Here is a 144,179-nt window from a genome sequence, read left to right as displayed (position 1 = left end):
AAGATAGGCCTAATTTGGTGTTTTAGGATTAAAAAAATATAAAATGTTCCTGTAGCCACTTACAGTATGTATAGGCATAGGCAATGATACACGTTGGATGATGCATTGTATGTAACCTATATTCTAAAATGATTTTATACAATAGGCTTCATGTTGGTACCAACTTTCCTTCAGAAATGATGGCTTAATAATAATAATTAAAAAATGGTGCTCTGGTAGGCTACCTAAAAAAAAGACCACTACACCACTGGTTATAATAAATGTAAAGCAATTGCCATGTGTGGTCAACTGATAATTCCAGCACCGTTTTGATTGGGACAGCATCATTGCGCTGCTTTGAGACAAGCATGTGAACTCATGTTGATAAATCAATCAATTACAGATGTTTTTTTTCACTGAATCTCCATTTGGATATTTGGTTACAATTAGGCTGGGAAATGTTAGCTAAGTTGAGGTGAGTGCTCATGATCGTTAGTCTAGCAATTGAAAGCAATTCAGATCTTCTCTACACACACACACACACACACACACACACACACACATTAGGCCTATTGCCTACCTGATGAGCATCCCTGATGTTTTCCTGAACTTTCCAATACTTTTCTGATGCATTTCAGTCACTTAGCCTACTGATGTGAATACACATTTGTACACTTTTCCCATAGGCTATTCATTTGACTTAAAAAAAAAAAAAAGGTTTAAAAAGGTCATAAGGCCTACATCGTTTCAATGATAATATAGCTGAAACCACTATTGGCTTCATTGATTTACTGAATCTATTCTCGTAATTGTTGGCTACTTGCTGATAGATTATTTTAAATATTATTGTAACAGTAGGCCTACCTACACAATGACCTCATATTGGGTTACTGACCACAATCGATTGAATTAATAATAGTAAGTGTTGATTAATATATTTGGCCTTGGGGAGAGCACAGCGCATGGAAGAAAACCTAGCGCTGCTGGAAGTGCTTGTGACGAGGTGTGAATGTAGGAGTCAGGCGCAGGAGGTAAAATACCGAAGTCCAGAGTTTATTCCGTTGACATAAATCAAATGCCCCAAGCGTAAAACGAAACTATTACAAGGGAAAACATCCACCTTGGCATAAACACAGTGAAATAGTAGCTCAACCGAGCTACACGTTCTCACAACAAACAATCACTCACAAAGACAAGGGGAACAGAGGGAACACTTATACACATACTAATTAGGGGAATGAGCACCAGGTGTGTGTGATTGACAAGACATGACAAGTGGAGTGATGAGAATGGGATCGGCAGTAGCTAGTACTCCGGTGACGACGAAAGCCGAACCAGGAGGGGGGGGGGGGGCAGCCTTGGCGGAAGTCGTGACAGTACCACCCCCCGACGCGCGGCTCCAGCAGTGCGCCGACCCCGGCCTCGGGGACGGCCAGGAGGACGTGGAGCAGGGCGAGTCGGATGAAGACGGTGGAAATCCCTCAACAGGGAGGTATCGAGGATATCCCGCCTTGGGACCCAGCACCGTTCCTCCGGACCGTACCCCTCCCACTCCACGAGATACTGAAGGCCCCCCACCTGACGCCTCGAATCCAGGATGGAACGGACCGAGTACGCCGGGGCCCCCTCAATGTCCAGAGGAGGTGGAGGAACCTCCCGCACCTCAGACCCCTGGAGCGGACCAGCTACCACCGGCCTGAGCAGAGACATGAAACGAGGAGTTAATGCGGTAATCAGGGGAGAGTAACAACCTGTATGTCACCTTGTTTATTCTCCTCAGGACTTTAAAACGGCCCCACAAACCTCGGGCTCAACTTCCGGCAGGGCAGGCGGAGGGGCAGATTCCGGGTCGAGAGCCAGATCCGATCCCCCGGTACGAACACCGGGGCCTCCCTGCGGTGGCGGTCAGCATTGGCCTTCTGATGACGCACGTCGCTGGAGGCGAACGTGGGCAGCGTCCCAAGTCTCCTCCGAGCGCCGAAACCAGTCATCCACCGCAGGAGCCTCGGTTAGTGGAGGAGTGGCGGAGAGAGTTCTGAGCATATTCTGCCCATGGCAGGAACACGGACCACTCCCCCGGCCGGTCCTGACAGTAGGTCCGCAGGAACCTACCCACATCTTGATTCACCCTTTCCACATGCCCATTACTCTCGGGGTGAAATCCAGAGGTCAGGCTGACCGAGACCCCCAGACGTTCCATGAACCCCTTCCAGACTCTAGACGTGAACTTGGGACCTTGTCGGACACTATATCCTCTGGTACCCCGTAGTGCCGGAAGACGTGAGTAAACAGAGCCTCCGCAGTTTGTAGGGCCTTGGGGAGACCGGGCAGAGGAAGGAGTGGTCCACAAAGTGGTCCACAACGACCAGGATAGTGGTGTTACCTTGGGAGGGGGGAAGATCAGTGAGAAAATCAATACTCAGGTGAGACCATGGTCGTTGTGGAACTGGTAAAGGTTGCGCTGGGAGGTGTCTAGGTGCCTTACTCTGGGCGCACACTGAGATTGAGGAAACATACACCCTCATGTCCTTAGCCAAGGTAGGCCACCAGTACTTCTCGGTCAGGCAGCGCTTTGTACGATGCGGTGGAGATGGATCTGTGCGTAATGCCTGCGCTATATCTTTGTACATCGCCCATACTTTCGGCGCCACAATGCATGAGGCCGGGAGTATGGGGGTGTTGTATCTGGGCCTCTCCTCTGTGTCATACAGCCGAGACAGTGTGTCTGCCTTCACGTTCTTCGTACCCGGAATGTATGAGAGTGTGAAATCAAAACCGGGTGAAGAAGAGGGCCCACCTGGCCTGGCGAGGATTCAGCCTCCTCGCTGCCCGAATGTACTCCAGGTTACGGTGGTCTGTCCAGACGAGGAAAGGGTGTTTCGCCCCTTCGAGCCAATGTCTCCACACCGTCAAAGCTCGGACAACAGCCAGCAGCTCCCGATCGCCAAAGCCTTAGTTCTGCTCCGCCGAGCTGAGCTTCTTAGAAAAGAAGGCACAGGGGCGGAGCTTGGGTGGCGTGCCCGAGCGTTGGGATAAGACAGCTCCTATCCCTACCTCGGACGCATCCACCTCCACTACGAATGGTAGTGATGGATCGGGGTGAGCCAGTACCGGGGCTGAGGTGAACAGACCCCGCAATCTACTGAAGGCCAAATCAGCCTCAGCAGACCAGCGGAGCCGGGACGGCCCACCCTTCAACAAGGAGGTAATTGGAGCTGCAACCTTGCCAAAGCCCCGAATAAACCTTCGATAGTCGTTGGCAAAGCCAAGATAGCGCTGCACCTCATTTACCGTGGTTGGAGTCGGCCAATTACGCACGGCTGCAATGCAGTCTCCCTCCATCTCCACACCTGTGGTGGTAATGCGATATCCGAGGAAGGAGATTGACTGCTGGAAAAACATATACTTCTCTGCCTTGGCATGAAGATAATTTCCAGCAGTCGGACCAGCACCTACCTCGGCGCGTAGCGGAATACACCAGGATGTCATCAACGTAGACCACCACACCGTGACAAAGCATGTCCCGAAACACCTCGTTCACAAAGGACTGGAAAATGGATGGAGCATTCATCAAACCGTAGGGCATCACCAGGTATTCATAATGCCCCGAGGTTGTGCTGAATGCTGTTTTCCACTCATCCCCTTCCCGAATATGCACCAGGTTGTAGGCACTCCTGAGGTCTAATTTGGTGAAAAAGCGGGCCCCATGCATTGACTCAATCACTGAAGGAATGAGGGGAAGAGGATAACTAAATCGTACCGTCGCATTATTCAGTGGTCGATAATCAATGCACGGGCGTAAACCGCCATCTTTCTTCTTCACAAAGAAGAAACTCGAGGAGGCAGGTGAAGTGGAGGGACGTATATACCCCTGGCGCAGGGACTCGGTGATGTATGTTTCCATAGCCTCCGTTTCAGCCTGCGACAGGGGATACACATGACTCCTGGGAGGTACAGCGTCTACCCGAAGGTTTATCGCGCAATCGCCCTCCCGATGAGGTGGTAATTTAGTCGCTTGCATCTTGGAAAATGTCTTGGTATTCGGGGGGAATGCGCACCTAGACGGAAACACCTACACACCTACCCAGACACTCACGCGACCACCCCGTAAGAACCCTCTGCGGCCATGAGAAATTGGGGTTGTGATGGGCTAAACACAGGATACCCAAGACTACAGGGTAAGCAGGAGACTCAATAATCATAAAGGTGATCTGCTCAAAATGCGTCTCCTGCGTAATCATGGTGACTTCCTTAACCAACCAGGACCCTAATGGTCGACTATCAAGTGCTCTGATGGGGAGTGGAATGGTTAGGGGAACCAATGAAATGCCTTGACGGCGTGCAAATGCCCTGTCCATAAAATTCCCAGCTGCGCCTGAATCGACTAGCGCCTTACACTGGGAACCTACCAAGTGACCGGGAAAGGAGATAGATAAAGTACAGTTCGCCGCAAAGGGCTCTGAACACATTTGGGTGTTCGTTACCTGGGTTGATGCGTGAGTAGCCTGCCTACCGCCTCCAGACGCAAAAGAACGTTGACTGCGACGTAAGGTGGATTGTCCCTTCGTGCCACCGTCGCTGTCCTCCTGCGCTCTCTCGACCGGCGGCTCCCTCCAGCTCCATCTGCTCTGGGTCAGAGTCGTCCGGAGTGGGAACGGGCAGACCCCTACCAGGACATCCTCTGGCTGCTAGCAGATTGTCCAGCCGGATGGCCATGTCCAACAGTTGGGAGAACGATAGCATGGCTTCCCGGCAGGCTAGCTCGTTCCACCCGGACCCCGCTGCCAGCGTCCGGAACTCTAGCGCATAGTCCTGAGCGGTCCTCGTCCCCTGCCTCAGAGGAACCAGTCGTTCGCCCGCCTCTCGACCCTCAGGCGGGTGATCGAAAACGGCCCGAAAGAGGCGAGCAAACTCCCCGTAGTCCTCCCTCCCACTCCAGGGCTCTCCCACAAAGGCAGGAAACAAGGACGGATACCTTCTCCCGCTCCCGAGGCACCGGCCTGATGCTGGAGAAATACAACTCCAGTTGAAGTAGGAATCCCTTATATCGCGCTGCCGTCCCATCAAACGGCGGTGGCCGGGATATCTGGATCCCTCTAGGGGCTGGGGTGTAGGTGGCTGGATCCGGTTGACCAGCTGGTCTTGATAGATCGGATCCTCTCCTCTCCAGGTGTTCTACCACCTGAAGAACCCGATCCATCGCTTCCCCCAAGCTGGCCAACATCAAGGAATGCTCCTGGACCCTTGCCACAACTCCAGGCATGCGGTCTTCTACTGCTGATTCCATATCAGATCGGGTGAGTGATTCTGTGACGAGGTGTGAATGAAGGAGTCAGGCACAGGAGGTAAAATACCAAAGTCCAGAGTTTATTCCATTGACATAAATCAAACGCCCCAAGCGTAAAACGAAACTATTACAAGGGAAAACATCCACCTTGGCAGAAACACAGTGAAATAGTAGCTCAACCGAGCTACACGCTCTCACAACAAACAATCACTCACAAAGACAAGGGGAACAGAGGGAACACTTATACACATACTAATTAGGGGAGTGAGCACCAGGTGTGTGTGATTGACAAGACATGAGAAGTGGAGTAATGAGAATGGGATCGGCAGTAGCTAGTACTCCGGTGACGACGAACGCCGAAGCCTGCCTGAACCAGGAGGGGGGGCAGCCTCGGCGGAAGTCGTGACAGTGCTGCAGAATAATTGAAATATATTTGCCAAATTATAGAATTAGGGTGAGTATTGGTAATGTGGGACATATTCAGAAAATTATTTTTCCGCAAACACTTTATAGATTTAATTCTAAATAGCTTAAGAACTCTACTGCACTATTCAAAATAAAAAATTAAGAAATATTAAAACACAAGATGGATGACTATTCTTCAAACACAAATTGTGCGGAGACCACATTTTTTAAGTCGATACTGTCAAATTGGGACACCTTGATTGGCAAAGTAGGACACTTCATTATTTATTGTAAAGAATAAATTGGAGTAATTTCCATATTTTTATGATAAACTTCAATTATTCATACAAATTAAATGTATTAAAACATTATTTATGTATTTTTGTGTAACATTATCATTTATTATTATAATTATTAACATCATCCTCATACTTTATAATTATATGATGTCGCCTATCTGTAATTGTATAGCCTATAAATACAATGAAATTAACTTCATCTAGGCCTATCACCTCAACATTCTCAACACTACACTCTAATGGACATTTTGTAGATGAAATCAGAAAGACCTTACCCCTCAACATTTCAAAGACTGTTTTATTGTCATCAGAGTCAAATACAGCAAAATAAACTTTTATACCTGTATGGTTATGAAAAAAGCTAGCTAGGACTTTTTTATGTTGGTGAGGTAACATCGTTCTAAGTAAAATGCAGCTATGCTCGCTTTTTCTAGCAAGCTAGCTGATAGCAGATTTGAGGAAAATGAAATTGAACATTTGATCCTATTTAGAAAATGGATTTCTGTTAAGAAAACATATATTTCATAATCAGACTACATATTTTTTTCTGCATTAAAATGGCCTAGAGTAGTGTCCCAGTTTGACAGTAGGTGATTGGCGTACTTGGACATATTTAAAAAATGTGAGTAGTAGTAAGAAAACCATTTACAGTCATTTTGAATTACAATTACATCCCATTACAAAATATGTTGTAATGAGACACTGAATATCCTTTCTTAATTTTATATAACCTTAACATTATTTACTTCAGAACCCTATATCATTTTACTTACCATTATGCCTCTAGAGTTGTCATTACACAGGATGCCACACCCACAATGATGTCATCATACCGATTGAACTCATTTTTTATCATCACATACTTCCTCACTAAAACACAAGCATTGATTGTTGGTTATGTTATTGTACACATTCCAAAGATATCCATTACAAAGCTTAAGTGTCCCACCCAACCAATTGGGTACTAGGGGGTAACTAGCCCCCTGTAATTCACATTAAGAACACAAGATTTCACCTAATTATTTTGCCAACACTTTCCCTGGCTGCCACTGCTCTTGCTCAACAACAAAAATTCCACTGTGTCATCACAACTTTTTGAGATATTTAAACAAAACATTTGTGTGGTAAATGTATCAAATTTTTTGAAATTTTGAAAAAGATATATTCCAATGAAGTTAGATCTATAATTGTTTTTTAAATATACAAGTAGGAAAGCCTTACGATAAATAATCCACTTGTTTAGAGATAAATATTTAGATCATTTTTGAGTAAATTAGTAATATGTTGGATGAGGGTGTTGGGGGCAACTCGCTCCACCCCTAGTGGGTAACTGGCCCCTGGGGGCTAGTTACCCCTTTATGGTTATGAATGTGTTTCTACCTGTCATTTAGACAATGACTAGCCCAGATAGTGCTAGTTTATTCTAACTTGCTAGCTAGCAACTTCACTAGCAGTAAATGCTAGCCTGTTAGTGCTAGCTAGCAACCTTACTACGAGATCGTCTGAGGTAAAATACATTAAAAAGATAACATAACTTAATTGCAGTTGTAAATGTTTCCACTAGTGACTGATAGCTTTACAGTTAATGTTACTTTATTGCATTTGGCATCTCTCCCCATGTTTTTGGTCACAGGTGGGCTCATGAGTTGTGCTCCAATTTTACTGGGGATAGCTTTATTTGTGATCAATGTACAAATTAGAATCGTGCAATAGCAGAGTATAAGAGAGTTGCCACATCAATGTTACACTGAATTAATTGGTTAAGTTAGTTATTAAAATGTTATATTCCAATGTTATTTAATGTTATTAGTTATATTCCATTCCAATGTTATATTCCAATGAATATCTTCTTAAATGAATTAAAAACAACTATTGAAAACCTTTTGCTCCTGAATGTGTTTTCAAAGATTGCTGGGATTTAAAATCGTGCACTATTCAAATAATATTTAGTGCAATTGTATATAATGGATTGTATGGAAAAGGAACAACAAAGAAAGAACAAAGAAAATGTATGTGCAGGTGAGTTAAAAAGAAAGACTTTACATCAAATCTCATCATAGTGCAGATATTAATGGTGACATGTGGAACACACCCCCCCCCCCATATTTTATTAAAATAATTAAAATAAGACAACTAGACTTAGATTTTAAGTATTAATTACTAAAGAATGTCTAAATAAAACTGATTAAATTCGTTTTAACACACTTGTGTGAACCCCCCGGTACTTTTTGTAAAACACCTCTTTTCTAAAAACAACATTTCATGAAATAACTAAAAAAGTGTAAACTGTGGCCATTTATTTCCTTTTATAGTTTATTCGCTTAAGCATGACCTTCATTCACATACCAATTTTTTTTCCAAACGTTGCTTTTTTTGTGTCAGCAATTAGACAATGGTCTTGGGGGGGGGCTAGTTACCCCCTAGTACCACACTCCTGTCTCTATAAGTAAATGAAATCATTGAAAATACTACACAAGCATAATTTAGCCACAGAGGATCAATAGCTTATTTTTAAGAATGTGTCATATTATGAGCGCATAGGCCTAGTCTAGTCGGGAATCCCGCAATTGGGCAGCCTGCATGGTAAATATAAAACAGCTGATTGTTGAGTTGTGGCTGTCAATGAACAGCAGGCAGCAGCTTGAAGGTATTTGGCAATATTTCAAAACACAATGGCGGGAAAAATCTGTTTGAATAGGTGAGTGCCACTGGAAAATTGGTGGACTATATTTTCCTCCTCATATTGTAGGCCTAAAATCTGTGTATCCACTCTTTTCATTGGCCTATGCTATTGGTTGTATTTAAGACATGGGTCATTCATTTTATTGATCTCAGTATGTACATTTCAGAGTAGCTTGTCATTTTGATCATTTGTGTGGTATAAAAAAATATTATTGTAATGTCTCCAGTCACGTAAAATGACATAGAATTGCAGGAAATTATTTTATAAACTGCCCTTTTTTTCATGGACCCACAAACCCCTCAGCCCCGGTCTTCAGGACTGAGCCCCAAATGTTATGCAATTCTGGTGATGGCCCTGCTACAGTAGGCTGCATAAAATAGATGAAGGATAAACAACAACATGTAAAGTAGGCTACACGAGCACGTCAAAATGTTTCCATCATAAAAAGCATATTCAAATCCGTAGTACTCCTCAGAAGGGAACTGCGTTCGGATTGCATGGACCACACAGGCAGGTATAGGCACTACCTTTTCCCAAGTGTCCTCTTGCCCACAGGGTGAACTGCCTATAGGCAGTCAATCTGTAAAGATTGAAACAAACATATTAATTAAGAAATTCATGAGGTCCATACAATAGAATTCTTATGATTGTAATCAGAAGTATGGTCATCAGAAAATAGCTAATTATAGATTGTCAGATTGTGTGCGATCTTCGAATGGATGCAAGGTAGGCTACTAATAATAGGCATTAAAAGTGGATTGCTTCACGATCTGTAAAATGTCAACAAACGCAACTGTCATTACAGTAACCAGGAAAAGACTGTAGAGTTGTTGTAAACAACTAGCTAACTATCTTGGCAAATTGTGGGGCGACACAATTCACCAGACTTCACTTAGTTATTTAGCTAGATAGCTGGCTAGCTTTCCTAGCAAACAAACACACTCCCTCTGATTAGTTTTTGTTTACATTCATTGACGTTTATGACCCTATTCAAAAAATCATATTGGATAAAAAAACTAATCCAATTGAAAATCCTATCAGATTTTGGAACCTATCCTATAGGGTAAAATCCTATAGGATAGGTTCCAAAATCTGATAGGATTTTCAATTGGATTAGTTTTTTTATCCAATATGATTTTTTGAATAGGGTCATAAACGTCAATGAATGTAAACAAAAACTAATCAGAGGGAGTGTGTTTGTTTGCTAGGAAAGCTAGCCAGCTATCTAGCTAAATAACTAAGTGAAGTCTGGTGAATTGTGTCGCCCCACAATTTGCCAAGATAGTTAGCTAGTTGTTTACAACAACTCTACAGTCTTTTCCTGGTTACTGTAATGACATTTGCGTTTGTTGACATTTTACAGATCGTGAAGCAATCCACTTTTAATGCCTATGATTTTTCCCGCCATTGTGTTTTGTTTAGGCTACCTGCCCCTCCCAAAGCATAGGCTACTGTACTGACGTTACAAGCTTGATTCAGAAGATGGGGAGAGACATTTTTCATAAGTTAGAGAAGAATGGATTAACTTTTTCAATGCTATTTAAGGATACTATAGGCCTAGTAATCACGTTTCACGTTGGATTTATTAACTACAAAAAGGTAAGATGTGTTTTAATTCTGATGCCGCTCTGCATACATAAGCTTGTTAGCTAGCTAGCTCAAGCTTGTTAGCTAGCTAGCTCAAAGGACATTCAACGTTTCTCAACAGAAGCCACTCCTCCTAGGTATAATTCAGATAATGCATGGCATAAGATGCCCAGCGCTTCAAGCGTCCTCCTCAACCCTCTCTCGCCATCTCCCCACCCACAAATGGTATAATTGACACAGCGAAAGACATGTTAAGCTGTTAGTTTACATCTACGACTAGTGTGGTTGAACATCATAAGACTTGAGCTCAGCATGGAGAATTCAGACTGAGTTAAAGGAATCCTCCGGGATTTTGCTTTATCTACTTCCACAGAGCCAGATGAACTCGTGGATACCATCTGTCTCTGAGTGCAGTTAGAAGGAAGTTAATAACTAGCATTAGCACAATTGCTAACTAGCGTTAGAATTGGCTCACAAAACTACCTCTAACTTCCTTCATACTGGATGCAGGGATAAAAATGGTATCCACACATTTAGTTAATCTGACTCTGGGGAAGTAGATAAAGGGCTTCAATTACAAAATCCCGAAGTATCTCTTTAAGTTTGACTGATAAGGAGAAACATGAGCTCTGAAAAGTACACTTTTTTTTTTTTTGGGTCATTTAGCAGACGCTCTTATCCAGAGCGACTTACAGGAGCAATTAGGGTTAAGTGCCTTGCTCAAGGGCACATCGACAGATTTTTCACCTAGTCGGCTCGGGGATTAGAACCAGCGACCTTTCGGTTACTGGCACAACGCTCTTACCCACTAAGCTACCTGCCGCTTCAGTAGTATTCATTTCATAATGCCTGAATATAACAGCTTTTGAGTCGTGAGATAAGTCCTTCCCTGTGTACCAACAACACACATAAGATCACTTTATATTGTGTCTGAGCTAATAAATGTGGCTGAACTATGTCTCATTTGCTCAGTTAGCATGAAGACTCCATCAGTGCTAAAGTACTAAGGAAACATCCTAAGGAAATGTTCCATTTGGCCCTGCCCCATCCTGGATATGGTGTAGATAGGATAGGCATAAACCTAGCCCATTATTAGACCGCTGATTAATTATTTACAGTGCCTTCAGAAAGTATTCATACCCCTTGACTTATTCCACATTTTGTTGTTACAGCCCGAATTAAAAATTTATTAAATATAAAAAACTAAAATCTCACCCATCTACACACAATAACCGATAATGACTAAGTAAAAACATGTTATAATTATTTTGAGTACATTTATTGAAAATGAAACACAGAAATATCTCGTTGACGTAAGTATTCACACCCCTGAGTCAATACTTTGTAGAAGGACATGTGACAGCGATTATAGCCGTGATTTTTTCTGGGTAAGTCTAAGAGCTTTCCACCCTGGATTGTGCAACATTTGCCCATTATTTTCTTGCCATTTTTCAGGTCTTGCCAAAGATCTTCACGTAGATTTAAGTCAAAACTGTAACTCGGCCACTCAGGAACATTCACTGTATTCTTAGTAACTCCAGTGTAGATTTGGCCTTGTGTTTTAGGTTATTGTCCTGCTGAAATGTGACTTCATCTTCCAGTGTCTGGTGGAAAACAGACTGAACCAGGTTTTCCTCTAGGATTTTGCCTGCGCTAAGCTTAAATTCTCCACAGTCCTTAACGATTACGATTACAAGCATACCCATAACATGATGCAGCCACCACTATGCTTGAAACTATGAGGAGTGGTCCTCAGTAACGTATTGGATTTGCCACAAACATAACACTTTGTATTCAGGACAAAAAGTTAATTGCTTTGCCACATTTTTTGCAGTATTATTTTAGTGCCTTGTTGCAAACAGGATGCATGTTTTGGAATATTTTTATTCTGTACAGGCTTCCTTCTTTTCACTCTGTCAATTACGTTAGTATTGTGGAGTAACTACAATGTTGTTGATCTATCCTATCACAGCCATTAAACTTTGTAACTGATTTAAAATCATGGTGAAATCACTGAGCGGTTTCCTTCCTCTCCGGCAACTGAGTTAGGAAGGACGCCTGTATCTTTGTACTGACTGGGTGTATTGATACACCATCCAAAGTGTAATTAATAACTTCACCATGCTCAAAGGGATATTCAATGTCTGCTTAATTTTTTTTTACTCATCTACCAATAGGTGCCCTTTTTTAAGAGTCATTGGAAAACCTCCCTGTGCTTTGTGGTTGAATCGGTGTTTGAAATTCTGAGGGACCTTAAAGATAATTGTATATGGGGGTACAGAGATGAGGTATTCTTAAAAACAAATAAGTTAAACACTATTATTGCACACAGTATGAGTGCATGCAATTGTGACTTTTAAGTAAATTTTTACTCCTGAATGTATTTAGGCTTGCCATAACAAAAGGGTTGAATACTTATTGACTTAAGACATTTCAGCTTTTAATTTGTAATACATTTGTAAAAATGTCACAAATCAAACATTATCCCACTTTGACATTATGGGGTATTGTGTGAAGGTCAGTGGCAAAAACATATTTTTTATCCATTTAAAATTCAGGCTGTAACACAACTAAATGTGGAAAAACTTAAGGTGTGTGATTACTTTCTGAAGGCACTATAATTAATGAGACAAGGTCTAAGGGCATTCCATAGCAACAGCGTCTGAGATAAGTCATGGTCCAATGACTGTACCTGTTAGCAGCATGTCCCCCGAGTCCAAAGCTACATCCATAATCGGTAGACACCAAAGGGGTAGAAACAAGCTAGCGGACAGGGCTAGGGGTCTAAATGGATCTGAGCCTGACCCTCCTAGTCACCAATCTGTACTGTACAAATGGAGGAAAAGGTGTGACTGCAAATTAAACAACAGCAGATGAAGAGATATCATACTAGCATTTTGTTCAGTAACACCAAGGCCTTGAATGGAAAGAGATTGACAACAAATATACATGCACCTTCACTATACTAAATCAATAGCTTTCTACATGGAAAGCAATTAGTAATATACAAACTTTGCAATATAAAATATTATTTGTAAATAAAGCACTGTATATAAAAATAAGGACTTTAGCCAATAACAAATTCAAGCACATTATCATCAATTGTCTAGGTGTACAATATTGTACTGGATTGAAAACTCCCTTCAAGGTATGTATGTACACATCAAAATGTAATATCCTCAACAGAAATAACAACTTGTTTAAAATACACAGACAGTAGCTATTAAAAATAAAAGGTTTATAAAATGGCACAACTGTAAACATGACATATAGAGCTACAGTGCTTGCTTCTGCTATGAGGTCTCTGTTGTTGTAACCAACGCCACCCTAATGACGGGCCTACATTGCCCTGTTACTTCTATGGCAATTGTGCTTCTTCAATAGGGAGGTTTCATACCCACACAGTTGGCACATGTAACATAGAAAGTAACAAAATGCCTGCTCAAAACGATGCACAGAAGCTAATTATACACTGAGTGTACAAAACATCAGGAACAACTTCCTAATATTGAGTTGCACCCCCTTTTGCCCTCAGAACAGCCTCAATTCGTTGGGGCATGGACTTATAATATAATAATATAATATAATGTCATTTAGCAGACGCTTTTATCCAAAGTGACTTACAGTCATGCGTGCATACATATATATATATTTTTTGTGTATGGGTGGTCCCGGGGATCGAACCCACTACCTTGGCGTTACAAGCGCCGTGCTCTACCAGCTGAGCTACAGAGGACTTCAAGGTGTCGAAAGCGTTACACAGGGATGCTGGCCCATGTTGACTCCAAAGATTCCACAGTTGTGTCAAGTTGGCTGGATGTACTTTGGGTGGTGGACCATTCTTGATACACACAGGAAACTGTTGAGCGTGAAAAACACAGTAGCGTTGCAGTTCTTGACACACTCAAACCGGTGCGCCTGGCACCTACTCCCATACCCCGTTCAAAGGCACTTAAATCTTTTGTCTTGCCCATTCACCCTCTGAATGGCACACATACACGATCCATTTCTCAATTGTCTTAAGGTTTAAAAATCCTTCTTTAACCTGTCTCCTCCCCTTCATCTACACTGATTGAAGTGGATTTAACAGGTAACATCAATATGGAATCATAGCTTTCACCTGGATTCACCTGGTCATGGAAAGAGCAAGTGTTCCTAATGTTTTGTACACTCAGTATATACCGTCAAATTATACAATTGCATGGTACATGTTCAGCATACAAGGTGACTGAAAACTACCAAAGGAAGACATAGCCTACTGGACCAAACCTACTAGGCCATGGTTTGAGGTTGAGTTTGAACTGAAATACTTATTTCATCAGTGTACAGCACTAGATAACACTCACGAAAAGTAGCCAGTCTTTCTCTTCGTGTTGAGACCACCATTCTGTCTGTGTGCCTGCCTGCCTGTTGCTTCCCCTGGCATCTACTCCATCATTGGACTGTAGACAAACATTACTTCCTCCGGAACTCTATCTCAGCTTCCTGTTCCTGTCTGGAGCTAAAAGCTGAGTGAGGCTCGACAACAGCCAACGGCCACTTTAAATAAATGTAACAGAAACCAATGTGACAGACCTATCTATGAAAATTCAGCACCAAAAAGAGACTGACAATATGACAAGGGCCAAGTCATACTTACAATAGGAACTCTACTGCAGCACATATATGTTGAGTAACATATAGTGACATACTACTTTGCCAACTGGTCAGTGTGACATGCTTATGCATAAGAGGACAAATGGACAAACTAATGCAACACCATGTCAGAAATATGACAGTTTGTACAGTGTGTGGTTTTCACATGGACACTTAATAAACATTTCTCTGGCTGGTGGTGTGATGTTCAACAACAAAACGTCCCAGTCTCTGGCTTTTGCTGTTAAATAATCTTAAGGAAGCATTTTTTAGTAGATACAAATCCCCTACACATACAGAACTTAACTAAACCTTTAGCTTAACTACAGACCATAACTTACCAATGTAAAAAATAAACATGTATAAGAAAACAAAAATATAAGACTGGTTCTTGTGTTGTGGTGCTACTCCACCAAGATCTGCTCAGTTTTTATGGGCGTAATGAGGTGGCCTGCGCCGGACGAATCAGAGCCCTGGTCTTTGGGAAACTCCTCCCCCTGCAGCAGCTCCACCCCTGCCTGCCCCTGCAGGCCTGCTACCGCCCCTTGGCTGAAGCACAGGTGCTTGATGACCTCGTTGGGGCTGGAGAAGGTGGTCTCACAGACATTACACTTGTAGGGCCTGGCCGAGCCTAAGTACAGCACCTCCATCTGGCTGGTGTCGTCCCCTGCAGCACACAGCTCCATACTCTGCCGGTCCACCATGGTGTAGGCTTCGGCGCCCTGGCTCAGACACACGTGGCGCGCTGCCTGGTTGGCACGACAGAAGCTCTTGCCACAGGCGCTGCACTTGTAGGGCTTACCCGTGTGTATGTACATGTGCTCTCGCCAGTGGCTCTTCTGGATGAACTTGCGACCGCAGGTGGAGCACTCGTACTTTCTGCGCTTCACCTCGTGGTCCAGGTCAGCACTCTCAAGGTTGTCGATATCCGCAATGTCCGATGGGGGTGGGGTGTTGGCCTGGGACTGATACCCCGTCGCCCACCCCGACGTCGACAACTCAGCTCTGGGAGAGTCCATGTTGGAACCAGAGAGAGGTGCTTGCTCGCTGTCACTCAGCATCTCAACTGTCATGTCAGTGGACGGTTCTCCACCTCCCCTTAGCAGCACCTCCTCTACATCTGGTGTGGTGGCTCCTCCTCCTGGGATGACAGGGGAGTCTGCATCGCTGGGTTCGGCCACCAGGGGGAGCTGGGCCTGGCTGTGCTGCAGGAGATGCTCCCTCAACAGGTTCCTCTGGTTGAAGCGGCTGGCACACAGGTGGCAGGAGTAGTGCTTCCTGAAGGAGGCACTCCTCTTCATGATGCTTGGTTTCACATGGAGAATGGTGTTGGAGTTATCCGGGTAGGGAGCCTCTCCTGTCAGGGTGTCACCTCTATGCTTGTCCTCATACGAGGCCGGATGGCCACTGGTTGAAGCCTCCACCATTTCCTGAAATGAAGAGTCCAGATTGGACGCATGGTTGGCGAACGCCGCTGCTACAGCAGACGTGGACGGATACTTCCCATCAGGGAGGCTGTCCAGGTCAAAGGGCGAGGAGAGCTGGCGTCGAGCAGGCAGCCTGCCGGACAGCGCCACCTGCTGGTCAGAGATCTGAATGCCAAAGAGGGAAGTAGAGAGGGGCATGCTTGGCTCGGGGTGGGAGAAGGCTGTCTGGCTTGCCTCCTGGAGGAGGGGGTAGGCGTGGAGGAACTTGACCCCCTGCTCCAGCCGGGCTGGGTCGATGAGCTGAGGGGCCAGCTTCCCTGTGTACATCAGGTTGAGGAGGTAGCTGAAGATGTCTGGCTGGATGTCGGCTGCCTTCAGGCGGACACAATCACTGAAAAGAGATAGTTAGATATTTATTTATGGTATTAAAACATCTATATATAAAAAATTGGAAACTTCAAAACGTCTTGGGAATTCAAAACACTGATGACGCAAACAATAGCTTTTATTGATCACCAAACATGTACATTGTCCTGTCCTTATTGAGTTGCACATTATTTACTACAACCTTTAGTTGAACTTGTTTGAATAGTCCAAGCAGGACTGGGTTGAGTTTCAACTGACCTTTCTCACAGACATAAATCATTAGTGAACATGGTGTTAGCCTAGCTTAATGTAGCCTACAGGTAGAGGCGTTGCCGTGGTGCTTACCATACCTGTCCTGGTGTATGAAGAGCATTCTGAAGTAGTTGGAGAAGGCGGCCAACACGGCCTTGTGGGCTTTGAAGAAGACATCGCCGATCACGACGGTGCAGTCGCACAGGAAGCCAAACTCCCTCTGAGCGTTGAGCTGCTGCAGGAGCATAAGACCATGTTTGGCCAACTCCATTCTTCAATCTGCACAAAGAAAGGCACAGAGACGAAGACAACAGTCAGTCAGTCGGTTGGTTAGTTTCCTGTCTGGAAGAAGACCACAATGCCACCAAAGAGACATTTCCTCTAGGCTATTTGGTCCTTGAAAAATCATTGGTTATGGTAGCCGATTTAGAACTACTACAAATATACAGCGCAGTCGGAAAGTATTCAGACTCCTTGACTTTTCCCAAATTTTGTTACGTTACAGCCTTATTCTAAAATGGATTAAATACACATTTTTCATCAATCTACACACAATACCCCATAACGACAAAGCAAAAACTTTCTGAATGCACTGTAGGCCTAATTATTCCGTGATTTCATTTCTGATCAGTTTTGATGATGTAGCCACTTTAGTTTGTTTCCAGCCGTTTCAATTGAAGGGTGTTGCGCTAGTCTGTTGCACTTGTTGAGGTAAAACCATGTGCCGTTATTATGAGCAAGACTAAATCGAATGTTGTCTTCAACTGGGTTTTCCATACAAAGTATTCCATTGCAAAGGGAACAAAGGGTTTTTGGTCGCTTTCTCGTTTTAAAACATGAAACAATAACCCTTCAACATCTCAAATGGCGAGACTGACTAGCTACCACATGGACACTTCATTTGTGTGTTTGTGTCGGGAGCATGCCGTCTATTTAGTCACACTATGCCCACATTATTCTGACATATTTTAGAATGTCAAAATGAGAATGTCAATGCATAATAACATTGGGTAAGCCTATTAAAAAATGCTTTATTTTCTTGCAGTAATGCATACTTTTTTGCATACATTTTTGGGGGGAGTTTTTTGTCTTTAGGCTATTACAACAATTAAATGGTCCTTGAAAATAATTAAGTGCTTGGAAAAGGCCTTGAAAGGCCTTGAATTTGACTTGCCAATGTCTGTATGAACCCTGTATAGGCTACTTGCTCAGCCCACAAATGAAATATAAAAATCACCTGCTATTGAAATGATGCGCGCATCATTCACTTTCCTGTCAGATCTTGACCCGGGCCAGTATTTCTTTTCCATTCGGGCCAGTAGCTTTCAGTTGGCACTGGCCCGGTGTGCCACTGGCAAATTTACCTGAATTTCGAGCCCTGCTGTGTGTGGTGCACGTAGTAGAGGTCTTCATGGATCCACGGAATTCTAAATAATGTCACGGGTCTGGGTCGGATCTGATATGATTGTCACAGGTCTCAGGTATGTGTAACTTTAACTGACTTGTCCGGAAGGGCCTGTACAGATTTGAACGTGACAGCAGCAGTCAAAAGAGAGAGAGACATTTGTATAATTTATGCGGCTGCTGTTGCTTTCACGAGTGGAGCGTGGTGCGTGTAGCTTGTTGTTGGCCAATCATAAGTCATTAAAGCGGCAATAGGCATAGAGCCTCCGTGTGTGGCAAAAGTTGAGAGATATCGAATCAAAGGAAGATGGAATTAAAATGCCAGAATTCAAAGTTAAAGGAGAAGGATAGGCTACAAGGACCAGCCAACAGTTAGGCTGCTACATAATATTCAGCCTCAATAATTTTTTTTAGTGTAGGATGATAAAGTTCATGCACTGCAGCCTCAATTAGCCTCCCTAGCTAGCGTTAGCTAGCTTCTCCCGGTTTGATTCAGTAAAGACAGGTACTACGTAATCATATTTGATTATAAATAACCTAGCTATTACAGCTATTAGTTTACTATTTGTATTTATTATGGATCCCCATTAACTGCTGCCAAGGCAGCAGCTACTCTTCCTGTGGTCCGGCAAAATTAAGGCAGTTATACAATTTTAAAAACATTACAATACATTCACAACACAAAGTTTGTGCCCTCAGGCCCCTACTCCACTACCACATATCTACAACACAAAATCCATGTGTATGTGTGTGTACGGTGTGTATGTTATCGTGTCTGTGCCTATGTTTGTGTTGCTTCACAGTGCCCGCTGTTCCATTAGGTGTATTTTTATCTGTTTTTTAAATCTGATTCTACTGCTTGCATCAGTTACCTGATGTGGAATAGAGTTCCATGTAGTCATAGCTCTATGTAGTACTGTGCGTCTCCCATAGTCTGTTCTGGACTTGGGGACTGTGGAGAGACCTCTGGTCCTGAGACAATTGCAATTTTCTTTGCAAAAGTCCCTCTTTGTGGCACCTGACCACACGACTGAACAGTAGTCCAGGTGTGACAAAACTAGAACCTGTAAGACCTGCTTTGTTGATGGTGCTGTTAAGAAGTTAGAGCTGAGCTTTATTATGGACAGACTTCTCCCCATCTTAGCTACTGTTGTATCAATATGTTTTCACCATGACAGTTTATATTCCAGGGTAACTCCCAAGCAGTTTAGTCACCTCAACTTGCTCAATTTCCACATGATTTATTACAAGATTTAGTTGAGGTTGTAGGTTTAGGGTTTAGTGAATGATTTGTCCCAAATACAATGATTTCAGTTTTAGAAATATTTAAGACTAACTTATTCCTGTAGCTCTTTGTTAAGTGTTGCAGTCATTTCAGTCGCTGTAGTAGCTGACGTGTATAGTGTTCAGTCATCCACATACAGTGAGGGAAAAAAGTATTTGATCCCCTGGTGATTTTGTACGTTTGCCCACGATGATCAGTCTCTAATTTTAATGGTAGGTTTATTTGAACAGTGAGAGACAGAATAACAACAACAAAAATCCAGAAAAACACAATTTATAACATTTTTGACATTTTAATGAGGGAAATAAGTATTTGACCCCTCTGCAAAACATGACTTAGTACTTGGTGGCAACACCCTTGTTGGCAATCACAGAGGTCAGACGTTTCTTGTAGTTGGCCACCAGGTTTGCACACATCTCAGGAGGGATTTTGTCCCACTCCTCTTTGCAGATCTTCTCCAAGTCATTAAGGTTTCGAGGCTGACGTTTGGCAACTCGAACCTTCAGCTCCCTCCACAGATTTTCTATGGGATTAAGGTCTGGAGACTGGCTAGGCCACTCCAGGACCTTAGTGTGCTTCTTCTTGAGCCACTCCTTTGTTGCCTTGGCCGTGTGTTTTGGGTCATTGTCATGCTGGAATACCCATCCACGACCCATTTTCAATGCCCTGGCTGAGGGAAGGAGGTTCTCACCCAAGATTTGACGGTACATGGCCCCGTCCATTGTCCCTTTGATGCGGTGAAGTTGTCCTGTCTCCTTAGCAGAAAAACACCCCCAAAACATAATGTTTCCACCTCCATGTTTGACGGTGGGGATGGTGTTCCTGGGGTCATAGGCAGCATTCCTCCTCCTCCAAACACGGCGAGTTGAGTTGATGCCAAAGAGCTTGATTTTGGTCTCATCTGACCACAACACTTTCACCCAGTTCTCCTCTGAATCATTCAGATGTTCATTGGCAAACTCCAGACGGGCCTGTATATGTGCTTTCTTGAGCAAGAGGACCTTGCGGGCGCTGCAGGATTTCAGTCCTTCACGGGGTGGTGTGTTAGCAATTGTTTTCTTGGTGACTATGGTCCCAGCTGCCTTGAGATCATTGACAAGATCCTCCCGTGTAGTTCTGGGCTGATTCCTCACCGTTCTCATGATCATTGCAACTCCACGAGGTGAGATCTTGCATGGAGCCCCAGGCCGAGGGAGATTGACAGTTCTTTTGTGTTTCTTCCATTTGCAAATAATCGCACCAACTGTTGTCACTTTCTCACCAAGCTGCTTGGCAATGGTCTTGTAGCCCATTCCAGCCTTTTGTAGGTCTACAATCTTGTCCCTGACATCTTTGGAGAGCTCTTTGGTCTTGGCCATGGTGGAGAGTTTGGAATCTGATTGATTGATTGCTTCTGTGGACAGGTGTCTTTTATACAGGTAACAAACTGAGATTAGGAGCACTCCCTTTAAGAGTGTGCTCCTAATCTCAGCTCGTTACCTGTATAAAAGACACCTGGGAGCCAGAAATCTTTCTGAGAGGGGGTCAAATACTTATTTCCCTAATTAAAATGCAAATCAATTTATAACATTTTTGACATGCGTTTTTCTGGATTTTTTTGTTGTTATTCTGTCTCTCACTGTTCAAATAAACCTACCATTAAAATTATAGACTGATCATTTCTTTGTCAGTGGGCAAACGTACAAAATCAGCAGGGGATCAAATACTTTTTCCCCCCTCACTGTACATAGACACACTGGCTTTACTCAAAGCCAGTGGCATGTCGTTAGTAAAGATAGAAAAAAGTAAGGGGCCTAGGCAGCTGCCCTGGGGAATTCCTGATTCTACCTGGATTTTGTTGGAGGCTTCCATTAAAGAACACCCTCTGTGTTCTGTTAGACAGGTAACTCTTTATCCTCAATATAGTAGGTGTAGTAAAGCCATAACACATACGTTTTTCCAGCAGCAGACTATGATCGATAATGTCAAAAGCTGCACTGAAGTCTAACAAAACAGCCCCCACAATCTTTTTATCATCATTTGTGTAAGCGCTGTGCTTGTTGAATGTCCTTTCCTATAAGGGTGATGAAAGTCTGTTGTCAATTTGTTTACTGTAAAATAGCATTGTATCTGGTCAAAAACTAATTTTTCCAAAACGTTACCATGTGTTGGTAACAGGCTGATTGGTCGGCTATTTGAGCCACTAAAGGGGGCTTTACTATTCTTAGGTAGCGGAATGACTTTTGCTTCCCTCTAGGCCTGAGGGCACACACTTCCTAGTAGGCTTAAATTGAAGATATGGTAAATAGGAGTGTCAATATCGTCCGCTATTATCCTCAGTATTTTCCATCCAAGTTGTCAGACCCCGGCAGCTTGTCATTGTTGACAGACAAAAATAGTTTTTTCACCTCTTCCACACTCACTTTACGGAATTCAAAATTACAATTTTTGTCTTTCATAATTTGGTCAGATCTACTTGGATGTGTAGGGTCAGCAATTGTTGCTGGCATGTCATGCCTAAGTTTGCTAATCTTGCCAATTAAAAAAATATTAAACTAGTTGGCAATGTCAGTCGGTTTTGTGATGAATGAGCCATCTGATTCAATGAATGATGGAGCGGAGTGTACCTTTTTTCCCCAAAATGTCATTGAAGGTGCTCCAAAGCTTTTTACTATCATTCTTTGTCATTTATCTTTGTTTCATAGTGTAGTTTCTTCTTCTTTTTAATTCAGTTTAGTCACATGATTTCTCAATTTGCAGTACGTTTGCCTATCGGTTGTGCAGCAAGACTTATTTGCCATTCCTTTTGCCTCATCTCTCTCAACCATACAATTTTTCAATTCCTCATCAATCCACGGGGACTTAACAGTTTTTACAGTCATTTTCTTAATGGGTGGGTGCATGCTTATTAGTAACTGGGATAAGCACGAGTTGGCTTGGTTGGTTGCCGTTTGTCTCTCCCGCGCTGCGTCACTTGCTCAGAGTACAGCCCCTCTCCATCCTCTCGCACTTTAACAGCTCCGGTTAATAAAGTAGCGTAAAAATGTACTTTTCTGCTGCTTCCCTCACTCGGATCGGACCTTGTCTGGATCCTACCAGGTCTATAATAAACGGGTCTAGTTGTCCTTGGGTCTGTTTGGAACGGGTTTCTATATTTTAAAATTAAAATGTATGCATATCGAGTCCGGGTGGGAAAGCCCCAGGTTCATTTACGGAACGGTTCCAACTTTTTGGACCCGTGAAGACCTCTAGCGCGTATTGCTATGTCTACCACTTTGTGTAGTCGTTAGCGATGCTAATGATAGCCTAACCATCTTCGGGTAGATGGAAAGGCAATTAAAAGGTAACTACAAAGTAGCCTATGCCTACCTGGCAGAATCATGACCATTTGCATCAATCCAGTGCCCATTGTTTTGAAAACGCATCACAAGTGCGCTACAGAAGCACCACCAGCCAACAACTGTCTGGCTGCTGCACACTTGAATCAAACGGTAGCTACACAAAATGTATTCCATTTTTCGCGGATGTCAAAAATGGTCCCTAGATATTGTTTAAAGCATTGTTGTGGACTTAGAACATCTATTTTTGTTGTTTTTACTATTTAAAAAGTGTGATTTTGAGCAAAAACCTGAAAAATAGAGGGAAATCACAGTCCTATTCCCAGCTTTCTTTTTTTCCCAGTGGTATCGTTTTGGTATCAAGTATATAGTTGTTCAAATTCTGCCCTCTAGAGGATTTCGCAGAAAAGAACACATGGCACTTTAAAATCTGCAATAAATACATTTTGGACTTTATTTTAAATCAATTTAAAAGATGGCTAGTTAATATTAGCCTGGTTCTGTATGGAATGCAGGCACATTATGGGACACAGGCCAGGTTATTATGAATTATAAAGAAATTGGTACGACCAATCATGTGCTGGTGCCACCAACTGAAAGGTTGGTTGCACCAGTGCCACCAGTGGAAAAAATTAGTGTAGAAAGAACCCTGTGTTGATCCCTAAAGAGCACCAAGGGACTGGAGGCTTTTGGGCATCACATGATCAGGTTTATGTACGTCTACACATTCCTGAAGCAAGACTGACTGGTTCCACCCCTCTACCAATGGGAATGGAGAACATACACTACATTACCAAAGGTATGTGGACACATGCTTGTCGAACATCTCATTCCAAAATCAGGGGCATTAATATGGAGTTGGTCCCCCCTTTGCTGCTATAACAGCCTCCACTCTTCTGGGAAGGCTTTCCACTAGATGTTGGACCATTGCTGCAGGGACTTGCTTGCATTCAGCCACAAGAGCATTAGTGAGGTTGGCCACTGATGTTGGCCGAATTAAACCGGGCTCGCAGTCGGCGTTCCAATTCATCCCAAAGGTGATCAATGGGGTTGAGGTCAGGGCTCTGTGCAGGCAAGTCAAGTTCTTCCACACCTATTTCGCCAAACCATTTCTGCATGGACCTCGGTTTGTGCACTGGGGCATTGTCATGCTGAAACAGGAAAGGGCCTTCCCCAAACTGTTGCCACAAAGTTTGAAGCACAGAATCGTCTAGAATGTCATTGTATGCTGTAGCGTTAAGATTTCCCTTCACTGGAACTAAGGGGCCTACGCCCAACCATAAAAAACAGCCCCAGACCAAATTTCCTCCTACACACATTTCCTCCTGCTTTCGGGCAGGTGACGTTCTCCTGGCATCCGCCAAACCCAGATTAGTCTGTCGGACTGCCAGATGGTGAAGCGTGAATTATCACTCCAGAGAACGCGTTTCCACTACTCCAGCGTCCAATGGCGGCGAGCTTTACACCACTCCAGCCGACGCTTGGCATTGCGCATGGTGATCTTAGCCACCACTCCAGCCAACGCTTGGCCATGGAAACCCATTTCATGAAGCTCCCGACAAACATGCAGTTCTTGTGCTGACATTGCTTCCAGAGGCAGTTGGGAACTCGGTAGTGAGTGTTGTAACCGAGGACAGATGATTTTTACGCGCTTCAGCACTCGCCGGTTCCATTCTGTGATCTTGTGTGGCCTACCACTTTGCGGCTGAGCCTGTCAGCAACGGGTCTGGCTGAATTAGCCGAATTCACTCATTTGAAGGGGTGTCCACATACTTTTGTATATATACTGTATGTGTCCAAATCTTTAGTCACACATACAACCTGCAGGTACACACATTCTCTCACTATATCACACAGAAACACCACAACATTCACACAAATCAAGACAGGCCGGGCAGCAGGCACTAGGCTAGCCCTGCCAATATGCTTATTATTTAGCTGGAAACACATTCCAGTTGCTTTCTGCCACACTCCCAGCTAGCAAAACCCTGCTGCAACCTGCTGACTTAGGAGCATATTATTTACATGTAAGCCAACATAAGGAGGGCTGCCTACTCTGGAGTTGTCTGAAGAGATCAAGAGAGCAACTCTCAATCTGGGCCCGGTTTCCTAAAAGCATCTTAAGGCTAAGTTCATCGTTAGAACCTTCGTAGGAGCGTTGTTAAATCTTTGAGCTGTTTCCCAAAAAACATTGTTAGTAAAGTTGCACTTAAAAATGCTTGTTATTTGACACTGGAAAAGTAAGCATTATTGACACTGCAAGGCTGCTGTGTCTGATCTCATGTAGGCCTAACATCTCCTGCTATTGTGAAGTTGATCAAGGCACTTAACCCCCCACAAAGTCACAAAGTAGAACTGCACTTAGTCACGTTGTCAACATGTGGTCAACTCTCCATCTGGAGAGCTCCTGGGTATGCAGGCTTGGCTTTTGATCCAGCCCTGAAACACCCAAGTCTGCTTATCAAGTCCTGTTGAGCAGCTGATGTTTAGGCTACGATATGGGTAGACCAGGGCTTGAACAAAATCATTCACATCCAGTAGCTATCCTGGAGGATGGTTGCCACCCTTGATATAACATATTGCAACATTACAACCAAATACTTTTGTCTTCATACAATTATTCTTTCATTCAATGAATCAGGGATCAAATGGAAAAAGGTAGGCTACTTCAAAGCAAGCTATCTAACTATACATGTTTATATACACTGAGTATACCAAACATTAGGAACACTTTCCTAATATTGAGTTGCCCCCCCCTTTTGCCCTCAGAACAACCTCAATTCGTCAGAGCATGGACTCTACAAGGTGTCGAAAGCGTTCCACAGGGATGCTGGCCCATGTTGACTCCAATGCTTCCCACAGCTGTGTTAGTGTGACACTCTGGCTCCGGAACTTTAGTATTTGAGCCAGGGTGTATTTTGGTATGTTGGGTTTGGGTGTATTTCTATGTTTGCTTTTCTGTTGGCTTCATTTCTAGGTTTGGTCTATGACTCCCAATCGGAGGTAACGAGTGTCAGCTGTCGGCTCGTTATCTCTGATTGGGAGCCATATTTAATCTGAATGTTTTCCTGTGTGTTTGTGGGTTTTTGTTCCAGGTTCAGTCATAGTCACTGTAGGACTTCACTATCGTCATTTGTTTGTTGTTTTCGTGGTTGCCTTTTTATAAATAAAGTCATCATGTTCACTCCACGCGCTGCGTATTGGTCCGTTTCCTCAGACGATCGTGACAGAAAAACCCACCACAAAAAGACCAAGCAGCGTGTCAAGCGGCAACAGGACCTACCTACACAGGATTTATGGACTCCCATAAAGGATTCATGGACATGGGAGGAGATTCTGGATGGTGAGGGGCCTTGGGATCAACCGGGAGAATATCGCCGTCCTCGTGAAGAGCGGGAGGCAGCTAAAGCCGAGAGGCGGCGATATGAGGAGGCAGCACGGAGGCAAGGCTGGAAGCCCGAGAGTACTACCCAAAAAATTTCTTGGGGGGGCTAGAAGGGAGTGTGGCGAAGTCAGGTAGGAGACCTGCGCCTACTCCCTGGACTGACCGTGGAGAGCGAGAGTACGGGCAGACACCGTGTTACGCAGTAGAGCGCATGGTGTCTCCTGTACGCAGGCATAGCCCGGTTCGGTACATTCCGGCTCCACGTATCGGCCGGGCTAGACTGAGCATTGAGCCAGATGTCATGAGGCCGGCCCCACGCATCCGGTCACCAGTGCGTCTCCTCGGGCCGGCTTACATGGCACCAGCCTTACGCATGGTGTCCCCGGTTCGCCTACATAGCCCGGTGCGGGTTATTCCACCTCCCTGTACTGGTCAGGCGACGGGGAGCATACAACCAGGTAAGGTTGGTCAGGCTCAGTGCTCAAGGGAGCCAGTACGCCTGCACGGTCCGGTATTTCCGGCACCACCTCCTGTCTCCAGTCCAGTACCACCAGTGCCTACACCACGCACTAAGCCTCCTGTGTGTTCCCCGAGTCCTGTGCGTCCTGTTCCTGCTTCCCGCACTAGCCCTGAGATGCGTGTCCTCAGCCCGGTACCTCCAGTTCCGGCACCACGCATCAGGCCTACGGTGCGTCCCCAGGGCCAAGCATGCCCTGTTGCTTCTCCCCGCACTAGCCCTGAGATGCGTGTCCTCAGCCCGGTACCTCCAGTTCCGGCACCACGCATCAGGCCTACGGTGCGTCCCCAGGGCCAAGCATGCCCTGTTGCTTCTCCCCGCACTAGCCCTGAGATGCGTGTCCTCAGCCCGGTACCTCCAGTTCCGGCACCACGCACCAGGCCTACGGTGCGCCTCAGACGGCCAGAGTCTGCCGTCTGCCCAACGGGGCCTGAACTGTCCGTCTGCCCAACGCCGTCTGAACTGCCCGTCTGCCCAACGGCGCCTGAACTGTCCGTCTGCCCAACGCCGTCTGAACTGCCCGTCTGCCCAACGGGCGCCTGAACTGCCCGTCTGCCCAACGCCGTCTGAACTGTCCGTCTGCCCAACGCCGTCTGAACTGCCCGTCTGTACTGAGCCTGCAAAGCCGCCCGTCTGCCATGAGCCTTCAGAGCCGTCCGCCAGACCGGAGCCGCTAGAGCTCTCCGCCAGACAGGATCAGCCAGAGCCTTCCGCCAGACAGGATCAGCCTGAGCCTTCCGCCAGACAGGATCAGCCAGAGCCTTCCGCCAGACAGGATCAGCCAGAGCCTTCCGCCAGACAGGAGCAGCCAGAGCCTTCCGTCAGACCGGATCAGCCAGAGCCTTCCGCCAGACAGGAGCAGCCAGAGCCTTCCGCCAGACGGGATCAGCCAGAGCCTTCCGCCAGCCATGAGCAGCCAGATCCGTCAGCCAGCCATGAGCAGCCAGATCCGTCAGCCAGCCATGAGCAGCCAGATCCGTCAGCCAGCCATGAACAGCCAGATCCGTCAGCCAGCCATGAGCCGTCCAGCCAGGATCCGCCAGAGCCGTCCAGCCAGGATCCGCCAGAGCCGTCCAGCCAGGATCCGCCAGAGCCGTCCAGCCCGGATCCGCCAGCCAGCCAGGATCCGCCATTCAGTCCGGAGCTGCCCCTCAGTCCGGTGCTGCCCCTTAGTCAGGTACTGTCCCTTAGCCCGGTGCTGCCCCTTAGTCCGGTGCTGCCCCTTAGCCCGGTGCTGCCCCTTATCCCGGTGCTGCCCCTTATCCCGGTGCTGCCCCTTAGTCCGGTGCTGCCCCTTAGTCCGGTGTTGCCCCTTAGTCCAGGTGGGGTTAGTTGGAGGGTGGTCATTGGGAGGAGGCTACTGAAGCAGGTTGTGACTGTGGTGGGGTGGGGATCACGACCGGGGCCAGAGCCGCCACCGTGGACAGACGCCCACCCAGACCCTCCCCTAGACTGGATGCTGGTGCGCCCGGAGTTCGCACCTTTAGGGGGGGGTACTGTGACACTCTGGCTCCGGAACTTTAGTATTTGAGCCAGGGTGTATTTTGGTATGTTGGGTTTGGGTGTATTTCTATGTTTGCTTTTCTGTTGGCTTCATTTCTAGGTTTGGTCTATGACTCCCAATCGGAGGTAACGAGTGTCAGCTGTCGGCTCGTTATCTCTGATTGGGAGCCATATTTAATCTGAATGTTTTCCTGTGTGTTTGTGGGTTTTTGTTCCAGGTTCAGTCATAGTCACTGTAGGACTTCACTATCGTCATTTGTTTGTTGTTTTCGTGGTTGCCTTTTTATAAATAAAGTCATCATGTTCACTCCACGCGCTGCGTATTGGTCCGTTCCTCAGACGATCGTGACAGAAAAACCCACCACAAAAAGACCAAGCAGCGTGTCAAGCGGCAACAGGACCTACCTACACAGGATTTATGGACTCCCATAAAGGATTCATGGACATGGGAGGAGATTCTGGATGGTGAGGGGCCTTGGGATCAACCGGGAGAATATCGCCGTCCTCGTGAAGAGCGGGAGGCAGCTAAAGCCGAGAGGCGGCGATATGAGGAGGCAGCACGGAGGCAAGGCTGGAAGCCCGAGAGTACTACCCAAAAATTTCTTGGGGGGGCTAGAAGGGAGTGTGGCGAAGTCAGGTAGGAGACCTGCGCCTACTCCCTGGACTGACCGTGGAGAGCGAGAGTACGGGCAGACACCGTGTTACGCAGTAGAGCGCATGGTGTCTCCTGTACGCAGGCATAGCCCGGTTCGGTACATTCCGGCTCCACGTATCGGCCGGGCTAGACTGAGCATTGAGCCAGATGTCATGAGGCCGGCCCCACGCATCCGGTCACCAGTGCGTCTCCTCGGGCCGGCTTACATGGCACCAGCCTTACGCATGGTGTCCCCGGTTCGCCTACATAGCCCGGTGCGGGTTATTCCACCTCCCTGTACTGGTCAGGCGACGGGGAGCATACAACCAGGTAAGGTTGGTCAGGCTCAGTGCTCAAGGGAGCCAGTACGCCTGCACGGTCCGGTATTTCCGGCACCACCTCCTGTCTCCAGTCCAGTACCACCAGTGCCTACACCACGCACTAAGCCTCCTGTGTGTTCCCCGAGTCCTGTGCGTCCTGTTCCTGCTTCCCGCACTAGCCCTGAGATGCGTGTCCTCAGCCCGGTACCTCCAGTTCCGGCACCACGCATCAGGCCTACGGTGCGTCCCCAGGGCCAAGCATGCCCTGTTGCTTCTCCCCGCACTAGCCCTGAGATGCGTGTCCTCAGCCCGGTACCTCCAGTTCCGGCACCACGCACCAGGCCTACGGTGCGCCTCAGACGGCCAGAGTCTGCCGTCTGCCCAACGGGGCCTGAACTGTCCGTCTGCCCAACGCCGTCTGAACTGCCCGTCTGCCCAACGGCGCCTGAACTGTCCGTCTGCCCAACGCCGTCTGAACTGCCCGTCTGCCCAACGGCGCCTGAACTGCCCGTCTGCCCAACGCCGTCTGAACTGTCCGTCTGCCCAACGCCGTCTGAACTGCCCGTCTGTACTGAGCCTGCAAAGCCGCCCGTCTGCCATGAGCCTTCAGAGCCGTCCGCCAGACCGGAGCCGCTAGAGCTCTCCGCCAGACAGGATCAGCCAGAGCCTTCCGCCAGACAGGATCAGCCTGAGCCTTCTGCCAGACAGGATCAGCCAGAGCCTTCCGCCAGACAGGATCAGCCAGAGCCTTCCGCCAGACAGGAGCAGCCAGAGCCTTCCGTCAGACCGGATCAGCCAGAGCCTTCCGCCAGACAGGAGCAGCCAGAGCCTTCCGCCAGACGGGATCAGCCAGAGCCTTCCGCCAGCCATGAGCAGCCAGATCCGTCAGCCAGCCATGAGCAGCCAGATCCGTCAGCCAGCCATGAGCAGCCAGATCCGTCAGCCAGCCATGAACAGCCAGATCCGTCAGCCAGCCATGAGCCGTCCAGCCAGGATCCGCCAGAGCCGTCCAGCCAGGATCCGCCAGAGCCGTCCAGCCAGGATCCGCCAGAGCCGTCCAGCCCGGATCCGCCAGCCAGCCAGGATCCGCCATTCAGTCCGGAGCTGCCCCTCAGTCCGGTGCTGCCCCTTAGTCAGGTACTGTCCCTTAGCCCGGTGCTGCCCCTTAGTCCGGTGCTGCCCCTTAGCCCGGTGCTGCCCCTTAGCCCGGTGCTGCCCCTTATCCCGGTGCTGCCCCTTAGTCCGGTGCTGCCCCTTAGTCCGGTGCTGCCCCTTAGTCCGGTGTTGCCCCTTAGTCCAGGTGGGGTTAGTTGGAGGGTGGTCATTGGGAGGAGGCTACTGAAGCAGGTTGTGACTGTGGTGGGGTGGGGATCACGACCGGGGCCAGAGCCGCCACCGTGGACAGACGCCCACCCAGACCCTCCCCTAGACTGGATGCTGGTGCGCCCGGAGTTCGCACCTTTAGGGGGGGGTACTGTGACACTCTGGCTCCGGAACTTTAGTATTTGAGCCAGGGTGTATTTTGGTATGTTGGGTTTGGGTGTATTTCTATGTTTGCTTTTCTGTTGGCTTCATTTCTAGGTTTGGTCTATGACTCCCAATCGGAGGTAACGAGTGTCAGCTGTCGGCTCGTTATCTCTGATTGGGAGCCATATTTAATCTGAATGTTTTCCTGTGTGTTTGTGGGTTTTTGTTCCAGGTTCAGTCATAGTCACTGTAGGACTTCACTATCGTCATTTGTTTGTTGTTTTCGTGGTTGCCTTTTTATAAATAAAGTCATCATGTTCACTCCACGCGCTGCGTATTGGTCCGTTTCCTCAGACGATCGTGACAGTTAGGTTGGCTGGATGTCCTTTGGATGGTGGACCATTCTTGATACACCCGGGAAACTGTTGAGCCTGAAAAACCCAGCAGCATTGCAGTTCTTGATACAAACCGGTGCGCCTGGCACCTACTACCATACCCCGTTCAAAGGCACTTCAATATTTTGTCTTGCCCATTCAACCTCTGAAAGGCACACATACACAATCCATGTCTCAATTGTCTTCTTTAACCTGTCTACTCCCCTTCATCTACACCGATTGAAGTGGACTTAACAAGTGACATCAGTAAGGGATCATAGCTTTCACCTGGATTCACCTGGTCAGTCTATGTCACAGAAAGAGCTTATAATAGTGCCACATATAGACCAATCGGTAACATTATCTTTGACCAAGTTACTCATGTCCTCTAGTTTCTGTGTGCCAAATTATTTAAAAAACATACCAATCTATGCTTGAGTTATTTGACCATGTCAAGGGAACCCCTAATAGGCTGCCTCAAAATTTGGAGCCATATGGTGATAAAATCTCTATAGGCGCTGATCCGTCATCAGTATTGGTAAGATTTGAATGGAGCAGCGCTGCCTTTCTTTCGATCCTATCAGTATTGACACATGCTCCAACTATGCACTTAGCGAACGTTCTTTCTGTGTGGTGTTTTGGGAAACGCATGTTACATCTTCGGCCGTTAATTGAATGAAAACACTGCAGGCAAATGTTGCAGCAGTATTGACAAATATGCATTCTTGCAAATACAGTAGCCTGCCTATTATTATCATTATCAGAAAATACCATCCTGATATTTTGTGTAGGTTCAGACATCCAGCAGTCAACTTGTAAGACCTGTGTTACTAAATAATTATGAATGAGTCATTTGGCAATAGTAAACCTTTGGGCATTCATTCAACAACTAGGAATCTGGCAACAAAAAAGAACCATGTGTTCATAGTAGCCCAACTATGTGTTTGTAAGAAAGCGCCGCCCCTAATGTAGACACGTGGAACAGACGGTTAAGGCTAGAAGAGATCCAGCTTTTGTCAAATTAACGTCAGATTTTAGTTTTCATAGCCGGTTAGGAGAGGTTGCACTGCAGGTTAGGAGAATTGACTTAGCAGGTTAGGGAAATTAGGTTAAGATTCTAACAAAAGTGTTAGGGTTAGCTAAAATGCAAAAAAAAGTATACTTTTGAAGTTAATCATGACCGAACGGACCGATATCTCGCAGACTGAAACCACTTCCACAGTACGTTCTCGTCCTAAACAGAAAGTAACCCTAACAAACCGAACGTGAAAGCTTATGCTGGTATGTCTACTTTAGCCATAGACCCACGCCAAGGCAAGTAACATAATGATTTTAATCGGTCTCATTTAGGACCCCGCCGGGGTGGTCACCGAATACATTTCTTAAACTTAAAAATTACCGATTTGAAAACGTATATAAATTATAGCAGCGTATGTCGGTATACAAAATGAAACGAAGTGCGGGGAGCCTTACCCTTTTACTCTGCTTGAATCCGTGTTGTTGTTTGTTACCCGGGGACTTGTCAGTTGGGCTCGCAGCTGCTCTGTTCCTCTTAAGCAGCATTGGCGGCGATGGTCGTCGGTGTTTTCCGGTCGGGTTACGTTACAATCACATGACAATGTAAAAGCACTTAAAAACAGCAATTCGTTGAACGGACAGGGCGCCTGACAAATTCTCGTGGGGAACGGTAACCGGCGTGTGTCCCTCTGAATAGAGAATTGTATCCACTTAGTACGTTACATTAATGCGACATCGACTGTAATGTTAGGGCGAGCACTGTCATTATTTATTCAATCTCTGGTTAGGGCACGTTAAACATAAACCGATTTAGGGGTTAAATAGCCATAGGTCGCCCTCCCCACCCCCACACAAACAGATAACGTAGCCTACAATCGTGACTGCAATGGCATTTTCATTTTCGGTTGGGAGCGAACAAGAAAGAGCTTCCTGTAAACAAATGGATTTACCGCGGTGAGTCTATGGCAACAGTGGCGAAGCAGTTGTTCGTGTCCAGATTTCAATATTTGGTGGAATTAATGGTTGGCTAGTTACTTTTGATTCAATTGGTAAATTAGAATTATGTTGTTTCTCAAAGGGCGGGAGGGCAACGAATGACTTAACTTTTTAATGTAATTTTCGATATTTTGTTTAGGCTATGTTGATAGCCTAAATGTTTTTAAAAAATCAGACTGTAATTTATTAGACCTGCGTGGCTACCCTGAATAAAATATTTACAAACACACTTTATCACCAGACCATCAACTCATTATAGGATTAATTGCATTCCATGTTTCATGGTACAGAACATATCTGACTTGGGGAGAAATTACTTTTAGCCATTTATGTATGATTATGGGTGTTTTTTTTTTTTTTTTTTTTTCACCTTTATTTAACCAGGTAAGCCAGTTGAGAACAGGTTCTCATTTACAACTGCGACCTGGCCAAGATAAAGCAAAGTAGTGCAATAAAAAACAACAGAGTTACATATGGGGTAAAAAACATAAAGTCAGAAATACAACAGAAAATATATATACAGTGTGTGCAAATGTAGCAAGTTATGGAGGTAAGGCAATAAATAGGCTATAGTGCAGAATAATTACAATAGTATTAACACTGGAATGCTAGATGTGCAAGAGATTATGTGCAAATAGAGATACTGGGGTGCAAAAGAGCAAAATAAATAACAATATAGGGATGAGGTAGTTGGGTGGGCTAATTTTAGATGGGCTGTGTACAGGTGCAGTGATCGGTAAGGTGCTCTGACAACTGATGCTTAAAGTTATTGAGGGAGATAAGAGTCTCCAGCTTCAGAGATTTTTGCAATTCGTTCCAGTCTTTGGCAGCAGAGAACTGGAAGGAATGGTGGCCAAAGGAGGTGTTGGCTTTGGGAATGACCAGTGAGATATACCTGCTGGAGCGCAGACTACGGGTGGGTGCTGCTATGGTGACCAATGAGCTAAGATAATGCGGGGATTTGCCTAGCAGTGATTTATAGATGGCCTGGAGCCAGTGGGTTTGACGACGAACATGTAGTGAGAACCAGCCAACAAGAGCGTACAGGTCACAGTGGTGGGTAGTGTATGGGGCTTTGGAGACAAAACGGATGGCACTGTGATAGACTACATCCAATTTGCTGAGTAGAGTGTTGGAGGCTATTTTGTAAATGACATCGCCGAAGTCAAGGATCGGTAGGATAGTCAGTTTTACGAGGGGCATGTTTGGCAGCATGAGTGAAGGAGGCTTTGTTGCGAAATAGGAAGCCGATTCTAGATTTAACTTTGGATTGGAGATTCTTTATGTGAGTCTGGAAGTTGAGTTTACAGTCTAACCAGACACCTAGGTATTTGTAGTTGTCCACATACTCTAGGTCAGACCCGTCGAGAGTGGTGATTCTAGTCGGGTGGGCGGGTGCCAGCAGCGTTCGATTGAAAAGCATGCATTTAGTTTTACTAGTGTTTAAGAGCAGTTGGAGGCTACTGAAGGATTGTTGTATGGCATTGAAGCTCGTTTGGAGGTTTGTTAACACAGTGTCCAATGAAGGGCCAGATGTATACAAAATGGTGTCGTCTGCGTAGAGGTGGATCTGAGAGTCACCAGCAGCAAGAGCGACATCATTGATATACACGGAGAAAAGTGTCGGCCCAAGAATTGAACCCTGTGGCACCCCCATAGAGACTGCCATAGGTCCAGACAACAGGCCCTCCGATTTGACACACTGAACTCTATCTGAGAAGTAGTTGGTGAACCAGGCGAGGCAGTCATTTGAGAAACCAGTCAGTGGTAAATACTTCAGTCTATTTCAAGCAGCCTTCAAAATGACCTCTCTCTACCAGTCAGTCAGCTGAGGTGTTTGCTGTGCTACAGTTGATTAACAGGATCATTTAATATTTTCAAAAGGTGGAGTTAAATACAAGAGGATATTGATCCAGTGGTATAAATTAACCACCAGCAGCCCCTTTAACCCTGATAAAACATTCAAGAAACACAGCACTGCACAACACTCCTCTTATGGATGGTTATTACGTGGTTGTACGCTGCTTATGACTGTAGGAGGCTTTGTTAAAAGTTCAATAAAAGTGCTACTGTCTGCTACCCATATTCCTCATGGTCAGAATTCTGGCCATATCCCCTGACTTCTGTGCCATCCTCAACAGGATGTAAGCTAGCATGACCAGGGAGAGGAAAAGCGTACACATGCATCGCTTGCCAGGAAACTCAGGAAGAGTGGGAGGAACTACACACACACACACACACACAGATTAACTAATAGGCATACAGACACATGGACACACACAGGCGTACACATCCCTCATGGCTCCACAGTGCAACCATTTTACTCACATATGGGTCTAAATATTTTGCTGTGCAACCTGGAATTTGTATTTAGGAGCACCAGTGTGCCTAGAAAAGTTAAGGATTCCAACTTTATTACCTAAAATAATTTGCATTGTGCTCCTAAATGTCTTTGTCCAGATCGACTTACAGGAGGAACTAGGGTTAAGTGCCTTTCTCAAGGGCACATCAACAGATTTTTCACCTAGGGATTCAAACCAAGAACCTTTGGGTTATTGGCCCAACACTCTTAACTGGTAGGCTACCTGCCACCCCTAACAGGACACACCTGATCAATGAGCTCTTAGAACTGGTGCCGCCTGGCCCTACTAGATGCTCCTACTGTGTGAGGTGTTAATATGACTCTCCCTCTCAGCACCATTAATAGAAGGGGTTTCTATAGGGAGATAAAAGAGGTTGAACAATAAGCAAAACTGAGGCCAGAAAAACTGTCATCTCGGTTAACCCAAAACTAAAGTCTAGCGTAATTGGTCAGGTGCTCAATTAAGTTCTGGGTCCAAACATGTTAAGAGAAGCGATTAAGAGATGCTAGAACGAGGAGTGGAACTGGAACGAGGAGCTCCACCATCTTTGCAAGTTACGGGCAAGTCTATTGGTTGAATGTCCCCTCCCCTTCTGAAATTCTAAAGATGCTAACACCTGCGAAATCATGATTTGTACAAATAACCAGTGACGAAAAACCCAAACACCGGAACTATTGCTGCTCGTTATCTCACGCATCCCATTCCTTCCTGACAGATTCTACAGTGCTAGTTATGTTTACGTAGATCTGTCCACGAGAGATTAGAAAAAGGGTTTTGCAGCGGAGATAGTGAGAGCAGAACTAAAGCAGAACTAAAGCATGTTTAAAGTGTTTAGATAGCGCCACAGGGGGTTGATAGAGAGAGGCAAGCTAAATAAATGCTATGTTCAGAGCTCCACTCTGAAGGGTAAATAAAACGTACACTATAAATATAAATACTATAAATATTGAACGCACACAACCTACTAATGTTAACACGCTCACTACGCAGCCTGGTCTCATAGACTATATGTAACATAGTAAATGTAAATCTGAGAACATTGAAGTTAGTATGATATGTTAAGTTTTGTATGGTTACAGAAGGCAAGGTTAATTAAGGCAAAAACAAAAGGTTGCGTGTTCGAATCTCATCACGACAACTTTAGCATTTTAGTTAATTAGCAAAAGCAAATACTTACTACTTTTTAGCTACTTTGCAACTACTTAGCATGTTAGCTAACCCTTCCCCTAACCTTAACCCTTTTAGCTAACCCTAACCTTAACCCTTTAACCTAAATCCTAACCTTAACCCCTAGCCTAGCTAATGTTAGCCAGCTAGCTAACATTAGCCACCTAGCTAACGTTAGCCACAACAAATTGGAATTCATGACATTTCATACATTGGCAAATTCGTAACATATTATAGGTTTTGCGAATTCTTAACATATCATACGAATTGTAATTCGTAACATATAATACGAAATGGATGATGGACATCCACAAATTAATACATACCATACGAAATGTAAGATATCATAGTAAATGGGGAGTCTCGGATTTACTTACAGAATAATAGGAAATGTGCTTAGACCAGGTTGCACTAAAACATCCACTTGAGAAAAAACTATACATTAATGTAACCTATTCCTAATTAGAAATACAATTTATTGGAAGTATGGGGGAGCAGAACCACCTGTTCAAAAACAGCCTTGATGTGAACCCCTCTGGCCGTGGTCTGTTTTGAAATCAGTGTCTCTGAGTCACTCCACAGATCCGGACCGGGGGGGTTGGTTGGGGGCCCTGGAACACTGGACATTGATACAGCTGGAGACACCCACTCCATGGAACCACATGTGGGATTCCACATCCTGCCAATGGGATGCCTGCTCCCATGTTCCCATGGTGATTGGTGAACTATTATACTATATTACAGAAACTGATATGGGAAAATAGTACTCATCTCTCATTCCACTCTGACTCTATGTTTTGTATCTGATCCATACTTTGTGTTATATCTGATTCAGATCAATACAGCTCTCCAGGGAGATAAGTTGCTGTGCAGGGGGCAGATTCAATAAAACACAATGCGTTGATTCTCTACTAATGCAATCTGATACACAGTTAGCCTATGTGCTCTGTGAAGTGCAGTCACTTGACTAAGGGGTGCAGAACATACAACAACTACAGTGAGGGAAAAAAGTATTTGATCCCCTGCTGATTTTGTACGTTTGCCCACTGACAAAGACATGATCAGTCTATAATTTTAATGGTAGGTTTATTTGAACAGTGAGAGACAGAATAACAACAAAAAAATCCAGAAAAACGCATGACAAAAATGTTATAAATTGATTTGCATTTTAATGAGGGAAATAAGTACACTGCAAAAAAAAAATTAAGGGAACACTAAAATAACACATCCTTGATCTGAATGAATGAAATAATCTTATTAAATACTTTTTTCTTTACATAGTTGAATGTGCTGACAACAAAATCACACAAAAATTATCAATGGAATCAAATGTATCAACCCATGGAGGTCTGGATTTGGAGTCACCCTCAAAATTAAAGTGGAAAACCACACTACAGGCTGATCCAACTTTGATGTAATGTCCTTAAAACAAGTCAAAATGAGGCTCAGTAGTGTGTGTGGCCTCCACGTGCCTGTATGACCTCCCTACAACACCTCGGCATGCTCCTGATGAGGTGGCGGATGGTCTCCTGAGGGATCTCCTCCCAGACCTGGACTAAAGCATCCGCCAACTCCTGGACAGTCTGAGGTTGGTGGATGGAGCGAGACATGATGTCCCAGATGTGCTCAATTGGATTCAGGTCTGGGGAACGGGCGGGCCAGTCCATAGCATCAATGCCTTCCTCTTGCAGGAACTGCTGACACACTCCAGCCACATGAGGTCTAGCATTGTCTTGCATTAGGAGGAACCCAGGGCCAACCGCACTAGCATATGGTCTCACAAGGGGTCTGAGGATCTCATCTCGGTACCTAATGGCAGTCAGGCTACCTCTGGCGAGCACATGGGCTGTGCGGCCCCCCAAAGAAATGCCACCCCACACCATGACTGACCCACCGCCAAACCGGTCATGCTGGAGGACGTTGCAGGCAGCAGAATGTTCTCCATGGCGTCTCCAGACTCTGTCATGTCTGTCACATGCTCAGTGTGAACCTGCTTTCATCTGTGAAGAGCACAGGGCGCCAGTGGCGAATTTGCCAATCTTGGTGTTCTCTGGCAAATGCCAAACGTCCTGCACGGTGTTGGGCTGTAAGCACAACCCCCACCTGTGGACGTCGGGCCCTCATACCACCCTCATGGAGTCTGTTTCTGACCGTTTGAGCAGACACATGCACATTTGTGGCCTGCTGGAGGTCATTTTGCAGGGCTCTGGCAGTGCTCCTCCTGCTCCTCCTTGCACAAAGGCGGAGGTAGCAGTCCTGCTGCTGGGTTGTTGCCCTCCTACGGCCTCCTCCACGTCTCCTGATGTACTGGACGGTCTCCTGGTAGCGCCTCCATGCTCTGGACACTACGCTGACAGACACAGCAAACCTTCTTGCCACAGCTCGCATTGATGTGCCATCCTGGATGAGCTGCACTACCTGAGCCACTTGTGTGGGTTGTAGACTCCGTCTCATGCTACCACAAGAGTGAAAGCACCGCCAGCATTCAAAAGTGACCAAAACATCAGCCAGGAAGCATAGGAACTGAGAAGTGGTCTGTGGTCACCACCTGCAAAACCAGCCCTTTATTGGGGGTGTCTTGCTAATTGCCTATAATTTCCACCTGTTGTCTATTCCATTTGCACAACAGCATGTGACATTTATTGTCAATCAGTGTTGCTTCCTAAGTGGACAGTTTGATTTCACAGAAGTGTGATTGACTTGGAGTTACATTGTGTTGTTTAAGTGTTCCCTTTATTTTTTTGAGCAGTGTATTTGACCCCTCTGCAAAACATGACTTAGTACTTGGTGGCAAAAACCCTTGTTGGCAATCACAGAGGTCAGACGTTTATTGTAGTTGGCCACCAGGTTTGCACACATCTCAGGAGGGATTTTGTTCCACTCCTCTTTGCAGATCTTCTCCAAGTCATTAAGGTTTCGAGGCTGACGTTTGGCAACTCGAACCTTCAGCTCCCTCCACAGATTTTCTATGGGATTAAGGTCTGGAGACTGGCTAGGCAACTCCAGGACCTTAATGTGCTTCTTCTTGAGCCACTCCTTTGTTGCCTTGGCCGTGTGTTTTCGGTCATTGTCATGCTGGAATACCCATCCACGACCCATTTTCAATGCCCTGGCTGAGGGAAAGAGGTTCTCACCCAAGATTTGACGGTACATGGCCCCGTCCATCGTCCCTTTGATGCAGTGAAGTTGTCCTGTCCCCTTAGCAGAAAAACACCCCCAAAGCATAATGTTTCCACCTCCATGTTTGATGCTGGGGATGATGTTCTTAGGGTCATAGGCAGCATTCCTCCTCATCCAAACACGGCGAGTTGAGTTGATGCCAAAGAGCTCGATTTTGGTCTCATCTGACCACAACACTTTCACCCAGTTCTCCTCTGAATCATTCAGGAGATTGACAGGTCTTTTGTGTTTCTTCCATTTGCGAATTATCGCACCAACTGTTGTCACCTTCTCACCAAGCTGCTTGGCGATGGTCTTGTAGCCCATTCCAGCATTGTGTAGGTCTACAGTCTTGTCCCTAACATCCTTGGAGAGCTCTTTTGCCTTGGCCATGGTGGAGAGTTTGGAATCTGATTGATTGATTGCTTCTGTGGACAGGTGTCTTTTATACAGGTAACAAACTGAGATTAGGAGCATTCCCTTTAAGAGTGTGCTCCTAATCTCAGCTTGTTACCTGTATAAAAGACACCTAGGAGCCAGAAATCTTTCTGATTGAGAGGGGGTCAAATACTTATTTCCCTCATTAAAATGCAAATCAATTTATAACATTTTTGACATGCGTTTTTCTGGATTTTTTTGTTGTTATTCTGTCTCTCACTGTTCAAATAAACCTACCATTAAAATTATAGACTGATCATTTCTTTGGCAGTGGGCAAACGTACAAAATCAGCAGGGGATCAAATACTTTTTTCCCTCACTGTATATGTACGTCATTTAGCAGACACTGTTATCCAGAGCGACTTACAGTTAGTGAGTGCATACATGTATAATTTTTTTTTTCATACTGGCGAGATTCGAAACCCACAACCCTGGCGTTGCAAACGCCATGCTCTACCAACTGAGCTATATCCCTGCCGGCCATTCCCTCCCCTACCCTGGACGAATTGTGCGCCGCCCCATGGGTCTCCCGGTCGCGGCCGGCTACGACAGAGCCTGGATTCGAACCATGATCTCTAGTGGCACAGTTAGCACTGCGATGCAGTGCCTTAGACCACTGCGCCACTCGGGAGCCTATTGCATAGATTCTGAGGTGTTAGGTAGAGACCAGTGAGGACTGAAGGAGTAGGGTTGCTGATTCACATACAACCTGAAAAAACTAGTTCAGCACCAGCGATCTTTGCAAAAGCCCCATAACTACATTACACAATTACAATTTCAATACACATATTCCTACACAAATCCATGCTAAAACCAAAAGACAGACTCTCCTATTTGCTCAGATTCCTTAACAGTAGGCTTCAGAGGGAGGGCCCTAGTTACAGGACTCTTATCCAAATTCCTCCCCCCCTTCCCCCTCACTCACATACACCCTTTCTCTCCCCCTAACCCTTCTGAGGGCCTTTGGGGTTCTGCGGTTTCACGATAGAGTGGCTTATTGTCTCCATGGCAACCATCGCCCTGAACTACTGAGGATGCCGTCACATTTGAGTACCCCCTGGGACGAAGCGAAGTTCACACTCAGCCGTCAGATAAGAGGTCTATTGCAGAAGCCCCCAGGTGGGAGTCAAACTCACTTACTGCTCTCTGATCTTAAAAAACCCACAGCACAGTGAGCACACCAAAGCAATCCTGACCAGACAAGGCAAGCAGTAACAAATTCTACTGCATCTGAGACCAGCCTAAGCTTGACACTCTGTAAGTCTACATTAATTATATTCAAATAGTCACCATGGCCTACAAGTGCAACCAGTAGACTACTACGGCTTTAAGGGGAACAGCTTGGGAGGAGTTCAGCCAACAGCCCTGCGGAAGGTGTGGATATAGGGCAGGCACACGAGACGCTCCAGTGCCATAATTTAAGGTGAAGACCTTTACACAGAGATGCAGCATTTTTACATTACATTCTGTAGTACACTACGGTTTTAGAATGTCAGCATAGCCAACAAAATGACTTATGCCAATAAATGCTTTCTATTTTTTTACAGCTGTTTTTTTTAAATATAGTCTAAGGAATCGGTTCAGACGAGTAACATCTGATCAGTCACCACTAGATGATGGCATCGTGTAATATAAACTAGTAGATGTGGAGAGGTACAGTAGAATACCAAGTTATCATAAATGCAGTGACAGAATTTGAGGGAACACTTTACTTGACACCCAGCGTCATAACACGTTAGGACACGGTCATAACCATGTCATAATGGCTGACATAACTTGTCATAACCTGTCATAATATGTTCATAACACTGTCATGACATATATTTAGACCTGTTGTGACATATATTGCATTATTTTATGGGTGGTTATGACACCTACATAAGAGTGTCAAGACCAACAAAACCTACCACACGAGGCAAAACATTCCATTACACCATAGCATACTTGTCAATAGCATGTTTATTTTATATAACCTTTTCTGAAATTGACCATATTGAATTATCATTGCAATTATGCACACATTGATGTCAGACATGCACCTACCCCAATGCTCTGTTGCTGATGACTGGGATGAATGCAGGAGTAGATTTCAGGAGCAGGACAAGACACCCTCTGTTATGATGTCTGACATAAGGGCATGTACGTGATAGGCCTATCTGGCTTATATGATTATGATGGTCATAATGATTCTTGACAGTGTCATAAAGTGTATTTTCTTAATCCAAGTAAAGTGACACAGGATGGTCATAAAGCTTCATGGCAATGACATTCAAGAAACATGACTGTAAAGAATTCATTACAACAACAATAAAGGACTTAAGAAACAAACTTTCAAATGAGAGGAAACTTCTTGGCAGGGAAAAAACACATTTGAATAAATGTGGGTTTTGACACTCTTATGTAGGTGTCATAAGGAGCCATAAAATAATGCAATATATGTCACAACGGGTGTAAATATATGGGTCATGACAGTGTTATGACAGGTTATGACAAGTTATGTCAGCTGTTATGACATGGTTATGACCGTGTCATAATGTGTTATGACGCTGGGTGTCAAGTAAAGTGTTACCGAAGTGGTAATAACCCCTAATAAAAGGGGATAACCCAGGGATAACCAATCTTATTATCAGTGGTGGGAAAAGTACCAATTGTCATACTTGAGTAAACAGGATGGTCTCATAGACTGGACATTTTTTTAAGGGGAAGTTCTTTTTTACAACCTCACAATTTTGTATGTAAATGGCATGTTATAGAAGGGTCCAGACAACTTTTTTGTGATTTCACTTGGGTTTGAGAAATGTAGGATACCCCAAACAGTGAATCACTTCCTCATCCTCATTGTGCAGTATGGGGACCCTGAAAAAACATGAACAAAGGCTCCAAAAACACCCTATGTATCTAATCCAGTTTCAGAATGAGAAAATGACTGAAGTCCCAAATTCCTGCGAGATACTGTGAGAATGTGCACGCTTATTTCTGAGACAGAGCCTCAGAAATAAAAGATCCAGTCACGGATTAGGAGCCACTACCTTTATAAAAATGTCATAAGACATGGCATAATTTATAGAGAGTAATAGTAATGGCGTCTTTTTGTAGGCACGGTTGAACAAAGCCTATGGGAGTTTTCGTAGTGTTTTTGGATAAATGCCCAAATTAAGGTCTGTGGTAAACACAGGCTTAGGAGATCTTATACGTTTTGTTGTATGAGATAATCTTCATCAGCTAACGCCACTTTTTTTGAAGCATTTATGTAATTAAAAAAACACATAATGCACTAAAAGTCTTCATAATTCATAAGGTAATGTTAACTGACTGATATTATCTAATAGAACCAAACATATAAGATCGCATAAGCCTGTGTTAACCTCAGAACGTATTTTCAGCGTTTATTCCAAAACCCTATTCTTTCCCCATTAATTTAGCCCATAGGATTGGCTGAACGAATCAGAGGTAAATCATTTCTGTTTTATAGGACTACTAGCTGGTGAGCTCTGCTTATATCCAATTATGTATATAAACCCTGGAATGCTGATGCTATCTACAGAGGGGAGAACAAGTATTAGATACACTGCCGATTTTGCAGGTTTTCCTACTTACAAAGCATGTAGAGGTCTGTAATTTTTATCATAGGTACACTTTAACTGTGAGAGATGGAATCTAAAACAAAAATCCAGAAAAACACATTGTATGATTTTTACGTAAACAATTTGCATTTCATTGCATGACATAAGTATTTGATACATCAGAAAAGCAGAACTTAATATTTGGTACAGAAACCTTTGTTTGCAATTACAGAGATCATACGTTTCCTGTAGGTCTTGACCAGGTTTGCACACACTGCAGCAGGGATTTTGGCCCACTCCTCCATACAGACCTTCTCCAGATCTTTCAGGTTTCGGGGCTGTCGCTGGGCAATACGGACTTTCAGCTCCCTCCAAAGATGTTCTATTGGGTTCAGGTCTGGAGACTGGCTAGGCCGCTCCAGGACCTTGAGATGCTTCCTACGGAGCCACTCCTTAGTTGCCCTGGCTGTGTGTTTCGGGTCGTTGTCATGCTGGAAGACCCAGCCACGACCCATCTTCAATGCTCTTACTGAGGGAAGGAGGTTGTTGGCCAAGATCTCGCGATACATGGCCTCATCCATCCTCCCCTCAATACGGTGCAGTCGTCCTGTGCCCTTTGCAGAAAAGCATCCCCAAAGAATGATGTTTCCAACTCCATGCTTCACGGTTGGGATGGTGTTCTTGGGGTTGTACTCATCCTTCTTCTTCCTCCAAACACGGCGAGTGGAGTTTAGACCAAAAAGCTCTATTTTTGTCTCATCAGACCACATGACCTTCTCCCATTCCTCCTCTGGATCATCCAGATGGTCATTGGCAAACTTCAGACGGGCCTGGACATGCGCTGGCTTGAGCAGGGGACCTTGCGTGCACTGCAGGATTTTAATCCATGATGGCGTAGTGTGTTACTAATGGTTTTCTTTGAGACTGTGATCCCAGCTCTCTTCAGGTCATTGACCAGGTCCTGCCGTGTAGTTCTGGGCTGATCCCTCACCTTCCTCATGATCATTGATGCCCCACGAGGTGAGATCTTGCATGGAGCCCCAGACCGAGGGTGATTGACCGTCATCTTGAACTTCTTCCATTTTCTAATAATTCCGCCAACAGTTGTTGCCTTCTCACCAAGCTGCTTGCCTATTGTCCTGTAGCCCATCCCAGCCTTGTGCAGGTCTACAATTTTATCCCTGATGTCCTTACACAGCTCTCTGGTCTTGGCCATTGTGGAGAGGTTGGAGTCTGTTTGATTGAGTGTGTGGATAGGTGTCTTTTATACAGGTAACGAGTTCAAACAGGTGCAGTTAATACAGGGAATGAGTGGAGAACAGGAGGGCTTCTTAAAGAAAAACGAACAGGTCTGTGAGAGCCGTAATTCTTACTGGTTGGTAGGTGATCAAATACTTATGTCATGCAATTAAATGCAAATTAATTACTTAAAAATCATAAAATGTGATTTTCTGGATTTTTGTTTTAGATTCCGTCTCTCAAAGTTGAAGTGTACCTATGATAAAATTGACAGACCCCTACATGCTTTGTAAGTAGGAAAACCTGCAAAATCGGCAGTGTATCAAATACTTGTTCTCCCCACTGTATGTATTGTCCATTGATAGGCTTTGAAGCCACTGGTCGGCCATATTGTCACTCCCCAGTAGGAGCAGTCCTCCATAGGAATGAATGGAATTCTACAGTCTTTCATGTAAAGGACAAAATTACTTGTATTTAAGTAATCTTTTTTGTAGTGGGGAGAGTAACATTAGTAATCTCTAAAAATGCTCATTTGATTTTTATGTTTAGCTCACATAATATAATTTAAAAGTATGCATTAAGGTGTCTGTAATAGAATAAACGTGGCAAAATTGAATGTAGGCATTAATAAATGCATTTATATAGCTTCCTAAATATTTTTTACAATGGTGGGGAGGTGCCAAGATGGAGTCAAGATGGCTTCAACACAGCGGCCCCTATCAATCATCTATATATAAAACACTGCAATGGGGATGGGACAAATTCTCTGACATACAGCCGGTATGGTGTCATACCGGCTGTATTTCTGCGTGTGTGAACGGCAAGAGCTCAGATACACATGAAAACATAAAATGACCCAGGGAATCGATAGAACATTGCTCAGAGATGCCCAAAAACGATATAACATTATAAATGGGTGAATCATTCCTTTAATGCCTTGGGTTCTCGAGAGTAACTACCAACAATGTGTTTGGTTTTCAATGCTAATTAGACCAGTTCTGAATGAAGTGGTGTCAATTAATGTATATCTCTGATGCCATTCCATCAAACATTTAAAATTGTGGTTTAGCCTTGATAGCTAATTTCCAACCATTTAAGCTTTAAAAACATGTTTTGGCTAAAGAAATTAGGAATGTGCTAGGAACTACAAGAATGAGAAAGTAAGGGACCAATTGATCATGATGTGAGAGATGGTTTGGTCAGATGAACAGGTGTGCCTACCTTAGATCACCTAGGGGGCTAGGTCTAACCATTCCTGTTCTCCTTAGTTGCCTCAGGTGCTAAACTGTGAGGATTCATAACTTGGTTGTGGTCAGCAACATGTCAAGAAAATGCATGAGCCGAGACAGACATCCCCTAAGGGCAATTAGCGTGATCTGCACCCTTCCTTCATTGTAAATAGAAACATTTCTAATTGGTCTAATTTGTTTCTTCCTCACAGCTCATTTGCATATCTAACAGTGAGAGACAGGCTCCCGACCATACTGACAAGAGTCATTGACACCATCCATCGCAACAAAGATACGTTCTTTGAGGTGTTTGGAGAGGTAAGGATAATCATCATCACTGGTCCGTCCTAAACCACTGTGCTATAATCATCCAAATGTTGGAAATTAAGAATTTCCTGACATTCTGATCTTGGATCAGCTTATCCTCCCCAAAATACTTACAATAAACACTTTTGTGAAACACACCAAACTGACCTTAGATCAGAGTCTATGGTTCAACTTAATCCTACTCCTCTTCTCTATGTTCCCATAGGAGGGAGTCCAGGTAGAGAAGATGACCATTGGCTCCCTGTCTAAGCTGAGGAATGAGCTGCAGACAGACAAGCCTGTCCTGTCTCTGTGTGATGACCTGGAGGACACAGACAGCTGGAACCAGTACCTCCAGAGATAGCAGAGCCTACTGGGGGAGCAGGACCCTGTCAGCTGGTTGAAGTCCCCTGGCTCTATGTAGAGTGATATATGTACCGCAGGATACAGGAGGCCATCTGGTTCAAGTGAGGACCAGTGCTGCTAAATGTTAGCATTAGCTAAGACTTGAGAAGGTAAGTCAGGGGTCTCCAACCTTTTCTAGCATGAGAGCTACAATTCATTTTTATAGCTTTCAAATAGGCACATTCCTTTCTACTCTACCTTGCAACTTTTCCCCGGGTCCTTGGTGTACAAGAGATGTACACCATACTCTGTTTCACGGAATCGTGGCTCTCTAAGGATATACTGTATGTTTCATTATTAACTACTCATAGTGCGATTGTGATAACGTACAGAAACTCAAGTCCTTTTGTTCACCCGACCTAGAATACCTCACAATCAAATGCTGACTGTATTACCTCCGAAGAGAATTCTCTTCAGTTATAGTCACAGCAGTGTATATTCCCCCTCAAGCCGATACCACGACGGCCCTCAAGGAACTACACTGGACTTTGTGCAAACTGGAAACCACATGTCCTGAGGCCGCATTTACTGTAGCTGTGGATTTTAACAAAGAACATTTGAGGAAAACGTTACCGAAGTTGTATGAACACATTGCCTGTAGTACTCGCGCTACAAAAAAAACGCTCGACCATTGTTACTCCCCCTTCCGGGATGGCTACAAGGCCCTCCCCACCCCTCCCTTCGGCAAATCAGATCACGACTCCATTTTGCTCCTCCCATCCTATAGGAAGAAACTCGAACAGGAAGTACCAGTGCTAACGTCTATTCAATGCTGGTCGGAATGCATGATTCAAGATTGTTTTGATCATGCGGACTGGGATATGTTCCGGGTAGCCTCTGAGAATAACATTGACATATACACGGACACGGTGACTGAGTTCATCAGGAAGTGTATAGGGGATGTTGTTCCTACTGTGATTATTAAAACCTACCCAAACCAAAAACCGTGGATAGATGGCAGCATTCGCGCAAAACTGAAAGCACGAACAACCGCATTTAACCATGGCAAGGTGACTGGGAATATGGTTGAATACAAACAGTGTAGTTATTCCCTCCGTAAGGCAATCAAACAGGCAAAACGTCAGTACAGAGACAAAGTGGAGTCGCAATTCAACAGCTCAGACACGAGACGTGTGTGGCAGGGCCTACAGACAATCACGGATTACAAAGGGAAAACCAGCCACGTCGGGGACACCGACGTCTTTCTCCCAGACAAGCTAAACACCTTCTTCGCCTGCTTTGAGGATAACACAGTGCCACCAACACGGCACACTCCCAAAGGACTGTGGGCTCTCGTTCTCCATGGCCGGTGTGAGTAAGACATTTAAGCGTGTTAACCCTCACAAGGCTGCCGGCCCAGACAGCATCCCTAGCCGCGTCCTCAGAGCATGCGCAGACCAGCTGGCTGGAGTGTTTATTGACATATTCAATCTCTCCCTATCCCAGTCTGCTGTCCCCACTTACTTCAAGATGTCCACCATCGTTCCTGTACCCAAGAAAGCAAAGGTAACTGAACTAAATGAATGTGCTTTGAGAGGCTAGTTAAGGATCATATTACTTCTACCTTACCTGACACCCTAGACCCACTTCAATTTGCATACCGCCCCAATAGATCCACAGACGATGCAATCGCCATTGCACTGCACACTGCCCTATCTCATCTGGACAAGAGGAATACCTACAGTTGAAGTCGGAAGTTTACATACACTTAGGTTGGAGTCATTAAAACTCATTTTTTCAACCACTCCACAAATTTCTTGTTAACAAACTTTAGTTTTGGCATGTCGGTTAGGACATCTACTTTGTGCATGACACAAGTAATTTTTCCAACAATTGTTTACAGACAGATTATTTCACTTATAATTCACTGTATCACAATTCCAGTGGGTCAGAAGTTTACATACACTAAGTTGACTGTGCCTTTAAACAGCTTGGAAAAATCCAGGAAATGATGTCATGGCTTTAGAAGCTTCTGATAGGCTAATTGACATAATTTGAGTCAATTGGAGGTGTACCTGTGGATGTATTTCAAGGCCTACCTTCAAACTCAGTGCCTCTTTGCTTGACATCATGGGAAAATCAAAAGAAACCAGCCAAGACCTCAGAAAAACAATTGTAGACTTTCACAAATCTGGTTCATCCTTGGGAGCAATTTCCAAACGCCTGAAGGTACCACGTTCATATGTACAAACAATAGTACGCAAGTATAAACACCATGGGACCACGCAGCCGTCATACCGCTCAGGAAGGAGGCTCGTTCTGTCTCCTAGAGATGAACGTACTTTGGTGCAAATCAGTCCCAGAACAACAGCAAAGGACCTTGTGAAGATGCTGGAAGAAACAGGTACAAAAGTATCTATATCCACAGTAAAACAAGTCCTATATCGACATAACCTGAAAGGCCGCTCAGCAAGGAAAAAGACACTTCTCCAAAACCGCCATAAAAAAGCCAGACTACGGTTTGCAACTGCACATGGGGACAAAGATCGTACTATTTGGAGAAATATCCTCTGGTCTGATGAAACAAAAATAGAACTATTTGCCCATAATGACCATTGTTATGTTTGGAGGAAAAAGGGGGCTGCTTGCAAGCCGAAGAACACCATCCCAACCGCGAAGCACGGGGGTGGCAGCATCATGCTGTGCGGGTGCTTTGCTGAAGGAGGGACTGGTGCACTTCACAAAATAGATGGCATCATGAGGAAGGAAAATTATGTGGATATATTGAAGCAACATCTCAAGACATCAGTCTGGAAGTTAAAGCTTGGTCGCAAATGGGTCTTCCACATGGACAATGACCCCAAAGATACTTCCAAAGTTGTGGCAAAATGGCTTCAGGACAACAAAGTCAAGGTATTGGAGTGGCCATCACAAAGCCCTGACCTCAATCCTATAGAACATTTGTGGGCAGAACTGAAAAAGCGTGTGCGAGCAAGGAGGCCTACAAACCTGACTCAGTTACACCAGCTCTGTCAGGAGGAATGGGCCAAAATTCACCCAACTTATTGTGGGAAGCTTGTGGAAGGCTACCCGAAACGTTTGACCCAAGCTAAACAATTTAAAGGCAATGCTACCAAATACTAATTGAGTGTATGTAAACTTCTGACCCACTGGGAATGTGATGAAAGAAATAAAAGCTGAAATAAATCATTCTCTCTACAATTATTCTGACATTTCACATACTTAAAATAAAGTGGTGATCCTAACTGACCTAAGACAAGGCATTTTTACTAGGACTAAATGTCAGGAATTGTGAAAAACTGAGTTTAAATATATTTGGCTATGGTGTATGTGAACTTCCAACTTCAACTGTATGTAAGAATGCCTTCAACACCATAGTACTCTCCAAGGTCATCATGCAACTGGGTCCTGGACTTTCTGACAGGCCGTCCCCAGGTGATGAAGGTAGGAAACAACACCTCCACTTCGCTGATCCTCAACACAGGGGCCCCACAAGGGTGCATGCTCAGCCCCCATCTGTACTCCATGTTCACCCGTGACTGCATGGCCACGCACGCCTCCAACTCAATCATCAAGTTTCCAGGTGACTACCTCCTGAAGCTGGTTGAGAGAATGCAAAGAGTGTGCAAAGCTGTCATCAAGGCAAAGGGTGGCCATTTGAAGAATCTCAAATATAAAATATATTTAGAGTTGTTTAACAATTTTTTTGTTTCTACATGATTCCATATGTGTTATTTCATAGTTTTGATGTCTTCACTATTATTCTACAATGTAGAAAATAGTACAAATAAAGAAAAACCCTTGAATGAGTAGGTGTGCTAAAACTTTTGACCGGTAGTGTATATGTCTATCATGTATGTAGGCACCTAAACTGAGCCATAAGGGAGGCTGGGCATCTACCACCCCACTATCAGATTTGAGGTGGCAATGCATGAATGCTTTTTGTCCCCCCACTTCTGAGCTATGAAATAGTAAATCACTATATAGCACAACTTTTCATTTTAACCCAGTCTCAAAATCGAGTGATTTTAACCGTTTGGAAGTGGAGCATCTCTTCTCCTTTCGCTTTGGCCATGCAGTGCAGCGCGCAAAAATGATTGCTGACTTGACCCTGTATATCTAAAAATGTCCATATACACTGATCGTTTAAAGCAAAACTAACCAAACTATTGCTGATAGTGAACCTGAACAATCGAAATAAAATAGAATGTAAACCCGATCAGCAGGTATAGCCAGATGAGAGTTGTCTCCGGTAGGTGGTAGCTTACTTTTATTCCATAAATCACAATTTTCAACTGCACATTTGATAACAATAACCTAGCAAATTAGATTGGTTGACACTCAACTAATAAAGCCCAGTATTGTGCAAGTATTTTTATTTTTTTTACAAGCATTTGAATACTGAATGTGCTGCACAGATACAGTGTGCAAGATCAGGAATAAACCTCTTTGGTCAGTGCGCGCTGCGTACAGTGTGCTGTTTGACTAGGCTATTGATGTTGTCTAGGGTTATTCGGCATGGAAAATGGCTTGTAGATCAATGACTGTCAACGAAGTAACATGCTTAGTTTGACACCGAAGGACAGGCTGCATCAGTTGTCACAAAAGATGGGCGTTATTTTCAGAAGGTAAAAAGAAAGTAATATGAGCAAAAACAAATTGTGAACCGCCGATTCGTAAAGTTTGAATCGATTTTTCTGATAATGCATGCTAGATTTGGATAGGTTTGTGGTCCCGCGGACCGATGCACTCATATCTTAAACATTTGAACCTGGGACCGGTGGCGATGCCTATAGATGAATGTTACATCCATAGTTTAAAGACTAGCACCAACACCTGTCTTATTCAGTAGATAAGAATTGTTCTTTCTGTTTGATAGTAAAAAATATGTTGTTTACTCATGTCATCAGAATCCCTCTGTAACCAGTGCTGGTGCCGTTGTGATCCTAAATGACTGGATTTTTCTCTTTGCAAAAAAACCTGGAAAGAAAATGAGGTCTCATTTATTATAAAAACGGACTTGGTTTAATCAAGAACTTCAATGACTGGTCTTCTCTCATACTTTCATGAAAATGAAGCCAGAATTATAGTAAGAAAAGAGGAACCGATGCTTGACCTAGAAAGATGATTGTAATTTCTCTCTCTTGTCTCCCTCTCTCTCACTCATTCTCCCCATATTATTATGTTGCTAATTTTAGCCTGGGAATGTGTATAGAAAATTGTGTTATCTTGATCAAGACTACTTGTTTAGTACTTGACATGACATCTGAATCTGGGTTGTTTACTGAGTGAAGAGACATTGTACAGAGAGGAGAGCTCCTCTTGCCAGCAGGCAAAACAGGAGTCTATTTTCTCCCAGTTTGCAGAGCTAGAGGTCAATGAACCACCATTTTGACAAGCATAAATATTACTTTCCCCCACAAAATATCCATAATACATGATACAAACATGAAAACAGGTGTCAATTTGTCAAGAAAGTTTGGAAAATGTTGAATCCCCCAGTATGACCTCACTTGGTTGTGTTTGTCGAAATGGAGAAGCTTGTCTTCCTCAGACTGGGATATGGAGAGCTGATCTGTCCCTTTTTATGTACTGATAATTATTTTACTCGTTGAGGACTGGAAATACTAGTAGTCTTAAGTTAGTAATAACTGTGTAGTGCGAGGTCCACAGGGTTATCTTCCAATATAGGTTGAAGGTTAGGTGTTGTCCTTGTATGCCCTGAAATGTTTCTAAGGGAATGGAAGAGTCATTGAAAAACCATAACTTTTTAAACATTGATTAATTTCAACGTGCAAGGTTGGGTGATTATCCCTGTGATGCAGCATGTGCGTAAAACCCCTCTGTTTGCTGCTTTGACTGGTTGATCGTTTGTATTTGTTCAGTAGCTATCATTGATAAGGTATCCCTATGATAGCAAAAAAAAATACTTAAAATGTATATCATTTTCTTGAGTATGTTTTAGTGTAGTTTGGTGTAATCTTACTGAATTTCTGTAATAAAAAAAAAGCTTTAAAAAGATGGAAAATACGTTGCCTGATTGTCTGAATCCACTCATAATTTCCCCACTGAGAGTTTTTTTGTTGGCATCAGAAGAGAGTGTTGACCTCCCATTCTGTTATTGTGACCTGCTCTAGAGACACACCATCAATGTCGATCTGGCTGCATCTTTAATTTGTTTATCTCTTCGGCCGGAGTGGTGTAAAGCTCGCCGCTATTGGACTCTGGAGCAGTGGAAACACGATCTCTGGAGTGATGAATCACGCTTCACCATCTGGCAGCCCGACGGATGAATCTGGGTTTGGCGGATGCCAGGAGAACGGTACCTGCCCAACTGCATAGTGCCAACTGTAAAGTTTGGTGGAGGAAGAATAATGGTCTGGGGCTGTTTTTCAGGGTTTGGGCTAGGCCCCTTAGTTCCAATGAAGGGAAATCTTAACACTACAGCATACAATGACATTCTAGATGATTCTGTGCTTCCAACTTTGTGGCAACAGTTTGGGGAAGGCCCTTTCCTGCTTCAGCATCACAACCCCATCGAACAACTTTGGGATGAATTGGAACCCTGACTGCGAGCCAGGCCTAATTGCCCAACATCAGTGCCAGACCTCACTAATGCTCTTCTGGCTGAATGGAAGCAAGTCCCCGCAGCAATGTTCCAACATCTAGTGGAAAGCCTTCCCAGAAGAGTGGAGGCTGTTATAGCAGCAAAGGGGGGACCAACTCCACATTAATGACCATGATTTTGAAATGAGGTATTCGACGTGCAGGTGTCCACATACTTTTGGTAATGTGGTGTATAAGCTAACTGACTGCTAAGCATTCAGAGAGGAAATCACACCAGGGTGAAACTCCATGGAGCATAGCTGTGTCTGCTTAAAGCTTTTCAGGGAAAAGGAAAAGAAGCTGGCGTTTTTAGAAAAATTAAAGAGAGGACAGGGGAGTTCTTGGAATGGCTGCCTGTTTCTTTCCTTCTCATACTCTCTCCCTCTTTCTCTCTCGCTGTCATTCTTTTTTTCTCCTTTACTCTATCCCTCTCCCATACACAGCAGTGAAGATAGTTAAGGGAAAAGAGAGAAAAGCTCTGCCTCTCAATAATGGAAGGAGCGAGGGAGGATTGTTTTTTGGCTGTGTGTCTAGCCGGAAGCAGGGAGGGAAAGCGAGAGAGAGAGAGAACACAGTGACCGCCACTCCCAGTCCTCTTCAGAGCAACAGCTGAGTTGTTTAGCACAGGGTGTTAAAGAAAGAACAGGGCAAGAGAAGGAGAGAGAATAGAAGAGGGAAAAAAAGAGAGGACAGAACAGAGCCCCTCACCCTTCCCACCCTTTAGTGAGCCAGTCTAAATCATTTGTTGCTTATCAGTGCTGTTGTTCTGTGAGTGTGATGCTGGTCAGACAGACCCAGGCGCAGACCTCCAAACCTTGCGCAACTCCTCTCAGACCCTGAGTACCCTGGAGAGCCTAGCCAGCTCCCCCCAGAAACTCTCACCGCAGCCACCGCGCACCTCCCGCAGTGACATGTACCCTGAGGAGACCCGTGGAGGTGGAGGAGCAGCCGCCATCGACTACCTGGAGGGAGTGTATGACTACACTGCCCCTGCCCCAGGCCCGGCCCCCTTCTACAGCTCCTCCACCGCCCATGGACCCACCTCGGACGGCAGCCTGCAGTCCCTGGGCAGCAGCCCCACCAGCCCCCTTGTGTTTGTGCCCTCCACTCCCCAGCTCAGCACCTTCCTCCACCCCCCCAGCCACACCAGCCTCTCCAGCCAGTCCTTCTACCTGGAGACCTCCCCCACACCCGTATACAGGTGAGTGATATAACTGTCTTTGACCCTTATGGGGGGCAAGAGTTCAATATCTGTCTAAATGTGTGTGGCTCTGATATCTTTACTGTATGTAGGTGATGTGTGGGAGAGAGTGAGATCAGTGACCCCATTCCACTCCATTTGATCTGAATGTTCGTTAGTTAGTGTTAACTCTTGTGATGTTAGTTTGCTCAGTGTTATTTGGACAGTGTGTCACTGACTATTTAGCATCGTTCAACAGCTGCTGTGTCCCTGTGAGTTTTTTTCACCAGACCACTGATTATGTAATTGTCACAGAGCATTTCAATAAAGACATGTCATTTTCTGTCCAATATGATATGGTTGCTTGGAGAGAAATATAGTGATAGCCTACATTGAGTGACATAGATTGAGTTTAGTTTTTGGCTTTTTCTTATTGTTCGCTTCATTTATTTGACTGTCCTTATTACACATTAACAGTAACATGTATTTCAGTCTTCCTGTGATCACATTTTGTTATTTGGCTCAGTGTACTTTTGTTTCTCTAGCATCCTCTTTTTAGTAGTCGGACCAACAAAGAATGACAGTCAGACAAAATAAATACTGTAAAACTAAACATATACTCAGGACTTAGTTTCATAACACCTTTTCAACAAAGTTTAGTCCTCAAAGTGGGGTATTATGCTCATTATATCATTATATGTGACAGTACTGTACTGTACTAGGTTATCTTCAGTAAATGTAAAACATTCATTATCAGAAGGGAAATATTTAGGCTGTTGAGACCGTTTATAAAGCCTTAGCCACGGAGCTCTAATTCCTCAGATGAACGACTTTGCTGGAGACCTTCAGAAAATAACAATATGTAAGAACAACAAAGGTACTCACGTACAGTTCATTTCCTGAATGAGGTGGAGACAGATCTAGTTCCTGGGGGGATAGTAGATTAATCCAAGCTGCTGCTGTTAGCTATAATTGGCTTGAGGGTGAGGGGCTCAATGGTGTTGTCAACCTCAACAAGACGGAGCTGCTATTCCTCCTGGTGAAGGCCTGCCCGCTCCAAGACTAGGGCTGTGGTGGTCACGAAAATTCATCAGCCAGTGATTGTCAAGCAAATAACTGTCGGTCTCACGGTAATTCACCTGCAATTAACATTTAGCATCTCCTGGCTTCCACACATAGACTTCAAGCCATTTAAAAAAGTATAATAAATCCATGTAATATAGCCTACACATTCACAATAAATCCATTATTTATTTTAGACAGGTCTAAAGAAGCATGATATGAAGAAAATGTAGTCTATTTCAGAAGAAAAGAATAGCATACTCTGAGTTGTCCTTATTTTAGGTCCTGATATGGCTATGCCAAATGGCTGTGGGCTACACTAGTTCATTTAGCAGACAAGATTTGCTTATAATTCTGTGGCATTATTTTATATTATTTTATACAATTATCATTCCCCAAAATTGAAACTCACGCGCTGCTTATATATGCCAGTTAGACTCTACACCCCTTGTAAAGCGGATTAATGTGCTTAATTTTAAGAAGTTATTTGGCCACTTTAGTTTTGATACAAACCTTATTTAAAAATGTAGGCCTATGAGCTAGGCTACATGAGGTGTGTGACTATGATTCGAACAAGTCACAAAAAAAGGCATTGTTTCTTATGGTGAGCATCATTCACAAGTGATAATATGTCATTCACAAGTGATAGGCTAATATTGTCACCCATCAGACTATTCTTGATTTAGTCTTGTCTTAACATATACTAAATAAAATATGTGTGAAATTTGTTTTGATTTAGAATGCACCATTTTCACGCACCTGTATCGAAACAGGCAGTGGGAAAAAATACATGTCATAGTGATGAGTGTGATTAGAAGGAGTCAGGCGCAGGAGGGTAAATCACAGAATACAGAGTTTATTCCGTTGTACTACAGCAGCGCGCCGACCCCGGCCCCCGCACCTCAGACTCCTGGAGCAGACCAGCCACTACCGGCCTGAGGAGAGACACATGAAACAAGGGGTTAATACGGTAAATCAGGGGGAAGAAATAACCTATAGGTGACCTCGTTGATTCTCCTCAGGACTTTGAACGGCCCCACAAACCGTAGGCTCAGCTTTCGGCAGGGCAGGCAGAGGGGCAGATTCCGGGACGAGAGCCAAATCCGCTCCCCCGGTATGAAGACCAGGGCCTCACTGCGGTGGTGGTCAGCGTTGGCCTTCTGACGATGCACGGCGCGTTGGAGGTGAACATGGGCAGCATCCCACGTCTCCTCCACGCACCGAAACCAGTCATCCACCGCACGAGCCTCGGTCTGGCTCTGGTGCCACGGTGCCAGAACCGGTTGGTAACCTAAAACACATTGGAATCGCGTTAGGTTAGTAGAGGAGTGGCGGAGAGAGTTCTGGGCATATTCTGCCCATGGCAAGAACACCGACCACTACCCCGGCCTGTCCTGGCAGTAGGACCGCAGGAACCTACCCACATCCTGATTTACCCGTTCCACCTGCCCATTAGACTCGGGGTGGGACCCAGAGGTCAGGCTGACCGAGACCCCCAGACGTTCCATAAATGCCTTCTAGACCTTGGATGTGAACTGGGGACCTCGGTCAGACACTATATCAGTTTGCAGAGCTGTGGAGAGACCGGGCAGAGGAAGGAGGTGGCAGGCCTTGGAAAAGCGGTCCACAACGACCAGGATGGTGGTGTTATCTTGGGAGAGGGGAAGATCAGTCAGGAAATCAACACTTAGGTGAGACCATGGTCGTTCTGGAACTGGTAAAGGTTGTAACTTACCCACTGGGAGGTGCCTAGGTGCCTTACTCTGGGCGCACACCGAGCAGGAGGAGACATACACCCTCACATCCTTAGCCAAGGTAGGCCACCAGTACTTTTGGGTCAGGCAGCGCACTGTACGACCGATACCTTGGTGACCAGAGGAGGGTGACGAATGTGCCCAGTAGATCAGCCGATCATGGACAAGAGCAGGCACGTACCGCAGCCCAGCTGGACACTGAAGTGGAGATGGATCTGTGCGTAATGCCTGCTCTATATCCGTGTCCATTGGCCATACTACCGGCGCAACAATGCAGGAGGCCGGGAGTATGGGGGTGTTGTCTCTGGGCCTCTCCTCTGTGTCATACAGCCATGACAATGCGTCTGCCTTCACGTTCTTCGTACCTGGGATGTATGACAGTGTAAAATCGAACCAGGTGAAGAATAGGTTCCACCTGGCCTGGCGAGGATTCAACCTCCTCGCTGCCCGGATGTACTCCAGGTTACGGTGGTCCGTCCAGACGAGGAAAGGGTGTTTCGCCCCTTCGAGCCAATGCCTCCACACGGTCAAGGCTCGGACAACAGCCAACAGCTCCCGATCACCAACGTCGTAGTTCTGCTCCGCCGGGCTGAGCTTCTTAGAGAAGAAGGCACAGGGGCAGAGCTTGGGTGGCGTGCCCGAGCGTTGAGACAGGACAGCACCTATCCCTACCTCGGACGCATCCACCTCCACTACGAACGGTAGTGATGGATCGGGGTGGGCCAGTACTGGGGCTGAGGTGAACAGACCCCGCAGTTTGCTGAAGGCCAGGTCAGCCTCAGCAGACCAGCGGAACCGGTATGGCCCACCCTTCAACAGGGATGTAATCGGAGCTGCGACCTTGCCAAGGCCCCAGATAAACCTCCGGTAGTATTTGGCAAAGCCAAGGAAGCGCTGCACCTCCTTAACCGTGGTTGGAGTCTGCCAATTACCACGGCTGAAATGCGATCTCCCTCCATCTCTACACCTGAGGTGGTAATGCGGTATCTGAGGAAGGAGACGGACTGCTGGAAAAACATACACTTCTCTGCCTTGGCATGAAGGTCATTTTCCAACAGTCGGGCCAGCACTTTGCGAACCAGGGACACATGCTCGGCACGCGTAGTGGAATACACCAGAATGTCATCGATGTAGACCACTACACGGCGACCAAGCATGTCCCGAAACACCTCGTTCACAAAGGACTGGAAGACGGATGGAGCATTCATCAAACTGTAGGGCATCACCAGGTATTCATAATGCCCCATGGTTGTGCTGAATGCTTTCTTCCACTAATCCCCCTCTCGGATATGCACCAGGTTGTACGCACTCCTGAGATCTAATTTGGTGAAGAAGCGTGCCCCATGCATTGACTCGATCACTGACGGAATGAGGGGGAGAGGATAACTAAATCTGATCGTCTCCTTGTTCAGTGGTCGATAATCAATGCACGGGCGCAGACCGCCGTCTTTCTTCTTCACAAAGAAGAAACTCGAGGAGGCGGGTGAAGTGGAGGGACGTATATACCCCTGGCGCAGGGACTCTGTGACATATGTTTCCATAGCCGCCGTTTCAGCCTGCGACAGGGGGTATACATGACTCCTGGGAGGTACTGCGTCTACCCGGAGGTTTATTGCGCAATCCCCCGCCCGATGAGGTGGTAACTGGGTAGCCTGCATTTTTGAAAACGCGTGTGCCAAATCGAGGTATTCGGGGAGAATGTGCACGGTGGATGTACTGTCTGGACTTTCCACCGTGGTTGCACCAATGGAAACACCTAGACACCTACCCTGACACTCTCGCGACCACCCCGTGAGAACCCTCTGCGGCCATGAGAAGGTGGGGTTGTGGAGTGCTAACCAAGGGATACCTAATATCACAGGGAAAGCAGGGGACTCAATAATTTTAAAAAATGATCTGTTCAGTCTTCTGGGTAATCATGGTGACTGGTGCAGTAACTTCCTGAACAAACCCGGACCCTAATGGTTGACTGTCAAGTGCTCTGATGGGGAGTGGAATGGATAGGGGAACCAATGAAATGCCTAGATGGCGTGAGAATGCCCATAAAGTTCCCAGCTGAGCCTGAATCGACTAGCGTCTTACACTGGGGAACTACCATGTGATCGGGAAAGTAGATAGGTAGGGTACAGTGCGCAGCAGAGGGCTCTGAACAAGTGTGGGTGTTCGATACCTGGGGTGATGCGAGAGTGCCCTGCCTGCCGCCTCCAGACCCAAAAGAGCGTTGACGACAACGTGTGGTGTACTGTCCCTTAGTGCCACCAGAGTGGCACTGTCGCTGTCGTCCTCCACTCTCTCGGACGGCGGCTCCACCCAGCTCCATCAGCTCAGGCTCCAAGTCGGCCGGGGTGGGAACGGGCAGACCCCTTCCAGGACGTCCTCTGGCTGCCAGCAGGTTGTCCAAACGGATGGCCATGTCACCAGTTGCGTGAAGGACAACATGGTGTCCCGGCAGGCTAGCTCCCGTCGGACGTCCTCTCGCAGATGGCACCGGAAATGGTCGATCAGGGCCCGCTCGTTCCACCCGGACCCCGCTGCAAGAGTCCGAAACTCCAACGCAAAGTCCTGCGCGGTCCTCGTCCCCTGCCTCAGGTGGACCAGCCACTCGCCCGCCTCTCGACCCTCGGGCGGGTGATCAAAGACCGCCCGAAAGAGGCGAGTGAACTCCCCCTAGTTCTCCAACGCGGCTCCTCCTTCGTTCCAAACCGTATTGGCCCACTCCAGGGCTTTCCCCGAGAGGCAGGAAACAAGGACTTACACCTTCTCCTGCTCCGATGGGGCCGGCCTGATGCTGGAGAAGTAGAGCTCCAGTTGGAGGAGGAATCCTTTTCAGAGCGCCGCCGTCCCGTCAAACTCCCGTGGTCGGCATATCTGGATCCCTCCGGGTGCTGGGGTATGGGTGGCTGGATCCGGTTGGCCAGCTGGTCTCGACAGATTGGGTCCTTTCCTCTCCAGGTGTTGGACGACCTGAAGAACCCGATCCATCGCTTCCCCCAAGCTGGCCAGCATCGTGGAATGCTCCTGGACCCGTGCCACGACTCCAGGCATGTGCTCCTCTCCCGCTGACTCTATAGCGAGAGGTGGGTGATTCTGTGATGAGTGTGATTAGAAGGAGAGGCACAGGAGGGTAAATCACCGAATACAGAGTTTATTCCGTCGTAAATAGTTGCGCTGGATAGCGACCACAAAATACAGGCACATGGGAACAATCTACCCTGGCAATACAAGGTACGGGTAGCTCCAACAAAATACAGGCACGGGGGAAATATCTACCCCGGCAATACAAGGTATGAGTAGCTCCACTGAGCTACACTCAACTCACATAAAACAATTACCCACAAGGACAAGGGGGCAGAGGGAACACTTATACACGGACTAATGAGGGGATATGAACCAGGTGTGTGTAATTGACACAAGACAAGACAAATGGAATGATGATATATGGAGCGGCAGTGGCTAGTAAGCCGGTGACGACGAACGCCAAAGCCTGCCAGAACAAGGAGGGGAGGCAGCCTCGGCGGAAGTCGTGACAGTCATCTATGTACTTAAATAGCGAATGGAGGACGCTTTTCCCCGTGGTTTATTTTCATGCCAGCCAGGTATGTTATACTCCTTTTGTAAACATAAGCAATGTGCTTAATATTAGGAAAGTTGAGAAATAAATATAGTAGGCCTAGCCTATAGAAAGCTGATGGGATCCTCCTCTTTTTAATAGCGGCCATCACTCTGTTTTCTCCCGCAATTGCATAGCCTATAGAAATGTTGCGCAACATCAGTTCATGGGCTGTCATGAAGTGTTTGATTAGATTTTTGAATACATTTACAGTGAGGGAAAAAAGTATTTGATCCCCTGCTGATTTTGTACGTTTGCCCACTGACAAAGACATGATCAGTCTATAATTTTAATGGTAGGTTTATTTGAACAGTGAGAAACAGAATAACAACAACAAAAATCCATAAAAACGCATGTTAAAAATGTTATAAATTGATTAGCATTTTAATGAGGGAAATAAGTATTTGACCCCTCTGCAAAACATGACTTAGTACTTGGTGGCAAAACCCTTGTTGGCAATCACAGAGGTCAGACGTTTCTTGTAGTTGGCCACCAGGTTTGCACACATCTCAGGAGGGATTTTGCAGATCTTCTCCAAGTCATTAAGGTTTTGAGGCTGACGTTTGGCAACTCAAACCTTCAGCTCCCTCCACAGATTTTCTATGGGATTAAGGTCTGGAGACTGGCCTGTCCACTCCAGGACCTTAATGTGCTTCTTCTTGAGCCACTCCTTTGTTGCCTTGGCCGTGTGTTTTCGGTCATTGTCATGCTGGAATACCCATCCACGACCCATTTTCAATGCCCTGGCTGAGGGAAGGAGGTTATCACCCAAGATTTGACGGTACATGGCCCCGTCCATCGTCCCTTTGATGCGGTGAAGTTGTCCTGTCCCCTTAGCAGAAAAACACCCCCAAAGCATAATGTTTCCACCTCCATGTTTGATGGTGGGGATGGTGTTCTTGGGGTCATAGGCAGCATTCCTCCTCCTCCAAACACGGAGAGTTGAGTTGATGCCAAAGAGCTCAATTTTGGTCTCATCTGACCACAACACTTTCACCCAGTTCTCCTCTGAATCATTCAGATGTTCATTGGCAAACTTAAGACGGCCCTGTATATGTGCTTTCTTGAGCAGGGGGACCTTGCGGGCGCTGCAGGATTTCAGTCCTTCACGGCGTAGTGTGTTACCAAATGTTTTCTTGGTGACTATGGTCCCAGCTGCCTTGAGATCCTCCCGTGTTGTTCTGGGCTGATTCCTCACCGTTCTCATGATCATTGCAACTCCACGAGGTGAGATCTTGCATGGAGCCCCAGGCCGAGGGAGATTGACAGTTATTTTGTGTTTCTTCCATTTGCAAATAATCGCACCAACTGTTGTCACTTTCTCACCAAGCTGCTTGGCGATGGTCTTGTAGCCCATTCCAGCCTTGTGTAGGTCTACAATCTTGTCCCTGACATCTTTGGAGAGCTCTTTGGTGTTGGCCATGGTGGAGAGTTTGGAATCTGATTGATTGATTGCTTCTGTGGACAGGTGTCTTTTATACAGGTAACAAACTGAGATTAGGAGCACTCCCTTTAAGAGTGTGCTCCTAATCTCAGCTCGTTACCTGTATAAAAGACACCTGGGAAACAGAAATCTTTCTGATTGAGTGGGGGTCAAATACTTACTTCCCTCATTATAATGCAAATCAATTTATAACATTTTTGACATGCGTTTTTCTGGATTTATTTGTTGTTATTCTGTCTCTCACTGTTCAAATAAACCTACCATTAAAATTATAGACTGATCATTCTTTGTCAGTGGGCAAACATACAAAATCAGCAGGGGATCAAATACTTGTTTCCCTCACTGTACATTGATGTCAGAGTGATTAGAGTGACAATAGAGTGCTGAGTACCAGGCAGTTAGCAAGTTTGGTAGGCTACTAATGACCAGCAGCATCAGAGCTTGGAGAAGCCCAATTACCGTGACTAAACGGTGATGTGGAATTTGACTGCCTTCATGACTCGTGACCGCCGGTGTGGCGGTAGAACGGTCACCGCAACAGCCCTATCCAAGTCCTCTCAATCACAGTTGACAACTCTACGCTGTCCCCTTCCCAGAGTGCAAAGAACTTTGGAGTGACCCTGGACAACACCCTGTCGTTCTCTGCAAACATCAAAGCAGTGACTCGCTCATGCAAGTTCATGCTCTACAACATCCATAGAGTACGACCTTTCCTCACGCAGGAAGAGGCACTTGTCATCTCCCGTCTGGACTACTGCAACTCTGTTGACTGGGCTCCCCGCTTGTGCCATCAAACCCCTGGAACTTATCCAGAACGCCACAGCCCACTTGATATTCAACCTTCCCAAGTTCTGTCATGTCACCCCTCTCCTCTGCACACTCCACTGGCTTCCAGTCAAAGCTTGCATCCACTACAAGACCATGGAACTGCCCCTCCGTATCTTCAGGCTATTGTCAAACCCTACACCCAAACCCTGAGCACTCCGTTCTGCCACCTCTGGTCTCCTGGCCGTCCCACCACTACAGGGGGTCAGCTCCCTTTTAGCCCAGTCAAACGTCTTCACTGTCCTGGCACCCCAATGGTGGAAGGGAGGGGCAGTTCCACCATTGGGGTGCCAGGACAGAGAAGACGTTTGACTGGGGTCTGGAGACTCTGCCCATCTTCTGAAAATGTCTGAAACCCCACCTCTTCAAAGAGTATCTTAAATAAGACATCTCTTATCCCCCCAACTGATGTTGGTCATTTCATGTTTTGAAAGCACTTATATTGAAACAGAGGCAGAGGTCATTAGAGGAGTATGTCTTAAAAGAGAACCAGCACATTTTTGTTGGCCCAAAAGTCACATTTTGAATCAATGATTTTGCAAAAGTTTTTAGTGATGTCATCTCGAAAAGAATTTCACAAAGAACAACTCCAGGTTGATTCATCCCAGCAAAGCCAACCATCTGACCATCCTTACCAACCCTGTGTTGCAGGTCGAGTGTGGTAGCCAATCAGCAGTCAGTGTCCCAGGAGGAGCTCTGCAGCGCCTCCGACAGGCAGGAGCCTTACACTGTGGCGGAGTCAGGCTCAGGTTCAGGGCCAGGGGTCGGAGTGTTTGAGATGGCCAAGGAGACTAGGTACTGTGTGGTCTGCAGCGACTATGCCTCCGGGTACCACTACGGAGTTTGGTCCTGTGAGGGCTGCAAAGCCTTCTTCAAAAGGAGCATCCAAGGTAAGCCTCTCATCCCTACTACTATATTCCACGTCACTTCCAAACATTTATCTCCTTCTATTCACTGTATCAGTGGTCCTGAGTGCATCCTAACATTTAAAATGAATATCTAAGCCCTCTTAGCAATAAGGGTGCCACAAATATAGCACAGAATTCCCCATTCATCACTGTACTCTATTAAAAGTTTGTAAAATTGATGAGCGTGTAACTCATCTGACTGCCACCCAACGTTCCCTCTAAGCTGCGCGCTAGCAGTAGCCCCGCGAAGCTCCCCCAGCACTGCCGTGCAGAAATATCAGCCCACAGAGAGAAGCACGAGATTGAACTTCACTCAACTTTCTAGAGCAGTGGTCACGTCGATCTCCAAGGCATTCCTAGTCAATCGGCAAACATTTTAGTGAAAAAAACGAACGATAAAGCCTTGTGTTCCTATTTTTTCCTGTTGCCAGTAGGTGTACCCGAATCAGCTGCCCTGTGCGCTGTGTAGGCGAACTGTTGCCATTTTGAACCATTTGATGTATCCGAAGGTACAAACTCTGCCATCCTGGCAGGCCCAGAGAGCAAATCAAGTGCACTATAGGGCTACCACTTGCCAACCGGATGGCTCAGATTATTGTGTCTGCAGTAACATAACAGGCATAACAGCAAAATTGATACTGTGAGATTTCAAAACGTTTAAAACCATGACTAGAGAGAGACTATCAACAAATACAGCAAAGAGCTGCTGTTTTTATGAGTGAGTTCCAGTGGAGGCTGCTGAGGGGAGGACAGCTCAAAATAATGGCTGGACAGAGTTAATGGAATGGCATCAAACACATGGAAACCATGTGTTTGATGTATTTGATACCATTCCATGAATTCCGCTCCATCCATTAAAATAAGCCCGTCCTCCCCAATTAAGGTGCCACCAACCTCCTGTGGTGAGTTTATGTTTAAGTTCTTACTCAGCACTGTCAACACTTTGTATTCAACACTTTTAAAAGCCAAAAAATGCATGTTCTTTCTATATCCACTCAGCGCTACAACAAGCACTGCAGCAATAATTAATGAGTAGGAAAGTGTATCTTTGGGCTTGCATTGTTATTATTAGCGGCTTGGGTCTTTTTTTAATATCGAGGCATATAAAAATTTTCTCATAGGAGTAACAACATGAATTTTTGCAAGAGGCAAAAAGAATGTGGTGTGACTCGAGTTTCGCCATCAGCTGGAAGACGGTGTCCCTTTTTGGTTATTGTCAGTGGAGGAAAGGGACATGCACTGCTCAGCCCGTACTCTACACAGACCAGTGCGGCATAAACAATCAGAGCTGCAGTAGGCCTTTATGCAAATAGACCATTAACATATATGGATCTGTGCCATTTACTTTGAACTGGATTGTGTTTACAGCATGAGCGGTCGTGAGTAGATGTGCTTGTTTTGAGATCAAAGTGAGAGCTGCTTGTAGCCACGTGTGCACATTTAGTTCATATCCTTTGCAAGTTAGTGAGTTATTAGCCCAGTTATAGATCATTTGTAGTCAGCAATAGGGGAGTGATTGCTTCCTACAAGAGCACAAAACGTGTACATTTCTAGACATCTTTGAAAAGCGAGTCAGGTAAAGAGCTTTTTTTTTTGTCTTAAAGGGGCAGTGTTGTATTTTGAGACAGGCTTGAATAAGCTAATTAGCCAATAGGCAGAGGGTAGCATAATTTGTCTGATTCTCTGTAATAATGGTATGAGAATAATAATGCATTTTATTTTGTAAATTGGTTTCTTGCATCAAAAAACACAACAGCATTTTCAGTCACCTCCTTGTCTGAAGGACAAGTGGATAAACAGGTTAATGTCAAGCCCTGCATGTTTTTTTCAAAATTCTCATGGAATGTAGGCCTACATAGAACATCACACATTGCCTGCTACTGTAGGCTGAATGATAGAACAGCTATTTCCATGTTAAAATGTTATGGGATGCGTTTTCTCCATTGTTTTTGCTGGTAGGCCACTCTGGTAGGCACACATTATGATCAAATAGCCACAGTAGCACACATGGCCACTGTTAAAACTGTATTTCAAAAGGGGGTACAGCCTCAGTGTTTCACAGTAAACACGCTCTGGAAGTTGCACAGAATTTTCACAATTCTATTTTATGACTTTGTGGCTGTGCCAGCTAGTGACCACTCTGTAGAGCTGCCTCAAGAATAAGATTCATGACCAAAAACGCCAACCTGCTCATTTTCAGCTCTTATTATAAGCTGTTCAGAAGGTGAGGGCACATTAGTATTATTGCGAAACCAACCTTGACGTTGGCTGTTAGTTGTTCCTGATTCCCAGCCAGCTTCAGACCTCTTAGAGAGAAGACCATCGAAGTGTAACTGTCATTTACCAGGACCACTTTAGTGCTATTGCTGAAGGTACACTGGGTGTATAGAAGGAACTAAACAAAGAGAACAGAAAGACTGAATTAAGGGAAAAGATGTCATAACATTCCTTTCTTATCTGAATGAGAATGAGGGTCTATAGCTTTTTTTGCAAGTGTCTTGTGTAGGAGGTCTTATGCCATAGATGTAGACAGTTTTCATCAATATTGAAATAGAAAACATTGTAAAACCATATTCTAATGTTCTTTCAAAGTTGAATAGGCTGTCCTAGGTAGCGGAGTTCATTTTACCTTGTAAGGCAGAGGAATCTTAAATTACATTTCAGGATGTTTCGAGAGGGTGGACATCACACAACAAAATACACATAATCAGAACATCGTAGATACTACATTTGAATTCCCTCTATGCCAGAGAGATATGAAAAAACTGGTGTTCCTCTCTGTCATATAACATCAACCTGTGTGCCAGTCCCAGTGACTGGATCACAATAATGTTTTCTTCCAGGTCACAATGACTACATGTGCCCTGCGACCAATCAGTGTACCATCGACAGGAACCGTAGGAAGAGCTGCCAGGCATGCCGCCTCAGAAAGTGTTACGAAGTGGGCATGATGAAAGGAGGTGAGTAAGGGAACACAATGGTGCACACACACACACACACACACACACACACACACACACACACACACACACACACACACACACACACACACACACACACACACACACACACACACACACAGCTTACAGTTTGGTTTGGCTTGCCTCAGTAGTGTGGAAAGGGTAGTATCAGTTAAGACTGCTTGATGCTGAAAGGACAGGCGGTGTGTGGCTAAGCATTGTGTGTGCAGATAAAATAGAGACTGATTTTACCATGGCCTTGAACCACTTTTCTCTGATGGAGGTAGAGGGTTGATTAGTAGTTTCTTCATGCAGTCGCAAAAACCATCATGCGCTATGATGAAACTGGCTCTCATGAGGACCGCCACAGGAATGGAAGCCGCAGAGTTACCTCTGCTGCAGAGGATACGTTCATTAGAGTCAACTGCACCTCAGATTGCAGCCCAAATAAACGTTTCACAAAGTTCAAGTAACAAACACATTTTAACATCAACTATTCAGAGGAGACAGCGTGAATCAGGCCTTCAGGGTCGAAATGCTGCAAAGAAACCACTACTAAAGGACACCAATAATAAGAAGAGACTTGCTTGGGCCGAGAAACACGAGCTATGGACATTATACCGGTGGAAATATGTCCTTTGGTCTGATCCAACCGCTGTGTCTTTGTGAGACGCAGAGTAGGTGAACGGATGATCTACGCATGTGTGGTTCCCACCGTGAAGCATGGAAGAGGAGGTGTGATGGTGTGGGGGTGCTTTGCTGGTGACACTGTCAGTGATTTATTTAGAATTCAAGGCACACTTAACCAGCATGGCTGCCACAGCATTCTGCAGCGTATCACATCTGGTTTGCGCTCAGTGGGACTATAATTTGTTATTCATCAGGACAATGACCCAACACAACTCCAGGCTATGTAAGGGCTATTTGACCAAGGAGAGTGATGGAGTGTTTATCAGATGACCTGGCCTTCACAATCAACCGACCTCAACCCAATTGAGATGGTTTGGGATGAGTTGGACCGCAGAGTGAAGGAAAAGCAGCCAACAAGTGCTCAGCAAATGTGGGAACTCCTTCAAGACTGTTGGAAAAGCATTCCTCATGAAGCTGGTTGAGAAAATGCTAAGAGTGTGCAAAGCTGTCATCAAGGCAAAGGGTGGCTACTTTGAAGAATCTAAAATATATTTTGATTTGTTTTACACTTTTTTGGTTACTACATGATTCCATATGTGTGATTTCATAGTTTTGATGTATTCACTATTATTCTACAATGTAGAAAATATAAAAAATAAAGAAAAACCCTTGAATGAGTAGGTGTGTCAAAACTTTTGACTGGTACTGTATGTGTGTGTGTGCATGCGTGTGTGGTCTTTACTAACTCTACTCTAAACCCCAGGCTTGCGGAAGGACCGCGGTGGGCGGGTTCTCCGGAGGGATAAGCGGCGTTGTGACCCTGCTGGTGACAACAGTGTCCTGGAGCACAGCACAGCGCCCCCTCAGGATAGTAGCAGGAACAGCAGCAGCAGCCTCGGTGGTGGAGGAGGAGGAGGAGGGGGCGGGCCCAGGATCACCATGCCTCCTGAACAGGTCTGAAAATGTCATTGGCTTCCTCCATTTCATATATCTCCAATGTAGCCACTTTCACAAAGCAACAGTCCTAAACAAGTCAGTTAATATAAATTAACACGTAAGTGGAAACACAAAGTAACACACAAAGTACCAGGATCATTATCTTACTCGCAGGCAATCATAACCACGGGTAAAATTGGCAGTGAATGCGTGGTGCCATACTTCCTGCTCTCCTCCCCCAGGTGCTGTTCCTGCTGCAGGGTGCGGAGCCTCCAGCCCTGTGTTCTAGTCAGAAGTTGGCCCGCCCCTACACAGAGATCACCATGATGACCCTGCTCACCAGCATGGCTGACAAGGAGCTGGTGCACATGATCGCCTGGGCTAAGAAAGTACCAGGCAAGAACCTAACACGGCACAGAAATTATACTGTATACGATGTCGTAATGTAACATTGTCATTACACCATCTAGATGTTACTAGGCAGAGAAGTAAAATCACTCCAACAAGGCTTCAATAGTACTAATTTTCTCTCTCACACACACACAGACAGACGCACACACAAAATACACACACACACAGAGTAGACCCTTACGCACTCCAAGACTACAGCCTTCACACGACTGCTTACGCAACCACTCTCCTCCTATGGTGGCAGGCCTTGGTAGTGACAGTGACCGGGTGCTGAGGTTGTACACACGCACACACACACTGGGACATTACAGGCATTATGTTGATGATTACAGTCACCACCTCAGAAAGGGTTATTTGGGCAAATCCACTGCCACCCCATGGAACCTAACCGTAGTACAAATACACACACACACACACACACACACACACACACACACACACACACCCCCCCGACACTGTCCCAGTGTGCGTCACTATGAGCACGAAAGCACACAGTTTTAGGAGTCTTTAGCCGGGTACAGAGAGGAAAAATGGAAGGGAATGGGATGTAATTGGATATGAATTAGGACAGCTGAGTTGTGCTGATAAGGACCCACTCCAGCAAAGGGATTGCAGATTGGCCAATTCACAATGGCTGTTGTGTGGCAAGGTTGTAAGAAGTTTGAAGCATAGCATTTATCTTTACCTAAGAATTCAGATCAAAGAAAAACGTTATGCTGGAAAGATACAACTATCACATGATAACATACATATTGAAATGTTTCAACCAGAAGCTTCAACCAGTGGTCCAGTCAATCACAGATTAAAGGAAATTATCACTTTCATTACTTTGCAATTGCAGTGTGTGCGGGAGCTTCTTTCCTTTGAATGACAATTTTACTATTACTATTAATATGTGATGTGGCCATCTTAAAGTGGTTGAATGGACTAGTGGTTAATGTATGGTCGATAGTGGGTTTATATATGGTTTGACCACAGTGTGACCGTGTCTTTGGTACTGGTAGGTTTCCAGGAGCTGTCTCTCCATGACCAGGTGCAGTTGCTTGAGAGTTCCTGGCTGGAGGTGCTGATGATCGGACTCATTTGGAGGTCCATCCACTGCCCTGGGAAACTAATCTTCGCCCAGGACCTCATACTGGACAGGTGGGTACATACACACATAAAATATATTGTATGAGACAAAAATCAACATTGTAGATGTCCACTTTGCATCTTGTCTGTGTACCTCTACTAAAGGCCATGTCACAATGAGTCTAATTATGATGTTCCCCATGGAGAAAGAAACACACTGTCTCACCTGCACAAGTCACCGTCATTACACATTAACGTTGGCAGAGAGGAGTGAAATGTAATCAAAATGGTGACTCTTGGGAAAGATGGAAAAAGCATGCGAGACAGCATGAGAGGAAGGGGGGAAAGAGAGGGCGTATTTTGCACGCACAGCCTGTTCCTTCCATTTCCACCCACCATGTTCAAAGTAAACAAGTTGCACAGAGCTGCAGACCCTTCCTAAGGCGAAAGAGGGAGAGGATTAAATGAAAGAAGGAGAGAGGAAGATGGGCTGTTACTCTCTCTCTCTTTGATGTCTGTGATGTTCCCATTTGATCTGAGTTGTTTTCTAGAGCATTACTTCTGAAACCAGGTCTATAGCTACTAGACACTTTGACATGAGGAGTAAAATGGTGCAGGAGAGGTGGGAAGGCTGTTGGAGTTAGGGGGCAACTATCAAACTTATTCTAAATGGCTGCTCTTCAGAAATACTGTATGATTATTGCTCTTCCCCTGACCACCATCTCTGGTCCAGTGCTGCAGTCACTCAGAGTTTCACTGTACTTTACTTATGTCTCATTCTGAGCCATATGGAAAATAATCATTAAAAACATATAAGGATGTTGAATGGCAGAAGAAGATTATTTGTACAAAAATCTAATTTGTAGCCTATCTGGTAAGATTTTGTATGTTTTACCTTATATGTCAGTAGTGTATTTGTATATGTGTTAACTTACACTGAGTATACAAAACATTAAGAACACCTGCTCTTTCCATGATAGACTGAAAGCTATGATCCCTTATTGATTTCACTTGTTAAATCCACTTCAAACAGTGTAGATGATTGGTAGTTACAGTCTTGTCCCATCGCTGCAACTCCGGTATGGACTCGGGAGAGGCCAAGGTCGAGAGCCATGCGTCCTCCAAAACACAACCCTGCCAAGCCGCACTGCTTCTTGACACACTGTTCGCTTAACCCGGAAGCCAGCCGCACAAATGTGTCAGAGGAAACACTGTACAACTGGCGACCGTGTCAGAGTGCATGCGCCCTGCCACAGGAGTCGCTAGAGCGCGATGGGACTAGGACATCCCGGCCAGCCAAACCATCTCCTAACCCACACGACGATGGGCCAATTGTGCGCCGCCTCATGGGTCTCCCGGTTGCAGCTGCCTGCGACACAGCAGATCAAACCCGGGTCTGTAGTGATGCCTCAAGCACTGCGATACAGTGACTTAGACCGCTGCGCCACTCGGGAGGCCAAAATAAGGATTTTAAGCCTCGAGACAGTTGAGACATGGATTGTGTATGTGTGCCATTGAAGACAAAACATTTAAGTGCTTTTAAACAGGGCGCACTGGTTTTTGTCAAGAACTGCAACACTGCTGGGTTTTTCACGCTCAACAGTTTCCTGTGTGTTTCAAGAATTGTCCACCACCAAAAGGACATCTAGCCAACTTGACACAACTGTGGGAAGCATTGGAACGCTTTCAACAACTTGTAGAGTCCATGCCCCGATGAATTGAGGCTGTTCTGAGTGGGGACGAGGAAACTCAATATTAGGAAGGTGATCCTAATGTTTGGTATACTCTGTGTACAGTCGTGGTCAAAAGTTTTGAGAATGACACTAGTATTGGTCTTCACAAAGTTTGCTGCTTCAGTGTTTTTAGATATTTTTGTCAGATGTTACTATGGTATACTGAAGTATAATTACAAGCATTCCATAAGTGTCAAAGGCTTTTATTGACAATTACATTAAGTTTATGCAAAGAGTCAATATTTGCAGTGTTGACCCTTCTTTTTCAAGACCTCTGCAATTCACCCTGGCATGCTGTCAATTAAGTTCTGGGCCACATCCTGACTGATAGCAGCCCATTCTTGCATAATCAATGCTTGGAGTTTCTCCGAATTTGTGGGTTTTTGTTTGTCCACCTGCCTCTTGAGGATTGACCACAAATTCTCAATGGGATTAAGGTCTGGGGAGTTTCCTGGCCATTGACCCAAAATTTGTTTTGTTCCCCGAGCCACTTAGTTATCACTTTTGCATTATGGCAAGGTGCTCCATCATGGTGGAAAAGGCATTGTTCGTCACCAAACTGTTCTTGGATGGTTGGGAGAAGTTGCTCTTGGAGGATGTGTTGGTTTGGTACCCTTCTTTATTCATGGCTGTGTTCTTAGGCAAAATTGTGAGTGAGCCCACTCCCTTGGCTTAGAAGCAACCCCACACATGAATGGTCAAAGGATGCTTTACTGTTGGCATGACACAGGACTGATGGTAGCGCTCACCTTGTCTTCTCCGGACAAGCTTTTTTCCGGATGCCCCAAACAATCGGAAAGGGGATTCATCAGAGAAAATGACTTTACCCCAGTCCTCAGCAGTCCAATCCCTGTACCTTTTGCAGAATATCAGTCTGTCCCTGATGTTTTTCCTGGAGAGAAGTGGCTTCCTCGCTGCCCTTCTTGACACCAGGCCATCCTCCAAAAGTCTTCGCCTCACTGTGCATGCAGATGCACTCACACCTGCCTGCTGCCATTCCTGAGCAAGCTCTGCACTGGTGGTGCCCCGATCCCGCAGCTGAATCAACTTTAGGAGATGGTCCTGGCGCTTGCTGGACTTTCTTGGGCGCCCTGACGCCTTCTTCACAACAATTGAACCTCTCTCCTTGAAGTGCTTGATGATCCGATAAATGGTTGATTTAGGTGCAATCTTACTAGCAGTAATATCCATGCCTGTGAAGCCCTTTTTGTGCAAAGCAATGATGACGGCACATGTTTCCTTGCAGGTAACCATGGTTAACAGAGGAAGAACAATGATTTCAAGCACCACCTTCCTTTTAAAGCTTCCAGTCTGTTATTCTAACTCAATCAGCATGACAGAGTGATCTCCAGCCTTGTCCTCGTCAACAATCTCACCTGTGCTAACGAGAGAATCACTGACATGATGTCAGCTGGTCCTTTTGTGGCAGGGCTGAAATGCAGTGGAAATGTTTTTTGGGGATTAAGTTCATTTTCATGGCAAAGAGGGACTTTGCAATTAATTGCAATTCATCTGATCACTCTTCATAACATTCTGGAGTATATGCAAATTGGCATCATAAAACCTGAGGCGGCAGACTTTGTGAAAATTCATATTTATGTCATTCTCAAAACTTTTGACCACGACTGTATATGCCTTATATGACATACACAATTCGCTACATGATTTTCAGCTTCCAGGAATTGTGTACAGATCCTTGTGACTTGGGGCCTTGCATTATCATGCTGAAACATGAGGTGATGGCGGCGGATGAATGGCACAACAATGGGCCTCAGGACCTCGTCACGGTATCTCTGTGTATTGAAATTGCCATCGGTAAAATTAAATTGTGTTCGTTGTCTGTAGCTTATGCTTACCCATACCATAACCCCACCATGGGGCACTTTGTTCACAACGTTGACATCAGCAAACCGCTCGCCCACACGACCACATACACGTGGTCTGCCAAATTTTCTAAAACAACGTTGGAGGCAGCTTATGACGGCTCAATTCTCTGGCAACAGCTCTGGTGGACATTCCTGCAGTCAGAATGCCAATTGCACGGTCCCTCAAAACTTGAGACATCTGTGGTATTGTGTTGTGTGAGAAAACTGCACATTTTAGAGTGGCCTTTTATTGTCCCTAGCACAAGGTGCACCTGTGTATTGATCATGCTGTTTAATCAGCTTCTTAATATGCCACACCTGTCAGGTGGATGGATTATCTTGGCAAAAGTGAAATGCTCACTAACAGGGATGTAAACAAATTTGTGCACATCATTTGAGAGAAATAAGCTTTTTGTGCGTATGGAACATTTCTGGGATCTTTTATTTCAGCTCATGAATCATGGGACCAACACTTTACATGTTGCGTTTATATTTTTGTTCAGTGCATAAGAAAAGTGTATGTTCTGACAATGTAACTTCTACAAAATAAATGCTTTTCTTATAGGTTTCACATTGTTTTTATAAGTCAACATATTAAAAAAACATGACAATTACTATATTTGTATATACATTTTCAGGTATGAGTTTCCATTGTTAAGGCATCTCCTACTGGACAGTTGATTTATCTACAGCTATGCCTTTGGTCTCCCATCCAGGGTTTTAACCAAGCCCTGCTTAGCTTTGATATTTGTCACTTACTTTTAGCAATGTGCTATCGTGAGATTAATTGTTGAGGGATCTCCACATAATAATGAAATAGATTCACTGCTGCTATCGAAGTCATTCCTCTCCTCCCCCTCCTACTTCGCATCCCCCTCTTTTCCCCCTTCTCTCCACCTCCTCTCCTCCCCATCTTTCTCCCCCTCCTCCTCTCCTCCCCCTCTTCTCCCCCTCTTCTTCCTCCTCCTCCTCCTCCTCCTCCTCCTCCTCTCCTTCTGCTTTCCTCTTTCCTCCTGCTCCTCCTCGTGGCAGACTTAGCTGCTTTCTTCAATAAGTGTGACGTTGCGTGCATCTCTGACATCAGACAGTGCTATGCAAGTGCTTTGAAATGTGTATGTCCCATGTATGTGAGACCTTAGCAGGCTTAGCTTACATGTCTCTTGTATGTTTTTATACAATACATGCAGCATTTATGTTATGTCTACATGTTACCCACCCATATAAGTCAGATATTACAAGAATCTAATATGAATCTTGTATGTGTATTTGCTGCCATATGTATTACATACAAGTTCCAGGTAAAAAAAATTTCCATATGGGGATCTTTGACCTCCAGGAGTGAAGGGGACTGTGTGGAGGGCATGGCTGAGATCTTTGACATGCTCCTGGCCACTGTGTCTCGCTTCCGCATGCTCAAACTAAAGCCTGAGGAGTTTGTGTGTCTCAAAGCCATCATCTTGCTTAACTCTGGTGAGTGTGTTTGTGTGTTATTATAAGCTGTTAAAGATGCTTTGCTTAGTATGTTTTGTTGTTGTGAGTGTGACATGAGTTCAATCCTGGGTTAGCCTTGGCTGGGATTGAGAATCTTACAAGTGTGTGTGATACAAAAACATCTCCATTAAGATTTTGTTGTCCACTCACAAATATGTTTTTTCTGTTTGGGGCAGATTCCGACCCGAGTTAAGTGTGCATAAATGGAACAAAATTCCCATTTCATGCACATTTCTCTCTTCGCGTATTCTGACCTTGAATTTAAGCATGAGAATAGCATGCCATTCACCCGCTGTTCGTTTTGGGTGGAGATGAAAGAAATGAGGTTGTGTTGGTGTGTATAGATATGCTGTATTCTGACCTTGACTTAATTCCCTCATAATTCCACCAACTTTACTGGTGACGAAACAATGAATAAGGTCGAGTAACCTGTCGGTTCCAAGTGGAACAACATCTACTTTCCTTTTTCCTATAGAAATAACACCATTCTACATGCACTGTACAAATTGAGAAGAGCTATTGATAAGAGCTAGGTAAATGAGTAAGTTTGGATAAGGGGATTGTAAATATAAATGTTATTTTTAGATCTATTTTACTGTACGGTCACTGGAGACAAATGTGAAGCCAGTCATGTGGCAGCAAACTGAAGCATATCAACATATCACCTTTAAAAAATTTTACAGTGACGTTTATGAAATGCTGGCCTTGCAGGATGACATTTGGAGACCCAACCTATAGGCTTCTGTAGCCATGCGCAAATGACAGTATAACGCCAAACCTACCGAGTTGATATGTGATTTCACTCAATTTTTTACAATTTGTATCTTGTTAAATATTAGCCACTATCGCTAGCCACCTTCAGTTATACCCACATAGGCCTTCATTTATAACTGTCACTTTAGTGTTAGTTTCCTTACATTTTGCATCATTCCATTCCATAGTTTACCTTTCCTTCCTCTGTCACATTCATGTGGTTGTTCCTGAGGATCGCTAGCAATAGTGGATCATATTTATTTTATTTTTATTTTTTATTTAACCTTTATTTAACCAGGTAAACCAGTTGAGAACCAGTTCTCATTTACAACTGCGACCTGGCCAAGATAAAGCAAAGCAGTGCGATAAAAACAACAACACAGAGTTACATATGGGGTAAAACAAAACATAAAGTAAAGAATACAACAGAAACTATATATACAGTGTGTGCAAATGTAGCAAGTTATGGAGGTAAGGCAATAAATAGGCCATAGTGCAAAATAATTACAATTAGTATTAACACTGGAATGATAGATGTGCAAAAGATGATTTGCAAATAGAGATATTGGGTGCAAATGAGCAAAATAAATAACAATATGGCGATGAGGTAGTTGGGTGGGCTAATTTCAGATGGGCTGTGTACAGGTGCAGTGATCGGTAAGGTGCTCTGACAACTGATGCTTAAAGTTAGTGAGGGAGATAAGAGTCTCCAGCTTCAGAGATTTTTGCAGTTCGTTCCAGTCATTGGCAGCAGAGAACTGGAAGGAATGGCGGCCAAAGGAGGTGTTGGCTTTGGGGATGACCAGTGAGATATACCTGCTGGAGCGCATACTACGGGTGGGTGTTGCTATGTTGACCAATGAGCTAAGATAAGACAGGGATTTGCCTAGCAGTGAATTATAGATGGCCTGGAGCCAGTGGGTTTGGCGACGAATATGTAGTGAGGACCAGCCAACAAGAGCGTACAGGTCACAGTGGTGGGTAGTATATGGGGCTTTGGTGACAAAATGGATGGGACTGTGATAGACTACATTCAATTTGCTGAGTAGAGTGTTGGAGGCTATTTTGTAAATGACATCGCCGAAGTCAAGTATCGGTAGAATAGTCAGTTTTACGAGGGCATGTTTGGCTTTGTTGAGAAATAGGAAGCCGATTCTAGATTTAACTTTGGATTGGAGATGCTTAATGTGAGTCTAGAAGGAGAGTTTACAGTCTAACCAGACACCTAGGTATTTATAGTTGTCCACATACTCTAGGTCAGTCCCGTCGAGAGTAGTGATTCTAGTCGGGTGGGCGGGTGCCAGCAGCGTTCGATTGAAGAGCATGGATTTAGTTTTACTAGTGTTTAAGAGCAGTTTGAGGCTACGGAAGGAGTGTTGTATGGCATTGAAGCTCGTTTGGAGGTTTGTTGACACAGTGTCCAATGAAGGGCCAGATGTATACAAAATGGTGTCGTCTGCGTAGAGGTGGATCTCAGAGTCACCAGCAGCAAGAGCGACATCATTGATATACACGAAGAAAATAGTCGGCCCAAGAATTGAACCCTGTGGCACCCCTATAGAGACTGCCATAGGTCCAGACAACAGGCCCTCCGATTTGATACATTGAACTCTATCTGATAAGTAGTTGGTGAACCAGGCGAGGCAGTCATTTGAGAAACCAAGGCTATTTAGTCTGCCAATAAGAATGCGGTGGTTGACAGAGTCGAAAGCCTTGGCCAGGTCGATGAAGACGGCTGCACAGTACTGTCTATTATCGATCGCGGTTATATTATTGTTTAGGACCTTGAGTGTGGCTGATGTGCACCCATGACCAGCTCGGAAACCGGATTGCATAGCGGAGAATGTACGGTGTGATTCTAAATGGTCGGTGATCTGTTTGTTAACTTGGCTTTCAAAAACTTTCGAAAGGCAGGGCAGGATGGATATAGGTCTGTAACAGTTTGGATCTAGAGTGTCACCCCCTTTGAAGAGGGGGATGACCGCGGCAGCTTTCCAATCTCTGGTGATCTCAGACGTTACGAAAGAGAGGTTGAACAGGCTAGTAATAGGGGTTGCGACAATTTCGGCGGCTCATTTTAGAAAGTAAGGGTCCAGATTGTCTAGCCCAGATGATTTGTAGGGGTCCAGATTTTGCAGCTCTTTCAGAACATCAGCTGTCTGAATTTGTGTGAAGGAGAAGCGGGGGGTCATGGGCAAGTTGCAGCGGAGGGTGCAGAGCTGGTGGCCGGGGTAGTGGTAGCCAGGTGGAAAGCATGGCCAGCCGTAGCAAAATGCTTGTTGAAATTCTCGATTATTGTAGATTTATCGGTGGTGATAGTGTTTCCTAGCCTCAGTGCAGTGGGCAGCTGGGAGGAGGTGCTCTTATTCTCCATGGACTTTACAGTGTCCCAAAACGTTTTGGAGTTAGTGCTACAGGATGCAAATTTCTGTTTGAAAAAGCTAGCCTTTGCTTTCCTAACTGCTTGTGTTTATTGGTTCCTAACTTCCCTGTAGAGTTGCATATCGCGGGGGCTATTCAATGTTAATGCAGTACGCCACAGGATGTTTTTGTGCTGGTCAAGGGCAGTCAACTCTGAGGAGAACCAGGGGCTATATCTGTTCTTAAGCTAACATATTATAATTTGTGCATTAATTTGGGACATGTAGCCTATTTGAATCATTATGGAACGCAGACCATAGGTAGCAGTTTAAACCTGGAGCCTGGCACACGGCGACTAGAATGTTGTTATCACAGTTCCATGATTAGTGCAGATTATTAGGGTAGATTTATAGGACTACTGTTCAACCCCTATTGTACACTTTTGTCATCTTCCAATATTTAATGGCTTGAACAATTGAATATGGAAACTTTCAGGATGAATCATGCCACTATAATTTTGATTCACCAATATATTTTGTGCGTAAAGGCTCTTCAAACCATTTTTTGATTCATTATTCATAAATACTTTCATAACCCTAAATTATATACAAGGTCAGAGTATTTTTAAATCCACCAATTGGTGCTGAAAAGGAGATGAATATGTGTGTATTTATGCCTACATGGCTTTCTTTCATTGATCCCTAATATTCTGAACCGTTCTCTCCATATATTCTGAGTCTGTCGAGAAAATTCTAATTAAAAGGTACACCAAATTTAAAGGGATGGCTTTAGATAAATGTACTGAAAACCATGTTGAATGAAAACTAAACTATAACGTCTGTTGGCCAGCAAGTGGGAGGGTTTTCAGTAGGTGAATTACATTTATTCAGCACGCGCAAGGGAACCACGCCTGCAAAGCCCGTTTAAATGTAAGTCTGAATAGCAACTACTGATAAGTGCGTAGGAATGGCGTGAGTTAGAAAGAAGTAGTTTCCTAAGTCTGAATCGGCCACTTTATGAACATAGAGTAGTAACTAATGCATTCTGTTGCCCATTAGTAAATGTTGAAGGGTGAACTCTGTTTTTATGCCACTCAAGAGCGTTAGGTGTGAACAGAATGATCCCAAGTCCTTCTTTCTCAATGTACCCCATAATTGTTACCATGACAACTGGGCCTGCTGTTCTATGTGTGTTGACTGAGCGAAACTCCTATGTTTGTTTTGATACTGACTAATCTGTAAGAGACATAAATACCTGAGCAATGGGTGCTGTTGCACGTTTCTGTGTATGGCTTCCTGATGTTCTTACTGATTGCTGAGTTAGCAGTTGCTGCATTGAGAACATCAGGCTCTTCCCCTTTCCCTGTCTGTCTCTTTTTTTCTTTACTAAAACCCTTACAAAATCAATTTTAGGTACAATAACCACTTCTCTGTCTCTCTCCTCATCCCCTCTAGGTGCCTTCTCCTTCTGTTCTTACTCTGTGGAGTCCCTCCACAACAGCCAGGCGGTGCAAAGCATGCTGGACAACATCACTGACGCCCTCATCCACCACATCAGCCAATCAGGAGCCTCGGTGCAGCAGCAGTCCAGACGGCAGGCCCAGCTCCTGCTCCTGCTCTCACACATCAGACATATGAGGTGAGGAGGGCACTCTACGTAGGGGAGGAGCACAAAGGAGGGGGGAAGAGGATAAGGGGAATGTGGTTAGGAGACTGCTGTTTTTCTCACACGTCAGACACATTATATGAGGAGTTCAAACTACACACGAGGGGGCACACACTCCTGATGGTGTAAATTCAGATTCTGAAAGTGAAGAAGCAGGTTAGACCTAGGCAAAGGGAATGTTCATATTATCTGCCAGTTATATACAGTATGATCATCACTTATTTGGTTATACCCATAGATTATATTTCTGTGGTTATTAATATCCCCTCTCACTCCTCCTCTTCTCTCCTCTCTGTAGCAACAAAGGCATGCAGCACCTGTACAGCATGAAGTGTAAGAACAAAGTGCCTCTGTACGACCTGCTCCTGGAGATGCTGGATGCTCACCGGATCCACTCCCCAGGCAAGGTGGCCCAAGCCTGGGGACAGGCCAAGGGGGAGCCCCTCTCTACCACCACTACCACCTCCAAAGACTCCAGCATAGGACCCAAGCGAGGCAACCAGGATACCCAGCTCAGAAGCGTCAGTCCTGGGGTACTCCAGTATGGCACTCCCCCCTCTGACAGGAGCCCCATTCCATGATGACATACAGAAATTGGTATTTGTAGATATGGAAGCTGTAAAAGTCCTTCCATTAGATACAGTATATGTAGAGGAATATTTTGACATTTGTGGAGGTCACAATAGATAAAAAAAGATACATGAATGCACTTGTTATTTGTGATATTTGTTTATAATTTATGCAAATAATGTAATAGACAGTTTAAATTATTTAGCAGATATCCGTTGAATGTTTAGACATGTTCACATTTTGTACTGGCACACTACGGACTGAAATGTACTCCGTCACACCAGATGTTGCCTTTCACAACATTTAGAAACTTTTGAGTAAATTGTTTTCTGTGGCTTTAGCAGCAGTTTCACCATTGTGCAGCTTCGTACCAAGTATATATAGTGAAGCGCACTGTTAGCAGCAGAGACTCTTGATAGAGAGGAGCTAGTCAATGTTGATCAGTGCATTATACCCTGTGGACACCAGTTTTGCGTGCCTTGACCAAAGTGCACGTCTCAAGTTGAGGGAAATTTGGGCATTGTATACCTTTTGTAGTTTAAAATTAATGATCACTTATAATACTATGGCTTGCGAAAGTATTTACCCCCTTGGCATTTTTCCTATTTTGTTGCCTTACAACCTGGAATAAAAATGGATTTTTGGGGGGTTTGTATAATTTGATTTACACAACATGCCTACCACTTTGAAGATGCAAAAATGTTTTGGGTTGAAACAAACAAGAAATAAGACAAAAAAACTGAAAACTTGAGCGTGCATAAGTATTCACCCCACCAAAGTCATTACTTTGTAGAGCCACCTTTTGCAGCAATTACATCTGCAAGCCTCTTGGGGTATGTCTCTATAAGCTTGGCACATCTAGCCACTGTAATTTTTGCCCATTCTTCAAGGCAAAACTGCTCCAGCTCCTTCAAGTTGGATGGGTTCTGCTGGTGTACAGCAATCTTTAAGTCATACCACAGATTCTCAATTGGATTTCCAATCCCATCTGGTTTGGGCTTAGTGGGACTATCATTTGTTTTTCAACAGGACAATGACCAAACACACCTCCAGGCTGTGCAAGGGCTATTTTACCAGGAAGGAGAGGGAAGGAGTGCTGCATCAGATGACCTGGCCTCCACAATCCCCCGACCTCAACCCAATTGAGATGGTTTGGGATGAGTCGGACCGCAGAGTGAAGGAAAAGCAGCCAACAGGTGCTCAGCATATGTGGGAACTCCTTCAAGACTGTTGGAAAAGCATTCCAGGTGAAGCTGGTTGAGAGAATGCCAAGAGTGTGCAAAGCTGTCTTCAAGGCAATTCGAAAAATCTCAAATATAAAATGTATTTTGATTTGTTTAACAATTTTTTGTTTACCATATGATCCTATATGTGTTATTTCATAGTTTTGTTGTCTTCATTATTATTCTACAATGTAGAAAATTGTAAAAAGAAAAAGATAAACCCTTGAAAAAGAGTATGTGTCCAACTTTTGACTGGTACTGTGTGATATATATATATATATATATATATATATATATATATATATATATATATAGCAATCCTATAAAAAATCTCAAATTAATAATATGCAACCATTCAAACAACTTCATTAGTATGAGTAGAAAAAACATATTTAACTTACCATTCTAAAGTGGCGTCTTCTCCTTCCAAAAACATATCTTCAGCTGTTGCGTCTAAACTGTATTCACTAAGTCCTCATCTACTGGTTCTGTGACATTTTCCCGGTCGATTTCTGCTATAATCTCGTCCAAATCTGTATACCTGGACTTTGATTTAGCTTTTCAAGTATTAGTAGCCATGTTGTACTTTCAAAATGTGCAGAAAACTGTTTACTAAATCGAGCTGTGCTTAACGCGATGCGCCACTTCCTTCTTTAGATTTACAGTGGACACTAAACCGCGTTTGCTCGTAATGAATACACAGGCTTTTCCTCAGACAATGGACCGTCTCATACTCCTGTAAATTCCAGCTCATTGGCTATCTAGCTAGCTATGTTTCAAAACGATAGGTGGTCATTGGTCCAAGATACAGTCAATTAAGTGAACACCACCCGCCTCATTGGTGAGTAATCATGTCAGTTCTTGGTGGGCTCAAATAGCTTTTGTGTAGCCTATAAGTCATGCAGAATGATGAAAAAAAGTGTGGTTGCCTTCTTGAGTATCTGAGGATCGCAGAAAAACTGAACTTGACTGGGTGAAACAAGATGTAGCGTATATATTATGTCGAAATGTTTTGTTGCAAGTTGAACGAGTCAGAATTCAGGCAACCGTACAATCGCTTGAAAATATAATGGACAAACTACAAGCGCGTATATCCTACGAACAGGACATTCAAAACCGTAATATCTTATGTTTCACCGAGTCGTGGCTGAACGACGACATGAATAACATACAGCTGGCTGGTTATACACTGTATCGGCAGGATAGAACAGCAGCCTCTGGCAAGACAAGGGGTGGCGGTCTATGTATATTTGTAAACAATAGCTGGTGCACGATATCTAAGGAAGTCTCAAGGCTTTTCTCTCCTGAGTTAGAGTATCTCATGATAAGTTGTAGGCCATACTATCTACCAAGACAGTTTTCATCTATATTCTTCGTAGCTGTCTATTTACCACCACAAACCGATGCTGGCACTAAGAACGCACTCAATGAACTGTATACGGCCATAAGCAAACAAAAAAACGCTCATCCAGAGGTGGTGCTCCTAGTGGCCGAGGACTTTAATGCAGGGAAACTAAAATCAGTTTTACCTCATTTCTACCAGCTTGTTAAATGTGCAACCAGAGGGAAAAAAACTCTAGACCACCTTTACTCCACACATAGAGACGCGTACAAAGCTCTCCCTCGCCCTCCATTTGGCAAATCTGACCATAATTATATCCTCCTGATTCCTGCTGCTCTTTAATTATTTGTTACTTTTTTTTTCTTTTTTTATGTATTCTTTCTTAAAACTGCATTGTTGGTTAAGAGCTTGTAAGTAAGCATATGACAAATACAATTTGATTGATTTGATTTGATACAACATGGATCGTGTTAGGATATAAAACATTATTTTATCAAACAAAACAACTCTACATTTTATCTTTAGGTCCCTCAGGATGACAAATCAGAGCAAACTATCTTCAAACAATAGCATGGTATTCTTTCACTGTAATACCTACTGTAAATTGGACACTGCAGTTAGATGAACAATAATTTAAGCTTTCTGCCCATATAAGACATGTATATGTCCGTGAAAATTAGCTTTTGTTTACAACATCATTGTAGTCACATTATCCATATTGAGCAACAGCTATCCCGATTTCGGGACACCCATCCAGTAGAGGTTAAAATAAAGACAGTTCACAGAATTGTCCATTTAAAGAAATGTAGCCAACTTATTCATTTCTACATTTAGCTAACATTAGATAGTTAATCCAGAGATTCTTACCTTTGCCTCGATTCGGCAGTCTCGTCCAGATCATCACGGTATTTGTAGTTCTTTATGATAGCCACATAAGCAGCTAATTAGCATTGTATTTTTGGGGGGTAAATACAGACGAATATATTGATAAAAGTCACCTTGTCTTAGAGAGAGTTACAAGGTTATCAAAACGTCATGCCAGGGTAAGCCTACACGGAACAGAGCCCTTATTTTAAGTGTTTCTAAAATCCCATATGAGAAAAATTAATGGTGGAAAAACAATTTGAACCATTTCCCTGCTTCTTCTTCTTCTTCTTTGGTGGGGTTTATCGGCGGTTGGCATCCAACGTTATGGTGCATTACTGCCACCTACTGTACTGGAGTGTGGGCCAGAGACAGGGGGAAACTAAATCCTACCTGCCAGCCCCGTTGCTCTTAAAAAAGATAACAAAGTATTTGAGACTATATCTAATGATGTTCTACTCAATATACTCTTTAAACTAATTTCCTGTATCCCCTTCTCCCTCATACTAGATCTCATTCTCTCTCTTTCCCTCTGATACTGCCCTCACTGTAGCAAAACATGCTACATGGTCTATGTTTCCTGGCAATAATCAAACTTTCCTGTTGGATAATTTTCTATCACATTTAATGTCTCATTCAACTGGCTGTGTCCCACCCTTAATCTTGTAAAAATAGCCTCCTCTCTTCTGTCCTTTCCTGCTGTCCTTCCCTTCCCAACTTTCCTCTGTACTTGAAATAAATGCCTTCCCTTATTATCTTTATTCCACTACTCTTTCCATCTCTGCACCATCACTGTATATATCAGGCTTTTTCACTCTGCCTTGCTCATTGAAACTACAACATCAACATCCCCACTACTAAGTGCTTATTTAGCCAGTTCATCTACTGCCTCGTTCCCCTCCACCCCAACATGGGCTGGTACCCAAGTAAATCTTATCTGTATACCCATCTGTCTAATCCTGCCATGGGTTTGTAGCACCTCATAAAGCAGGTATTGTCTGCTACGTGAGCTAAAGGACTGGAGTCTCATTAACACTGCACATGAATCAGAGCAAATAACTACTCTGTCTGATTTAAACCATTTCCCTGTTTGACCGCTAGGTTTTATGGGTATTACGACTCATAATGTGGTACTCTATTTAGCCTTTTTTGCAGCTGTTCTGTGAATATTTATTTGCTTACTCTAACAAATTGTTGCGTTAATTTAATCTAATTGTGTAACGTTTGTGTGTATGAGAGAGCGAGATAGAGAAAAATACAGAGAAATGACTTGCTTGTTTCTGAAGATGATTAAATACATAGATCATTCTTTGTTCTGCCTTATGAGAGCCACTGCTGATTACTCAGTCTGCTCTACACCTACCACATGTACAGTAAATGTATATGTTTACTTGGATGCTACGGTCCATCATCAAGTTCACACTCACAGTCCACCTTTCAACTGACTGTCATGTAACATGTATTGCTGTGAATAGACATCAAGGATAAAACCATTGTAATTATTTTACAAAGACTTTAATAAATGCTCTAGATATTTTTTGCATTATTATATTTAAGTTACTGTCTGGCATTTTGTTAATTAAGTAATGCAAACTCAAAGGAATACAAAAACACATATTCTTTCACAAAAGTAGTGCACTGGGCCTTTAATAGTCCTGTATTAGCGGACCGATATTGAAGAAAATCACAGCACCCCCACTCCCAAACTACTTCCCACAGCTATGGGCATTTCAAACATCAATATACAAATCACCTGAATCTTACAAGTGAGTTTACATGATTCGTCTTGTTGCCTTGATTGTTTTGTTTTAAAACACCGAAATAAAATCTACGTTAAATACTTGTCTTGGCTCTAGGAGGAGGATGTCTCAGTGCAGTACCTTCATTCAACAGTGCTCATGTCAGTGGGGTTCCACAAAAGGGATGTTACTGGCATGCCAACCCATAACTCTAATCCTAACATTAACCCTAATCTTAACCAAACTTCTAAACTTAACCTAACTATAACCAATTATGTAGTTCAACATGTGTTTGCAGGTCAGTCATGTCCCTTTAGTTTTCCTCCATGTCAGTGCTCTGGGTTCAGCTTTTAGCTCTATAGAATCTCTAGGAGTAATGGGAATGTTCGGTATTCAAACTTCACTGGCAGCCTAGTCTATGCACTAACAGTTGGACATCTCACTTGCTAGGAGGCACCCTAGCTTAATAGATTCTAACATCTACCAAATGCTGATTGAGTAACAACTAAGTAGCAGCAGCACTGAACTCTCTGAACTGCACACACACACAGCACAGTCCACAGCTCCAAACATAATAATTTGTTGGGCGCATATATTTGTCCTGTTTCATGTACAAATGTCCACATGTACAAGTGTATATTGGAAATTAGGTTTTTGCATATCCCAACTCAGCCATTATCAACGGCGACCCTGGAGCAATTAGGGTTAAGTGCCTTGTTTAAGGGCACATTGACACTTTTTCTACCTTCGGGGATTCGAACTAGTGACATTTCGGTTACTGACCCAATGATATAACCGCTAGGCTACCTGCACATACTGTAAATAGTGATATGTTTTTTCCAACTTCAGACGTTTCCTCAAACTTAAAATAACATACAGATTACTATAAAGAATTACAAATAAATAGTTTACATTATTTTGTGATTTAGGGGATTCACAAGGTATAGGTCCATTTATCTTGTAGATGGGTGTTGAGGAACAATTTTCATATAGAGGTTGTTTAGGCCATGTAGCCCAGGGATGCTTTTGTTATTCAATGGGTTTGGTAGGGGTTAGAGACTCTAAAATGAGTGAATGTCATCTTTGTGTAGCAGAGGAAGAAAGTCCTGAGAGGAGTAGCGAACATTCATACACATGAAAAAGTATTTCTGGTCCATTAGTGTAGCGCAGCATGGGGTGGAAGGAGCGGGAAAAGTTGTTGGCATGGTGACAGCTGTTGTCCTCCTCTGTCGTGGGCACCAGGCAGGCTAAGCCAAACAGGAGCAGGAGGAGGAGCTGGAGGGGCAGGGCTGCTCTCAGGACCTTCAGGATAAAGGACTGTGCCCTCGGAGGGCACGAGGAGGACAACGAGGAGGAGGACGAGGAAGAGCGGGCCAGGGGGGAGTCAGAACGGGAGGAAGCACAGCCACCGCTACCCAGAGACCTGGTCAGACTGCAGGGAGAAAGAGAACGGAGTTAGACAAACCAGAAATAACAGAGGATAGGGTTTTAAACACAGGGACATAAACACGCACACACCAGTAAAGAGGTAAGATACAGACAAAAGGGTTAATATCGTAAGATACAACACACCCGAGTAAACACACCAATCACACACACAAGGTTACTCACACACTACAGTGAAAAGGTTACACACACTCACAGCAGCAATTTGTACCCACCAGTGAAGGCTGATGAGGGGAGGATGGCTCATAATAATGGCTGGAACTGAGCGAATGGAATTTTACATTTACATTTTAGTCATTTAGCAGACGCTCTTATCCAGAGCAACTTACAGTTAGTGAATACCTATTTTTTTATATATACTGGCCCCCCGTGGGAATCGAACCCACAACTATCAACATCCCTGCCGGCCATTCCCTCCCCTACCCTGGACGACGAACCAGGATCTCTAGTGGCACAGTTGGCACTGCGATGCAGTGCCTTAGACCACTGCGCCACTCAGGAGTACATGGAAACAATGTGTTTGATGTATTTGATACCATTCCACTAATTCCGCTCCAGCCATTACCACGAGCCCGTCCTCCCCAATTAAAGTGCCACTAACCTCCTGTGCTACCCACATTATTCTGACAGCTCTCCTATACACAGGGACCATTCTCACTGAAAGAGAAAACCCTGCTCTTAGAGCTGACTGTGTGAGAGTTCAATGTCAAGTCTCATTCTGAGCAGAGCTCGCTGTGCCAAAAACCCCTCCAGAGACTCCCAGAGAGGGAGCCAAGAGGAGAGGTGGAACTCAGTGTTCCTCCACCCATCGTCATCCTCACAAAGCTCCCTGGTGGTCTGGGGGAGGAAGCTGCAAGCAGTCTGTCTGCAGCCCCTCCACGCCTTCACTCCCTAGCCTTTCACACGTCTCTATCTCTCATTAAATTGTTAAAATTAATGGTGAGAATATTGTGATGTATTAAATGTGGTGTGTGTGTGTGTATATCCTTGCCCGCGTGTTCTACCTCAGCAGGCGTACCTCAGGAGGTCCACAGTTTGGGGCCGCAGAGAACCCCTGAACTCCATGGCAACCTTGTATACATTGCTAGATTTCAATTTACGGAGCCAATTAGTGAGTAAGAGGGAGCTAGTGGAGCCAGGGCATGCTCATACAATGGAGCCTACCAGCCCCAGCAGAGCCTCATTACCTTTGCTCGACCACTTATCCGTAAACTAATTAGGGCCAGGGTTCAACCCAGCCTAAATGTCATTAAATGGATCAAAAACCACGGAGAGAAGACTCAAAATAAAAGAGAGAACGGGACAGAGGTGGGTGGGTTATTAGTAAGGAAATTAGAGAAGGATGAGGGAAAAAAGACAGAGAGAAATTAGAGTAAGCGGGAGGAAGAGATTGAGAAAATGTATTACAGGAGATAGCTAGTTTGCCATGAAGAGAAAGGGAGAGGAATAGAGGGATAGTAAGTAAAAAAAGAAAAAAAAAGAAGGCAAAGTGAGTCAGCAGAGGGTGATGAAACAGAAACATTAGGATCATTCCATCTAGTGGATGAGAAATAAACTACAGGGATTAGTGGTTCCTTAGATAGGTGAGCAGCACCTGGCATCATCGATCAGACAGCAGTGCATAGTAGCAGAGAGCAATAAAACAACAGAAAATGTTCCACTTTCATTTAAAGGAAGAAAGGAATCCCCTGAACTAGTTGATTCCCAAATCGGTTTTGGCTACGTCGCTTCTAGAAGGAAGGAGGATCATGGAACTCATATGGGCCAATGTTGGGGAAGTTTGGAGGGGTAAAGAGGACGCATCATTTCTCAACAGATGAGAGAGGCAGAAGAGGCCATAAGGATCTGGTTTAGGTTCGGTTTCCTATCCAGTTTCTTAACTGTGTCATTATGAGTTAGACAACTAAAAGGCATTGGACCAGTAACTAGGGGCATAGAGTATAATTTATTTGATTGATTGACTGATTGGTTTAAGAATTTGTAGAGGTCAAAGGTATGCGGTCATGGTTCCATCATCCTCCCATAGTTCTAGAGTCCAGGAGAGAGGTACCTGTGATGCGGGCAACTATCAGGGGGTCCTGGGTGGGCATGATTACTTTTGCCCAGGGGCTGAACCACACAATGAGCAGGACGTGGGGTAAAAGAAAAAAAGAATTGTTCAGTCCGGAACAAATAAAAACCAATCTTCAGATGAGAGATAAAAACTAACCAACAAATAACAGAAAAGGCAGTAACATCAATAGAACTTTAACAACTAAAGAGCAGCAAAATCTGTGACAGTGATAGAAGTCTCAGAACCAAGAAATCTGTATTTTCACATTGGATTTCATAAGGAATTACAATATTACACAATTTATTGATATGTTCATCAAACATTCATTTCCATCTATAGGTGGGTAGAAAATACATTAAATGTTACCATCCTATTAGTTTGAAATGTTTAATTGTTGCCAACGATTAGTAATGCTTCATGAATGTATTAATAAATTATGATGAGGTTATAGTGCTGTTATGGTGGCCTGTAATGACTAGAAGCATTAACGTTTATAATTATTTGCAATTACACTACTTGCTGACACTGCAATTGTTCTCTATAAAACAGCAGTTAGTGAAAAGCCAGCATTTCTTGTGAATTGTTGGCTATGCAGGTCTCCATAGTGTAGGTAGCAAAAACCATCTCAAAGAACAACAGCTTGAAGGGGCAACATACTCTACCGGTCAAAGGTTTTGGAACACATGCTCATTCAAGGGTATTTCTTTATTTTTACTAGTTTCTACATTGTAGAATAATAGTGAAGACATCAAAACTATGAAATAACACATATGGAATCACGTAGTAACCATTTTTTTTGGAACAAATCTAAATATATTTTATATTTCAGATTCTTCAAATAGCCACCCTTTGCCTTGATGACAGCTTTGCACACTCTTGGCATTCTCTCAACCAGCTTCACCTGGAATGCTTTTCCAACAGTCTTGAAGGAGTTCCCAAATATGCTGAGCACTTGTTGGCTGCTTTTTCTTCACTCTGCGGTCTGACTCATCCCAAACCATCTCAATTTGGTTGAGGTCGGGGGATTGTGGAGGCCAGGTCATCTGATGCAGCACTCCATCACTCTCCTTCTTGGTAAAATAGCCCTTACACAGCCTGGAGGTGTGTTGGGTCATTGTTCTGTTGAAAAACAAATGATAGTCCCACTAAGCCCAACCCAGATGGGATGGCGTATCGCTGTAGAATGCTGTGGTAGCCATGCTGGTTAAGTGTTCCTTGAATTCTAAATAATTCACAGACAGTGTCACTAGCAAAGCACCCCCACATCATAACACCTCCTCCTCCATGCTTTACGGTGGGAAATACACATGCGGAGATCATCTGTTCACCTACACCGCGTCTCACAAAGACACGGCGGTTGGAACCAAAAATCTCAAATTTGGACTCCAGACCAAAGGACATATTTCCACCGGTCTAATGTCCATTGCTCGTGTTTCTTGGCCCAAGCAAGTCTCTTCTTCTTATTGTTGTCCTTTAGTAGTGGTTTATATGCAGCAATTCGACCATGAAGGCCTGATTCACACACTTGAAGAAAGTTTTTGCGACTTCACTTGAAGAAACTTTCAAATTTCTTGAAATGTTCCGTATTGACTGACCTCCATGTCTTGAAGTGATGATGGACTGTCGTTTCTCTTTGCTTATTTGAGCTGTTCTTGCCATAATATGGAATTGGTCTTTTACCAAATAGGGCTATATTCTGTAACCCCCCCATTCCAGGTTGCTACCTCATGAAGCTGGTTGAGAGAATGCCAAGAATGTGTAAAGCTGTCATCAAGGCAAAGGGTAGCTATTTGAAGAATCTGAAATATAAAATATATTTAGATTTGTTCCAAAAAAAATGGTTACTACGTGATTCCATATGTGTTATTTCATAGTTTTGATGTCTTCACTATTATTCTACAATGTAGAAACTAGTAAAAATAAAGAAAAACCCATGATGGTGTTCTAAAACGATGTATATTTCTTAGTGGTGGATGTGTTAGCAGGGCAGCTATAAAGCAATCTACAAACAAAGGGTATAACTTCAATGAATTTACTTAATTGCCTGAACTAAAACAGAAAGGGCTGGTGGGTAGCTGCGGTGTAAAGGCTGGAACTGAGAGTTGTTCTGTGGGATCAGCATGCGTTGGGAGAGAGAAAGAGGGTGACATTTTGGATGAAGGATAACATTTGGGAGATCACTCTATAATTTGGTCAGGGTGACTTGCTATTTCTATAACCAGTAAACCCCACACCAATGACGTTCTATACAAACACAGCCCCCATTACATAAATCTACAGTGAATAATAGGTCCTAGATAAGTAAACAGGGAGAGACATTACCGATCGCCGGCGACTCGTCACAGTTTCCTCGGAGACGGGGCTGGTGGATCCAGAGGTGTCAGATTTGTCCACAGGAGACAAAGGCAGGGAGTCCTACTAAGAGGTAATGTGGACAAAGAGAAATAGTCAGTCTGAAGAATAGTTTCTTTCTCTTTCTCTTGATGCTCACTCGGACGGACACACAGGGTGCATTTCCCTGTTTCATTACCTGCTTCTAACTAGTAACCTGGAGATCCTCAAGTGATTGTCATAATTGTTGCACTAAAAAGCCCACATCATAAATGTACTGTATGTGATATGTCTGCAGGCCTTATGTGTATTTTTCTCTGACCTGTTGTGTGTCCATGGTGCCCAGTCTCCTCTCCAGGCCCTCCAGGTCAGCACTGACCTCCCAGAGGAGCAGCCACAGCCTGTTCCCGATCACATGCACCTTCTCCTGGGCCTCCAGACAATTGCTGGCATGGGTCTGGTTCTGGGTCTGCTCTGAAGCCTGGGGCAGGATTTGGGTCTGGGTGTGCACCAGCAGCTGGGCTGAGAGCTCATGGAGGGAAGCAGCCTTCTTCTGGGAGTCCAGCAGCTCACACTTGATTTGCTGGAGGTGAATGGGGGGAGGAGGTGAGAGGGGTAGCTTTTAATTAAATTTATTTTGGGCTAGGCTATAACCCTTTAGGATATTGGTATTTTGCGAGGATAAACATATTTGGAGTGTTGCCTACATTTTGAGTGCTATTTAGATATGAAGTTCAATCAAATCATGTCCCTTTACATCATGATGTCCCTTTCATACATCACAGTTCTATGATTCTCTATGTTTTGAAGTGGAAAGTAACGTGAGTGTTCTGTTGTGAGCACGTAGTGTATCAGACTGTGGCTCAGCTCATAGAACTCCTGGAGAGAGAGAGAAAGGGAGGTGAAATGACAAATGTTATGTTTTTCTCTAACATAGATGTAACAAACACATTATGCGTGTGGTGTACACATACAGACAGAATTACACAGGTTCATTTTATTGGATGAATGTCCACAATGTGTGTATGACTGTAAACGTTTACATGCTTGTTGTACCTGACACTGCACCAGGGCCCTCTGTAGCTCTGCCCTCCAGTCCTCTTGTGATGAGGCCAGCCAATCCCAGCGTGAGTTAATCTCCTTCAGCCCGCCCCTCAGCTCACACGCCTCCTCTGAGTCAGCTGAGTTGGGCTCTGATTGGAGGAAGTCAGCGCTTCTGAGGTTAATTGACAGGACCTGGGACTTGCAACCGTCCATGGCCTTTCTGCAACACAAAATAGTACCGGTAATCTATTTAATGCTGGTGTAGATTCATGGGCTATTACATTTTTTTTAAAAGATGCCGCCAACTGAGAAGGTCGACATCTTACGAGCTCCAACCCGACTTTGCTATTTAGTTACTTTTTTTGTGTTTATATTTTCTTCTTTTGTACAGAAAGTTCATATGACCGGCAAGCACTTTTGGACATCAGATCGACAGCTACTAACCTCGATTTCAACTTCAAATCTGACTTCAACTCCGACTCAGCTGTTCCCTTGTTTACACCAGACCCTACTCCCAGTGGTGTAAAGTACTTAAGTAAAAATACTTTAAAGTACTATTTATATTTTTGACTACTTTTACTTTTACTCCACTACATTCCTGAAGAAAATAATGTACTTTCTACTCCATACAATTTCCCTGACACCCAAAAGTAGTCATTATATTTTGAATGCTTAGCAGGACAGGAAAATTGTTGAATTCACACACATCAAGAGAACATCCCTGGTCATCCCTACTGCCTTTATCTGGCAGACTCACTAAACACAAATGCTTTCGTTTGTAAATTATGTCTGAGTGTTGGAGTGTGCCCCTGGCTGTCCCTAAATAAAAAAATCAAGAAGATTGTGCAGTCTGGTTTGCTTAATCTAAGGAATGTAATATGATTTATACTTTTACTTTTGATACTTAAGTATATTTAAAACCAAATACTTTTAGACTTTTACTGAAGTAGTATTTTACTGGGTGACATTCACTTTTACTTGAGTAATTTTCTATTAAGGTATCTTTACTTTTACTCAAGTATGACAATTGGGTACTTTTTCCACCACTGGCTACTCCTTTGTTTGGGCATAAGATGGTTGAGCTCTTGTTTGAGAGTCTCCTATCAAAGAGACTTGAAAAGCTGCAATATTCAATGCTTTCCAGAAACTTGGCTGACTGAATCTATGGATATACAACTCAGTGGGTTCTCCATGCAGCGCTTCGATTGGACGGTGGCTTCGGGCAAGTCCAAAGGGGGAGTGGTGGAAATCTCTAGCTTTTGCTCACTTGACATAGAATACCTCATGGTAAGCTGCAGACATTTTTATCTGCCAAGAAAGTTCTAATCTGTAATTATCACTGCTGTCTACTAAGGGTGTGACGTTTAAACGTTTAAACAAAAATTGGATCGATAACGTTTAGAAAAAATCACCTAACCGGAAAAACTACATTTAAATTACAGTGCAGTTATCACAAAACTACCACTAACAGGTACCGAACATCATCATAAAGGGACAAATTAAAATTAAACAAATACCTAAAGCAACAATGCTGTAATGTTAGTAGGAGGAGATATGCATCTTTCTAATTATTTGCCATGGATATAAAGTTGAAGTGACAGCAGCGAAGTCCTGTATGGCAATACTTTGAGAAGTTAAATAAGGAGGTAGTGAAATTAAAACTTTACGAGGTAGAATTGAGCTACAGTGGCAGTACAGGTGCAATGCTGAAAGTGAGAAACCGTGAGACCCAACCCGTTCCTTGCAGCAGTGTGGATAAGGGAAGTAGTGAGAAAATCACAGCGTTGATTACAGAAATGATTGCAGTTGATATGCAGCCATTGTCAATGGTAGATGCTGTCGGCTTCAATGCCCTACTGGCATATCTAGAACCAGACTACAAGATGTAATGTCGAAAAACCGTGACGGCCCAGATCGAGAAATTGTACAATGATTGCTCTACAAGTACAAAAGCGTGAGCTCTAAAATACCATACGTGGTGTTAACAACAGATTGTTGGACATCTATGAACACGTTGTCATACATCACTACAACGAGCCATCACATTGATGAAAAGTGGGATATGAAGTCCCATGTACTGACAACTGAGAACATGGAGGAGAGGCACACAGCAGAGAACCTAAAACAGCATTAACTAACATCGTTGCTGAGTGGGTGGGGGACAGCAGTAAATGTAAGCGCTGTCTGGTAGGTATTCAGGACTTCGGTAGATTGAACTGCATTGCCCCCTAGCGGTCATATGCAGGACCATATCTGAATTGTGAATTCACGCCATTTTATGAATTTACCTTATCGTTTAATAGTTTAAATAATAAGAAAATGTTTATATTTGTCACATCCCTACCATCTAAATCCCATCAGAAGCCAACACCACTTTGGCACTCAACGAATTGTATGGGGCCGTAAACAAACAAGAAACCGCACACCCAGATGCGTCGTTTCTTGTGGGCGGAGACTTTAACGCATGGAGACTAAAATCCATTCTACCTGATTTCTACCAACACGCCTCCTGCAGCACAAGGTAGCCTGGGAGTCCTACTGGAGAGAAGGAAACTAATTGAGACGCTGGGCGACCCATCCTCCATTAACGTGCATATTACTCGCCAATGTTCAATTAATAGTGAATAAACTTGAAAAACTCAGAGCGAAGATCTCCTTCAGAGGGACATCAGATTCTGTAACATTTTCTGTTTTTCTGTGACTTGGCTTTCCTTCGACATCCAAACGGATTATATACAACCAGCGGGTTTTACAGTTCATCGAGCAGATAGGAAGCAGGGACTCTCTGGCAAGAACAAAGGCAGTGGTGTCTGCTTCATGACCAATAACAAGTGGTGCGATGGAGGAAACGTACAGGAACTTGCGAGCTTCTGCGCTCTTCCGACTTGGAATATTTGCTCATGAAATGTCACCCTTTTACCTTCTGAGAGAGTTTTCAGGATTACATCCCACCCCAAGCCGACACCAAAAATGCTCTCAAAGATCTTCATTGGACCCTGAACAAACTGGAGACAGCATACCCAGAGGCAGCATTCATAGTCGCGGGGAACTTTAACAAAAGTAATTTGAGGTCCGTGCTCCCAAATTATTATCAACACATTGACTGTCCAACTCGGGGAAATTCCACTCTTGACCACTGGACATGGCTTTTTGACAAGGGTATAAGGCCCTCTCCAGTCCTCCTTTCGGCAAGTCTGACCACAACTCCTTTTTGCTCCTCACTACCTACAAAGACTCAAGAGGGAAGTTCCAGTGGTCAGGTCTGTACAACGCTGGTCTGACCAATTAGAATCCATGCTCCGGGACGCCTCTGAGGATAACATCAACGAACACGCCGACTCAGTCACCGGATTCATAAAAAAATGCATAGATGATGTGATACCGATGGTGTCTTTCAAAACCTACCCAAATCAAAAACATGGATTGATGACAGCCTTGTCGGGAAACTGGAGGAGAGAGATGCTGCTTATAAACATGGCAAGGTGACCGGGGACAATTGTATGATTAAACAGTACAAATATGACCTACACAGATCGATCAAGATGGCGAGACACAAGTATAGGGACAAAATGGTGGAGCAATTCAGCGGGTCAGACACGAGGCGTATGTGGCAGGGGCTTCTAACGATCACATATTACAAAAAGAAAGCCAGTCACGTCGCAGACACCAACACCGCCCTACTGGATGAGCTAAACAACTTTTTCTCATGCTTTGAGCATAACAACTGTAGGAGGAGACCCCTTGAGGACAACAAGGTCTACATACTTATGGTCTCCACTGAGGACATATGTAAGTCATTCAAGCGTGTTAACCTTCGCAAGGATGCCGGCCCAGATGGCAGTACTTGTGTCATGCACAAAGTAGATGTCCTAACCGACTTGCCAAAAACTATAGTTTGTTAACAAGAAATTTGTGGAGTGGTTGAAAAACGAATTTTAATTACTCCAACCTAAGTGTATGTAAACTTCTGACTTCAACTGTAACTAAGTAACTAATCTAATCTAATTTATAAACAAGGATCGCTAAAACTCTGGACCACTTTTATTTTACCCATAGAAATGCATACAAGGGCCCTCCCGAGTGGCGCAGATGTCTAAGGCACAGCATCGCAGTGCTTTAATTTTTTTATTTAACGAGGCAAGTCAGTTAAGAACAAATACTTATTTACAAAGACGGCATACAAAAAGGCAAAAGGCCTCCTGCGGGGACGGGGGCTGGGATTAAAATAAAAACATAGGACAAAACACACATCACGACAAGAGAGACACCACAACACTACATAAAAAGAGACCTAAGACAACAACATAGCATGGCAGCAACATATGACAACAACGCATGGCAGCAACACCACATGACAACAACATGGTAGCAACACAACATGGCAACAGCACAACATGGTAGCAGCACAAAACATGGTACAAACATTATTGGGCACAGACAACAGCACAAAGGCAAGAAGGTAAAGATAACAATACATCACGCCAAGCAGCCACAAATATCAGTAAGAGTGTCCATGATAGAGGCGTCACTAGAGGCATCACTACAGACCCGGATTCGATCCCAGGCTGTGTCACAGCTGGCCGCGACCGGGAGACCCATGAGGCGGTGCACAATTGGCCAAGCATCGTCCAGGTTAGAGGAGGGTTTGGCCGGCCGGGATGTTCTTGTCCCATCGCGCTCTAGTGACTTCAGTCGCCAGTTGTACGGTGTGCCCTCCGACACATTGGTGTGGCTGGCTTCCGGGTTAAGCGAGCAGTGTGTCAAGAAGCAGTGCGGCTTGGCAGGGTCGTGTTTCAGAGGACGCATGGCTCTCGACCTTCGCCTCTCCCGAGTGTGTACGGGAGTTGCAGTGATGTAACTGTAAATACCAATTGGATATCATGAAATTGGGGAGAAAAACACACTACCAGTCAAACGTTAGGACACACCTACTCATTCAAGGGTTATTCTTTATTTGTACACTTTTTTGCATTTTAGAATAATATTGAAGACATCAAAACTATGAAATAACACACATGGAATCATGTAGTATCCAAAAAAGTGTTAAACAAATGAAATTATATTTTATATTTGAGATTCCTCAAATAGCCACCCTTTGCCTTGATGACAGCTTTGCACGCTCTTGGCATTCTCTCAACCAGCTTCATGAGGTAGTCACCTGGAATGCATTTCAATTAACAGGTGTGCCTTCTAAAAAATTAATTTGTGAAATATATTTCCATCTTAATACGTTTGAGCCAATCAGTTGTGTTGTGACAAGGTAGGGGGGGAGTATACAGAAGATTGCCCTATTTGGTAAAAGACCAAGTCCATATTATGGCAAGAACAGCTCAAATAAGCAAAGAGAAATGACAGTCCATTATTACTTTAAGACATGAAGGTCAGTCAATACAGAACATTTCAAAAACTTTGAACGTTTCTTCAAGTGCAGTCGCAAAAACCATCAAGCGCTACGATGAAACTGGCTCTCATGAGGACCGCCACAGGAATGGAAGACCCAGAGTTACCTCTGCTGCAGAGGATAAGTTCATTAGAGTTACCAGCCTCAGAAATTGCAGCCCAAATAAATGCTTCACAGAGTTCAAGTAACAGACACATCTCAACATCAACTGTTCAGAGGGGACTGTGTGAATCAGGCCTTCATGGTCAATTTAGCTGCAAAGAAACCACTACTAAATGACACCAATAAGAAGAAGTGACTTGCTTGGGCCAAGAAACACGAGCAATGGACATTAGACCTGTGGAAATGTGTCCTTTGGTCTGGAGTCCAAATTTGAGATTTTTGGTTCCAACCACCGTGTCTTTGTGAGACACGGTGTAGGTGAATGGATGATCACTGCATGTGTAGTTCCCACCGTAAAGGATGGAGGAGGAGGTGATATGGTGTGGGGGTGTTTTGCTGGTGAAACTGTCTTTGATTTATTTAGAATTCAAGGCACACTTAACCAGCATGGCTACCACAGCATTCTGCAGCGATACGCCATCCCATCTGGTTTGGGCTTAGAGGGACTATCATTTGTTTTTCAACAGGACGATGATCCAACACACCTCCAGGCTGTGTAAGGGCAATTTGACTGGGAAGGAGGGTGATGGAGTACTGCATCAGATGACCTGGCCTCCACAATCCCCTGATCTCAACCCAATTGAGATGGTCTGGGATGAGTCGGACAGCAGAGTGAAGAAAAAACAGCCAACAAGTGCTCAGCATATGTGGGAACTCCTTTAAGAGCGTTGGAAAAGCATTCCAGGTGAAGCTGGTTGAGAGAATGCCAAGAATGTGCAAAGCTGTCATCAAGGCAAAGGGTGGCTACTTTGAAGATTCTCTAATATCAAATATATTTTTATATAACCTTTTGGGTTACTACATGATTCCATATGTGTTATTTCATAGTTTTGATGTCTTCACTATTATTCTACAATGTAGAAAATAGTAAAAATAAAGAAAAACCCTTGAATGAGTTGGTGTGTCCAAACTTTTGAATGGTACTGTATATATAGATAAAAAGAAAAGAAATGCATACAAGGCCCTCCCTAGCCCTCCTTTAGGCAAATCAGATTACGACTCTATCCTACTGCTTCCTGTTTACAAACAAAACCTCAAACAGAAAGTACCAGTGACACACTCATAATGGAAGTGGTCCGATGAAGCAGACGCAAGGCTACAAGACTGTTTTGCTGGTACAGACTGGGATATTTTTGATATATTTTTATAATTTTATATTTGTATGTTTTTCTGTGATTCATCCAATAACATTGAGGAGTTTACCACGTCAGTCACGGGCTTCATCAATAAGTGCATCGCCTTCGTCGTCCTCACAGTGACCATACAAACGTATCCTGCTCACACCAAAAACCATCCAAACCAAAAATCATGGATGACAGGCAGTATCGGCACTGGGCTAAAGGCTATAGCTAACGCTTACAAGAAACGGGACACCGACAAGAAATCCTGCTACGACCTCCAAGGAGCCATCAAACATGAAAAAGGACACTATAGGACGAAGGTGTAATCCTATTGTTCCGACGCTCGTTGGATGTGGCAATTTTCAAATCGTCCCAGTCTGTAATCCCAACATGTTTCAAGATGACCACTATTGTCCCTGTAAGAAGGTAAACTGCCTAAATGACTATCGTCCCGTAGCACTCACATCTGTAATCATACACATCAACACCATCATCCTAGACACCCTGGACCCACTCCAATTTACATACCACCCCAACAGAACCAATAGATGACACAATCTTAAATGCATTTCACACTGCTCTCTTCCACCTGGACAAGAGGGGAAATCACTATGTGAGAATGCTGTTCATAGACTACAGCCAACACCATAGTCCCCTCCAAGCTCGTCACCAAGCTCGGGACCATGGGACTAAACACCTCCCTCTGCATCTGGATCCTGGACTTCCTGATGGGCCGGCCCCAGGTCGTGAGTGTAGGCAACAACACCTCCGCCACGCTGACCCTCAACACGGGGGCGCCTCAGGGGTATGTGGTTAGTCCCCTTCTGTACTTCCTGTTCAGCCATGACTGCGTGGACACGCAGGACTCCAACACCATCATCAAGTTTGCTGATGACACGACGATGACAGGCCTGATCACCGACAGCGATGAGACAGCCTACAGGAGGGCAGTGTGGTGCCAGGACAACAACCTTTCCCTCAACGTCAGTCAGACCAAGGAGCTTATAGTGGACTACAGGAAATGGGGGGGATGTAGTGGAGCGGGTCGAGAGCTTCAAGTTCCTTGGTGTCCACATCACTAAGGACTTAAAATGGTCCACACATATCCGCACAGTCGTGAAGATGGCACGACTGCACCTCTTCCCCCTCAGGAGGCTGAAAAGATTTGGCATGGGCCCTCAGATCCTCAAAATGTTCTACAGCTACACCATCGAGGGCATCCTGATTGGCTGCATCACCGCTTGGTATGGTAACTGCACGGCCCTCGACCGCATAGCGTTACAGAGGGTGGTGCGGACGGACGGCCCAGTACATCACTGGGGCCGAGCTCCCTGCCATCCAGGACCTCTATATGAGGCGGTGTCAGAGGAAGGCCCGAAAAATTGTCAAAGACTTCAGCCCCAAACTGTTCACTTTGCTACTGTCCGGCAAATGGTACAGGAGCATCGGCTCTCGGACCAAAAGGCTCCGAGACAGCATCTACCCCCAAGCCATGCTAAAAAGTTAATCAAATGATTACCCGGACTAGCTGCATTGACCCTATCTTGCACTGACCCTATGCCCACTCACAAGACTATACCCAATCACTCACACATACACACAGACACACACACATAACACACACACATGCATACCAACGCCACACACACACATAGTCCTATCTACGCATTGTTCATGAGTTGGCATGCACTTACTCACCCTAGTCACTTTATCCCTACTCATGTGTACATATCTACCTCAAATACCTTGTACCCCTGCACATTGATATGGTACTGGTAATTCCTGTATATAGCCTCATTCTTGTGTATTTTAGGCCTCTTGTGTTATTACTATTTTTTGTATTACTTTTAACTCTGCATTTCACAGTAAAGTCTACTGTCACGATCGTCTAAGGAAGCGGACCAAGGCGCAGCGTGTTGAGCGAACATGTTGACTTTATTAAATTAAAGCAACCACGAAACAACAAAACAAATGACGAGACGTGAAGTCCTCTGTGACACTGACAGAACATGGAACAAAAACCCACCACCCCAAGGTGAAAACACACAGTTTAAATATGGCTCCCAATCAGAGATAACGAGCCGACAGCTGACACTCGTTACCACTGATTGGGAGTCACACGAACAACCAAGACAACACACCAAAACACAACAAAACGAACACACCCTGGCTCAACATACAAAGTCCCGGAGCCAGAGCGTGACAGTACCCCCCCCTAAAGGCGCGGACTGCGACCGCGCCTCAAAAACCCCAAACAGGGGAGGGCTGGGTGGGTGTTGCTCCTCGGAGGCGGCTCTGGCTCCGGGCTTGACCACCACCCTTCCTCAATCCCCCCGTAGCGCCCCCGGTCCGATCCGACCCAGCTGGTAGGATCTGGACTGACGACGCGTACCCCTGGCTTGGCGCGTGAGGCAGAAACGGACCGGACCTGGCTGACGATACGCACCCTAGGCTTGATGCGTGGAGCCGAACGGGCCTCACCAGGCTGACGACTCGCATCCCTGGCTTGGTGCGAGTAGCAGGAATGGGCTGGATCAGGCTGACGGCTCGCACCCTTGGCTTGGTGCGAGTAGCAGGGACGAGCTGAACCAGGCTGACGACTCGCACCCTTGGCTTGGTGCGAGTAGCAGGAACGGGCTGGACCAGGCCGACGACTCGTACCCCTGGCTTGGTGCGAGTAGCAGGAACGGGCTGGACCAGGCTGACGACTCGCACCCTTGGCTTGGTGTGAGTGGCAGGAACAGGCCGGGTCGGGCTGGCGACGCGCACCGTAGACTTGGTGCGGGTGGCAGGAACAGGCCGAACCGGGCTGGCGACGCGCACCGTAGGTTTGGTGCGAGGAGCAGGAACAGGCCGGGCAGGGCTGTCGACGCACACCGTAGACTTGGTGCGTAGAGCAGGAACAGGCCGGGCAGGGCTGTCGACGCACACCGTAGACTTGATGCGTAGAGCAGGAACAGGCCGGGCAGGGCTGTCGACGCACACCGTAGACTTGGTGCGTAGAGCAGGAACAGGCCGGGCAGGGCTGTCGACGCACACCGTAGACTTGATGCGTAGAGCAGGAACAGGCCGGGCAGGGCTGTCGACGCACACCGTAGACTTGATGCGTAGAGCAGGAACAGGCCGGGCAGGGCTGTCGACGCACACCGTAGACTTGGTGCGTAGAGCAGGAACAGGCCGGGCAGGGCTGTCGACGCACAACGTAGACTTGATGCGTAGAGCAGGAACAGGCCGGGCAGGGCTGTCGACGCACACCGTGAGACTTGGTGCGTAGAGCAGGAACAGGCCGGGCAGGGCTGTCGACGCACACCGTAGACTTGGTGCGTAGAGCAGGAACAGGCCGGGCAGGGCTGTCGACGCACACCGTAGACTTGATGCGTAGAGCAGGAACAGGCCGGGCAGGGCTGTCGACGCACACCGTAGACTTGGTGCGTAGAGCAGGAACAGGCCGGGCAGGGCTGTCGACGCACACCGTAGACTTGATGCGTAGAGCAGGAACAGGCCGGGCTGGGCTGGCGACGTACACCGTAGGCTTAGTATGTGGAGCAGGAACCGGCCGGGCTGGACTGGCGACGCACACCATGGGCTTGGTGCGTGGAGTAGGAACAGGCCGGTCCGTACTGGGAACACACACCACTGGCCTTAACCGGGGATCAGGAACGGGCCGGACCGGACTGGTAACACACCTCAGTCTCTCACGCCGTGCCTCAACTGCTTCCCTCCCTCTACTCGCCAATGGCTCCCGTAATCCGGTAGCCTTCTCTCCACGTCTCCCTGTGGCAGCCTCCTGCTGCCCAGCCGCCTAAGCCATGTGCCCCCCCAAAAACTTTTTGGGGTTGCCTCTCGTCCCTCCGACGATGGCCCTGCTGACGCCGTTGCTCCTCTCTCGCCAGGGCCTTGATCCTCCCCCAAGGTCCCTTGCCCCCGAGCATGTCCTCCCAGGACCACGATTTGCCCACCTGGGCCATCGCCAGCCTCTCGATCTCCTTACCCGGCGCTTCCTCCCATGTCCAGTCTCCTTGCTCCTGGACACGCTGCTTGGTCCTTTTTTGGTGTGTTTTTCTGTCACGACCGTCCAATGAGGGAGCGGACCAAGGCGCAGCGTGTTGAGCGAACATGTTGACTTTATTAAATTAAAGCAACCACGAAACAACAAAACAAATGACGAGACGTGAAGTCCTCTGTGACACTGACAGAACATGGAACAAAAACCCACCACCCCAAGGTGAAAACACACAGTTTAAATATGGCTCCCAATCAGAGATAACGAGCCGACAGCTGACACTCGTTACCACTGATTGGGAGTCACACGAACAACCAAGACAACACACCAAAACACAACAAAACGAACACACCCTGGCTCAACATACAAAGTCCCGGAGCCAGAGCGTGACATCTACACCTGTTGTATTCGGTGCATGTGACAAATACAATTTGATTTGATTTAAATGCTATAAAAACCCTAAGTAAACAAAACACTTGGGGGGGAGAACTTCTTGCAGTGTATCCTTGTATTATTTTTGTCTTGTCTGTGAGTTTGTATGACAGTGAATTCCCCTTGGGGATAAAAAAATACTAATCCATAAAGTATTAATCTCTCCATCTCCAGCAGCAGTCTGTAGTAGTAGTTTACTAACCTGACAACACAGCGGCAGCCGTCCTGAGGTACTCCTCCTCCAGCTTCTGTCCTTGACCCCTCTCTGGCCCCAGACTTCGCCCCCCAGCACTCTCCAGCCCTCGGCTCAGGTCGTAGTCGTGGTCCCACTCCAGGGGGATAGAGTCCATGCTGGCTGGGGTGTCCCGGCCCGAACGGTCCACCCGTAGGGGGAGTACAGAGCCCAAGGTGGGGCAGCTGAAGGGGTGTGGAAGAGAGGAGTCACCCCACTGCAAGTCAGAGAGGTCAGACGACTCATCCATGTCCAGTTCTCGGTCAGAGTAGTCTAGCTCGTCTTCGGCAAGCTGAAGGGAGGGAGAGGGAGGGGGAGTGAGTGTGTGTGTTTGTATGGTATGTGCTAGGTGTGTGTACAAGGTTATGCCAGTTATGTCATATTGGCAAATGGCCCATATCGTTTAAGTCACAGACAGATGCGGTACTCCATGCAACCCAATACCACCTGACACCTGGTTCTACCCTGTCGGACACACACCAACTGGCAGTTGGTGTGTGTGTGTGTATTCTGTACACAAAAGGCATTACTCACAGGCAGGCGTGTGAGCTTCTTGTAGTATCTGTCGACAGCAGCATCCAGCGGCTCACCCTTCTCTATCAGTGCCTCCCCCTGCCTGAACACCAGCTCAATCTTCCCTGTGTTCAGAAAGATCTCCTGCTGGAATGCCTGAATACACACACATAGGGTAAAGGTCAGGGGTTAGATATTTCAGTATGTGTTTCTAAGGTGGGCACCACAATCAAGTAATGTCAGGGGAAATGCTGTTAGCCTCATTTGTGATGCCAGTTAAATCGGTCAAGGGAGGATACTAATACATATAGCACGGAATGAGCCGTCATACAAAGTTCATGCATTCAAATCCTAAAACCATTTAATAGATAGCTAGTATTCAAAGTCACACAAACACACCCTTAGCTGTTTGATCTTGGCCTGGACGTCACACTCTGAGAAGTGTTCTATGTTGGTGAGCTGCAGGTCCATCTCAGTGAGCCACACCAAGATGCTGTCTCTAGCTGTCTCAAACTCCTCCCTCTGACCAATAAAGTGCTGAGAGAACCCAGAGAGAGGGCAACAGTGTTATAGGTTTGTTCAATAACTAGAATTTCTACTGTTATGTGTTGACAAATAAACTACATAAGTCATTGTGTTCACACAGTAAAGTCTGTGAAACTGTTGTTCATGATAGTCCCAGCATACCTTGAGCCTGCGCAGGATGGAGGCCACCCTCTTTTGTAGGTTGTCCCAGCGACGGTTCCCATCATGCACCATTTCTCGGAGGCGACAGGTGGAATCTGTGCGATCCTCTCTGGCCAGACGACGATACTGCTTATTTATCAGCTCCAGCTGGGTCAGACACTCCTGCACCTGCCTCTGGAATGCCTGCGACACACACACAATCAGAATGAGAATTTTATACAGATACTTGGTTGATATATTTCCTTGATTATTTTGACCCAACAACTGTTTCCGTAACGGGTCCGCGGTCAAACAACCACCCCTCATCACTGTCAAACGCTCCCTAAAACACTTTAGCGAGGAGGCCTTCCTAATTGACCTGGCCCAGGTATCCTGGATGGATATAGATCTCATTCCGTCAGTAGAGGATGCCTGGTTGTTCCTTAAAAGTAATTTCCTCTCAATCTTAAATAAACATGCCCCATTCAAAAAATACAGAACTAAGAACCGATATAGCCCCTGGTTCTCCTCAGACTTGACTGCCCTTGACCAGCACAAAAACATCCTGTGGCGTACAGCATTAGCATCAAATAGCCCCCGCGATATGCAACTTTTCAGGGAAGTTAGGAACCAATATACACAAGCAGTCAGGAAAGCAAAGGCTAACTTTTTCAAACAGAAATTTGCATCCTGTAGCACTAACTCCAAAAGTTTTGGGACACTGTAAAGTCCATGGAGAATAAGAGCACTTCCTCCCAGCTGCCCACTGCACTGAGGCTAGGAAACACTATCACCACCGATAAATCTACAATAATCGAGAATTTCAACAAGCATTTTGCTACAGCTGGCCATGCTTTCCATCTGGCTACCACCAACCCGGCCACCAACTCTGCACCCTCTGCTGCAACTTGCCCATGCCCCCGCTTCTCCTTCACACAAATTCAGACAGCTGATGTTTTGAAAGCGCTGCAAAATCTGGACCCCCTACAAATCAGCTGGGCTAGACAATCTGGACCCTTTCTTCCTAAAACTAGCCGCCGAAATTGTCGCAACCCCTATTACTAGTCTGTTCAACCTCTCTTTCATAACGTCTGAGATCCCCAGAGATTGGAAAGCTGCCGCGGTCATCCCCCTCTTCAAAGGGGGTGACACTCTAGATCCAAACTGCTACAGACCTATATCCATCCTGCCCTGCCTTTCGAAAGTATTCGAAAGCCAAGTTAATAAACAGATCATCGACCATTTCGAATACCACCGTACCTTCTCCGCTATGCAATCCGGTTTCCGAGCTGGTCACGGGTGCACTTCAGCCACGCTCAAGGTCCTAAACGATATTATAACCGCGATTGATAATAGACAGTACTGTGCAGCCGTCTTCATCGACCTGGCCAAGGCTTTCGATTCTGTCAACCACCGCATTCTTATTGGCAGACTAAATAGCCTTGGTTTCTCAAATGACTGCCTCGCCTGGTTCACCAACTACTTCTCAGATAGAGTTCAGTGTGTCAAATCGGAGGGCCTGTTGTCTGGACCTATGGCAGTCTCTATGGGGGGTGCCACAGGGTTCAATTCTTGGGCCGACACTTTTCTCCGTGTATATCAATGATGTCGCTCTTGCTGCTGGTGACTCTCAGATCCACCTCTACGCAGACGACACCATTTTGTATACATCTGGCCCTTCATTGGACACTGTGTTAACAAACCTCCAAACGAGCTTCAATGCCATACAACAATCCTTCAGTAGCCTTCAACTGCTCTTAAACACTAGTAAAACTAAATGCATGCTTTTCAATCGAACGCTGCTAGCACCCGCCCACCCGACTAGAATCACCACTCTCGACGGGTCTGACCTAGAGTATGTGGACAACTACAAATATCTAGGTGTCTGGTTAGACTGTAAACTCAACTTCCAGACTCACATAAAGAATCTCCAATCCAAAGTTAAATCTAGAATCGGCTTCCTATTTCGCAACAAAGCCTCCCTTCACTCATGCTGCCAAACATGCCCTCGTAAACTGACTATCCTACCGATCCTTGACTTCGGCGATGTCATTTATAAAATAGCCTCCAACACTCTACTCAGCAAATTGGATGTAGTCTATCACAGTGCCATCCGTTTTGTCTCCAAAGCCCCATACACTACCCACCACTGTGACCTGTACGCTCTTGTTGGCTGGTCCTCACTACATGTTCAGTCGTCAAACCCACTGGCTCCAGGCCATCTATAAATCACTGCTAGGCAAATCCCCGCCTTATCTTAGCTCATTGGTCACCATAGCAGCACCCACCCGTAGTCTGCGCTCCAGCAGGTATATCTCACTGGTCATTCCCAAAGCCAACACCTCCTTTGGCCGCCATTCCTTCCAGTTCTCTGCTGCCAATGACTGGAACGAATTGCAAAAATCTCTGAAGCTGGAGACTCTTATCTCCCTCAATAACTTTAAGCATCAGTTGTCAGAGCACCTTACCGATCACTGCACCTGTACACAGCCCATCTGAAATTAGCCCACCCAACTACCTCATCCCTATATTGTTATTTAATTTGCTCTTTTGCACCCCAGTATCTCTATTTGCACATAATCTCTTGCACATCTAGCATTCCAGTGTTAATACTATTGTAATTATTCTGCACTATAGCCTATTTATTGCCTTACCTCCATAACTTGCTACATTTGCACACACTGTATATATATTTTTCTGTTGTATTTCTGACTTTATGTTTTTTTTTTTACCCCATATGTAACTCTGTGTTGTTTTTGTTGCACTACTTTGCTTTGTCTTGGCCAGGTCGCAGTTGTAAATGAGAACCTGTTCTCAACTGGCTTACCTGGTTAAATAAAGGTGAAATAAATAAAATAAAATAAAGTTATCTGTTAGCAATCCTGTGATATCCTGGGACGACCCAGGCACATGCAGGGCTGACCCCATTGGCCCTGGCCAGCTAGTGTAGGAGGAATATGCACTACGTGGACTACAGCAAGTGGATATGACCAGCAAAGAAGGTTCCAGTAATCTGATTTCCCCCTCTCTCTTATTCTACAGTGTTCAGTACACACACTCTTTCTCTATCCCTCTCTTTCTCCATCTACCCCATATGCCCCCCCCCTCTCAATTTGCACTATACACACTCAGTTTCTCGCACTCTTTAGTTCATCTCTCTTCCTACCGTCTGTCTTTGTGACTCTTTAAAATATCCCTCCCTATTTCTCTGACCACAACTGCTCTCTAATCTGTACCTCAAACTTCTTGAGCTCCTCCTTGGCAATGGTGTATAGAACTCCAGAAGAGTTGGGAAGAGCAGCTGTCCTCTCTGAGTTCTTCAGCCACTCCTCGAACCGAGAGAAGTCATCCAGAAACTTCTGCCACAGCCTCCACATCTCCTCAATCCTGCACAAACCCGAAGATAAGAGGAGAGAATGAGGTATGGAACACAGTGGAGGTTATGCAAGAGTAGAAAATAGAGATTCTACATGGCACATATGCACGGTGTGTGTTTGTGAGTGTGTGTGTGTGTGTGTGTGTGCGTGTGCGTGAGTAAGTGCATGCCAACTCATGTACAATGCATAGATAGGATTGTGTGTGTGTGTGTGTGTGTAAGTGTGTGTGTGCGTGTGTGCGAGTATTTTACAGTATGTACCCTCAGTGGCCAGTTTATGAGGTACACCCATCTACCACCGGGTCGGACCCCCCTTTGCCTCCAGAATAACCAGAATTCTTCAGAGCATGGATTCTACAAAGTGTGGCGTTCAAACGTTACTCAACTCTGCCATCAGCATGATGCAACAGGCAATGTTTTTCCACCCCTCAATTGTCCAGTGTTGCCCACTGGAGCCGCTTCTTCTTGATCTTAGCTGATAGCAGTGGAACCCGTTGTAGTCGTCTGCTGCAATAGCCCATCCGTGACAAGGAACGACGAGTTGTGCATTCCGAGATGCCGTCCGCACATCACTGTTGTACTGCTCCGTTATTAGCCTGTTTGTGACCCGCCTGTTAACTTGCACGGTTCTTGCCATTCTCCTTCGACCTCTCTAATCAACGAGCTGTTTTCGGCCACAGGACTGCCGCTGACTGGATGTTTTTTGTTTGTTGCACCTTTCTCGACAAACCCTAGACACTGTCGTGCGTGAAAAGCCCAGGAGGCCGGCATTTTCAGAGATACTGGAACCAGCGCGCCTGGCACTGACGATAATACCACGCTCAAAGTCGCTTAGGTCACTCATTTTGCCCATTCTAACGTTCAATCGAACAGTAACTGAATGCCTCGATGCATGTCTCCCTGCTTTATATAGCAAGCCACGGCCACGTGACAAAAAAAAAATTTTTTCATTCAGCTACATCATTCTCATAAACTCTACTATTTAGCCATAAAATCACTAAAGATATCGACCATAACCACTGACAAACCACAACAACATCTCAACAACCAAAAAGCAACCGTAACAACACAATATCACTCAGCTGAGCTCCCCCATCATCACTAGCAGAGGTGGGTAGAGTAGCCAAAAATTGTACTCAAGTAAAAGTACTGTTACTTCAGAATAATATGACTCAAGTAAAAGTAAAAAGTAGTCATCCAAATAATTACTTGAGTAAGAGTAAAAAAGTACTTGGTGAAAAAACTACTCAAGTACTGAGTAACTGTTGAGTAACGTCTGATTTATTTTTTAACACAAGACAACAATCAGACAGACAAAAATACAAAATAATCATCTTTAATGAATTACAAAATAGCTTAAATTAAAATAATTCAGGTAAATTCAAGTATAAAAAAATAACAGATAAAAAATAAATAAGCACAAGTAACACAAATTTCCAAACCTTTATACTTTTTTTACCAGGCAGAACTAGAACGAGGCAGCCCATAAACCTCATAAACTGTGTGTGTCTCCACAGTGACAGAACAACAGAAGGAAACACACAAACATTTCATACCAGGCATGCTGAACAGAAAACTGCACACCAGAAGGAAGCGGTCAACGTAAAATAATCAATAGGTGTTGATTAGGCCTACTCAGTACCTTTGTATTGCATGGCAAGCAACAGCCCTTTTTCTGTGTGCCTAGAAATGAATACTCTGATCTGTGATTAGGCCACACTGCACATCTCACCGAGCAGAGGAAAAGAGCAGCAGTCCATGATAGATGGCCAAATAAAACAATATTGCAGGCCTAGTATCCCAGAACACAAATTAAGCTGAATGCATGTTCTCTAAAAGGCATTAGAGGAGAGTGATGTAGTTGTAGATCGGGCATTATGTTTACTTCCAGTTCCAATATCTAACAAGAAAAGTCAGCAAAAAAAAGTCACACTAACTATATTGCCACCCTGTGGTTTGTCACTGACACACTATAATCCTAAATGACAGTAACATTATACAGAGTTATATAGGTCAATGTCTACTGGTTCACATTTGAATTGATAAACAAGTATATTTACCAGCATTTAAGATGTTCTCCTCTGTGGTCCAGGATGTTCTGAATGTTGGTAGGAGTATTGCTGCTGCAATCAGCTCAGGCTCTTTCATGACGTCTCCAAAACGTTTCTGGATCCCTTGCTGCAGGGCGTGAACAAGAGGTGTACACATTTTGCAAGTTGACTCCAACTTCTTCAGCTTGTCCCGCAACTGGTAAAGTGTTGGCAGCAGGAGGCCCATATGCACAGATGATTCCCTTGGAGGATATTAAGGGCCATGGCAACAGGCTTCATCACAGCAGCATACTCAACCAAAACCAATTTTCAGCTGGATTGAACCTATAAAAGATGTAACGATAAAACAATTACTTATAGCTATTTCTGGTACAATGTCTTTATTATGCATTGTACATGTTAAATACAATATATATATATATATATATATTTCATTCAAGTCATCCACAATTGTCACACCACCATGCAAAGAAAACTTAGTTACTTGAGACAAGTGGATTCACCCATTAATCAGCAAGGCTTATTTACTTTTATTATTCTTTAAAAACAAAATATACATTTTGTCAACTTACATCTTTATCTTTAATGCTGTGCAGACATTGCGATTGCTTGTTCTCCTTGCTCTCGGTGAATGCGCACAATCCTTTCTACAGCGAGGAACAGGGAGCTCCAGCGTGTCTGATTGGGTCGGAGAAACTGCAGCTTGCATTCACGTTCCACTGTTTCATGAGCCATGGTTGACCTGCTGGTTTTATTCCAAAGAGCATGACATTTTGCAAAAGCAGACCCGAGACAGCCTCTTGTAGGTTTCGTTTGCAGCTCCTCCTGCAGCAGTGGCATCAACTGTGGATATAAGATTGAGGAGATGGCATGCACACTTTTGGTGCCTTGGAAGTTGGTACTCAAGGCCTGTGTTGTCATCCAGAATTGCAGACATCTTGATACTCCACCTCTGACTCACTCTGATCTTCTGTTGCATCATCAAGGGTGGAGTCACTCTCCTCTTGTACATTGATGGCTTCCTCCTCTTTCTCCTCACCATATAATCGAAAGGAAGTTTGAGCCACTGTCTGTTGTCGTCCTGGTCACTTTTTCCCTGATGTGGTACTCAGAATGTATTTCCTCTAATGCAGCAGCAAGGACATCAAACGTGTGCGAGCCTTTGACAGGTCTACAAGCCAATGTGGAGTGCCTCTCCAGTGAGGTGTTGTCTATCCAGTGACAGGGGACACCTAAGTAGCTACGTTAGCAACATAGTTCACAGCACTCAGCTTTTTGATGATTATGCTCTTCTTGTGTTTTGCAGCTTCTTGTATTCTTGTGCATAACGTTTTCCTTGTCATTACTGTATGAGGTTGCAAGGTTTCTATCAAAGTATTGAAGGATGGCGTCTCAACCACAGAAAATGGTTGGTTGGCCTCACATACAAAATTTAGCATCAGCTTGTCAAGCGTTGCTTGTGTTACCCGCCCTGGGGCAGCAAAGGCTGTGATTTTTGCATTTTTCACAAGAGTATCACTGGAAGAGGAGGACTTACGCTTTCTGTGGTTCTCTAGTAAGTCTGTGTCCTTTGCCAGTTTGTTGGGGTGAATCCTCTGTGGACAAAAAAAAATCTGTGAGGCTACAGGGAGATCAAGACATTAAAAGAGACTTATTATCACATAAAATGTGGATATATATATATAGAAAATGTTTAAAACATATGTAACCTAAAAGACAAACATTCGCCTATCCACAGCAACAAAAAAAACGAATTTAGGAAACTTACCGCTACATGTTTCCTCAAGTTAGATGTTGAGTTCTTGAATGCTGAAATGTCCGTTTGTTTTGGTAGACACAGAAGACACAGCATAATGTAGCTGTTCTTTCGCACTTTTACTAAGGTAAACATGCTTTCAATATGAGGCCAGGGGGGCGGGTGTTCCTCCTCGTCTGTGTCTGCATTGCCGACGGCTAATTCGGACATTTTTGTGTTGCTATGACTGTAAAGCCAACCCGTCCCCGCCGCTGAGATTGAGTATGGTAAAGTGACGAGACTGCACAACTACGTTTGATTGGTGAATCACAGTCACGTGGTAGAGCCTTATCGGAAGTCTCCCTCTCTCTCTGTCAAAATAAAACATTAAAATAAGGCATATGCGGGGGGATAAAGACAATGACGCGTAGAATACCAAAGAGGTAAAAAGAAAAGTAACGACCTCATTGTAGCCTAATGTAGCGGAGTAAGAGTACAGTTTCTTCTTCACAAATCTACTCAAGTAAAAGTAAAAAGTATAGTGATTTAAAACTACTCCTAGAAGTACAATTTTTTCAAAAACTTACTCAAGTAAATGTAACGGAGTAAATGTAACTCGTTACTACCCACCTCTGATCACTAGTCACCCAGTATGAAGGCGAGGTAGAGAGGGTGCTGGATTTAAGATGCTGGATTATTCGATAAGAGTTTAGGGATTTGGTTATAGGGCAGATTTGTGAGAATATTACATTTACATTTACATTTACATTTTAGTCATTTAGCAGACGCTCTTATCCTGTCTGAACCACACATGTCTGGGATCCATTTTGGACATGCCTTGATGTTAAGATCTGTCAATACAATCTAAATATGTTAAATGTTTATCAAGGTTGTGAGAAATGGAATGAATGTCCTCTGATTTGAACTACACCCATTATAGATGTCTAATGGAGCATAGTCATGTATTCACATTCACACTAAGGCGATTCCACTCCAGCTGAAAATATTTTTGGTATCTCAGATAAAGACATCTTGCTGTTATTATACTCCTTATAGTGTCCTCTCAAATATGGAGTATTTCTAGATTCTGAAATAAAATGTTTCACTTTCATTTTTTCAACATTACAAATAATAATATGAATATCTCAAAACTACCCTTTTTGATTTAGCTTATTTTTTGACAAATTGGAACAATATATTCTTCAAACATGTCAAATTTCCAGAGTGAGTTCTCTGGTACTTTTAATGATGTAAGCCATTTTATACATAGAAATTGACATTATAGGTCATTAACGAATCACAGCCCTCCTTTAGGATTTCACATTCAGAAAATCACCAGCCGAGGGAGTTCCCTTTGAATCCATTTACCATTCACTGTGTTGGTGGTGCTCATAAAATGTATCATAACTTCAGAATTAGCAGAGAGCCCACTCTGGAAATGTGATGTACGTGCAAAGTGTATTGTTCCAAACAATGTCCAAACAATTAACAAAATCAAAAAGGGTTGTTTTGAGATATTCATATTAATATTTTTTTATGTTGAATAGATTCATGTGAAAATTTGTATTTTTGAATCTAGACTTACTCCATATATTAGAGCACACTATAAGGAGTATAATGACACCAAGATGTTGTCTGTATCATGTACGGTTCACGGATCATAAGGTCTTACAGGAGACATGTACAGGTTTAAAAAGGGCCTAAAATTGCCAATTTCATCATGATTTTCAAAGAAATGGTTTGTGATACAAATGTAAAACGCATGTTAAACATCCTTCCTCCAAATGAAGTTCCTATGTAAGAATTACAAATCTGAGATACCAAAAATATTTTCTGTTTCCGCTGGTGTGGAATCACCCACTACACCCTTCAAAGCAATGCAGCTCTCTCACACTGTCTCTGCCTGTCACACCAGAAAGACTTGTAAAGAATGCAGGGAGAAGCAATTCTGTACTGGATGCATTAATTAAAGTATATTAGTTGTTACCCGTGGGACGCATTTATCAGGTCTGTGCCAGTTTAGACACCCTATACCACTTTGACTGTAACTGTACAGGAGGCTGTATTATAGTGCAGTCTATAGGGGAAGACATTGCACAACCCCAGTGGCGTCGTTACTGTAGCTGTGTATAGCCCATAAGTACTCTGATCAATACATGGACTGCCTCATCAGAATGCCATCATGCCATGGCTAGGGGTACTCACTTACTGACACAGTTTAGTGCTGTTTAGTGGCTTCCAACATTGATACATGGTCTGTATATTTCAAAAATGACAATCAATATCACTAATATTCTAACTCACCAACTATTTGCACATGCTGAAAAGAATATAGCACTGATGTACTGTTTATGCTTCACACCCTAAGCAGCCAGGTTTTGAACTGAGTAAAAGTCAGTAAACTATCTCATGCTTCTCTCTTGCTGTTACCCATTGATGAAAGAGATAGTGGTCCCTTCTGTGACCTTGTAGAGAGCAGGAAGACAACACAGTCCATTCATAGCCACTGTGCAACAGAAATGTCTCAAAATCTATAATGGTCAACAACAGTTAGCCAAACCAAACTGCATTCCACAGTAAGAACATCATACCAAAGGTCAAGCATGGTGGTGGTGGTGTGATGGTTTGGGGATGCTTTGCTGCCTCAGGACCTGGACGACTTGCCTTAATAGAAGGAACCATGAATTCTGCTCTGTATCAGAGAATTCTACAGGAGAATGTCAGACCATCCGTCTGTGAGCTAAAGCTGAAGCGCAGCTGGGTCATGCAGCAAGACAATGATCCAAAACACACAATCAAGTCTACATGAAAATTGCTAAAAAGCAACAAATTGGACGTTTTGGAATGGCCTAGTCAAAGTCCAGACCTAATCCCAATTGAGATGTTGTGGCAGGACTTGAAACGAGCAGTTCATGCTTGAAAACCCACATGTCACTGAGTTAAAGCAGTTCTGCATGGAAGAGTGGGCCAAAATTCATCCACAGCGACGTGAGAGACTGATCAACAACTACAGGAAGCATTTGGTTGGAGTCATTGCAGCTAAAGGTGGCACAACCAGTTATTGAGTGTAAGGGGGCAATTACTTTTTCACACAGGGGAATTGGGTGTTGCATAACTTTGTTTATGAAATAAATATGTAATTGTTGTGTTATTTGTTCACTTATGTTCCCTTTATCTAATATTAGGTTTTGGTTGAAGATCTGATAACATTCAGTATCACAAATATGCAAAAGTAGAGAAAATTAGAAAGGGGGCAAATACTTTTTCATAGCACTGTATGTGTGGCACCTGAGAGTGACAAGTGCTGCTGCTGCTAAAAGAGGATGTACAGTCAGAGGCAGAGCTGGCCCACGAATGGAATGTCACACAGCGAGCGTGCACAGAGCGAGTGTGTATGGAGCTAAAAGTTCCAGTGTGAGTGTGCACAAAGGAAGAGGGCACTACAAGGACAAATATTTCCAATACAAGTGTTTCTGTGACACCCCCTGTAATTGGAAAGAGTTCCTTCCCTTTTCAAACACTCCAAGAACTACTAAAAATGTTCTCCAACTGGTGAACGACTCCACAAGATGAGACAAAATAAAAGTCGGTTTTGAGGTTTTTTCCTATACTTCTGAGAAACTACTTGTGAGAAACTGACCCTGCTTTCAGTTTTCATTGTGGAAAAGGGGACAGACAGAAGAGAACAAGAGTCGGCAGCTGTCTCTGAGGTCACTCACTGTCCCCCCTCCTCTCCTCCCCCTCCTCTTCTCTCCCTCCTCTCTCCATTCCATTCTCAGAGGGCAGCAGCTGGAGTTGGATAGAGGGAGGGAGAGAGAGAAAGGGACAGTTGGCTCAGCAAGAGAAAGGGGAAAGGGGAAAGGCAGATGGGAGAGAAGAGGAAGGCATGCAATCTTTTTATTTCCCTGTCCTACTAACACCAAGTCTAGATGTGTAACTCACAGGCTTCCTCTCACTCAAGGCTTCTCCACTAGGAGGTACAGAAGTGCCTAGAATTTAAAGAAGATCATTTCACTTCCCACCCAACCTGCACAGGCACAATACATCCACATGAACCATAGATGCAAACTGCATCATTATCACACTTTTTGATATTCACTGAAAGTGCTCTATCTTTACTGCTGACATGCACTATTATTTGGGACGATATCAACAGTGGACTAAATAAATAATACATGTTTTAGTAAATTATCCTTTCACTTTAACCCTACCTACACTGCATGCAGACAACCCTCCATGCTCACCTGGCAGTGATGAGGTCCAACAGGTGTTGCCAGCGCTCACTGACCTTGCTGAGTTTGTGTTGTATCTCTGCAGCCTTGCTCTCGTGGCTGGCCCTGGCCAATCGCTCCCCGATCACCTGCAACTGCTGCTTGTTCTCCTGGACCACAACTATCTCCTCCTGGTAGTCCTGGGAAAAGGGGATTGTGAAGGCATTTTGTGAGAAGGTCTGAGATCAAGATTGAGAGAGATAGTGTGTGTGTGTGTGTATGTGTGTGTGTATCATTGCATGTCTTGATCATCATCTTGATCTGCTGATGCATGAATGAGAGTGTGTTTATTCGTCGGGTTGATGTCTTTGTGAGTGTGTGTTTAATGTGTGTAATCACCTTGCACAGCTTGTTGATCATCTCCTCGATGCTGATGTCTCCATTTTGAGAGACCTTGCTCTCCATCTGGGTGAGCCATTCACACAACTCCTTGTTCTTCTCGCTAAACACTGCCCACTCATTCAGCTTCTCACTCACCTGCTGCCTGCGCAGGGACAGCTATGGAGGGGGGAAGAAGGAGGTAGAGTGAGAAGGGGAGAGGGAGGAAAGGGGATGGGAGGAGAAAGGATCAGAGAAAGAGAGAGGGAGGAGTGATGGGGTTGACAGAGAGAGTGGGTCAGAGGAGGAGGGCACAGAAGAAAAACAGAAAATATCTGAAGTCAATAAATACTCACTGAAACAGCAACTACAATGTGTCCCAGCCATGTGCAGTTAACTACATATCCTCTCTCCCTGAACCAAACTAACCCCTACCTTAAATTCACTCTAAGGCATAATGACACTATATGTGAGGGACATCCGAAACGTTAGCGATAGGTATGCTTACTAAACACACAGCGTATGGACTTCATCACAGTTAAGACAGCACTGCTCTGTGGGCCATGCACACTAAGGCTAAGCTAACAGTGTGTAACATAGATATAATAGGCCACTGCTCAGAACAGTGTGTAATGATCTGGACAAAGACATGTTTATTAGAGGTACTTTGTATCTGAGATTGCAGGAACAGAGATACAAATCTAGAGTGGGTGGTAAAACATCAACTGTGTCTACCTGGTGACAAATCTCCTCCCACTGGCGCTGCAGCAGCTGGAGGCGGTCCTGCAGGACTGTGAGGTCATCAACACTGACCACACCCTCCAGAGAATCCCTCAGCAGGAACAGAGAGGTGAGGTCCTCAGTCCAGCCCTCCACACTGCTCCTAGAGAGGGAGAGAGACAGTCGGATGCCGTATCTTAATTTGATCATCTTGTTGTTGCAGTAATTTTCCTTGCTGATGACAAGCATACCCATAATATGATGCAGCCACCACCATCCTTGAAGAGTGCTGCTCAGTGATGGGTTGCGTTGGATTAGCCCCAAACATAACACTTTGTATTCAGCACATAACTACAATGTTGTTGATCCATCCTCAGTTTTCTCCTTTCACAGCCATTAAATTCTAACTGTTTTAAAGTCACCATTGGCCTCATGGTGAAATCCCTGAGCGGTTTCCTTCCTCTCCGGAAACTGAGTTAGGAATCTTTGTAGTGACTGGGAGTATTGATACACCATCCAAAGTGTAATTAATAACTTCACCATACTCAAAGGGATATTCAATGTCTGCTTTTTAAAATGTTTTACCCATCTACCAATAGTTGCCCTTTGCGAGGCTGTGATGAGGTGGTGTTGAAGGAGTCAGGCGCAGGAGGGTAAATCACAGAATAACAGGCTTTAATCCGCAAAATACAGGTTTACGCAGAAATGCGTCAAACACACTCCAGGGCACCAAACAGGCGCACTGGAAAATACAAGGCACACACGGGAAATACTCCCGTTGATACACAATACACGAGCTCCACCGAGCTTCATTAACCTCCACAATAAACAATCACCCGCACAGACAAGGAAGCAGAGGGAACACTTATACCATGACTAATGAGGGAATAAGGACCAGGTGTGTGTGATTGAAGACAAGACAAATGGAGTGATGATAAATGGATCGGCAGTAGCTAGTAAGCCGGTGACGCCGAATGCAGAAACCTGCCCGAACAAGGAGGGGAGGCAGCCTCGGCGGAAGTCGTGACAGTACCCCCCCTTGACGCGCGGCTCCAGCAGCGCGCCGACCCCGGCCTCGGGGACGGCCAGGAGGACGCGGAGCAGGGCGAGCCGGATGGCGACGGTGGAAATCCCGTAACATGGAGGGATCGAGGATATCCCTCACCGGGACCCAGCACTGTTCCTCCGTACTGTACCCCTCCCACTCCACGAGGTACTGAAGGACCCCACCCGACGCCTCGAATCCAGGATGGAACGGAAAGAGTACGCCGGGGCCCCCTTGATGTCCAGAGGAGGTGGAGGGAACTCCCGCACCTCAGCCTCCTGGAGCGGACCAGCTACCACCGGCCTGAGGAGAGACACATGAAACGACGTCTTAATACCGTAATCAGGGGGAAGTAATAACCTATAAGTGACCTCGTTGACTCTCCTCAGGACTTTGAACGGCCCCACAAACCGCGGGCTAAGCTTCCGGCAGGGCAGGCGGAGGGGCAGATTCCGTGTCGAGAGCCAGACCCGATCCCCCGGTACAAAGACGGGGGCCTCACTGCGGTGGCAGTCAGCGTTGCCCTTCTGATGACGCATGGCGCATTGGAGGTGAATGTGGGCAGCATCCCACGTCTCCTCCGTGCGCTGAAACCAGTCATCCACCGCAGGAGCCTCGGTCTGGCTCTGGTGCCACGGTGCCAGAACTGGTTGGTAACCTAGAATACACTGGAAAGGCGTTAGTTTAGTGGAGGAGTGGTAGAGAGAGTTCTGGGCATATTCTGCCCATGACAAGAACACCGACCACTCCCCCGGCCGGTCCTGGCAGTAGGACCGCAGGAACCTACCCATGTCCTGATTTACCCGTTCCACCTGCCCATTACTCTCGGGGTGGAACCCAGAGGTCAGGCTGACCGAGACCCTCAGATGTTCCATGAACGCCTTCCAGACCTTGGACGTGAACTGGGGACCTCGGTCAGACACTATATCCTCTGGTACCTCATAGTGCCGGAAGACGTGTGTAAACAGGGCCTCCGCAGTTTGTAGAGCTGTGGGGAGACCGGGCAGAGGAAGGAGGCGGCAGGCTTTAGAAATGCGGTCCACAACGAACAGGATGGTGGTGTTACCTTGGGAGAGGGGAAGATCAGCTAGAAAATCAACACTTAGGTGAGACCATGGTCGTTGTGAAACTGGTAAAGGTTGTAACTTACCAGCTGGGAGGTGCCTAGGTGCCTTACTCTGGGCGCACACTGAGCAGGAGGAGATATACACCCTCATGTCCTTAGCCAAGGTAGGCCACCAGTATTTTCCGGTCAGGCAGCGCACTGTACGGCCGATACCTGGGTGACCAGAGGAGGGTGACGTGTATGCCCAGTAAATCAGACGATCACGGATAAGAGCAGGCACGTACTGTAGGTTATCTGGACACTGAGGTGGAGAGGGATCCGTGCGTAATGCCTGCTCTATATCCGCGTCCATCGCCCATACTACCGGCGCCACAATGCAGGAGGCCGGCAGAATGGGAGTGTTGTCGCTGGGCCTCTCCTCTGTGTCATACAGCTGGGACAGCGCGTCTGCCTTCACGTTCTTCGTACCCGGGATGTATGATAGAGTGAAATCAAACCGGGTGAAGAGTAGGGCCCACCTGACCTGGCGAGGATTCAGCCTCCTTGCTGCCCAGATGTACTCCAGGTTATGGTGGTCCGTCCAGACGAGGAAAGGGTGTTTTGCCCACTCGAGCAAATGCCTCCTCACGGTCAAGGCTCGGACAACAGCCAACAGCTCCCGATCACCAACGCCGTAGTTCTGCTCCGCCGGGCTGAGCTTCTTCGAGAAAAACACACAGGGGCGGAGCTTGGGTGGCATACCCGAGCGTTGAGACAGGACAGCTCCTATCCCTACCTCGGACGCATCCACCTCCACTACGAACAGTAGTGATGCATCGGGGTGGGCCAGTACTGGGACTGAGGTGAACAGACCCCGCAGTTTGCTGAAGGCCAGGTCAGCCTCAGCAGACCAGCGGAGCCGGGACGACCCACCCTTCAACAGGGAGGTAATGGGAGCTGCGACCTTGCCAAATCCCCAGATAAACCTCCAATAGCAGTTGGCAAAGCCAAGGAAGCGCTGCACCTCCTTAACCGTGGTTGGAGTCGGCCAATTACACACGGCTGAAATGCGATCTCCCTTCATCTCCACACCTGAGGTGGAAATGTGGTATCCAAAGAAGGAGACGGACTGCTGGAAAAACATACACTTCTCTGCCTTAGCATAAAGGTCATTTTCCAACAGTCGGGCCAGCACCTTGCGAACCAGGGACACATGCTCGGCGTGCGTAGCGGAATACACCAGGATGTCATCGATGTAGACCACTACACCGCGACCAAGCATGTCCCGAAACACCTCGATCACAAAGCACTGGAAAACTGAGGGTGCATTCATCAAACCATAGGGCATCACCAGGTATTCATAATGCCCTGTGGTTGTGCTCAATGCTGTCTTCCACTCATCTCCCTCTCGTATACGTACCAGGTTGTACGCACTCCTGAGATCTAATTTGGTGAAGAAACGCGCCCCATGCATTGATTCAATCACTGAAGGAATGAGGGGGAGAGGATAACAAAATCTTATCGTCTCCCTGTTCAGTGGTCGATAATCAATGCACGGGCGCAGACCTCCGTCCTTCTTCTTCACAAAGAAGAAACTCGAGGAGGCGGGTGAAGTGGAGGGACGTATATACCCCTAGTGCAGGGACTCGGTGACATATGTTTCCATAGGCACCGTTTCAGCCTGTGACAGGGGGTATATATGACTCCTGGGAGGTACAGCGTCTACCCGGAGGTCTATCACGCAATCCCCCGCCCGATGAGGTGGTATTGAAGGAGTCAGGCGCAGGAGGGTAAATCACAGAATAACAGGCTTTAATCCGCAAAATAAAGGTTTACGCAGAAATGCGTCAAACACACTCCAGGGCACCAAACAGGTGCACTGGAAAATACAAGGCACACACGGGAAATACTCCCGTTGATACACAATACACGAGCTCCACCGAGCTTCATTAACCTCCACAATAAACAATCACCCACACAGACAAGAAAGCAGAGGGAACACTTATACCATGACTAATGAGGGAATAAAGACCAGGTGTGTGTGATTGAAGACAAGACAAATGGAGTGATGATAAATGGATCGGCAGTAGGTAGTAAGCCGGTGACGCCGAACGCCGAAACCTGCCCGAACAAGGAGGGGAGGCAGGTTCGACGGAAGTCGTGACAGAGGCATTGGAAAACCTCCCTGGACTTTGTGGTTGAAATTCACTGTTCGACTGAGAGACATTACAGAGATGAGGTAGTCATTCAAAAATCATGTTAAACACTATTATTACACACAGAGTGAATCCATGCAACTTATTAAGCAAATGTTTACTCCTGAACGTATTTAGGCTTGCCATAACAAAGAGATTAAATACTTATTGACTACGTTTTTATGAATTTGTAAAAATGTCTATAAATATAATTCCACTTTGACATTATGGGGCATTGTGTGTAGGACAGTGACACAAAATGTCAATTTAATCCATTTTAATTTCAGGTTGTAACACAACAAAATTTGGAAAAAGTCAAGGGGTGTGAATACTTTCTGATGGCACTGTAATCTGTTGTTCCAGCATCACTGCATCTCCAGATGGTGCTGGAGGTGATAAGTCATACAAGCTACAGAAAACACTAGGAGGACGTGTCTTAAAACATGACAAAGGCAAAATAAATCCCCAAAAATGATGTATTATACTGTAACGATGACGCTGGGAGTCAGGAAGCAGGCGGTGAGATTAATACTAATAAAGAACATAGCGCGATACAAAAACAAGAGAAGCGTCTGGACATGAAAACAGAACCAATACTGCCTGTAGAGTGATGCTAGGGAGTGCTAGATAAAGGGGGAGTAATCAGGGTTGTGATGGAGTCCAGGTGTGCCTTATGATGGGGCGCAGGTGTGCGTAATGAGGGTTGCCAGGTGTGCGTAATGATGGGGTTGCCATGACCGGTGGTTAGTAAACCGGCAATGTTGAGCGCCGGAACGGGGGAGTGGGAGTAGACGTGACATATAGGAAACACACCAGCTTAAGGGCTAGCATTTGCTCTTAGAAGGAAACATAACCAACAACATTATCTTACAATGCTAAATCTTATGCTTAAAACATGGAAATCTAACATCGTATCAAACCTTAATTGCTAAGGTTGAACACAAAACATCTAGACCAAAATGCATTGCAACATCACAATCAACAGGAACTGTCTGCAATCTAAAGCCAAAACCAAAACATTACACAATACAAATATTAGCAACTAACCTCACCTTGTCAGTGTGTAAGCTACTGTATTTTCTAAAAGGCTTGTTTTGCAGGAGGATTTTCATTTTTTTTCCTTTAAAAAATAAATAATATATTTTTTCCCTTTATTACTTTCCAATCCCACCACCCCTTCCCTAATTGGAGTACATTAGTGAACAACAATGCTTAGGCCTCTACTTCCAGCTTATACATACTATATACATTTTATGGACACAGTCAATTTTACAATAATTCTATTTTGTTTGTTTTTACTCCTGAATTTCCTCTACCCTCAACCTCTCCGATCATTTTCATGATGTCCATCCGGTTTGCTTCAATAAGCCATATCTTTCTAACTGTGCTCTTTCACAAAAGCTCTCAACCTATAACCTGTATACTTATTATGGAAACAGTATGCTTACATTATTAGTTATCTTGTTGTTATTAGTTGTTGTTAGTTGTTATTAGTCCCATCCTTCAACTCCATTCAACACCTCCCATCTATCTCTTAACACCATCCATATTGGATTTCTATTTGCCATATATTTTTCAACTGTACTGTGATGTTTTGCAAAAGTTCTGAACCTTTCTATTCTCACAGTTTCTACATTAAAAATAAACAATTTGGCTAAAACTATTATTATATTATGTCATGAACCCTGCGTCCTGAGTCTGTTCCTGCCTGGGTTGCCATTTTTCTGCTCGGTATCTCCTGTTTTCCCAAAGGTTCCTGAACGCACCCTGTCCGGTGGCCGGGCAACGTTGCTAGGCGGGTGATCTCTTGATTACCCGCACCTGCTTCTCATCAGCCTCGGCACACCTGGTCCTGATCATCACCCCTTCTTAAACTCTGACCTGACATCCATTCCCTGCCGGATCGTTAGCCATTAACAGTATGTTTTGCCAGCGTATCAGCCTCTGAGTACTAGCGTTAGTTTTGTTGTTTTTGCACCTTGTTGACCTGCCTTGTACTTACCTCCGTTTTTTTCTGTCTACAGTCATTCTCCCGGAACCTTCACCCAACCCCTGCCGTGCCATCATTTAATCTGCCACTTCACCTCCACCTACTCATCTCCGCCACCCGCTCCGTCTCCTGGATTATTCTGCATCCTTTTGAATCTGTAAATAAACACTCACCTTCGTTCAACTCACCTTGTCCTGGTCTGCTTCTGGGTTCGGTCTTAGAGAACCGTGACATATTATTGATCGATTGACTATGACTTTTCAGATCACCCAGTAATGCTATCTGCAGGGTTAGCTCCAGGTAAATATTGCAATCCTTTAGCCATTCCTTGACCTGTGTCCAAAAACAAGGATTACTTATAGTATATAGTGTCCGACCGAGGTCCCCAGTTCTCGTCTAGAGTCTGGAAGGCGTTCATGGAACGTCTGGGGGTCTCGGGCCGGGCTGACCTCTGGTTTTCACCCCGAGAGCAATGGGCAGGTGGAAAGGGTGAATCAAGATGTGGGTAGGTTCCTGCGGACCTACTGTCAGGACCGGCCGGGGGAGTGGTCGGTGTTCCTGCCATGGGCAGAATATGCTCAGAACTCTCTCCGCCACTCCTCCACTAACCTAACACCCTTCCAATGTGTTTTGGGTTACCAACCGGTCGTGGCACCAGGGCCAGACCGAGGCTCCCGCGGTAGATGACTGGTTTCGGCGCGCGGAGGAGACTTGGGACGCTGCCCATGTTCGCCTCCAGCGCGCCGTGCGTCGTCAGAAGTTCAACGCTGACCGCCACCGCAGGGAGGCCCTGGTGTTCATACCGGGGGATCGGGTCTGGCTCTCGACCCGGAATCTGACCCTCTGCCTGCCCTGCCGGAAGCTGACCCTGCGGTTTGTGGGGCCGTTTAAAGTCCTGAGGAGAATAAACGAGGTGACATACAGGTTGTTACGCCACCCTGATTATCGTATTAACCCCTCGTTTCATGTGTCTCTCCTCAGGCCGGTGGTAGCTGGTCCGCTCCAGGAGTCTGAGGTACGGGAGGTTCCTCCACCTCCTCTGGACATTGAGGGGGCCCCTGCTCCGCGTCCTCCTGGCCGTCCCTGAGGCCGGGGTCGACGCACTGCTGGAGCCGCGCGTCAGGGGGGGCTACTGTCACAACTTCCGCCGAGGCTGCCCCTCCTCCTGGTTCAGGCAGGCTTCGGTGTTCGTCGTCACCGGAGTACTAGCTACTGCCGATCCCATTCTCATCACTCCACTTGTCATGTCTTGTCAATCACACACACCTGGTGCTCATTCCCCTAATTAGTATAAGTGTTCCCTCTGATCCCCTTGTCTTTGTGAGTGATAGTTTTTTTGTGAGAGCGTGTAGCTCGGTTGAGCTACATTTCACTGTGTTATTGCCAAGGTGGATGTTTTCCCTTGTACAGTTTCGTTTGACGCTTGGGGCGTTTGATTTATGCAAACGGATTAAACTCTGGACTTTGGTATTTTACCTCCTGCGCCTGACTACTTCTTTCACACCTCGTCACAGTAGCCTACATGACGCGAAAATACAAACAACCAATATTTTTCAGTTATGGGAATCATCTCATATTAATGATTTGGCTCAAAAGCTGATGGAGAAAGATAAGAATGGGCTTAATATTAATTAGACAAGTGATTAAATATTTGATTGATTCATTGATTCATTTGTTCATTCAGGGCAGAGCCCCACCTGTTTTGAGCACCACCTGTTTAGCATTTTGTTGCCTGTTTTGCATTATATTTTTGTATTAATTCAAGTCACATATCAGTTTGCAAACAATGTAAAAAAATTAATACAATCCTTTAGTTTATAAAGCTGCATACAAACATGGTCTCTTTTTTTGAGTAAGGCAGCTCCAAAATGCAGGTGTTTCAGCCTAGCTCAGTGCTTTCTTTGGTGGATGGGCAGCCAGCGAAAATATAGAGCGTAGGCGTTGGTAATCTTCTATAGTTGCACCGTGATTGGCTCAGTATTCTGTCACTCATGGGGACACTACGTCTCCGCAGAATCTACAGGGAGAGATGGGCAGTTCAAGCCCATTTGGGTGCTGCCATAGATTTACATTAGAAGCGCCTGTCCAAGAAGGCTCAAGGTCATTGGCCACAGATAAAATGACGTCAAATCACGTTATCTCTACAGTAGCTTTGTTTGAACTGAAAATGTCAACATCATACTTTCAAAATGTTAGCTAGCAAGCTAGACAAGCAGTCATCGTCATTAATCACGTCGACAATCTACTGGCAAATCCTTTTTAACACTTGTCATATGAAGAGGAATTATAGATAAAACGTATCGGTGCTCATTAGCCATTAGATATGTACATCACACAACAAGTCGGAAATTGCTAACTCAACAATGAGTGGTTTGGAAGGAATCACTGGCTAACTGCCAGCATCGCTATTTTGCTTCCCCTGCCTGCTATTCTGTGGAGAGGGTGTGTTGTCTAAGTCTAAACATCTGTCTGAAAGGGTCTCAATTCCAAGCTTAAAAGGATAAACATTTACATGCAACACCATGGGCTAGTAAAGGTTGAATACATTGGCCATGCTGTCAATCCAGCATGACTTCTGCCGCGTTCAAGACAACTGGGAAAATAAGTTTTGAACGGTCATCCAACTCGGAATTCAAAGTCGGGAACTCTGGCCTCTTTCTAGAGCTCCGACCTGAAGATCACTGGTGTCATGATTCAACCTTGTTATTTCCGAGTTCCCAGTTGTCTTGAAAGCACCATAAATCCAGAGAATGCCAGACTTTGATGACAAAATGTGCCCACAAGAAGGACCGCCGCGTCACCTTCCTGTTGAAGTTAGCACAACAACAGTGAGTCCAAAAATATGTCTTGTATGCTGCTGCATAAAGGATGTAATATGCCATGGAGATATGTACAGTATACTGTAGCTAAGAAAGTAACACTAACTGTATGTTGTGTAGTAAGCTGTTAGTAGCCTATTGTCTCACCCTAAGAATTTGGTCCCTCTCCCCCTCAAAACTTAGCCTACTGTTCTGACTTGGTGGTGGACATGTAGCCTCTAGCTTGTTTTAGAGAACCGTTATCATATAATATTTTAAGAGCTTTCATTGTCTGCTTATATGCCCCCGTTACCTATCCTACGGTTCTGACATGGTGTACAGGGAGAATACTGTAAGAACGGCCCATGTTCTGAATTCTGTCACACATTTCAAAAGTGCTGAACAAATAGTTATATCGACAACGTCCGTCTTAGATTGCACATTGTCTTTAGCAAAATTACAGCTAGCCTCTTTTCCGCTCATCGTTCCCTTATGCCATAGTTTGTACATCTCAATTGTTATATTGCTTATATACTGTACTGTAGGTCTATCTCATTAGTATCTTATTAATCATTTTAGGCAATGTTGGAATGATTTTATTGTTTTGCTTACTCTGTGTATTATTATTATTAGCTCATTTGCTTTTCTTGACGAGGAGGGGATACTGTATAATGTTGTTGGGTCTGTAACCATGTTTGCCAGTGACAGTCTCTTCCCATTAAAAAAAAATGTGGGGGACAAAAAGTTCAGTAACAGACCCATGTAATTCCGGTTGTGTCACGCCCTGATCTAGATAACTCTTGTTGGTTGGGTCAGGGTGTGAGTTTCAGTTGAGATCTATGTCATTGTATTTCTATGTTGGAGATCTAGTATGTGTATGTCTAGGTTTGGCCGGGTGTGATTCCCAATCAGAGGAAGCTGTCGCTCGTTGTCTCTGACTGGGGATCATACTTAGGCAGCCTGGTTGCCTACCTTAGTTGTGGGATCTTGTTTGTGTTCCTGTTAGGCTTGTTGTGTGTATAGCCCATAGGACGTCACGTTTTCGTTGTTTTGTTATCTTGTCAAGTGTTTATTCGTCTTAATAAACATGTACGCATACCACGCTGCACCTTGGTCTGACCCGTCTCTCAACGATCGTGACAGGTTGACATTACAAGGGTTGTTTTGTTTGCGCAATGCGCTATCTGTGCGTCAGTATATTGTCTATAAAAGTGGATCCTCGTGATTGTATTTTCTTTCCTTTTTACAATTGATCTGAATTCTATCGTGTCCATTTTGAAAGTGCTGAACAAATAGGCCTACCTCGTCGCAGTTCGTTTGCTTGCACTTACTTATACTTAGAGCTAAGTATTAATGATATAAGAACAAACATTATGAATTTACTCAACATAAATGTATACTGAGCCAAAATATAAACGCAACATGCAACAATTTCAACGATTTTACTGAGCTACAGTTCATACAAGGAAATCAGTCAATTAGGCCCTAATTAATGGATTTCACATGACTGGGCATGGGTGGGCCTGGGAGGGCATAGGTCCACCCACTGGGGAGCCAGGCCCAGCCAATCAGAATGAAGTTTTCCACAAAAAAGGACTTTATTACAGACAGAAATACTCTGTTTCATCAGCTGTCCGGGTGGCTGGTCTCAGATGATCCCGCAGGTGAAGAAGCCCGATGTGGAGGTCCTGGGCTGGACGTTGGAGTGAAATTAACATTCATTTCTCTGGCAACAACTCTGGTGGACATTCCTGCAGTCAGCATGCCAATTGCACGCTCCCTCAAAACTTGAGAGATCTGTGGCATTGTGTGACAAAACTGCACATTTTAGAGTGGCCTTTTATTACCCCCAGCAAAAGGTCTACCTGTGTAATGATCATGCTGTTTAAATCAGCTTCTTGATGTCCCACACCTGTCAGGTGGATGGATTATTTTGGCAAAGGAGAAATGCTCACAAACAAGGATTTAAACAAATTTGTGCACACAATTTGAGAGAAATAAGCTTTTTGTGCATATGGAACATTTCTGGGATCTTTTATTTCGGCTCAAGAAACATTGGACCAACACTTTACATGATGTCAGTATAATAATGTTTGTGTATGGTTCAAAAGGCAAAACTCATGTCGGTGTTCGTTATTATAGAAGGTGAATGTCGTTCTTATCAACTTACACAAATCCACAAGCAAGTCAGCCATATCAGCTATGGTTTTTAAAAAGGTAGTAAATGAGGCTGAATGAACTGTTTCACTGCCAGACAAAGTAGCAATGTAAAGTGCTAGAAAAAGAGTGTCAAGACACTGGAGCACCGTGCCCACAGCTCTGCTTTGAGGCCGACCATTAGGTACTGGTGACGTTACTGACACTGATAGTGGTGTTGGATTTTCAGACGACTGTGGAGAGCTCAGCTGCCCCAATATCTGCTGCCCCCATATTCAAATTACCAGCCGCTGTCACACTTCTCATAGACTAGCAAGTCCATTTAGGACAGCAGCAGCTCATGTTTCAGTCATTAGGACATTGACAAAGAATGCAGGTGCAGAGTCTGTTATTTCGCGCCGGTTAACATGCAGTGAGTCCACCTCGCACTTACAGATGAAATATGTCATTTTGGGGGCGACCCGACCAAATCACATAGAAATGTGTTATAGATCTGTCATTCTCATTGAAAGCAAAGCAGTAGATCTGTTCTATGTGTGTTATATGCTTCCCGTTCGTACGTTTTGTTTTTTGCATCTTTGCTTTCGGTTTTGTACACCAGCTTCAAACAGTTGAAAACACAATATTCTTGGTTACGGAAAATATATTCCACAGCAGTTTCTTCAGTTCTCAAGAAACTACACTGGACTTTGTGCAAACTGGAAACAGCATATCCTGAGGCTGCATTTATTGTAGCTGGGGACTTTCACTCTCTCAAGGCTGCCGGCCCAGACGGCATCCCAAGATACAGTGGGGAAAAAAAGTATTTAGTCAGCCACCAATTGTGCAAGTTCTCCCACTTAAAAAGATGAGAGAGGCCTGTAATTTTCATCATAGGTACACGTCAACTATGACAGACAAAATGAGGGAAAAAAATCCAGAAAATCACATTGTAGGATTTTTAATGAATTTATTTGCAAATTATGGTGGAAAATAAGTATTTGGTCAATAACAAAAGTTTCTCAATACTTTGTTATATACCCTTTGTTGGCAATGACACAGGTCAAACGTTTTCTGTAAGTCTTCACAAGGTTTTCACACACTGTTGCTGGTATTTTGGCCCATTCCTCCATGCAGATCTCCTCTAGAGCAGTGATGTTTTGGGGCTGTCGCTGGGCAACACGGACTTTCAACTCCCTCCAAAGATTTTCTATGGGGTTGAGATCTGGAGACTCCAGGACCTTGAAATGCTTCTTACGAAGCCACTCCTTCGTTGCCCGGGCGGTGTGTTTGGGATCATTGTCATGCTGAAAGACCCAGCCACGTTTCATCTTCAATGCCCTTGCTGATGGAAGGAGGTTTTCACTCAAAATCTCACGATACATGGCCCCATTCATTCTTTCCTTTACACGGATCAGTCGTCCTGGTCCCTTTGCAGAAAAACAGCCCCAAAGTATGATGTTTTCACTCCCATGCTTCACAGTAGGTATGGTGTTCTTTGGATGCAACTCAGCATTCTTTGTCCTCCAAACACAACGAGTTGAGTTTTTACCAAAAAGTTATATTTTGGTTTCATCTGACCATATGACATTCTCCCAATCCTCTTCTGGATGCACTCTAGCAAACTTCAGACGGGCCTGGACATGTACTGGCTTAAGCAGGGGGACACGTCTAGCACTGCAGGATTTGAGTCCCTGGCGGCGTAGTGTGTTACTGATGGTAGGCTTTGTACTTTGGTCCCAGCTCTCTGCAGGTCATTCACTAGGTCCCCCCGTGTGGTTCTGGGATTTTTGCTCACCGTTCTTGTGATCATTTTGACCCCACGGGGTGAGATCTTGCGTGGAGCCCCAGATCGAGGGAGATTATCAGTGGTCTTGTATGTCTTCCATTTCCTAATAATTGCTCCCACAGTTGATTTCTTCAAACCAAGCTGCTTACCTATTGCAGATTCAGTCTTCCCAGCTTGGTGCAGGTCTACACTTTTGTTTCTGGTGTCCTTTGACAGCTCTTTGGTATTGGCCATAGTGGAGTTTGGAGTGTGACTGTTTGAGGTTGTGGACAGGTGTCTTTTATACTGATAACAAGTTCAAACAGGTGCCATTAATACAGGTAACGAGTGGAGGACAGAGGAGCCTCTTAAAGAAGAAGTTACAGGTCTGTGAGAGCCAGAAATCTTGCTTGTTTGTAGGTGACCAAATACTTATTTTCCACCATAATTTGCAAATAAATTCATTAAAAATCCTACAATGTGATTTTCTGGATTTTCTTTTCTCAATTTGTCTGTCATAGTTGACGTGTACCTATGATGAAAATTACAGGCCTCTCTCATCTTTTTAAGTGGGAGAACTTGCACAATTGGTGGCTGACTAAATACTTTTTTGCCCCACTGTATGTCCTCAGAGCATGTGCAGACCAGCTGGCTGGAGTGTTTATGCACATATTCAATCTCTCCCTATCCCAATCTGTTGTCCCCAGTTGCTTCAAGATGTTCACCATTGTTCCTGTACCCAAGAAAGCGAAGGTAACTGAACTAAATGACTATCACCCCATAGCACTCACTTCTGTCATCATGAAATGCTTTGAGAGGCTACTTAAGGAACATATCACCTCCAACTTACCCAACGCCCTAGACCTACTACAATTTGCATATGGCCAGAACAGATCCACAGATGACGCAATCGCCATCGCACTGCACACTGCCCTATCCCATCAGGACAAGAGGAATAGCTATGCAAGAATGCTGTTCAACGACTACAGCTCAGCCTTCAACCCCATAGTGCCCCTCCAAGCTCATCACTAAGCTCGGAGCCCTGGGTCTGAACCCCGCTCTGTGCAACTGGGTCCTGGACTTCCTGACGGGCCGACCCCAGGTGGTGAAGGTAAGCAACAACACCTCTGCCACGCTGATCCTCAACACAGGGTCCCCACAAGGGTGCGTGTTCAGCCCCCTCCTGTACTCACTCTTCACCCATGACTGCGTGGCCACGCACGTCTCCAACTCAGTCATACAAGTTTACTGATGACACAAGAGTGGTAGGCCTGATTACCAACAATGACGAGACAGCCTACAGAGAGGAGGTGAGGGCCCTGGCGAAGTGGTGCCATGAAAATAACTTCTCCCTCAACATCAACAAAACAAAGGAGCTGTTTGTGGACCTAAATAGACAGCAGAGCGCACGCACATCGACGGGGCCGCAGTGAAAGTGAAAAGTTCCCCGGCATACACATCACTAACAACATGAAATTGTCCGTCCACACAGACAGTGTGATGAATAAGGCGCAACAGCATCTCTTCAACCTCAGGAGGCTGAAGAAATTCAGCATGGCCCTTAAGACCCTCAAGCACCTCTACGTGAACCATTGAGAGCATCTTGTCGGGCTGTATCACCGCCTGGTATGGCAATTGCACCGTCCGCAACCGCAGGGCTCTCCAGAGGCATCTACAGTGACTTGCAAAAGTATTCAGCCCCCTTGGCGTTTTTTCCTATTTTGTTGCATTACAACCTGTAATTTAAATGGATTTTTATTTGGATTTCATGTAATGGACATACACAAAATAGTCAAAATTGGTGAAGTGGAATGAAAAAAATCACTTGTTTCAAAAAATTCAAAAAAATAAGCCCCTAAATAAGATCTGCTGCAACCAATTACCTTCAGAAGTCATATTATTAGTTAGATTGCACACAGATGGACTTAATTTAAGTGTCACATGATCTGTCACATAATCTCAGTATATATACACCTGTTCTGAAGGCCCCAGAGTCCGCAACACCACTAAGCAAGGGTCACCACCAAGCAAGCGGCACCATGAAGACCAAGGAGCTCTCCAAACAGGTCAGGGACAAAGTTGTGGAGAAGTACAGATCAGGGTTGGGTTAAAATAAATATCTGAAACTTTGAACATCCGACGGAGCACCATTAAATCCATTATTAAAAAACTGAAAGAATATGGCACCACAACAAACCTGTCAAGAGAGGGCCACCCACCAAAACTAACGGACCAGGCAAGGAGGGCATTAATCACAGAGTATCTGTCCATAGGACCACTTTAAGCCGTACACTCCACTGTGCTGGGCTTTACGGAAGAGTGGCCAGAAGAAAGCCATTGCTTAAAGAAAAAATAAGAAAACACATTTGGTGCTCGCCAAAAGCCATGTGGGAGACTCCCCAAACATATGGAAGAAGGTACTCTGGCTTTTTGGCCATCAAGGAAAACGCTATGTTTGGAGCAAAACCAACACCTCTCATCACCCGAGAACACCATCCCCACAATGAAGAATGGTGGTGGCAGCATCATGCTCTGGTGATGTTTTTCCATCGGCAGGGACTGGGAAACTAGTCAGAATTGAAGGAATGATGGATGGCGCTAAATAAAGGGAAATTCTTGAGGGAAACCTGTTTCTGTCTTCCAGAGATTTGAGACTGGGATGGAGGTTCACCTTCCAGCACGACAATGACCCTAAGCATACTGCTAAAGCAACACTCGAGTGGTTTAAGGGGAAACATTTAAATGTATTGGAATGGCCTAATCAAAGCCCAGACCTCAATCAATTGAGAATCTGTGGTATGACTTAAAGATTGCTGTACACCAGCGGAACCCATCCAACTTGAAGGAGCTGGAGCAGTTTTGCCTTGAAGAATGGGCAAAAATCCCAGTGGCTAGATGTGCCAAGCTTATAGAGACATACCCCAAGACTTGCAGCTGTAATTGCTGCAAAAGGTGGCTCTAAAAAGTATTTACTTTGGGGGGTGAATAGTTATGCACGCTCAAGTTATGTTTTTCTGTCTTATTTCTTGTTTGTTTCACAATAAAACATATTTTGCATCTTCAAAGTGGTAGGCATCAATACCTTGACTTTGTTGTCCTTAAGCCATTTTGCCACAACTTTGGAAGTATGCGTAGGGTTATTGTCCATTTGGAAGACAAATTTGCGACCAAGCTTTAACTTCCTGACTGATGTCTTGAGATGTTGCTTCAATGTATCCACATAATTTTCCTTCCTCATGATACCATCTATTTTGTGATGTGCACCAGTCCCTCCTGTAGCAAAGCACCCCCACAGCATGTTGCTGCCACCCCCATCCTTCACAGTTGGGATGGGTTTCTTCGGCTTGCAAGTAACCCCCTTTTTCCTCAAAACATAACAATGGTCATTATGGCCAAACAGTTATATTTTTGTTTCATCAGACCAGAGGACATTTCTCCAAAAGGTACAATCTTTGTCCCCATGTGCAGTTGCAAACCGTAGTCTGACTTTTTTTATGGCGGTTTTGGAGCAGTGGCTTCTTCCTTGCTGAGTGCCCTTTCAGGTTATGTCGATTTAGGACTCGTTTTACTGTGGATATAGATACTTTTGTACCTGTTTCCTCCAGCATCTTCACAAGGTCCTTGGCTGTTGTTCTGGGATTGATTTGCACTTTTCGCACCAAAGTACGTTCATCTCTAGGAGACAGAACGCGTCTCCTTCCTGAGCGGTATGACAGCTGCGTGGTCCCATGGTGTTTATACTTGCGTACTATTATTTGTACAGATGAACGTGGTACCTTCAGGCATTTGGAAATTGCTCCCAAGGATGAATCAGACTTGTGGAGGTCTACAAGTTTTTTCCTGAGGTCTGGGCTAATTTCTTTTGATTTTCCCATGATGTCAAGCAAAGAGGCACTGAGTTTGAAGGTAAGCCTTGAAATACATCCACAGGTACACCTCCAATTGACTCAAATGATGTCAATTAGCCTATCAGAAGCTTCTAAAGCCATGACATAATTTTCTGGAATCTTCCAAGCTGTTTAAAGGCACAGTCAACTTAGTGTATGTAAACATCTGACCCACTGGAATTGTGATATAGTGAATTATAAGTGAAATAATCTGTCTGTAAACAATTGTTGGAAAAATTACTTGTGTCATGCACAAAGTAGCCAAAACTATAGTTTGTTAAAAAGAAATTTGTGGAGTGGTTGAAAAACAAGTTTTAATGACTCCAACATACAGTGGGGCAAAAAGTATTTAGTCAGCCACCAATTGTGCAAGTTCTCCCACTTAAAAAGATGAGAGAGGCCTGTAATTTTCATCATAGGTACACGTCAACTATGACAGACAAATTGAGAAAAAAAATCCAGAAAATCACATTATAGGATTTTTTAAGAATTTATTTGCAAATTATGGTGGAAAATAAGTATTTGGTCACCTACAAACAAGCAAGATTTCTGGCTCTCACAGACCTGTAACTTCTTCTTTAAGAGGCTCCTCTGTCCTCCACTCGTTACCTGTATTAATGGCACCTGTTTGAACTTGTTATCAGTATAAAAGACACCTGTCCACAACCTCAAACAGTCACACTCCAAACTCCACTATGGCCAAGACCAAAGAGCTGTCAAAGGACACCAGAAACAAAATTGTAGACCTGCACCAGGCTGGGAAGACTGAATCTGCAATAGGTAAGCAGCTTGGTTTGAAGAAATCAACTGTGGGAGCAATTATTAGGAAATGGAAGACATACAAGACCACTGATAATCTCCCTCGATCTGGGGCTCCACGCAAGATCTCACCCCGTGGGGTCAAAATGATCACAAGAACGGTGAGCAAAAATCCCAGAACCACACGGGGGGACCTAGTGAATGACCTGCAGAGAGCTGGGACCAAAGTAACAAAGCCTACCATCAGTAACACACTAAGCCGCCAGGGACTCAAATCCTGCAGTGGAAGACGTGTCCCCCTGCTTAAGCCAGTACATGTCCAGGCCCGTCTGAAGTTTGCTAGAGTGCATTTGGATGATCCAGAAGACGATTGGGAGAATGTAATATGGTCAGATGAAACCAAAATATAACTTTTTGGTAAAAACTCAACTCGTCGTGTTTGGAGGACAAAGAATGCTGAGTTGCATCCAAAGAACACCATACCTACTGTGAAGCATGGGGGTGGAAACATCATGCTTTGGGGCTGTTTTTCTGCAAAGGGACCAGGACGACTGATCCGTGTAAAGGAAAGAATGAATGGGGCCATGTATCGTGAGATTTTGAGTGAAAACCTCCTTCCATCAGCAAGGGCATTGAAGATGAAACGTGGCTGGGTCTTTCAGCATGACAATGATCCCAAACACACCGCCCGGGCAACGAAGGAGTGGCTTCGTAAGAAGCATTTCAAGGTCCTGGAGTGGCCTAGCCAGTCTCCAGATCTCAACCCCATAGAAAATCTTTGGAGGGAGTTGAAAGTCTGTGTTGCCCAGTGACAGCCCCAAAACATCACTGCTCTAGAGGAGATCTGCATGGAGGAATGGGCCAAAATACCAGCAACAGTGTGTGAAAACCTTGTGAAGACTTACAGAAAACGTTTGACCTGTGTCATTGCCAACAAAGGGTATATAACAAAGTATTGAGAAACTTTTGTTATTGACCAAATACTTATTTTCCACCATAATATGCAAATAAATTCATAAAAAATCCTACAATGTGATTTTCTGGATTTTTTTTTCTCATTTTGTCTGTCATAGTTGACGTGTACCTATGATGAAAATTACAGGCCTCTCTCATCTTTTTAAGTGGGAGAACTTGCACAATTGGTGGCTGACTAAATACTTTTTTTCCCCACTGTAAGTGTATGTAAACTTCCGACTTCGACTGTACGTCTCGTGTCTGAGCCGTTGAATTGCAACTCCACTTTGTTTCTATACTGATGTTTTGCCAGTTTAATTGCATTGCGGAGTGAGTAGCTACACTGTTTGTATTCTGCCATATTCCCAGTCACCTTGCCATGGTTAAATGCGGTGGTTCACGCTTTCAGTTTTGCACGAATGCTGCCATCTATCCACGGTTTCTGGTTAGGGTAGGTTTTAATAGTCACAATGGGGCACAACATCACCTATACACTTCCTGATAAACTCAGTCACTGTTTCAGTGTATTTGTCTAAATTATTTTCGCAAGCTACCCGGAACATATCCCAGTCAGCGTGATCAAAACAATCTTGAAGCGTGGATTCCAATTGGTCAGAACAGCGTTGAATAGTCCTTAGCACGGATACTTCCTGTTTGAGTTTCTGCCTATAGGAAGGGAGGAGCAAAATGGAGTCGTGGTCAGATTTGCCGAAAGGAGGGAGGGGGAAATAACCATTCCGGAAGTTCGAATAGCATTGGTCGAGGATTTTAGCTGCGCGAGTACAACAGTCGATACGTTGATAGAACTTCGGCAGCCTAGTCCTCAAATTTGCTTTGTTAAAATCCCCGGCTACAATAAATGCAGCCTCAGGATATGTGGTTTCCAGTTTGCATAAAGTCCAGTGAAGTTATTTGAGGGCCGTTGTGGTATCGGCTTGAGGGGGGTTATACACGGCCGTGACTATAACCGAAGAAAATTGTCTTGGGAGATAATACGGCCGGCATTTGATTGTGAGGTATTCTAGGTCGGGTGAACAAAAGGACTTGAGTTCCTGTATGTTACAGCAATTACACCATGAGTTGTTAATCATGAAACACACACCTCTGCCCTTCTGCTTCCCGGAGAGATATTGGACTCTACAAGGTGTTGAAAGCATTCCACAGGGATGCTGGCCCATATTAACTCCAATGGTTCCCACAGTTGTGTCAAGTTGGCTGGATGGTCCACCTCCCAAAGGACATTCTTGATACACATGGGAAACTGTTAAGACTTGAAAAACCCAGCAGTCAAATCAAATCAAATCAAATTTTATTGGTCACATGCGCCGAATACAACAGGTGCAGACATTACAGTGAAATGCTTACTTACAGCCCTTAACCAACAGTGCATTTATTTTAAACAAAAAAGTAAGAATAAAACAACAACAAAAAAGTGTTGAGAAAAAAAGAGCAGAAGTAAAAATAAAGTGACAGTAGGGAGGCTATATATACAATAGAATAAAGTGACAGTAGGGAGGCTATATATACAGGGGGGTACCGTTGCATAGTCAATGTGCGGGGGCACCGGCTAGTTGAGGTAGTTGAGGTAATATGTACATGTGGGTAGAGTTAAAGTGACTATGCATAAATACTTAACAGAGTAGCAGCAGCGTAAAAAGTATGGGGTGGGGGGGCAGTGCAAATAGTCCGGGTAGCCATGATTAGCTGTTCAGGAGTCTTATGGCTTGGGGGTAGAAGCTGTTGAGAAGTCTTTTGGACCTAGACTTGGCACTCCGGTACCGCTTGCCGTGCGGTAGCAGAGAGAACAGTCTATGACTAGGGTGACTGGAGTCTTTGACAATTTTGAGGGCCTTCCTCTGACACCGCCTGGTATAGAGGTCCTGGATGGCAGGGAGCTTTGCCCCTGTGATGTACTGGGCCGTACGCACTACCCTCTGTAGTGCCTTGCGGTCAGAGGCCAAGCAGTTGCCATACCAGGCGGTGATGCAACCAGTCAGGATGCTCTCGATGGTGCAGCTGTAGAATTTTTTGAGGATCTGAGGACCCATGCCAAATCTTTTTAGTCTCCTGAGTGTTGCAGTTCTTCACACAAATCAGAGAGCCTGGCACCTACTACCATACCCCATTCAAAGGCACTTAAATATTTTTGCACACATACACAATCCATGTCTCAATTGCTTAAAAATCCTTATTTAACCTCTCCTCCCCTTCATCTACACTGATTGAAGTGGATTTAACAAATGACATCAATAAGAGATTATAGCTTTCACCTGGATTCACCTGTTTACTATGTAATGGAAAGAGCAGGTGTCCTTAATATTTTGTACACTTAGTGTAAGCTGCACAGGGAGCTGTAGCATCAAATAGATGTTGACATTTATATACAGTATATCCCAAAATACAGTGGAGTGTACACTATTTAATGCTAACTCAAAAAGAGAACTGGGTATTCAACAAGAATGTTATATGGTAAAATTAACATACAAAATAATTGTATAAACCATATAGTACAATTCAGTATGTCTCAGGTAGGGATGTTAACCGTTTGTCGGTTAGCCGCTGAAAATACATTTGACTGGTCATGCTTATAGGTTATTTTGTGGAATTAAATTGGTGTCAGAATTTTACAAATCTCGTCAGTCATAAAACAGGAACAGTGTCTTGGTCGACCGGAATTATTATTTTGCAGAAAATAGTAATGTACAGTGAGTTTATAGAGTTAGAATGTAGCTTTCTTACCTCAACTAATGGCTCTCTCTAGTCAGAGTGAGCTGCGAGCAAGCCAGAGCGGAGAATCGTTGCTTGGCAACTCAGACGAAGGCTGCAGGGAGCAGTGGAGCAGTAAGAAAATACAGTAAAAAAATACAGTATGGTCAGTGTAGTAAAGTTCAGGGAATACTTGTACAGCTGTGTGACTTAGCAGCAGCTGCTGCATTGTGTGTGAGTGTCTGAGGTGTAAAGTGCAGACATCTGTTGATCAGTAAATGATGAGAGGAGTGATGTCATGATCAAACTGCCATCCAGCTCCACTTGAGTCATCTACTGCTTGAAATCAGCATAATGTCCAATCCATCGTTGAGGGATACAGTTCAAGGGATACAGTTCCGCTCTAATGAGACGCAGGCAGAGTAATTATTTTTGTGCACAGGCACAGGCACAAGCACAGGCACAGAGATTACATTTAGAACAATATCTAGCCTAATATAAAGAAATATGGCATAATACAACTTTTGCACAGTGACTATTGTTTTATTGTAAAACCACTTTATTAGTTTTAGAGATTTAGAACAGTAAATTATTGCATTATTGTTTCTCCTCGCTGTTAGTAAACTTGGCTAGCTAGCTTGCTGGATAGCAAATACATGTTATTTACATCTGTTTGGAATCCTATCTTGTGTCATGCCTTTAATTTTGTGAGATTTAAATGCATCCACTGTCATAATCATAACCAATGTCAACCCTTGTCAATTATGTTACATAGCTAGCTAGAAAATGTTTTTCACATCAGTCTGTTTAAATCGGCAATATGTCACTTTTTGGGTGACCCGACCAAATTGACATAGAAAAATGAGTTATAGAGCGTTATAGATTTTGTAATTGAAAGCAAGTCTAAGAAGCGGTAGATCTGTTCTATGTGCACTATTTGTCAAGGTTCTGATGTGGATGCGGTGGTGGAGTCAAGCGCAGGACACAGAGGAATAGTCAAGACGACTTTACTCAATACCTCTTAAGGTACACACAAAATAACAGCCTCCAAAACACAAGAGGTGTAACAAATACACGAGTGCGTAAATCCCACAAATGCCAAAGACACAGAACCTAAACATACAAGACAAGCGGACAATAACACACAAAATGCAAACCTAATACAGGGGAACTTATAGGAGACATAATCAAGACAGAATACGAGACAGGTGCACCAACTAGACATAACCAAACAAACATCGAAAACATTAAGCGGTAGTAGCTAGTACTCCGGGGACGACGAACGCCGAAGCCTGCCCGAGCAAGGAGGAGGAGCAGCCTCGGCGGTCTCCGTGACAGTACCCCCCCCCTTGACGTGCGGCTCCAGCCGTGCGCCGACCCCGGCCTCGGGGACGGCCAGGAGGACGCGGAGCAGGGCGCGTAGGATGACTCCGGTGGAACTCCGTCAGGAGGGAGGGATCTAAAATGTCCCTCCTAGGCACCCAGCACCGTTCCTCCGGTCCGTACCCCTCCCACTCCATGAGATACTGCAGATCCCCGATCCGACGTCTCAAATCTACGATGGACCGGACTGAGTACGCCGGAGCCCCCTCGATGTCCAGTGGGGGCGGAGGAGTCTCCCGTATCTCACTGTCCTGGAGTGGACCAGCTACCACCGGCCTGAGGAGAGACACATGGAACGAGGGGTTAATGCGATAATCATTAGGCAGTTGTAACCTGTAACAAACCTCGTTCAATCTCCTCAGGACTTTAAATGGCCCCACAAACCGCCGACCCAGCTTCCGGCAGGGCAGGCGAAGGGGCAGGTTTCGAGTCGAGAGCCAGACCCGGTTTCCTGGTGCATACACCGGAGCCTCACTGCGGTGGCGATCGGCGCTCGCCTTTTGCCGCCTGATGGCACGCTGCAAATGAACGTGCGCAGCATTCCACGTCTCCTCCGAGCGCCGAAACCACTCGTCCACCGCAGGGGCCTCGATCTGGCTCTGATGCCAAGGTGCCAGAACCGGCTGGTAACCTAACACACACTGGAAAGGTGTCAGGTTAGTAGATGAATGACGGAGGGATTTCTGGGCTATCTCTGCCCAGGGAATATATCCCGACCACTCCCCCTGCCGGTCCTGGCAATATGATCTCAGAAACCTACCCACATCCTGGTTCACTCTCTCCACCTGCCCATTACTCTCAGGGTGGAAACCCGAGGTAAGGCTAACTGAGACCCCCAAGCGTTCCATGAACGCCCTCCAGACTCTAGAGGTGAATTGGGGACCCCGATCAGACACTATATCCTCGGGTACCCCGTAGTGCCGGAAGACGTGGGTAAACAAAGCCTCAGCAGTCTGTAGGGCAGTAGGGAGACCCGCCATTGGGATGAGACGACAGGCTTTAGAGAACCCATCCACAACGACCAGAATGGTGGTATTCCCCTGGGAGGGGGGAAGGTCCGTGACAAAGTCTACCGAGAGGTGAGACCACGGCCGTTGTGGAACGGGTAGGGGTTGTAACTTCCCCCTGGGCAGGTGTCTAGGCGCCTTACACTGAGCGCACACCGAGCAGGAGGAGACATAAACCCTCACGTCCCTAGCCAATGTATGACACCAGTACTTGTCACTAAGGCAGTGCACTGTCCGGCCGATACCAGGATGTCCAGAGGAGGGTGACGTATGAGCCCAATATATGAGGCGATCACAAATCTCGAGCGGAACGTACGTCCACCCCACCGGACACTCTGGAGGAGTAGGGTCGGTGCGTAACGCCCGCTCGATCTCCGCATCGACCTCCCACACCACCGGTGCCACCAGACAAGACTCCGGCAGTATGGGCGTGGGCTCAATGGACCTCTCCTCTGCATCATATCGCCGGGACAGGGCGTCTGCCTTACCGTTCTGGGACCCTGGGATGTACGTGAGCTTAAACACAAACCGGGCCAGAAACATGGTCCACCTAGCCTGACGAGGGTTCAGTCTCCTAGCTGCCCGGATGTACTCCAGGTTACGATGGTCAGTCAGAATGAGAAAAGGGTGTTGAGCCCCCTCAAGCCAATGCCTCCACACCTTTAGGGCTTGAACCACGGCGAGCAGCTCCCTGTCCCCCACGTCATAATTACGTTCCGCCGGGCTGAGCTTCTTAGAGTAAAAAGCGCAGGGCCAGAGTTTAGGGGGGGTGCCTGAGCATTGAGACAGTACAGCCCCAATACCGGCCTCTGACGCGTCCACCTCCACCTGGAACGCTAAAGCGGGATCCGGATGCGCCAGCACCGGAGCAGAGGTGAACAGGTCCTTCAGTTTACTAAACGCCCTGTCCGCCTCAGCTGACCACTGCAAACGCACCGGGCCCCCCTTCAGCAGCGAGGTGATGGGAGCTGCCACCTGTCCAAAACCCCGGATAAAACTCCGGTAGTAATTGGCAAAACCCAAAAACCGCTGCACTTCCTTAACCGTGGTTGGAGTCTGCCAATTACGCACGGCTGAAATGCGGTCAATCTCCATGCGGACAATCGATGGCCCAGGAAGGAGATGGACTCCTGGAAAAACAGACATTTCTCTGCCTTGACATACAAGTCATGCTCCAACAGCCTACCCAACACTCGATGCACCAGGGCTACATGCTCGGCTCGTGTAGAAGAGTAAACTAGTATGTCGTCAATATACACTACTACACCCTGCCCATGCAAATCCCGGAAGATCTCGTCCACAAAGGATTGGAAGACTGAAGGAGCATTCATTAACCCGTATGGCATGACGAGATACTCGTAGTGACCGGAGGTGGTACTAAATGCTGTCTTCCATTCATCTCCCTCCCTAATACGCACCAAGCTGTATGCGCTCCTGAGATCCAGTTTTGTGAAGAAACGCCCTCCGTGTAATGATTCCGTCATACTCGCAATCAGAGGGAGTGGATAACTGTATTTCACAGTGATCTGATTGAGACTACGGTAATCAATACACGGGCGCAACCCTCCATCCTTCTTCTTCACAAAAAAGAAACTTGAGGACGCAGCGGAAGTGGAGGGCCGTATGTATCCCTGTCTCAGAGACTCGGCTATGTATGTCTCCATAGCCACCTTCTCCTGTTGAGACAGAGGATACACATGACTACGTGGAAGTGCAGCACCTGCCTGGAGGTCTATCGCACAATCCCCCTGTCTATGAGGTGGCAATCGCGTCGCCCTAGTCTTGCTGAACACTAGTGCCAAATCATCATACTCAGGAGGAATGTGCAGTGCGGGCAATTGGTTCGGACTCTCCACCGTGGTCGCCCCTACGGAAACACCTAGACATCGCCCAACACACTGGGCAGACCACTCCTTGAGAGCCCTCTGTTGCCACGAAATGGTGGGGTCATGGGCGATTAACCAAGGAAGCCCCAGCACCACGGGATACGCAGGAGAGTCGATCAGATATAACTGAATGAACTCCTCATGACCCCCCTGCGCCTTCATCTTTAGTGGCGCTGTGACCTCCCTAATCAACCCAGATCCCAACAGACGGCTATCTAAGGCATGAATCTGGAAAGGCACATCTACTGGTCGGAGGGGAATCCCTAACTTAACACAAAAATTACGATCAATAAAATTCCCAGCTGCGCCTGAATCGACTAGCTGGGAATGAGATGCAACCTGGGGGAATACTACAGGTATACACATGTGACCAACAGAGAGCTCTGGGTGAGTTGGGCGCCTACTCACCTGAAATGACTCCCCAGTGCGTGACCTGTTGCCTCGATCCCCTGGAGACCCTCCCCAGCACCGAACCGCAGTGTGTCCTCTACGGCCACAGTTGGTGCAGGGGACGGCCTCCCTCCAGATCTCTCTCCTCCTCTCTCTAGCGCCAGCACCCCCGAGCTCCATAGGGCTCGGCTCGGAGGTGCTGGGGGATGGAATGGACGGCCCCAACTCCGAACGTCCGTGGGTGGCCAGCAGGGTATCCAGACGGATTGACATGTCCACCAACTGGTCGAAGGTTAAATTGGTGTCCATGCAGGCCAACTCTCGTCGAACGTCCTCTCGCAGGCTGCACCGATAGTGGTCGATGAGGGCCCTCTCATTCCACC

General features: G+C 45.1%; 3 protein-coding genes and 1 pseudogene across 7 annotated transcripts; 1 reads left to right on the top strand and 3 right to left on the bottom strand.

Moving 5' to 3' along the window:
- Nucleotides 1-5,610: 5,610 nt before the first annotated feature.
- On the bottom strand, nucleotides 5,611-33,328 carry LOC121552616 (zinc finger and BTB domain-containing protein 2). Of its 5 annotated transcripts, XR_005997272.2 has the most exons (5): nucleotides 32,600-33,328; nucleotides 17,019-17,199; nucleotides 14,587-16,693; nucleotides 12,933-13,066; nucleotides 5,611-9,233 (listed from the first exon to the last, which is right to left on the bottom strand). XR_005997272.2 is itself a non-coding variant. In XM_041865581.1 (3 exons), the coding sequence occupies exons 2-3, from the start codon at nucleotides 17,189-17,191 to the stop codon at nucleotides 15,280-15,282; spliced, it is 1,587 nt and encodes a 528-aa protein (XP_041721515.1). In that variant the 5' UTR covers nucleotides 17,192-17,199; nucleotides 32,600-33,328; the 3' UTR covers nucleotides 14,349-15,279. The 5 variants fall into 5 exon arrangements, 1 of the variants encoding a protein (XP_041721515.1); XR_005997271.1 differs by lacking the exon at nucleotides 5,611-9,233 and having other exon boundaries at nucleotides 12,789-13,066; XR_005997273.1 differs by lacking the exon at nucleotides 5,611-9,233 and having other exon boundaries at nucleotides 12,789-13,061.
- Nucleotides 33,329-54,291: 20,963 nt separating this feature from the next.
- On the top strand, nucleotides 54,292-81,424 carry LOC121552457 (annotated as a pseudogene).
- Nucleotides 81,425-85,878: 4,454 nt separating this feature from the next.
- On the bottom strand, nucleotides 85,879-92,491 carry LOC121552106 (nesprin-1-like). The gene is made up of 5 exons (XM_041864841.1): nucleotides 92,480-92,491; nucleotides 92,125-92,385; nucleotides 91,794-91,886; nucleotides 89,469-89,527; nucleotides 85,879-87,404 (listed from the first exon to the last, which is right to left on the bottom strand). The coding sequence occupies exons 1-5, from the start codon at nucleotides 92,489-92,491 to the stop codon at nucleotides 87,050-87,052; spliced, it is 780 nt and encodes a 259-aa protein (XP_041720775.1). The 3' UTR covers nucleotides 85,879-87,049.
- Nucleotides 92,492-92,522: 31 nt separating this feature from the next.
- On the bottom strand, nucleotides 92,523-117,229 carry LOC121552105 (nesprin-1-like). Its single transcript, XM_041864839.1, has 9 exons — nucleotides 117,149-117,229; nucleotides 116,783-116,949; nucleotides 108,613-108,763; nucleotides 105,398-105,580; nucleotides 105,110-105,247; nucleotides 104,732-104,866; nucleotides 104,173-104,489; nucleotides 92,859-93,066; nucleotides 92,523-92,681 (listed from the first exon to the last, which is right to left on the bottom strand). Exons 1-9 carry the CDS (start codon nucleotides 117,212-117,214, stop codon nucleotides 92,556-92,558), a joined length of 1,491 nt encoding a protein of 496 aa, XP_041720773.1. The 5' UTR covers nucleotides 117,215-117,229; the 3' UTR covers nucleotides 92,523-92,555.
- Nucleotides 117,230-144,179: the final 26,950 nt, after the last annotated feature.

The sequence above is a fragment of the Coregonus clupeaformis genome, chromosome 36 (genome assembly GCF_020615455.1).
Source record: "Coregonus clupeaformis isolate EN_2021a chromosome 36, ASM2061545v1, whole genome shotgun sequence".
Taxonomy (NCBI): domain Eukaryota; kingdom Metazoa; phylum Chordata; class Actinopteri; order Salmoniformes; family Salmonidae; genus Coregonus; species Coregonus clupeaformis.
The sequence above is the reverse complement of the archived record's forward strand: the minus strand, read 5'-3'. Positions and strand labels throughout refer to the sequence as shown.

Coding starts and splice junctions, on each gene's coding strand:
- LOC121552616 (XM_041865581.1), bottom strand. CDS start 17,191: ATGGAGTTGGCCAAACATGGTCTTATGCTCCTGCAGCAGCTCAACGCT. Junction 16,694..17,018: donor CTCTTCATACACCAGGACAG/GTATGGTAAGCA, acceptor ATCTCTTTTCAG/TGATTGTGTCCGCCTGAAGG.
- LOC121552106 (XM_041864841.1), bottom strand. Junction 89,528..91,793: donor TGACGAGTCGCCGGCGATCG/GTAATGTCTCTC, acceptor TGTGTGGTTCAG/CCCCTGGGCAAAAGTAATCA. Junction 87,405..89,468: donor GATAGTTGCCCGCATCACAG/GTACCTCTCTCC, acceptor TTCTCCCTGCAG/TCTGACCAGGTCTCTGGGTA.
- LOC121552105 (XM_041864839.1), bottom strand. CDS start 117,214: ATGGAGAGCAAGGTCTCTCAAAATGGAGACATCAGCATCGAGGAGATG. Junction 105,581..108,612: donor AGGAGCTCAAGAAGTTTGAG/GTACAGATTAGA, acceptor TGTGTGTCGCAG/GCATTCCAGAGGCAGGTGCA. Junction 104,867..105,109: donor CCAAGATCAAACAGCTAAGG/GTGTGTTTGTGT, acceptor GTGTGTATTCAG/GCATTCCAGCAGGAGATCTT.